Below are 144,179 nucleotides of genomic sequence, written 5' to 3'. Positions count from 1 at the left end.
GACAGCTGCCACTTATTAATGCGTGATACACAGGGTTGCCTCAAAGACAGTGTGGTCATCTCAAACTTTGATGTGCTGGGTGGGGTTGGGGAGAAGCTTCTGGAGCATGTCCTCTCAAACTAAACAAACTTAAGATTTGGCTGGGCGCGGTGGCTCAAGCCTGTAATCCCAGCACTTTGGGAGGCCGAGACGGGTGGATCACGAGGTCAGGAGATCGAGACCATCCTGGCTAACATGGTGAAACCCCGTCTCTACTAAAAAATACAAAAATCTAGCCGGGCGAGGTGGTGGGCGCCTGTAGTCCCAGCTGCTCGGGAGGCTGAGGCAGGAGAATGGCGTGAACCCGGGAGGCGGAGCTTGCAGTGAGCCGAGATCGCGCCACTGCACTCCAGCCTGGGCAACAGAGCGAGACTCCGTCTCAAAAACAAACAAACAAACAAACAAACAAAAACAAACGTAAGATTTATCTGCGGAGCTGATTGAATGAGAAGCTTCCAAGGCCTTGCTCCCAAGATTCTATTTCAATAGGTCATTTTTAATACGCTCATTGAATAGGTTTCTAAGGGAATTCTGCTGCAGATGGTTCACAGATCACACCCTGAGAATACTATTTTCAAACTTGATCTAATTACACAGTGCAGACACTGAGGTCTAAGCTTCACCCCATCCCTGGTTGGACCGAAGTCAGGAGGTTTGCCTCTAGCTGGTTGGAAAAAAAAAAAAAAGATGAAGTGATAAAGTAGATTTTCTGAGCATTTGGAATTTAAATTCCAATTTCTTCTTTTAGGAATGTGACTGCGTTCTCACCTGGGAACTTTAGGCAATGCTGTTTTGCATTTATAGTTTATTTTGCTTAGTAATTATTCACAAAGTGTTTTATAGGGTCTATTTGGTCTCAGCAGCTTGATCATAAACTCCTGGGGTAGTTGGAAGGCTTTAAAAATGTTTTCAAACACATGGAAAGAAAGAAATTGTGCTTAGCACAGTGTTTTTTTAATACAAGTGCATCCAAGGTCACAGGTGCACATTTTCTACTGCCTCACTCAGCTCTAAACCCAGAATATGACTCTTCCTACATTGGTCACCAGGGGTAGGAATTTCAGCTGGAGGATATGAACTTTTCAAATAAGGAAGCTTATATTTTATGATCAGGGGAAGTGTGGTTTTAGTGCAGTAGTTCTCAACATGTGGTCCACAACCAGCATAATTAAGAAAGTCACCTTGTCAAAAATGCAAATTCTCAGGCCTCTCTTGGACCTATTGCATCAGGAACTCTGAGGAGGAGGCCAGCCAGATGGGTTTTAACAAATTCCAGGTGATTCCGGTGCACGCTAAAGTTTAAGAATAGGTTGAGGGCACAAGTGAATCTGTTCAATTACGGATTTTAGAAACTGGAAACAAAACATACTTGAAGACTATCAAGTAGTAAAGTGTCCGACCTGCTTGCTAGAAAACACTTATTGTAAAATGTCAAGTGTGCATGAAACATAAACAGTTCCCCTATATAGTCGCATAAAATAGAAATGCTGCACGAAAACTAACAAAAATATGTACGTTGTCTTTTTTTTCTTTTTTTTTTTTTTTGAGATGGAGTCTCGCTCTGTGGCCCAGGCTGGAGTGCAGTGGTGAGATCTCGGTTCACTGCAACCTCCACCTCCCGGGTTCAAGTGATTCTTCTGCTTCAGCTTCCCGAATAGCTGGGATTACAAGCACACACCACCACGCCCAGCTAATTTTTGTATTTTTAATAGAGACAGGGTTTCACCATGTTGGCCAGGTTGGTCTCGAACTCCTGACCTCAAATGATCCGCCTGCCTCGGCCTCCCAAAGTGCTGGAATTACAGGCGTGAGCCACCACAACTGGCCGTATGTTGCCTTTTACAAGGTGTTTTGTCTCATTTGATGTCATGGCATCTCCTAACTTCCCTGAGATGAAGATTAAGTACTGTTATCTTTCGATTTTACAGCTAAAGTTACTAAATTCTGCGATGACCTAGGGCAAATCATGTGAGTACCGAGACCTGCCTCAATTCTGTATCCCCTCCCTCTAACAAAGAGCAATTCCTTCTTTCATTAAAACAATTTTCGAAGTTCCCCCACCTTGCTTTGCAAAGATTAGAGTCAATGTTACCTTCCAGAGGCCCTTGCTAGTTTGCTTGTTGTCTGCATATCTCCTTTTTCATTCACAAATTAACAGCTTGTCCTCATATTAACCAGATGGATGGCTGCACCTGGTTAATTGGAGTTCTAAGATGGATAAACAGATTAAAGAGCAGGCGGCCGGTGTGCTCCACTGCTGGCCAGACATAATTAAGAAAGGAGAGTGAACAAGTTCTATTGGGACATCAGTGAGGAACAGGCCCAGTCGACTGATTTCTTAGAACTGCTTCAATTGCTAAATTATGAAAACCACTTGCCACAGCATTGGGAGAAGGTTGGCACTCAGCTGCTGAGAGGGCTCAGATCCTGCTCTTTGCCTATGATGTCCATCACCTGAATCAAGTTTCTCAGAGTGGACTGTCTATTGACCACCCGTCTCAGAATCGTCTGGATGTTTATTAAAAATGCAGATTTCTGGACCTCATTCAGGACCCACTAACCTCAAGTTGGTGTGATCCCTTTTTCTTTTCTCTCTCTCTTTCTCTCTCCCTTTCTTTCTCTCTCTTTCTTTCTTTTTCCTTCCTTCCTTCCCTCCTTCCTTCCTTTTCTTTCTTTCTCTCTTTTTCAGTGGTGACAGAGACTAGGAATCTGTACTGTTAACAACCTCTCTCTAAAATGAGGAACTACTGACTTATTGCTATTCTCAAATATGCAGAATTTCCAGAATCATCTTTAGAAACTGCACAAGTCCACACTCTGTGAACAACAACTCTGGTAGAGTCCTTAGCTCCCAAAACTTCCAGCAATTCAATTTACAATACCCCCAAAATCTTAGATAAAGCAGAGTCAATGCCAGAAGCGTTGAAGAGTTTGTCTCAGAAGCCTCTGGAGACACTTATCAGACATGCAAATTCTCGGCCTCAGCTCAGACCTACAGAACCAGAAACTCTGGGGATGAGGTACCCGCCAGATGAATCCAAGCACACATACTAAAATTTGAGGACCACTGCTTGAGACCCATGCTGCTCAAACTTCTGTGCACATATGAATTACCTGGGGATCTTGTTTAAATGCAAATTCTGTTCCTACAGGTTTGGGAGCAAATATCTCCCAAGTGATATTGATGCTGCTGATTCACAGACCACACCTTCAGTAGCAAAACTCTAGGTTATTTTTTACCTAATGCTATGAGCAAATATTCATATTTTTCAAAAAAAGAAGACGATGAAGCCAATCCGCAGTCTTGGGCCAAAATAGTTGACTACTCAGCAAGCTCTAGGCATAGAAAGTGAAGCTGCTAAAATACCAGCCGTTGGCTTTGAGCTTTGAATACTGAGGATGCATTTGTACTGATGGTCTCAGGTGCCATCCTCCAAAACTCTGATAACTAAGACCACAAACATTTATGTGGCTGGGAAAGGAAATAAAAAATGGCTTAGCAGCGATCGAACTCTGTCTTTTGCCCAACTTAGAAACATTGTTACCAGCCAGCTAAAAGGCTCTGATAACTTGAACTAAATTGTCTCTAGAGTGACACTGTCTTGTGTAGACAGCTCTGGTCGGGAACTAGGGAGTCCTACTTGTACTCACAGCTCTGCCAACTGGAATGTCAAACCTTGAGCATGTCACATCGTATCAGTTCACTGGGTTTGATTTCCTTATTTATTGAGTGATGGTTTGTGCCTATCCCTAAATCTCTATGGGTCTACTCAGTCCTTTCCATTATTATATTTGCTGTATTGCTTCTGGTGCCTTAAGACTACGTACCCTTTGTGAGTTCAGTAAAAGAACCATTTTGTTTCTTTGAATCAGCCTCAATTGCAAGTCCGGGGATCACAAGCCTTGACGACATGTGTATGAATTCAGATGCTACATGGTTTCTGAGCTTGTACTTTTCACCTTTACCTTGGTATGTTTTCAATTATTCATCACTGATGGTACATCTCACTAAAATTACTAATTTGAAATATGGTCACATACAGGATTAGTTTGCCTGGCTGTCAAGGGTTTACTAAGCAGACCATGTCTCCTAGATGAGGTACGTATAAATTAGAGAGTGAGGATTTGCTTAGAATAGGGACCTGCCAGAATAATTTGTGCAATAAAGGCTTCGAATAGCTAGTAGGTTTATAGAATTTCTCTAGTGTAATTAGGAGAGGCATTGTTGTGTAATGAAGAAAATTAATTAGAACTAAATGTTTAGGGAATGTGCGGTTAGGTAACCAAAGGCATATTTGCAGCCTAATTGTTTTTTGGCAGCTGGAGGCATTTTATACCCTTTCATGATGTTTAGTTAATGGATGTTTTAACATGCCCTACTGTTTGCTTTTCCTTAAATTTAAACTACTTCAATATAGAAAAACAGTTCATCAAAGATTTAAACCAAGTATATATCCCATTGGAAGAATGCCTCTGTTATCTGGTTTATTTGACCATACTGTCTGTCAAATGTTAATTATTTTTACAGGAAGTGCATATTGAGGCTAATTGGCATGCCCTGCTGTACCATATAATTACTGAATCCTACTTGTATGCTTATAAAACACAAATACTGAAACATTTACTAATATTGTGCCATTATTTCTCCTAGCCTGGACCCAGCTTTCAAGTATTCTGCCTCAAGTCTTCTCCAGAACAAGGTAGAGATTTGAAAATACGGTAAATTTTAAAATAAGAAGGATTACTTATCTGGTTGTTTGACTATTTTTACAATATGCTTAAGATTTTGAAGTTGGCCGGGCGTGGTGGCTCAAGCCTGTAATCCCAGCACTTTGGGAGGCCGAGACGGGTGGATCACGAGGTCAGGAGATCGAGACCATCCTGGCGAACACGGTGAAACCCCGTCTCTACTAAAAAATACAAAAAAACTAGCCGGGCAAGGTGGCGGCGCCTGTAGTCCCAGCTACTCGGGAGGCTGAGGCAGGAGAATGGCGTAAACCCGGGAGGCGGAGCTTGCAGTGAGCTGAGATCTGGCCACTGCACTCCAGCCTGGGCCACAAAGCCAGACTCTGTCTCAAAAAAAAAAAAAAAAAAGATTTTGAAGTCATGCAGGTATTTGTTCAAATCCTTGCTCTATTATTGATTGTGTGATCTTGGAAAACTTATTTAAGCTACCTAAGACTTAGTTTCATGCCTGACACTATAGCATTGTTGTAAAATAACAAGGTAAGTGTGTTTATTAAATTAGGGCTTTTTTTTTGTTTCAGATGAGAGAAATCCAACCTAAAATAACTAAAAATGACAAGACAGGGAAATAATTTTTTATTTGGAAAAATTTTAGATCTCAGAAAAACTGTAAAAATATCATACAGAATTTTAAAAACCCTTCATCCAGATTTCCCAAATATAATCAACTTGGTAACTATCATAAAATGATTAAAACCAAGGAATTAACATTGATAAAATACTCTTAATCTTCAGACCTAATTCAGATTTTGGCAATTGTCCTAGTAATGTCTTTTTACTTTTCTTTTCTTTATTTTTTATTTTTTTGAGACAGGGTCTCGCTCTTTTGCCCAGGCTGGAGTGCAATGATACAATCTCAGCTCACTGCAAGCCCCACATCCCGGGTTCAAACGATCCTCCTGCCTCAGCCTCCCAAGTAGCTGGGACTACAGACATGTGCCACCATGCTTGGCTAATGTTTGTATTTTTTGTAGAGATGGGGTTTTTACCATATTGCCCAGGCTGGTCTTGAACTCCCAGACTCAAGCGATCTGCCTGCCGCAGCCTCCCAAAGTGCTGGGATTATAGGCATGAGCCACTGTGCCCAGCCAACAATGTCTTTTTTTCTAGTCAAGAATTCTACATTGCATTTAGGCTTAGTATCTCTTTAGTCTTTTTCAATCTGGAACAGTTCCTCAGTCTTTGTGTTTCTTAACCTTGAAACGTTTGAAGAATACTAACCAGCTACTGTGTAGAAGTATCTCAATTTGAGTTTGTCTGATATTTTCTCATGATAGAGATTGAGATTATCCATTTTTAGTAAGAATACCACGGAAGTTATGTTGCATCCTCAGTGTGTTATATCAATAGACACATGTCCATATGTCTCATTGCTTGGGACGTTAGCTTTGATCACTTGGTTTACAAGGTTTCTCCGCTGAAGAATTACTTTTCCTTTGTAAACAGTATTTTGTGGGGTGATATGTTGAAACCATGCAGATATGCTATTTCTCATCATACTTCCACCCACTAATTATAGCATCTATCAATAATTATTGCCTGCGATAATTATTACTGTGGTGTTTAGCAAATGGTGAGTTTCTATTTCCACCATGCATCCTACATGTATTTACTGGAATTTTACTGTAAGGAAGAGCTGTTCTATCTCTCTGATTTGTTCAAATTATTTGTCTATATCACTATGGACTCACATATTTATTCTGTGTACTATAATCCATTATTATCGTTATATATTTTTTACTAAACTTGTTCCAGATTTGACCATGGGAGATCCTTCAAGTTAATTCCTGTGTCCCTTTGACACACCTCCATTATTTTTTGAATACTTCCTCACTCTCTGGCACCTATGCTCATCTTGTAACTCCAGCCCTGGAATAAGCCCTTTCTCCAAGGAGACTCATGTGATTGGAAAGTTCAAGGTAGTGAATCAAAGGGTTCAAGTGATTTCATTAGGAGTTCAAATCTTTCTCTTAAACTCTTGGCTCTGCTTATCTCAGCTTCATTCTTAGGCAAAAGCCTGCATATGGTGGCTAAGATGGCAACAAATCATTGCCCTTACTACTATTTTTCCTAAGAAAAGAAAGAGAAGGCCGGGCGCGGTGGCTCAAGCCTGTAATCCCAGCACTTTGGGAGGCCGAGGCGGGTGGATCACCAGGTCAGGAGATCGAGACCATCCTGGCTAACATGGTGAAACCCCGTCTCTACTAAAAATACAAAAAATTAGCCGGGCGTGGTGGCGGGCGCAGGAGAATGGTGTAAACCCGGGAGGCGGAGCTTGCAGTGAGCCGAGATCGCCCCACTGCACTCCAGCCTGGGAGACACAGCGAGACTCCGTCTCAAAAAAAAAAAAAAGAAAAGAAAGAGAAAATGCCTTTCCTTTTGCAAAAATCTCATGGAAAAGTCAAATTTACACAACTTGGGCCATATGCCTGTGCCTGACCCAATTCTTTTGGTCAGGAAACTTGAGTATTCTGCCCCCAGGTGAGTATAATATGACCATCCTTGGACAGGGCACGGAAGAGGAGCCCAGTCTACAGGAACCACATGACACAGGTTTTCCTCAAGAAAAGCGGTCTTTGATATGATATAGGGGAGCTTCCACATGTGTACATCTTACAAAGTTCTTTGCTTAGTATAGCACATAGTGAACACTAAGCAATGACTTTTCCACCTACTCATCACATCGCCACCAACCCAAAGCAGACAATACCAGGGTGAAATAAAATTCATATAACTGAAGCTGGTTACTTGTTGGCAACGCTGCCAAAAGGTTTCTGAAGTAAAAAGACCAGTATAGCGTTATAGTGTGGGTGTCTAAACCCCTATCTACAACAAAAGTTTACCTCAAATGTCCCAGAACTACTATTCTAGTAATTGTATGTGGGTGGATGTGCACGTATATGTGTACATGCATATGTATAACATTCAGATCCACAGTTTTCAAAGACTTAGAGGTAGTGTGGCAGAACAAAAATAATATGGGCTTTGGATACAACCAGACCTCAGTGCCATCTTTGCTACTTACTGTGTAACTAGGGTGTTATTTAGTTTCCCTGAGTTTGTTTCATCAGTGAAATATAGAATATCTACCTCATGTACATGAGGATTCAATGATGTAATGCATAGATAGCACTTGGCACAATAGTTAAATGCATTAAAAATTTTTAGAATAAAATATAGGTACCTAAACTAGCATGGATTTCGTTTTTCTTCAACAATAATACAGGCATCTCAGAATTTCTAAGACAGCATTATAAGCATCAGCTCTTATGGTATTAGAAGTGGAAATTACCAGTTAAAGTTTGCTGAGCATGTTATTTTCTTTTTTATGATGCCTTTAAACATACAAGCAAACAAACAATAACAACAGTAAAAACAAGACTGAAGAAAAGAAAAAAATCAACAGACTGAAAAGGCAATTATAGAATGGGAGAAAATATTTGTAAAGCATACATCAGATGAGGGTTAATTTCCAAAATATACAAAGAATTATTATAATTTGATAGCAAAAAAAAAAAAAAAACTAGTCATGATTTTTAGATGAGTTTAAAACTTGAATAGATAGTTCTCCAAATAAGACATGCAAATGGCCAATATGTATATGAAAAGATGCTCAAGATCACTAATCATCAGGGAAATACAAAGAAAACCCATCATGAGATATCACCTCACACCTATTAGAATAGCTAGGCTCAAAAAACAAAAGACAACTAATGTTGGATAAGATGTGGAGAAATTGGAACCCTTGTACATTATTAGCAAGAAAGCAAAATGATGCAACCACCATGAAAAACAGTATAGAGATTCCTCAAAAAATTAAAAACAGAACTACCATATGATCCAGCAATCCAACTTTGGATATTTATCCAAAAGAATTGAAATCAGGATCTCAAATAGATATTAGCACTCCCATGTTCATTGCAGCACTGTTCACAATAGCCAAGCCGTGGAAACAACCTAACTGTCCATCAACAGATGAATGGATAAAGAAAATGTGATATATACATACAGTCAATTATTATTCAGCTTAAGAAAGAGGAAATCCTGCAATATGAGATAACATGGATAGATCCTGAGGACATTATGCTAAGTGAAATAAGCCAGTCACAGAAAAACAAATCTACATGATTCCATTTATAAGATTAATCTAAAATAGTGAAACTCATATAAGAGAGAGTAGAATGACAGCTGCCAGAGGCTAGAAGGAAGGGGAAATAGGAGTTGCTTATCGATGGCTATAAAGTCTGTTATACAGGATGAATAAGTTCTAGATATCTGCTGTACAACATTATCCCTGTAATTAATAATATTGAATTGCACAGTCAAAAATTTATTAAGAGGTTAGACTTCATGTCAAGTATTCTTACCAAAATAAAATAAAATAAAATAAAATAAAATGAGCAAGTAGACTAAGGAAGCCAAAGCCCCAGTTTCACATGTGAATGGAGCAGTGGGGCAGGGATTACATCTACTATTATGGCAGCCATGACACAAAAGGGCACCACTTTATTAAAAATCAATCCCACAATTGCTCCATACTCAGAAGATCTTCAGTGCTTTTTTAGCACTTGTTTATGTTGTTATGACTGTGACTTCATAAGGCTGCTTTTTAAAATAAATAAGCCAGAAAATAAATCCAACTAAATGTCATCTCCTTCAAAATAGTCACAGAGAGAAGACCTATACTTGTTTCAATGATATCCCAAACATCAATGTCAAAATCCTCAGTTACTAACACTTTCTCCCTTAAGAGCAATTTTTTTAATCAATTAAAATTCATTTAAGTCAAGATTGAGAAGGTGAATGATCAGATTCAATGTACCTATTTGGGGTTAAAACAATAAGGTAATAATAAAAGAAAATAACTGACTTTCATATGACTTACTATGAGGCTGTTAAAAATAATGGAGCAAAAACATTCCATGCTCATGGACAGGAAGAATCAATATTGTGAAAATGGCCATACTGCCCAAAGCAATTTATAGATTCAATGCTATTCCCACTAAACTACCATTGACATTCTTCACAGAATTAGAAAAAAAGTTTTTTAAAATTCATATGGAACCAAAAAAGAGCCTGTATAGCCAAGACAATCCTAAGCAAAAAGAACAAAGCTGGAGGCAACATACTACCCAACTTCACACTATACTACAAGGCTACAGTAACCAAAACAGCATGGTACCGGTACAAAAACAGACACATAGGCAAATAGAACAGAATAGAGAACTCGAAAATAAAACTGCACATCTACAACCATCTGATCTTTGACAAAGCTGACAAAAACAAGCAATGAGGAAAGGATTTCTTATTTAATAAATGGTGCTGGGAGGACTGACTAGCCATATGCAGAAAATTGAAACTGGACCCCTTCCTTACACCTTATACAAAAATTAACTCAAGATGGATTAAAGGCTGGGTGCAGTGGCTCACACCTATAATCCCATCACTTGGGGAGGCTGAGGCAGGCAGATCACTTGAGGTCAGGAGTTCGAGACCAGCCGGAGCAACATGGCAAAACTCCTTCTCTACAAAAATACAAAAATTAGCTGGGTGTGGTGACACACATCTGTAGTTCTAGTTACTCGAGGCAGGAGAATCACTTGAACCTGAGAGGCAGAGGTTTCAGTGAGCCAAGATTGTACTGCTGTACTCCAGCCTAGGCAACAGAGCAACTCTGTCTCAAAAAAAAAAAAAAAAAAAAAACAAACCTGGGACAAAATCTAGGCAATACCATTCAGGACATAGGCTCAGGCAAAGATTTCATGACTAAAACACCAAAAGCAATAGCAACAAAAGCCAGAATTGACAAATGGGATCTAATTAAACTAAAGAACTTCTGCACAGCAAAATAAACCATCATCAGAGCGAACAGACAACCTACAGAATGGGAGATAATTTTTGCAATCTATGTATCTGACAAAGGTTTAATATCCAGAATCTACAAGGAACGTAAACAAATTTACAAGAGAAAAAAAACAACCATTAAATAGTGGACAAAGGACATGACCAGACCCTCCTCAAAAAAAAACATTTATGCGCCAACGGACGTATTAAAAAAAAGCTTATCACTGATCAGAAATGCAAATCAAAACCACAATGAGACAACACCTCACACCAGTCAGAATGGTGATTATCAAAAAGTCAAGAAACAACAACAGATGCTGGCAAGACTATGGAGAAATAGAAATGTTTTTACACTGTTGGTGGGAATGTAAACTAGTTCAACCATGGTGGAAGATAGTTTGGCGATTTCTCAAAGACCTAGAAACAGAAATATCATTTGACCCAGCAATCCCATTATTAGGTATATACACAAAGGAATATAAATATTCTACGATAAAGATACATGCACATGTATGTTCATTATAACACTCTTCACAATAGCAAAGACATAGAATCAACCCAAATGCCCATCAATGATAGACTGGATAAAGAAAAATGTGGCACATATACACCATGGAATACTATGCAGCCATAAAAAGGAACAAGATCATGTCCTTTGCAGGAACACAGATGGAGCTGGAGCCATTATCCTCAACAAACTAACACAGGAACAGAAAACCAAATACCATGTTTCTACTTGTAAATAGGAGCTGAACAATGAGAATATATGGACACAGGAAGAGGAACAACACATACTGGGGCCTGTGGGGGGTGGGGGAGGTGCGGGAGGGGGAGGGAGAGCCTCAGGATAAAGAGCTAATGCATGCTGGGCTTAATACCTGGGTGATGGGTTGATAGGTGCAGCAAACCACCATGAGACATGTTTACTTATGTAACAAACCTGCACATCCTGCACATGTATCCCAGAGCTAAAATAAAATAATAATGGAGCAGATACATATGTACAGCTATAAAATGACCTACAAAACATACTATTCAATGAAAAAAGGCAAGGAATACAACAGTATGTACAACATCCTTTCAGCTGTATTTTTAAAATGGAATATGTACATAAATATATGCTTAATTTATGCATAGACTATACGTATAAAAAAACTAACTAATTGGTAGTTTGCAAATAGCCATTCCAAAAATATTAATATGTTTGTATAGCATTTGTATATGTTTTATTCTTAGCTCTTTAGCTCTTATTCGATTTCAAGATCTTTAAGGATGAAGATTGGATTTGATTTTTTCTTTTTTTTTTTTTTTTGAGACGGAGTCTCGCTCTGTCACCCAGGCTGGAGTGCAGTGGCCGGATCTCAGCTCACTGCAAGCTCTGCCCTCCGGGTTCACGCCATTCTCCTGCCTCAGCCTCCTGAGTAGCTGGGACTACAGGTGCCCACCACCACTCCCGGCTAATTTTTTTGTATTTTTAGTAGAGACAGGGTTTCACCGTGTTTGCCAGGATGGTCTCGATCTCCTGACCTCGTGATCCGCCTGCCTCGGCCTCCCACAGTGCTGGGATTACAGGCTTGAGCCACCGCGCCCGGCCGATTTTTTCTTGATGTTTCCAAATGCACAGGAAAGCACACAGAGTAGATAATAAATGCCTGTGGATTAACACGCCCAAATTTACGTGGGGAAAATTCAAGTAAAGGAAGGGGTGTAGAGCGAAATATTAGTTCAAGCTGATGATAAAAATGATGTGAGGACTTATTCGAGGAAGGGCTCATTTGTTGAATACAACAAATTTTACATATCCTTTTCATCATATATCAATAAGTGTACCTGAAACTTGGCAATAGCCTGTGATTCTAATTGCTGTTGAGATAAGTGTAACAGAAAAGATAAAGCTTTCCATTTTGTCCCCAGAAAGTGGGTACCTCATCATGTTTATCCTGCAACCCAATCTTGCACACAGCCATCTGCAGTTGTATTTGCCATTGTAAAATTAACAGCCCGTGTGGTTCCTAGAAAAGGTCCAGGTTGGAAAGGGAAGTTCTCACTGCACTGTGTGCAGTCAGAAACAGCTGGCCCTGTGGCCGGGGAGGATTCTACTGCTGCCTCTGCCCAGGCATTTGCCATGGGTCATTGCCATTCTTGGAGCACCAGACCGTCCCATCAGCTCTTCATGATATGATACAAACCCACAAGCAGGTGGTTGCTGCTCCACTTCATTTCTTCCTTCAAAACATTTCCTGAAGATCATTTCACTTACAAGAACATGTAAGTGAAATATAAAAGATCCAGATCAAAAATAAGTACACCCAAGCACGTGTGACTTGGTCCAATTTCAGAGATGTAACTCTTCCTAGGTGGACTTGTAGTATTGAAAAGTCCACCAACCTGAAAAGTCACGATACCTGAGGTTACCTTAGAAGCAACATATTAAATCTCTTCTTCAACACACAAAAATTAGTTAATTTCCTTTGCAAATTATGAAGCTGAGAACATTGAAGGAGAGAAAGAATTATCTGACACTTTTTTTTTTTTAGAGACAGGCTGGAGTACAGTGGCAGTTGGCAGGCGACACCACACCGGCCAATTATTTTGTAGAGACAGAGTCTCACTTTGTTGCCAAGGCTGGTGTCAAACTCAGTCTCCAAAAGTGCTGGGATTACAGGTGTGAGTTACCACACCCTGCCTTAGCTGACATTTTAAATTGTATCAAGCACCTACCATGGTCATGGACTTTGACAGGGGTTATCTCAGTTTTCTTCACACAAATATCTGTTTTACTGTTGAGGAAACTGAAGCTCAGTGAAGTTGCTAAACTTGCCCAAGGTCAAACTTCCAGGGTGTTTATATGTAAACGTCAGGATCTGCATTCAAACTCAGGTCTCTCTGACCTTAAAGCTGATACTCTCCCCAATACAAGAGCCAGTGAAAAACAGGGGTAAGCAGTGTGAACTCTGGAGCCAGGTCACCTGGGCATGAATCCTGACTCCACCACCTGACAACAAGAGGCCAAACACTTATCACTGTGTCTCGGGTCTTCCACCTATGAAATGGCACAATAATAATATGCAATAGGGTTATTTTTATCACAAATTTATCACAACTTATACCAGTAAAGCACTTAGAAATGTACTTAGTAGGCACCATTATTATGTGAAATGATAACTGAGCAAATCAAGAAAAACACTTTGGTGAGAGATAAAAAGGAATATGATCAAGGTATAAAGCAGAGGAAGGTAGATGGACATAACAGAAATAATCGGGAGGTTTCAGAGTTTCTACCTGTGATGGTGTGGATGAAAATTGGAAAAAGCTCGCCAAGAGAGAACACGGACTGATGAAAGTGGAAGAGAACATTAATGAAGACAAACTTAGAAATTGGAGTCATCCTGTGGATATGAAGACTCTGAAGTTTGCTTTTTTATTGGCTTTGTTGTTGTTGTTGTTCCCTAGTCTTTAAGCAGAAAAGACATCACTTTGTTAAACTGTCTCAAAAGGAATTGTTTTGAGAATTTGTGTTTAAAGTAAAGTCTATACAATTTGAACTCCTGTGAGGGATTTATTCCACCTTCCTCGGCTCAGGCAAAGGCTTCAGGAAACAAAGTACCAACTTTGATTCCTAAATGAGCATCAGTCCCCGTGGTTCAGTTACTCAAAGCTTCCCGCAGCACTGGGCCTAATAGTTCATGCTGCACAGCTGGGTTCTGAGCCTGGGGCTCCCAGTGACTTTTAAGAGAGCTTCATGATTGGTTTGCTTCCATGGGATTTGGATCAAGATAAAAAATAAGCCCAAGGTTATTTGGAAACAGTTCATACTTAAGAGACCTTCAAAAAACTTCACAAATAAAAAGTGGTCTATAAATATTGTATAATAACCCTATAATAACTTCCCACTTGCTAATGTTTATCATGGGGGAAAAAATTAGCAATGAGCACATCCATACTTCAAAAGTTAGGAAATTGAGGAAAAAAATCCAAGTAGCTTAGAAGAGTTGAAATCAGTTTACTCACAGGGGAATAGTAGTTCATAAGGGAAGAAAATTGCATTTGAATTTCCCAGCACTGTGATAAAAGTACTCTATCTAGATGACACCTCGTTCTGACTAAGCATCCCCAGCCTCCAGCACCCAATCCACCAACCCCTGCCCTGAGAAACTTATTATCCGTGATCCATGGAGATTGCATTGTTCTGTAGTTACAGGGATGGGGTTATGCAGATAGAAGGTTATCTGTCTATCTTTAATGCATAACGTAGAAACAAACGCAACGATCTCAGTGACACTTAACAACTGGAATGTCTTTCCAATTACCATCCATCACCATCTTTTTGTGGCATTTGCGCTAACCCTTACCCTTCATCCTGGCGCAGAGCTGCCCTTTAGAACACACTCTACATCAGCCAGCCCGATCGGCCATTTTTCATTGCAGACCTGCTGGCTGAAAAATCAGCATTTACAAAGCAGCTTGTGATGCAGTGAAGAGCCCAGACAGAAATGTAATAAACAATGTTTTGAATTACATTTTGGACATTTAAAAATGCTCTGGGCTCAATTTCAAAAGGCATTTGCATTTGTAATGAAAAAAAAAAAAAAAACCATCAGTGAGCTTCCAGTCTCAGTCTCAGGTTAACAGGCCCTTTTATGTTGTAAATTTTTTGCAGGAGCAATTACAAATTGTACACAGATTCATTATTTCTTGAGTACTTTATCAGGACATTTTCCCATACATCTAATTTGTCCTGTCTGAAATGTAACTTGACATAAGGGATTTTCTTAATTGCTTTTGAAGCCCTTCCAAGATAATCAGCTGCTTTTTGGAGCATGCTAAAAGACAGTAGACAATATTGCCAGTCTGTCTTCGGATCACACGCTGAAGTTTTTGGGTAAGAGATAGCAAAGAAAGGCAACATTTGCCTTTTAAACTATTCAGTAGCTCCATTTTAATTTGCTTTTCATTTGAATGATTTTGTCAGTGTCTAACAATAGCAAAAAGAAGTTGCTCCATTTTTATCTGCCCTATTGTAATGGCTGTCACTTTGGGGGTCGATGCAGTCAATATTTACAAAAGGATTGAAGTATAATCTTTATTATTTTGAAGAATCTTAACCAAAGATTAAAGATAAAACCAAAACTAAAGTAACCCAATTTTGGGAGGAGAAGGTATACTGTAAAAAGCCAGTTGTGTTTCTGCTATCTTCCTTCAACAGATTTAAGCAAATAATACAACACGTATTTATTTTGGGAGAATGTTTTTACCTTGAATTTTCAAGCTGCCAATTCTAAACAACTTCATCTTTTAGTTACAGAACAAACTGTATTTACTGCACATGTAGGCAGGATGATGTTCCCCCACAGATGTTCATACCCTAATCCCCAGAACCTTTCATGGTAAAATGGACTTTGTAGATGTGATTAAGGTAATGGACCTTCAAACGGGGAGATTGTTCTGGATTATCAGGAAGTACCCAATCTAATCACAAGCATCCTTAAGATTGGAGACTATATCCATGCTGTTTGCAGAGAGCTGTAGGATAGAAGAGTTGGAGAGATTTGATGCGAGGATTCAATCTGCTGCTGCTGGAGGTTGAGGACAGGGCCACAAGGTAAGGAAGGTGACTCCCTCCAAAAGGTGGGAAGAGTCTTCAGCTTACAACCTGCATGAAAACAAGGACATCAGTCCCAGAGACTCAAGGAACTGAATTCCACCAACAATCCGAATGAGCTGAAAACGCATGCTCCCCTAGATGCTCTAGAAAGAAGTGCAGCCTGCAGATACCTTGATTTTAGCTCACTAAGACCTGTGTCAGATTTCAATCTTTATTTTCAAATTAATAAAGATTGTACTTTAATCCTTTTGTAAATATTGACTGCATCTACCCCCTTACACTTACTGACCTACAGAACTGTAAGATATTTGAGTTGTTTAAGCCACTCCATTTGTGGCAATTTATTAAAGCCACATAAAAAATTAGTATGCTGTCCACAGCATAATATCCTGTTTTCATGCCCAGATCATCCTTAAAGTGCCCAAATACAAGAGATTTAATACCAGTTTTACTACACTTAGCGTTTAGTCAGCACCACCTTATGGAATGGAAATTCAAATACTGCTTGCTAAAATCCAATTAAATGGAAAATATAAAGACTGTAGGCTCGCTTCAGGAAGCTAACGTTATTAACTTAAGAACACTGATTGGAACATTGGGTAAAAGATGAAAATTATTAGCTTTGTTTTAGATCAACAATGTTAATATGCCAGGTTGACCCTTAATCGTCTCCCAAGAATTGCTATTGGCAGGAGTCAGAAAACTGATTTTTCTCAATTTTAAAGCTTAGCCTTGAGAGTCTCTAATAAGTCCACAGGAGTTCAAGGAATATTTAGATCTTTTCAACTAAAAGCTACTCCAAACATGATAGGAATTATTACTAATAACAGCATCATTTTTTTTCCAGGTGAAGGCAGCCATTATTAGTAGCCAAAAATGAAATGGCTAGTTTAGTGCTTCATTTGTATTAAATGATGACCATATCTAAGATCCTTGTGTTCCAGTTGTAGTTAATTAACTTTCCCAAAGACATAATGGCAAAGAGCAGCAATTCAAGTGAGCCAGAGGATCACACACTGCTATGTAAGGTGTCAAACTAAAGAAAACTGAGAGCTTCAGCTCTTAAACTGGGTTAGGAGGTTCAAGATCCAAGCCTGTAACATCAATAACGGTATGGTGTTCCGTAATAAGATAGTGCATTGAGTACATGTATCAAATTTTGTTTTCCTCTCAAAACCCCAAGGAAAAATTTAAAAAAAAAAAAAAAAAAAAAAAAGAAAAGAAAAAAGACCTAACACAACTAGAACAGAGAGAACACGAAAAGAGACAGCAGAACAAAATTTTGGAAGCTGAAAAGCAGGGGAACTAATGGTAAGAGATTTAACCTGCCTAAAAGAGTGAATTTTGGCTAGAAGTGGATTAAGAACTAAACTAACTTACTCTGAAAATCCTCAAAAGGCTTGGGATCAGATACCTCTGAAATCTTGGGTAAAGGGGAAGGGACAGAGTAAAGAAGAAAAAGTGACGTTAGATTCCCAGACACCCTCCCCAACAGCTCCTGATGACTGGACATCTATTCCCTGGAGAGACCAATGCAGATAGGTTCTATTTTCTCCCCTCCCTGCCCCTCCTTTTTTTCCCCCAGACAGGGTCTTGCTCTGTTGCCCTGGAATGCAGTGGCGCCATCTTCGCTCACTGCAGCCTCGACCTCGACCTCCCAGGCTCCAGCGGTCCTCCCTACTTCAGCTTCCTGGGTAGCTGGGACTACATAGCGCCACCATGCTTGGCTAATTTTTAATTTTTTTGTAGAGACAGGGTCTCACCATGTTGCCTAGGTTAGTTTCAAACTCCTGGGCTCAAGTGATCCTCCTGCATCAGCCTCTGAAAATGCTCAGATTATAAATGTGAGCCACTGAGCCTGGACAGAGATGTGGGTTCTAGACTGAGGTGTGTGTGTTGGGGAGTAAATGGGCAGGTACTATGCTGAAAACAGGAAGATTGAGTGAACATATGAAGGATGAATGCTAATTGCAGCAACTTCAAACTGTGTGAGAACTCTAATATAATCTAACAAAGAGTTCAAAATTGTTTGCCCTGTTATCATGGGACTAGGCCTCTACTGGATGAATATCACATTCTTAAGAAAGCCTATTTTGTAACAGGTAAGCTTGGTTCTAACCAAGAGCCTCTACATTACTAATTATGTGATCACCCTAAGTAGGAAGTGGATGGCATGAGAGGAGCCCTGGGTGCTAGCTCAGCTGGCCTAAAGGCATGATAGTGATGTGGTGAGCTCTCTCTTTCCCCTAGCATCACTTCTCTGTGATAAAACTTTTGCATGTCCTGGTGCGGTGGGTCACACCTGTAATCCCAGCACTTTGGATGGCTGAGGCAGGTGGATCACCTGAGGTCAGGAGTTCCAGACCAGCCTGGCCAATATGGTGAAACCTCATCTCTACTAAAAATACAAAAATTAGCTGGGCATAGTAGAAGGCACCTGTAATCTCAGCTACTCAGGAGGCTGAGGCAGGAGAATTGCTTGAACCCAGGAGGCGGAGGTTACGGTGAACTGAGATCATGCCATTGCACTCCAGCCTGAGTGACCGAGTGAGACTCGTCTCAAAAAAAGAGCAAAAGTTCACCTTGATGCACTGTCATTTAGTAGCTTAACAGTAGGTATCTCAGGTTGCTTCTTCCATCCTCTTAACCAGGCCATGGGCAGTCAGACCTTTGCCCTCCACACAGGAGACTGGAAGAAGCCCGAGAAATCTAATCTCCCAGGAGGAAAACCCTAAAAATAATGACAATAGGGGTTTCCCAACTGTGGGGAAAAGAAAGAGAGATCAGACTGTTACTGTGTCTATATAGAAAGAAGTAGATATAAGAGACTTCATTTTGTTCTGTATTTGAGATGCTGTTAATCTGTGACCCTACCCCCAACCTTGTCCTTGCAAGACACATGTGCTGTGGTGACTCAAGGTTTAACGGATTTTGGGCTGTGCAGGGTGTGCTTTGTTAAACAAGTGCCTGAAGGCAGTATGCTTGTGAAAAGTCATCACCATTCTCTTAATCTCAAGTACCCAGGGACACCTAACACTACCAAAGGTCGCAGGGATTTCTGCCTAGGAAAGCTAGGTATTGTCCAAGGTTTCTCCCCATGTGATAGTCTGAAATATGGCCTCATGGGAAGGGAAAGGCCTGATCGTCCCCCAGCCTGACACCCGTGAAGGGTCTTTGCTGAGGAGGACTAGTATAAGAGGAAAGAAGGCCTCTTGGCAGTTGAGATAGAGGAAAGCATCTGTCTCTTGCCCGTCCCTGGGCAATGGAACATCTTGGTGTAAAACCGATTGTATGTTCTGTTTACTGAGAAAGGAGAAAACCACCTTAGGGCGAAAGGTGGGACTTGCTAGCGCAATGCTGCGCTATAAAGATATGCACTAAAAGATTTATGGAGATATTTACATATGCATATCAAGGCACAGCACTTTTCCTTAAACCTATGTCACAGAGATCTTTATTCATCTATCTTACTGCTGACATTCTCCCTAGGATGATCCTATTATCCTGCCACTTCCCTTTTTCTAAGATGGTAAAGATAATGATCAATAAATCCTGAGGGAACTCAGAGACCGGTACCATTGTGGGTCCTCTGTATGCTGAGCGCCGGTCCCCGGGCCCACTTTTTCTTTCTCTATACTTTGTCTCTGTGTCTCATTTCTTTTCTCAAGTCTCTTGTTCCACCAAACGAGAAACGCCCACAGGTGTGGAGGGGCAGGCCACCCCTTCACCCAACTACATTTTTACCAATGTAAAAACCATTTACATTGGTACCAGAATAGTGGTTTTCCACTGAGGTGAGGAAAAAGACCAAAAACAAAACAGTATGGAGGAAACATATATCCTGAAGACAAAAATAAAAGACAACAAAAAACTCCACACAACGAAAACAAAATTACCGTTGATATTTCTGAGCTATATGAGAACCCATACATCCATGAAACATGATAATGATGCAATTTTTTTTTTTTAAAAGGAAGCATACAGAGAACAAAGAAAAGCTATTAGGAATTAAGAAGATGGTAGCAAAAAAGAATTTAGTAGAAGAATTTGGAGGGGTATTAAAACGTCAAAGCAGCCGGGCAGGGTGGCTCACTCCTGTAATCCCAGCACTTTGGGAGGCCAAGGCCGGTATATCACAAGGTCAGGAGTTCAAGACCAGCCTGACCAATATGATGAAACCCCGTCCCTACTAAAAATACAAAAATTAGCTGGGTGTGGTGGTGCACACCTAAAGTCCCAGCTTTTCGGGAGGCTGAGGCAGGAGAATTGCTTGAACCCGGGAAGCAGAGGTTTCAGTGAGCTGAGATGGCGCCACTGCACTCCATCCTGGGCGACCGAGTAAGACTCCATCTCAAAAAAAAAAAAAAAAAGTCAAAGCAACCTCTCAGAATGTAAAAAGACATAGAGCTGAAAAATGGGGAAGAAAATATGAAAATCAAAGAATCCTTGTATTAGTTTCTTATTGATGCTATCACGTCTTGCGTAAATAACATGAGTTTACTGTCTTACTGTTCTGGAGGTCATTAGCCTGAAATGGGTTTCACTGGGCCAAACCCAAGGTATTGTCGGGGTCATGCCCCCTCCGGAGGATCTAGGGGTGAATCCGTTTTCTTGCCTTTCTAGCTTCTAGAAGAGGCCCAAATTCCTTGGCTTGTGACTGCTTCCTTGCATCACTCCGACGTCTTGCTTCCATCATCACGTTTCCTACTTCTTTGAATTCCTGCCTCCCTCTTAAAAGGACTCTTGTTACATTGGACACACCAGGATAACCTCCTCATCTCAAGATTTTTAAATTTAATGACATGCTGTAAGAGTCACAGGGTCTAGGGATTTGGACATGGATATCTTGGGGAAGGGGAGGCGGTCATTATTCAGCCACTACAGGCAGAATAGGAGATGTGATATCTATAAAGTAGAATGAAAAAGAAAATAGGAGAAAAATAGCAGCGAAATAGTGAAGGATTTAAGTTTAAAGATTGAAGGAACCTACCAAGTACAAGGCAAAATGAATGAAAAGAGAACTACAACAAGGGACACCACTGTTAAATTTCAGAATACTAGAGACACAGAGAAGATCTGACAAGCTTCCAGAGAAGGGAGGAAAACATACAAAGGACAAGGAATCATAATGTCTTTGGACTTCACAAAATCAACTCTGGAAGCACAAACACAATGGAACAATGCATTCAAAATTCCAGGGAAAAATGATTACCCAGCTTAAAATTATATACCCAGGCACTCACAGTTGAGTCTTCACATTTTTATCTGTTACGGAGCCTTTCTCAGGAAGCTACTGTAAGATGTGCAGCCAAAACTAGAAAGCACAACAAAGGGAAAGAAATGAAACACAGGTAACAGGAGACCCGATACAGAAGAGACAAAGGAAATTCTGGAACAATAGTGAAGAGAGATGGGAAATACAAGGCAAGAGGTCCAGATTGGCAAAATGACTTACAAGAGTAAGTTGACGGCGTCTGCAATTGCCTCTTATTACTAAGAGGGCTTCTGCAACTGTACCACCTTTTTTCATTAAGTCTTACAATGCCAGGATGAGCCTGGACCAGCTTCTTATTTGTTCCTTCTCTGCTCTCCATGCTGTGATGACTGGAATACACGAGAATCCTTATTTTACCTTCCAAGCATAAGCCTGAGAGTCAGATGTGGGGATGATTAGCTCAGAAACCGAAAATACTGGGTAACTCTGTTTCACTTACCACATTCTTACTGACCACCCCGTCCCTGGTTCAAAGTACCATCCTGTGGTAGATCTAATTTTCCCAAGACTTACTCATGCCTTTGCCCGCTGGATCCTAAGGAGCTCTGTAAACTCTCTGGAAAACTGAAGCCAAAGACATTCAGTTAATCATCTCCTGGGAACTGTCACTTAGCAATAGAAATAGTGTGCTTTTTCCCGTAGCTAGATGTGTGCTTGTACCTATTTTTCAAACTAAATAATGTATAGGAGATACATACAGAGATTGTAAATAACCATAAAGATAATCCAGAATCTGATACAAAAGTCAGCATACCGGTCAGGTGTGGTAGCTTACGCCTGTAATCCCAGCACTTTGGGAGGCTGAGGTGGGTGGATCACCTGAGGTCAGGAGTTCAAGACCAGCCTGGCCAACATGGTGAAACCCCTTCTCTACTAAAAACACAAAAATTAGCCAGGCGTGCTGGTGCACACCTGTAGTCCTGGCTACTCAGGAGGCTGAGGCAGGAGAACTGCTTGAACCCAGGAGGCAGAGGTTGCAGTGAGCCAAGATAGTGCTACTGCACTCCAGCCTGGGTGAGCCTCCATCTCAAAACAACAACAACAACAACAACAACAAAACATTAGGATACCACATCACACCAATTAGGATGGCTACTGTCAGAAAAATAGATCAAAAAAAGAATTACCATGTGATCCAACAATTCCACTTCTGGGTATATATCCAAAAGCACTAAAAGCAGAATCTCTCAAAGAGAGATTTGCCACCCATGTTCATTGCAGCATGCTACAACATAGATGAACCTTAAGAATGTTACTGCTAATTGAAATAAACCAGTCACAAGTCAAATACTGTATGAAATACTGTATGATTCCACTCGAATGAGTTATCTATAGTAGTCAGATTCAGAGAAGAATGCTAGTTAGCAGGTGCGGGGGGAGAGAAAAGGGGCAGTTGTTAATGGCTACAAAGTTTTAATTTTGCAAGATGAAGAGTTCTGGAAATGGGATGCATAACAATGTGAATGTACTTAATGCTACTGAACCGTATGCTTCAAAGTGGTTAAGGTGGTAAAGTTTATGGTATGTGTATTTTACTACAATTTTTTTAAAGTAAAAGAAAGAGTCAGGATAATGATTACCTCTGGGAAAAAAATGATACTATGATGGTTAATGTTATGTATTAACTTGGCTGGGCCATGCGCTGCCAAGATATTTGGTCAATTATTCTGGGTGTCTGTGAAGGTGTTTTGGATATGATTAATATTTAAATTGGTGAATTTTGAGTAAAGCAGATTGCTTTCTGATATGGTTTGTGTCCCCACCCATATCTCGTCTTGTAGTTCCCGTAATCCCCATGTGTCATTGGAGTGACCCAGTGGGAGGTAATTGAATCTTGGGGGTATTTACCCTCATGCTGTTCTCATGATAGTGAGTTCTCATGGCATCTGATGATTTTATAAGGGGCTTTTCCCCTTTGCTCACCATTTTTCCTTTCTGCCACCATGTGAAAAAGAACATATTTGCTTACCCTTCTGCCATGATTGTAAGTTTCCTGAGGCCTCCCCGGCCATGCTGAACTGAGTCAATTAAACCTCTTTTCCTTATAAATTACCCAGTCTTGGGTATGTCTTTATTAGCAGCATGAGAATGGACTAATACATCTTCCATAATGTCAGTGGGCCTCATCTGATCAGTTGAATGCCTGAGTAGAATAAAAAGATTAATCTCCAAGCAAGAAAGAATTCTCTAGCAGTCAGTCTTCAGACTTCACCTGCAACATCAGCTCTTCCTGGTTCTGCAGCAGACTGCCTTTCAACTCAAACTGGAACATTGGCTCTCCTGGTTTTCAGTCTGCCAGCCACAAGCTGAGCACAGTAGTGTATGCCTGTAGTCCTGTCTACTTAAGAGGCTGAGATGAGAAGGTTGCTTGAGGCTAGGAGTTCCAGGATGTAGTGTGCTATGACTGCACCTGTGAATAGCCGCTGCACTTGAGCCTGGGCAACATACTGAGACCCCCCATCTCTTAAAAACCAAAAAAATAACACAGACACACAGACACACACACACATACACATCCTATTGTTTCTTTTCTCTAGAGAAAAATTTATGCCTAATACAGAAACAATAGGGGGAAAGCATTTGCAGAGCTTCTAAGGTACTTGCAATGTTCTTAACTTGAGCAGCAGGTACACAGGAGTTTATCATTATTCCGTAAACTGTACATACATTTAATGTACTTTCTTGTGTGCGCTATTCTTTTCACAATTAAAAACATTTTTTAAAAAAAATCTTAGTTTGGGATGCAACCAATCTATTCACCAAAGTTCAAATCTTTTTCACAAGTCTTCAAGATTTTTTAAAAAATAAATAATCTGGGTCTGATAACACTGTCTGTAGGCAGAGACTGTGTTAAATTGGTTTGGCAGACTTAAGTGGGTTATAGATCATAGATCTGTAATGGGTCATTAAGAAAAATTCAGAATGTTTTGGGGTTAACTTTATGAAAGATGACTGTCCCTCATGCTGCTGAGAGAAATGTTATCCTACTACATAGATATTGGTGTCATCTTATTTGGTATCATATCATATGGCATCTATTTTTTCCTCTTCTTTTCTTGACTTCTAGTTTCAGGGTGAATTCTAACTATAGACAAACACTTCTGAAAGCCAGAACCATCATCCTTCTTTCCACTTTCCAAGGACCTTATGTGTTCTAGGCACATAAAGCCTGAGGGTGACACTGTATAAGGAAAATAAAAAATTATTTCCAGCCTTCCTATATGCCAAAGTGTTTGACTTATCCTGAATACTTTTTAACATCTCACATTAAAACATTTTAAAGCCTTTATATCAATTTTTCATTTCAAAGTCAACATTTTTCTAAATCTACAACAAACTGGGGGGAAATTGAAATTGTTCAATAATATGTAGTGTGTATATATGTCAAAAATTAGAATTGAAATGGGGACTACGGAAAGCAAAGTAACTGTAGACAGAGCTGGGCAATTTCATGGCCATCTTTCAATGTAAATCACTTGCAAGTAAATACATGGAGTGAATGTATTCAAATTCCAGAGATATATTTATATGCATACAAATTCAAGTATTCTGGCTATTTCTGTAGCAAAATACAGAAAAGAACTTTCAGAAGTCCTTAGGTAAAACAAGTTACAAAAATAATTTATCTTCTTTGAAATATTTTTAAATGCATTTCCAAAATACTAAAAATAAATCTAGAAAATACTTAAAAATCACAAAGAAAAACCACTAGTAATCTTATTTATGAGAGAAAACTCCTAATATCTTACAGCTGAAAGTGAAGGTAATATTACAAGACCACCATTTCTCCCCCATACCCCAACCCTTGGGCATTTGTTAAGTCCACAGCTACATTTGCTATCTGTTCCAAGTATTTCCACGACAGATGTGTGAAATAGGTGGTATTCCTTTCATTTAACCCTAAAAACGACTTCAAGCTCTGAAAGGAAAAGCAACTTGCTACTAGCATGTGAAAAAAATCACCTTTGAATCTAGAGTTGTTTCTTTTCACTATACATAATACTTCCTTCAAGTAAAACAATTATCTTGAGTAGCCTACCCTTGAATTAAAACCCTACTGCACCAAAAAACATAACAACAAAAAAAGCCTACTGCTATATTTAATGTTGATGAGATAGATGATTTGACTGCCAAAGGGGTATAATTAACTTATATTCCAATCAGATACCCAGCTTACAATGGGGTTACATCCTGATGAATCCTTCATACGTTTAAAATATCCTAAGTCAAAAATGCATTTAATACACATAAACCTACTGAATATCACAGCTTAGTCTAGCCTACCTTAAATATGCTCAGAACACTTAGATTAGCCTACAATTGGGCAACATCTAACACAAAGCCTATCTTATAGCAAAGTGTTAAATATCTCATGTAATTTACTACATACTAAACTGAAAGTGAAAAACAGAATGGTGGTATGGGTACTTGAAGTATGGTTTCTACTGAATGTGATTACTTTTCACACCATTGCAGTCAAAAAATCCTGCTGAACCATTGTAAGTCAGGGACCATCTGTACACCAATAGATTAAATTGTGATTCCCTCATTGACACAATGGGATACATGCAGCCAAAAAAGGAAGGAGTTCCTTCTTTTTGGTGCTCTGCTGGTAAATAGTGGCACATGTGATTCTTGGTGCAGTGCTCTATGGGTCGGGAGGATCCTTGACCAGGTACAGTGGTCCCCGTAGTCACTGGCATCAGGGCCAAAACGCATGCGGGTCTGGGAATGATCAGGCCATGCTGGAGGTGTAAAGTGGGGAGCAGAGGAAGGCTTGGCTAGTGTCATCAGAATGATTCTTATGGATGAATGAAGCAAATGAATAAATATAAGAATAATGAGGGCCGAGGCCGGGTGCGGTGGATCATGCCTGTAATCCTAGCACTTTGGGAGGCTGAGGTGGGCAGATCACGAGGTCAGGAGATTGAGATCATCCTGGCTAACAGGGTGAAACCCCGTCTCTGCTAAAAATACAAAAAAAAAAAAAAAATTAGCCGGGGGTGGTGGTGGGCACCTGTGGTCCCAGCTACTGAGGAGGCTGAGGCATGAGAATGGCATGAACCCAGAAGGCGGAGCTTACAGTGAGCTGAGATCACGCCACTGCGCCTTCAGCCTGGGTGACAGAGCGAGACTCCATCTCAAAAAAATTAAAAAAAAAAAATAATGAGGTCTGAGCACTGTGGCTCATGTCTGTAGTCCCAGCACTTTGGGAGACCAAGGTGAGTGGATCGTTTGAGCTCAAGAGTTTGAGAGCAGCCTGGGCAACACTGCGAAACTAAAAATACAAAAATTAGCTGGGTGTGGTGGCACATGCCTGTAGTCCCAGCTACTCAGGAGACTGAGGTGGAGGCTGCAGTGAGCCAAGATTGTGCCACGGCACTCCAGCCTGGGTGAGACTGACACCCTGTCTCAAAAAAAAGAATTGAGAACTAGGTTGCTGTCAGAGAAAGGTGCCACAAACATGGGAAGAGCCAAAATAAACGCTGTGGAACAAGACTGGAATTGGGGCTATCGATGTCAACTTAAGGTTTCTTGTGCAAAGAAATGTGAAAAAGGTCAAAACCATGAAAGACAAACACTGAGGAAATGTTCCACCTTGAAGCTAAAGCAACATGGCAACACACACTAGTAATCTTGGACTGCATAGACCTATCAAGGACAACTGAAACAACTGATGAAATCTGAATGGGATCCTACACAATTGAATGGTAATTTCTTGATTATGATTACATTATGGGGTATGTAGATGTGTATCCTTATTTTTAGAAAATATACACTGAGGTTTATGTACTAAGTGAGTGATGAAGCATCATTATCTTCAACCTACTCTTAAATAGTTCAGTATACACATGTGGTCTGCATGTAGAAAGAAAATGATTGGGTAGATGTGCTTCACACTGACAACTGGGGCATCTGGAAAGGGAAATAAAAGCATACCCCTTTTTTTTTGAGACGGAGTCTCGCTCTGTCGCCCAGGCTGGAGTGCAGTGGTGCAATCTCGGCTCACTGCAAGCTCCGCCTCCCGGGTTTAAGCCATTCTCCTGCCTCAGCCTCGCGAGTAGCTGGGACTACAGGCAGGCGCCCGCCACTTCGCCCAGCTAGTTTTTTGTATTTTTTAGTAGAGACGGGGCTTCACTGTGTTAGCCAGGACAGTCTCGATCTCCTGACCTCGTGATCTGCCCGCCTTGGCCTCCCAAAGTGCTGGGATTACAGGCTTGAGCCACCACGCCCGGCCAATATAAGCATTCTTTACGCTATCGTGGCAACTTTTCTGCAAGATTGAAATTTTTAAATTAAGTTTTTAAAAAAGGGCATTCTTGGCTGGGCACGGTGGCTCATGCCTGTAATCCCAGCACTTTGGAAGACCGAGGTGGGCGGATCATGAGGTCAGGAGATCGAAACCATCCTGGCCAACATGGTGACACCCCATCTCTACTAAACATATAAAAAAATTAGCTGGGTGTAGCAGCGCGTGCCTGTAATCCTAGCTACTCGGGAGGCTGAGGCAGGAGAGAATCGCTTGAACCAGGGAGTTGGAGGTTGCAGCGAGCTGAGATCACGCCACTGCACTCCAGCCCGGCTATAGAGCAAGACTCCCTCTCAAAAAAAAAAGGACATTCTTTATAATATACAACAAATTCCAAATGAAAAAAACTTCAGAGAATTGTATGTTATTCTTTGTGAGGGCAGAGAGTGAGAGCATGGACACATGTGTTTTGTGATTACATTCTTCCATATGCAGAGTACCTCTAGAAATGTATGCAAGGAACTGATCTACATCGATTTCTTCCACAGATGAAAAATGGGTGGCTAGAGAATTACACTTTCTACTCTCTGAAACTTAATTTTGCACTATATGAAATGTAGTTAACTTAAAATATAAAACAAAATGCTTTAATTTAGTGGTTGCCAAATGCGATGCCAGACTGGCAACCTTAGAACCACCTGGAAGACATCTAAAAATGAATTAATAGGCCTCAATTACCAAAATGTATGTCAGTAAGCCCAGGGTAGGACCCGGGTATCAGTAAAATTTCCTCAGTTAATTTTCTCAGCCTACTCAATATGAAGGTAAGAATAAAGAACTTTGTTACGATCCAGGCCAGGTGTGGTGGCTCACGCCTGTAGTGCCAACATTTTTGAGGCCGAGGCAGGTGGATTGCTTGAGGGCAGGAGTTTGAGACCAGCCTAACCAACATGGCAAAGCCTCATCTCTACTAAAAATACAAAACTCAGATGGGCGTGGTGACAGGCGCCTGTAATCCCAGCTACTTGAGTGGCTGAGGGAGGAGAATCGTGTGAACCCAGGAGACGGAGGTTGTAGTGAGCTGAGAATGCACCACTGCACTCCAGCCTGGGCGACATAGCGAGACCCTGTCTCAAAAAAAAAAAAAAAGAACTTTATGATGATCTACTTCCACTTAATGAATAAATATACTTTCCCTTCCCTGAGATTTTCCTAACATTTATTTTCTCTAGGTTACTTTAAGAATATAGTATATAGTACACAGAAGATAGAAATATGTTAATCGACAATGTTTATCAGTAAGGCTTCTGGTCAACAGGTTTTTACTAAGTATTTGGGGAGTCAAGAATTATAGTGGATTTTAGACTGTGCAAGGTTGATGCCCCTAAACCCATACTGTTCAAGGGTCAACTATATAACAAGATTATATAGCTATTAATTTTTAGTTAAAAAAAATCAGTTGGCACAAATAGATACAGTATCTGTAACATTCTAGGATGGGGTGGTAAGTTCACATTCTGGATCAAGTGTTAATTTTATTGTGTTTTATTTCAATATATAGTAAACTATATTCTTTTGTATGTATCAGATGTTACATCAGAAGAATGTAATTTTTAAAAATTAAAGCAACAAAAGAATTAATTCATTTAGAAGTTTGGTCCTTACATTTAAAAAGGTAAGTAAATACAAGAAAACTAAGCATTACATGCCAGCAGTACATATTTATTATTATTCATGAACGGTGAAAAGACTTACAAGGCCCATTATTATGAGTATAACCACACATATGAAATATCACTTAGCGGCGACATGGGATGAAAAGGACAGTTATATATTTATATTAAAAAAATACACGTTTGCATTCAATGTTTGCCTAGGAAAAAAATACATGTACACACGCTCTTTCAAGTGCTCCCCATAAACTGCTATAAAAGCAGGAAGCATCAAACTGTAGAAGTTCCAATATACATAACATGTTGAAATATCTCAAGCATAAAAACTGTACGTAACTTGCAAAAATAAAGTTCCTTTCTTCAAACATTTTGATCTGAGCTCAAGCAAAGCAAATAATGAACACCAATGATTTTTATACCATTTCACACAATTTAAAATAATCAACATGAAAAGGTCAACAGCTTCAAAAATCCTGAAAATATGGAGGTTATGAGAATGAACAATGCGTTTCATCTGAAAAGTCTACAGCAGATCTGCTTCATCCTGGCTCTCAAAGATTTAAGGATCATAATTTACTATGCTCAAACTCCAAGTTTAGCCAGGACAAACAAAATGATAAAAAGAAAAATTACTGCAAACAGGGCAACATTGCCCTTTAGTTTCTTTAGACAATTTCACTAGTGCAAGAGCATCATTTACCTGAAAGATCCTAAGAGTCACAATTAAAGTACTCATACAAAACTATTTCCTTTGTTCTTTAAAAAGTGCCACATACTATACTTTTCATTAAAAAAAAAAAAAAAAAAAACCCAACACAAATAAACTAATGAAAGACCGTTTGTCTCCATCTCTTGTCAATGAGGAAAGGCCAAAGTGATTCTTTGATTCCAATTCGAAATGGTGTTCGTTGGCCAATGCCCAAGGTCTCCAATTTGGAGCAGTCAAGCTGAGCATTTCTTGGACGCTGTGCTCCTAGGACAGGGCTGTCAGTAATCTTTAAAGAAAGATAAACAAAAAAATCAAAAGTAAGTGAAAGGTTATATTTGAGGGCTTTGTTCCCCCCGACCTTTTTTTTTAATATGTATATATTTTTAAACAGAGATGAGATCTCCCTCCACTGCCCAGGCTAGTCTCAAACTCCTGGGCTCAAGGGATCCTCCTGCCTCAGCCTCCCAAAGTGTTGGGATTACAGGCATGAGCCATTGCGCCTGGCCATTTTGAGGTTTTATATTTGCTACTCATTTTTGCTCTTAGCATAAGAAATCTGGTTTGATAGTCCCTGGAAAAATAAACCAAATGCCTGTCACGATCAAGACAATAATACATTTTCTACAAACTTCAATACTCATGATCTTCTCTATAGATGATAATTTTGAGAAAAGCAGCACTATGAACAGCCAGCATACAAGCAAAGTTCACTTTGATTAGTACTGAGAAATGAAGTTACCCAACACAGCAATAATATATACCATAGCGATGGATCTAAAGAAGGTTTTTAAAGCCATGTACTTACAGGTCTTAAGTGACTGCTGGGGAGGTTGAAGGCATCTGCAATTGCACACGCCATTTCATACTTAGTCATCTGTTCATTGCCAGACCAGTGAAAGGTTCCCTTAATTGATGGATCCTAAGAACAATGACACAATGAATTCAATAGTTTCAACTTTTTGAGTTGAGTAGAATAAGAGGTTTGACAAAAAAGCTTATTTAGAATAAGGTCTAGGAACTAAAATGCAACCCTCTTTTTCTGGAAAGCTCTCACCAAGATATCTAAAATCAAATTCCTACTAATACTCCCAGCAAAACACAAAAGAGCAATTTCTGGAATTTAAACCTTAAGAGTTTTTAAAATCAAAAAAAGGCTCCAGTTTTACTTAATTGGTGGGAATATAAAATGTGATTACAGATTTTTATAAAAACAGTCCAATTTAATGAGTATTTTTTTTTTTTTTTTTTTTTTTTTTGTGAGACGGAGTCTCGCTCTGTCGCCCGGGCTGGAGTGCAGTGGCCGGATCTCAGCTCACTGCAAGCTCCGCCTCCCGGGTTTACGCCATTCTCCTGCCTCAGCCTCCCAAGTAACTGGGACTACAGGCGCCCGCCATCTCGCCCGGCTAGTTTTTTGTATTTTTTAGTAGAGACGGGGTTTCACCATGTTCGCCAGGATGGTCTCGATCTTCTGACCTCGTGATCCACCCGTCTCGGCCTCCCAAAGTGCTGGGATTACAGGCTTGAGCCACCGCGCCCGGCCTAATGAGTATTTTTAATTACCCTAAAACAAAAACTTAATAGAACCATTCAAGTTGAGCTAAACTTTCTTAAATATTGTCATGTTATGTATTACAAAATATAATTCTCATATATTAAAAAACTGTGGTCATCCTATTAATATTCTAAACTAAATCAGTCTCATCTTTCTTTGTATGGATATTATATTTAATACTAACTTTTTCAAATGTGCTGGGATTACAGGTGTGAGCCACCATGCCCAGCCCCCAAAGAGTACCTTCTTAACAGACATTAGGTGATTATTTTGAAGTTTTCTAACACTTTGCAATAAAAGAAATGATGGGGTCCATAGTACCTAAGAAATAAATGCAGACAGAAGAGCATACTATTTTTATTCTTCATGAATACAGTGTACTATATATAAACCACTTTTATTTGGTCTAATAGTTTTAAAAAAGCACTTCCGGCTTTCACTCAGTAACACTCCAAGTATAGCTATGAAAGTTCAAGTATGGAAAAGACAAAGTGGACCTTCGCTAAGACAGGTCTCAGGAATCCTTCTTACCAGCATTCTCTTCTCTGCTAGCTGCCGGCACACAGTGGCCACATCTTTGACATGTGTGGGGAACCTCTGCTGCCAGTGATCCATGTTTGCTGACTTGTTGCTGAACTGCACTTTATCAAACATAACAGTCACAGCACTTTCTTCGAGCTTTTCAACTTCCCCATACAGAATAGGAATCCTCAAAACAGCAGCTCCTAGAGAAGAATAAAAGCAAATATTTTAAAGCTGACTGGCTCTTAAATTTTGATGTAAGATACAAGGGTGTGGATTTAAATAATATCAAAGTAGAAACCTTGCCTTTTAATTTAAAAAAAGCATAATGACACAGCTCACTTGTGACAATGCAATGTAAAAATAGTCAAGGCCAGGCGCAGTGGCTCATGCCTATAATGCTAGCACTTTGGGAGGCCAAGGCAGAAGGATCACTTGAGGCCACGAGTTCAAGATCAGCCTGGGCATCATAGCAAAAATCGTCTCTACAAAAAATTAAAATGAAAATTAGCTGAGCATGGTGGCACACACCTGTAGTCCCAACTACTTGGGAGGCTGAGTGAGGCAAGAGGATCTCTTGAGCCTGGAAGTTCGAGGCTGCAATGAGCCATGATTGCAACACTGTACTCTAGCCTGGGCAACAGAGTGAGACCCTGCCTCAAAAATAAAATTAAAAACAGTCAAAGGCTGAGTGTGGTGGGGCTCATGCCTGTAGTTCCAGCACTTGGGAGGCCAAGGCAGGAGGACTACTTGAGCCCAGGAGTTCGAGATGAGCCTGGGCAACATAGTGAGACCTCATCTCTACAAAATGTAAAAATATTAGCCATTCGTGGTGGGAGGATCGTTTAAGCCAAGGAGGTCAAGGCTATAGTGAGCTGTGTTCCACTGCACTCCAGCCCAGGCGACTGAGACCCTGTCTCAAAAAACAAAAAAAGAAGAAAACTCAAAAACACATTTGCTAAGTATCTTCTGTCATTTGGACTAGTTTTTATATATAAAAATCCTACATTATTATGATCATTAAAAATAAAACCTATCGCCGGGCGCGGTGGCTCAAGCCTGTAATCCCAGCACTTTGGGAGGCCGAGACGGGCGGATCACAAGGTCAGGAGATCGAGACCATCCTGGCTAACACGGTGAAACCCCGTCTCTACTAAAAAAATACAAAAAACTAACCGGGCGCAGTGGCGGGCGCCTGTAGTCCCAGCTACTCGGGAGGCTGAGGCAGGAGAATGGCGTGAACCCGGGAGGCGGAGCTTGCAGTGAGCTGAGATCCGGCCACTGCACTCCAGCCTGGGCGGCAGAGCGAGACTCCGTCTCAAAAAAAAAAAAAAAAAAAAAAAAAAAAAAAAAAAAAAAAAAAAAACCTATCATGACAACTAAGTGCAATTAATAGTCTTTGGATGCTACATTAAAAAATAAAAGCAATAAAGGACATTTTTGGCATAAATGAGAAAATTCCTACATAGATTTGTATTTGATTACAGTATCATATTAATGTTAAGTTTCCAATGTATGATAACTGCATTGTAATTATTTAAAGAACATTCTTGGTGTCAGAAGATAAAAGGTGAAGTATCTGGAGATGAAATTCAACTAATTATCAATGGGTCTGGCAAAAGCATACATATAAAACAAATGTGACAAAACATTAAAATTTGTGAATCTATGTGAAGGGTATATAAGCGTTCACATTAGTTTTACAACCACTCATTAATATTTAGATTATATAATGGTCCCTGCTGATGGTATACAATAACATTTTAACTGCAAATCAAACATTTTCTTTTAAATTATATGACAAGAGAACTTAGATATTGCTATGGTTTGAATGCTTTTGTCCTCTCCAAAAATCCATGTTGAAACTTAATCCATGAAGCAACAGTGTTGGGAGGTGGGGCATTTTGGGAGGTGTTTAGGTGGTCATCAGCGCTCTGCTCTCATGAATAGATCAATGCCATTATAAAAGGGCTTGAAGGAAGGAGCACATCCCTTTCTCCTCTTCTGCAATGTGAGAACACAGCATTCCTGCCCTCTTGAGGGCAAGAAAGATCCTCACACCTTGATCTTGGACTTCTCAGCCTCTAGTACTGTGTGAAACAAATTTCTGTTCTTTATAAATTACTGAGTTGTTGGTATTCTGTTATAGCAGCATGAAATAAACTGAGACAATGTATTCAAGGATGATTTCGACAGAATAATTTGTGATACAAGAAAACTTAAAAAAAAAACTAAATGTCCGTTAGTAAGGTATTCTATGCTAGGGCTGCTTCTCAAGGCCATAGTACAGTCTAAGGCAGTAGTTTTAGTGCAGGGGCTCATTAAATTAAGTTCTATGCAGCCACTGATAGGAGTAAGATATCCCAGAGCTCGCTCCACTTGTACTGAAATGCAAAGATGTTGAGGGAGAAAAAAACAGGTTATGAAACAACACGCATACATTTTTTGAAAATATATAAAAATGCTTCCACACTTAATCACATTTGGTGTTTCTCTCTCTGAGGCAGCATTTATGAGAATTTTTATTCTTAGTAAATTTACATTTTTTCTAAGGAGTGTATACTTTTTACATAAGATGTGTATTATACACAAACGCACATATAGGAAAAAAGAAACACCATACATATAACAGAATGCTAACACATATAACAGAATACATAAAAACAAAATACATATATGTATTAACAGAATTACATATAAAAGAATACATATACATATAACAGAATATCTCACTCTATTATACTGCCCTGTTTTCTGAAAATAAGTTACAAAAGCTTGCATTACCTGACTTGTTTTCTATGTGTAAAGATGAATATGTAAACACTGATAGTGGAAACTGTCTTGAAGGATTCACGTAGTTATCTCTTAGAATTTTTTATTTTTTTATTAAAATATATTTTAATTTTCTCTAATGAGTCATATTCATTGATTAACATTTTAAATTTAAAAACATTTATATGTATAGGTATAAAAGATTTTTAAAGTGTTAAAAAACAATCAGGGGCTAAAGAGACTACATCTTACCTAAATTGTTCTCCAGGACAGCCTTTTCTCCATCTAATTTTGTTTTGCCATACAAATTTAGGGGAGCTGGTATGTCTTCCTCTCTGTAAGGTGGATTTGTTCCATCAAATACATAATCTGAGCTAATGTAGATAAGAAATGCTCCAACAGCAGCTACAAAAAAAAATAAGACAAATCCATTAAATTTTTACATGACATTACTCTTTCATGGAATTTAGAATGGTTTTTCATGATATATAAAAACGAATAACCATCTACAAAATTTTAATTTTTAAAAACTCAGCAATCACTTAATATTTTATGAAAATTTTATAAAGTCATCATTACCTGCTTCCTTTGCTAAATTCCCAGAAGCATCCACATTAAGTTGAGAGGCAGCATCTGGCTGATTTTCTACAACATCTGGTCTTCTCTCTGCTGCACAATGCACTATAACATGGGGCTGGAAGTTAAGCATTGACGTCTTTTTAACTCAAAATAAAATGAAAGAGGTATTACAGCCTTCTTAAAATTAATTCAGAGAAAAATGTGCATTAAATCAACATTCCTTCAACTAAGAATAAATCATTGTAATTTCTAATGTAATTCTGTCAAGCTGCTTCTTTTCCCTGCAAGGTTCAAACTTAAAATATTTATAGGGACTGAAAAGAGTATTTCATAATATGTAGACACAAACCAGAAAAATAACTGTCAACTACTGTATTTTTATTCTGGTGTGATGGCTCATGCATGTAATTCCAACACTTTGGGAGGCTGAGGTAAGAGACTGCTTGAGGCCAGGAGTTCAAGGTAAGACTGGGCAACATAGTGGTACTCAATCTCTACAAAAAAAATTAAAAATCAGCCAGGCATGGTGGTGTGAGCCTTTAGTTTTAACTGTTGTGGAGGCTGAGGCAGAAGGATCACTTGAGTCAAGGCACTCAGGGCTACGGTGGGCTGTGATCGATCTATCGTACTCCACGCTGGGCGACAGAGTGAGACCCCCTTTGAAAATAAAACAACTGTGTTTCTAGGCTGGGCGTGGTGGCTCAAACCTATAATCCCAGCACTTTGGGAGGCCGAGGGCGGATCACTTGAGGTCAGGAGTTCAAGTCCAGCCTGGCCAACATGGTGAAACCCCATCTCCACTAGAAATACAAAAATTAGCCAGGTGTGGTTGCGCAGACCTGTAGTCTCAGGTACTCAGGAAGCTGAGGCAGGAGAACTGCTTGAACCCTGGGAGGCGGAGGCTGCAGTGAGCTGAAACTCCACCACTGCACTCCAGCCTGGGCAACAGAGCAAGACTACGTCTCAAAAACAAAAACAGAACAGATTAAAACAAAAGTTTTTTTTTTTTTTTTTTTTTTTTTTTTGAGACGGAGTCTCGCTCTGTCGCCCAGGCTGGAGTGCAGTGGCGCGATCTCGGCTCAATGCAAGCTCCACCTCCCGGGTTCACGCCATTCTCCCGCCTCAGCCTCCGAGTAGCTGGGACTACAGGCGCCCGCCACCACGCCCGGCTAATTTTTTGTATTTTTAGTAGAGACAGGGTTTCACCGTGTTCGCCAGGATGGTCTCGATCTCCTGACCTCGTGATCCACCCGCCTCGGCCTCCCAAAGTGCTGGGATTACAGGCTTGAGCCACCGCGCCCGGCCAAAACAAAAGTGTTTCTAAATCAAAACAAGTTTTATCCCCCAATTTGGACAGGAGGAAAGAGCTATCATTAATGCAATTAACATGATTTAAGTATCTAATAAATCCATGTCAAAGGAAGAATAGTATCAGTGATACCAAACACCAGACCCTGCTTTCTCAGCTCTAAAATGAACATAACTATTTTGTAGTGTTGTGAGGTTTACAGTAACATCTGAAAACCATCTGCAGAGAAAGTATTACTTAGAAGGCACTCTATAAACATTAAGCTTTTTACAAAATGCTTCATATTTGTCTTTGTCAACGTGTCAAAATTTAACTTTAAGGATTACATATGCCATGTCATACTAACTGAAAAAAATGCTACTGCATAATAAGTTAGAGCTTTAGCGCTTTCAAGCATAGTAATTTCCTTGAGGGCAAGGATATTTTCTATATCATCCAGACAATTCTTAATATTGTTCATGTGTACGCTAAAATAACCTAAATCATACCTGAAAATCATGAATGATGTGATGAACTGCATTAGAATCCAACAGATTAACCTGTTCAAATTTTGGTCTTGCTCTTCTAAAACCACAGCCAACAGCATGCCAATTATTCTGCTGAAATTCCTTGTGTACAGCTCTGCCAAGAAGCCCAGTGGCACCAGTAACCAGAACCCTCCTATTAGGGATGTTAACTTCCTCCTAAAAGGTGAAGGGGGAAAGAAAGAGTTACTAACTTTGAAAATAATTCTCTCAAATAAATTAGTCACCATCGTTGTTCCCTAAATTTCTTAATTCTACGTATTTCGGTTCATGTCCCGTATCTGCAAGCCAATGCTAAAGTTAAGTTAGAGCCGGGCGCCAGGCTCACGCCTGTAATTCCAACACTTTGGGAATGCGAGGCAGGCAGATCCATTGGGCCCAGGAGTTTGAGACCAGCCTGGGTAACATAGTGAGACCCCTGTCTCAATACAAAAAAAAAAGTAAAAATATACTTTATATTTTTAAAAATAAATTTTTAAAATAAAAAGAAAATACACTTAAAAATGTAATAAATAAAGTTAGAACAATGATTAATCAAACCATATAAAAAACTGTATCCCTTAAGAAAAAGTTTTTGCCAGGCATGGTGGCTCATGCCTTCAATCCCAGCACTTTGGGAGGCCAAGGCGGATGGATCACCTGGGCCCAGGAGTTCGCGAGCAGCCTGGGCAACATGGTGAAATCCCATCCTTACAAAAGAAAAAAAAAAAAGCAAAAATTAGCTGAGCTACAGGTGGTGCATGCCTGTAGTCCCAGCTACTTGGGAGGCTGGGGTGGGAGGATCACTTCAGTCTGGGAGATCGAGGCTGTAATAAGCAAAGATCATGACATGCACTCCAGTCTGGGGGACAGAGTGAGACCCTGTCTCAAAAAAAAAATTTTTTTTTAATTAAAAAAAAGTTATAATAATCTTTCCCAAGGAAAAGAACACAAGATGATATGCAAGGAATTATGTAGATTTATATTTCCTATGTTAACAGAAAATCCTAGTTTTATGATTGACAATGCCCAAATGAATAAACAGCAACTTTTTTTATACTTTTGCTCCAAGTACCTAAATAGTAAATAACATTACATTTTTCAGTTTATAAGACTTTACAATTTGTCTTGCTCCTATAGCTATGACTGAAGGTGCTCTTTGAGTATCTAGAGAGAAATGTGTTTTAAGTTTACCTATTTTAAGGCCTGATTAGTATTTGGGTCAAATCTGCCAATATATTTACAAGCTGACATTTCTGGTCTTCAGATTTTAATCCCAAATATTCTTTCAAGTCTCAACGATTTATCATACTTTGATGGACCCAAGGTAGAGAATTAATCAACATTTCAAAGGAATTTATGAGGAGGAAAAAAAACTTGGTCCTTACAACACTTAAATGCTTTCTAAGTTTAACCAAATTGGTAAATGTTCCTTAGTTAACCCTAAATTTACCTACATAGAACAGTTAAAATTGGCTAGGCGCAGTGGCTCATGCCTGTAATCTCAGTGCTTTGGGAGGCCGAGCTGGGCAGATCACCTGAGGTCAGAAGTTCAAGACCAGCCTGGCCAACACCGTGAAACCCCACCTCTTCTAAAAATACAAAAAAATTAGTCAGGCGTGGTCGCAGGCGCCTGTAATCCCAGCTACTCGGGAGGCTGAGGCAGGAGAATTGCTTGAACCCGGGAGGCGGAGGTTGCAATGAGCCAAGAGCGCGCCACTGCACTCCAGCCTAGGTAACAAGAGCGAGACTCCATCTCCAAAACAAAAAGCTAAAATTAATAAACACAAAGGATAAGAAAAAATATTTTAAGCAGATCTCTGTTGCTACTGTGAAACAAATAAATTCTTACACACACAAATGAAAAAGAACCATTATTTAGGAAACAATTTAAATTCTATGTTTCCAAGCATAGTTCCAAAAATGTCCCTTCTTCCCAAGACGGGTAACACCAAGTTTCCCACCAGGATCTTCAATAAAGTCAACTTTTACTATTAAAAAAACAAACCAGTTATTTATCTCAAGAGTTGTTATAGTCACCTAATTCTGAGCTACCAAAAACTTTAAATACATATACAATAACCAAAGACTGTTTAAAGCCCTTAGCTCAATTAAATGACTTAGCCGAATACATACATTTAAAAAAAAAAAAAAAAAGACACCAAAATCAAGTATTTCTAGCATATCAAAAACCTAAAAGGAAAAGACTAACAGGGAAAGATAGTATAAAGGTAAATTCTTAGGATTATTTTTCCTTAGTTTAACCAATTTCAAGACATTTTAAAAGTTGAAAGCAATTTCATTCAGGCTGCGTTGCAAAACTTGGCTCTAAACCAATTGATCTATGAAAACAAGGATTTCAGCCAACAAAATATTTTCTTTGAAATTTGGCAAGAAAACAGCTCTACAAAGATTGAACTGTAAAGAGGAGAAAACATGCCAATTCTAGTACAGATACAACAGACAAAACAATTTACACAGGATAAATACTGTAAAGATTCCTGAAAAAATACTATAAAAGAGAGAATTTGGTTTCTTCCGAGTTTCTCACTTTTTAGTTCACTGTAGGGAAGCAAAGAACAGGTAACCACAGTTCCCAAGGTCAGTGGTTCTCAGGTTTCAGTGTGCATCAGAATCACCTGGAGGGCTTTTAGACCACAAAGGTCTGGGGTGGGACTTGATAATTTGCAATCCCAACAAGTTCCAACAAGTGATGCTGCTCATTGTGATTTGGAGACTGCACTTAGAGGACAAGGGTACTCTGAACTCCAGGAAAGTTCAAAGCTTTCATAAAAATCTGTTTTATACAAGCAAAACAAAAAGTGCCATCTACCTTTCTCAAAATGACAACAGTATCTTTCCTCCTTAAAAAAGAGAACTTGAAATAGAAGCCAAAGCATTATACAATCCACAAAAGTTACTAAACAGTGAATCAAGATCTGCGTACTTCACTGATTCTGTGAAGTACACTTGTTTCATTTTAACATCGGTTAAATGAATTTAAAAAAATAAATCTTAAGAACTGTCATAGTTTGGCAGTATTTTTTGCTAACTTAGTGCAACCTAAATAAGAGCCCAGATGATCTTATTATAATTAAGAGCATTTTGGAGTTGATGCAGTGTTAAGTATAGAGAAGAATAAGGCTCTTTAGGGAATATAATAGGCTTAACTTAAAAAAGGAAGTGGAGTTGCAGGAGAAAATGCAACTTTGTATCCTTATACCCCTAGGTTACTATGTAAGGCCTCCAGTGCGCCCCCGGCCTATTCATGTTAATTTTCAAACAGAATGTTGTGCAGTATCATTTCCATTTCAGTAAATGCTTGCACTTCAGATCCTCACTCTTAATAAAAATCTTCAGCACTGACATCCGACCGCTGGGTACTGTACACTGTTTCATATTTTTTTAGGTAATTTTAGGTAATCTCGGCTACTCAGGAGGCTGAGGCAGGAGAATCGCTTGAACGCGAGAGGCGGAGGCTGTAGTGAGCTGAGATCGCACCATCGCACTCCAGCCTGGGGAACAAGAGCGAGACTTCGGCTCAAACAAAAAAAAGAAAACATGTTATATGAGTATATAATCATAGTTAGTTGTTTTTGTTTTTTTAGTAACAGCAGTTTGAGGCCGGGTGCCATGGCTCACACCTGTAATCCCAGCACTTTGGGAGGCCAAGGTGGGCGGATCACCTGAGGTCAGGGGTACAAAACCAGCCTGGCCAACATGGTGAAACCCTGTCTCTACTCAAAATACAACAACTAGTCGGGCATGGTGGTGGGCGCCTACAATCTCAGCTACTTAGGAGACTGAGGCAGGAGAATCGCTTGAACCCTGGAGGCAGAGGTTGTAGTGAGCAATGATTGAGCCACTGCACTCTAGACTGGGCGACAGAGCAAGAAGGGGGAAGGAAAAAAAAAAAAAAAAAAAGCTTGTTAGAAAAGGTATTTCCAAAGCGAGGAACAAGAAGTCCGGTGTTAAAGGTTTTGTCTACAGTAACAAACCTGGAACCAGAATCTGAGTCTTCTTGCTTCTCTGGTCAAGTCAAATACACTGCATTTTGTCTCAATCCTTTGAACTAATATTTGGTTTCAAGAATGATTACAGTTTTATCTGTTCTGCCACAAACTGGTGTTAAGAAGTTAATTCTATCTCTATTGATCTAATTCCTCACTGGTACAAGCGGGAGGCATTTAGACAAAATGACTAAGGCTCTTTCAGCTTTAAAGTTCTACATTTCTAACAGTTTCCACATTATTCCTACCACAAGGAGTCCGAATAGTTTCGTTCAGTTAAACAAGGTAACTTTTCCTCTGAATAAGCATTACTCCGAAATTTAAAATATGCTAAACAAATATCTCTATTTTTGAGCTCCTATATAAACAGTACTCTGCCTCTTACACTGTTTTGTTGGGGCTTTTTGGTTCGTTCTTTAGAAAAAGAAATATCTCTCTAAAAACTACTTTGGACCTGCACTCCATAAATTATTTTAGCTGTGCACAAGGAAGAAATGGCTAAACACTTTAAGAAACTCAGAATGAAAGAACAAAATGCTATCTAGTTCACTCAAGGCACAATAAAGAGTTGGTAATACTTTGCCTGAAGTCTACTTTTTCTCAACTTTTATTATACGGGGGAAAGTAGATCTAGTATCAGTTTAAGTTACTCTAAACGTATCTGCCTCTTATTGTCTAAACTTTGAAGTACGGAATTCAACCACTCCAAGGGACCAGATTTATGGACACCAAAAAAAAATTTCTTGAAAAATGAAATACATATAAATAAATGTGGAGCTACTGTTATTATTCTATCTAATCCAATGATACCAAATTGTATAGGTAATGGGAGATATATGGCTCTTTCTGAGTGGTCCAACACAGTTCTCTGGGACAGTGATTTCTACTGTAGCACACTTGCATTACTATCTACTAAAAAATGCCTAGAAAAGTAAAGAATGGACTATTACTAATATGTGGAGGGGGGCTTCCCTAAATGTCAGTGGTAAATGCCTTGTCGTTTTTGGAAACTTTAAAACTTGGCACAGTTTCATGTTTATTTTTTAATTCCCCAGAAACAGACCTTTTAAGTAAACATTACTGGGCTTTACTTTTTAAGATTCTCTAACTACTTCGGTGGGACTGGTCTAACTCCTACTGTGCCCCACAGACAGTATTACTAACAGGAACCACTCTAGGCTGCTTCTCTAACATTAACTATGAGACAGTTCTCGTTCTCATGAGTCAGTAAGCTTTAATTCTACAGGTTTTGACAGCAGTCTGTGCCAAGCTCTTCGTTGTTTCATTTTTAATGAAGGAAAACACGAAAAGCTATTTTCATTTTTATACTGAACTTCTTTTTGTCAAAGTAGATTAAGCTTTATATGCACACGTACACATACGAATGCATACATATAAATGTAAACATACAATACGTATACATGCACTCAGCACCGTCTGGAGGACCTAGGAACATAGAGGTTTAACAGACCATTTATCCTAACTTTACCCTCAAAGAACCAACGTGATTTGAAAACCCTAAACCCTAAATACATTTGGAAGCACGAAAACTGCATTAACAAAAACAGCCATCTCCTATATTCTCTCTTCTCTCCAAAAGACATGATCTGGGCATTAGCAGTGTTCTTATCCCCAGGGTTGGATATGTTCTGTTGTCAGATTAATGCTGGAAGCCCTTAAGTGGAATGGAACAAGATGGAGCGGGGGTGCGAGGGGCACCAGAGATGGATCTTCCAATCATCATCATAATCTTCCTTCAGGGATACTCCGTAGTGGTTCAAAGCCCGAGACAGTCACACAGACCTGTATCTGAATTCCAGGCTCCAACCTTACGGAATGAACGCGGGCCAATGTATCACCCTCTATGCCTGTTTTCTCGTCTCTAAAATGAGGCAATAACAGTATCTCACAGTGGAGGATTAAAGTAAAGCCCGTCAAGGGCATAACAGTGCCGAGAACTTAAAGAGTTCCGTAAGTTGTCATCTCCAGCACTGCTATTTGTGTGAAGTCACCTTTTCCTGTTCTTTCTCAAACCTACGAACTTGTAAGATCGAGGAATACGAACCAAAGATGAAGAAACGGGGAAAAACAAAATCAAAACAGACACAACTCTGAAAAACCTCTTCGCCGTCAGGAGCAGAGACTGAACTCGAAAGTAAAATCTCCACCTACTTGCTTCCTGCCGCAGTGGCTGGAAGAAAAAAACACTGACCCGTGTGCGCCGAGATAAACAAACTCGGTGGCGCCCCCCTCGGATCCGGGGCTGGGAGGGTGGCGGTGAGACCACTCCTTGCCGGAGGCTCTGACCCGGGCGGAATACGCCTGGAAAGCCGCCCGCGCCCCGGCGGCTCGTTCCCCTCGGCGCCCCCGCTCCCACCGGAGACGCCCAGGCCGACTCCCTCACCTCCACCAGCCGGCAGCTCCCGGGAACAAAGTGTATAGAGAGCTCTTTCTCCCGCCCCACCATGCCCGCCGTCTTCACGCCGCAGCCTCACCGGCCGCCACCTCCTCCAACCCAGGATCGACGCGGGCCTCAGCTCAGACGCCCTCAGCCCGCCTTCCCTAGGCCCAGAACGACCCCGCTCGCCGCTTCCGGCTTCCGCTGCCATAGCCGCGCCCGTTGATTGGCCACGTTCTGCCGACGCCCCAGAAAGAGGAAGGGCACGCGCGGTCCGCCCCCAGCCCACGCGCCGGTGGTTAAAGCTACACACAAAAGAAAGGCCCTGACCTTAGGCAGCGAATTCAGGTTTTGTTTCGGAGATTTTATTTGTGTGCTTTTTTCGTCTACTTTTTTTCTATTTTTTCTTGACTCGGGAAAAGATTGAACTGCATCGCCTTGAGTTTCAAGTTTGCAGACTGCTTAGTGCATGAGGATCGACTGAGCAATATATAAAGTAGAATAAAAAGCATTTTAAAGTCATGGGGGCGGGGGCGGAGGTGGGTAGAGCATAATGGACACATCTCTAGAGCCCTAGGTGTGGGTTTTAAAGATTTAGAAAAGACAAGGAATAAAAAGAAAAGGGTTGGCGTTTGAGCCATTTGTCTTCCTGGATGCTTAAAAAAAGAAAAAACCTGTGTGTGAGATTTCAAAAATGTAAAACTATTTTTAATTAAAAATAAAAAGTTGTGGAGGAAAGGAAGATGAATTACTTAGGTACCTCTTCAAAACGCAGGTCCTTGGACTTTACCCATAATTATATAATGAGAAACGAGCCCAGGGTCCGGCTTCTTAACGGGTTTAACCAGAATCAAGCCCACCCTTTGAGAAACACCGCCTCGGGGACTGCAGGATTGGGCCACGCAAGCCCAGCCTTGGTAAGCACCGAGACTTTAAGCAGCAGCGTGTAATGCTGGGCGTTCTACCACCTTTTAAAAGTCAATCAGCCCTAAGTGCTGATGCCGACTTATTTCCCTTCCAGTTCAAAATCGCAAAAAGTCCCCACCCGGGTCGGACGCCTGTGAAATGTATGCAGAAAGTAAACCCTGGCACAGGCCGTGTAGGATTTGCCAACTTTGCACCGAATAGTCCAACGGTTCTTGTGTGCCCAGGATAGCAAGCTCTAAACGTCGCCCACAAACGTGACCACTGCTTGGATTTTCCTAGGGCCTTTCCCCGTCTCCTAATCCTTTTTGCTTTATTTTCAAACTAAAGACTAAGCAGCCTTTTAAAGAAGTTTTTCCACGTCAGAACACCGAGACTTTCCTTTCTCCCCTACCCCCAACAAAAACTCATTTCCTCACTCGTGTAAACATAAGTTTCTCTAGAACAGTAATCGAAGACAGCCTGAGGTTTCTTCTGTTCCGATTTTTTTAAAAAAATACAGGCTATTACTGTTCATCAGTTTAGAATTATTTAGGGAATCCTTGAGGACTGCCCCAGCGCTAAACAAGTATAATCCCGGGACAACAAAGAAGAGGGCGGGAGGAGAGCCGGGGGAGCAGCCAAGATCATCTTAATACTCCTCTCTTAAAAACTGGGAATTCGGTTTCAAGTTTCTAGTCGCAACACATGATGTAATCTTACCTTTCTATGGGAGAAAAGAAAATTAATTCTTCCTTCTTCAACGAGAAGAAGGTTTAAGGGCAAGCATGTGCAATTAGCATTCTGATTCTCAGAGCAGCCTAGTCTTGAGGAACAGAAAGAGTTTAACTTGGCTACTTTCGAGAATCTGACTTGATACTTTCCCCGTAAAAGTTGGGTACAGTTCTAGGGGCATATGTTTGGATATGGTTTTTAATCATTTTCTGTAATGATGGTAGGGTCTATGCGAATCCAACGCCATTCTTACATAGACAATGTACAACTTGGTGTGGTGGTGAAGTCTATACATTTAAAGAGAGCAGCCTGAAACTAAAAGTTATGTTAGCAGATTAAATTCATACAAAGACAAAGAACATCTGGAACACACAACTATAGATAAAAACCTTATTTATGTAGAAACTTTATATACATAATTGCATTTAAAATGGTAAATGAAACTGCAGTTCTGTCTTGCATTTTATTCTTGTCAGCTAATGAGACTTAGCTGAGTTCTTCATAACCTGGTTCTCTAGGTCAGTAACTAAAGTTGGCTTATTCTTCCTTGTCCCGAGGTTATGTTTTAAGGAAATGAATGACTCTCGTTTCTATTTTCTTTACACAACAATTCTGTTTTTAGCAGGCGTTCACTGGAATGCTTTTAAAGCATCTCTTACTCTAGAATGCTTCATTTCTTGAATTGCTAGTTCTTACCTGCTCCATGTCCTCTGGCATTTCAGGCATGACTCCAGAATTATTTCAGGAGAGCAGATACGGGATGGGTCTTAGCCTCTGCCTTCTCTTGCTGGGTCTTTGTTCGCTGCTGCCTGCAGAGAGCGCAGGCACGCCAAAACGTGAGGCGCAGCTTCACTTGACCTTTTAAATTAGCATTTTGATTCCGATCCCGGAATCTCGTGCAGTTTTCCACATGGCAGTAAGCTGGTAGCTGATTCCCCGTGGTAGTCTCGAAAATACCCAATGAGAAGTTTCATGTTTAATTGCCAGTCAAGCCTGGGTCTATTTGCAAAACTATTTGGTAGAACTATTTAACAAAAACAAAAACAAAAACCCAACAACTTCCTGTCAAGACTGGTTGTAGTTTTCTCTTGCGGAAGAAGAGTGAGCCACGCTTTTGGAAAGCACACAGATCATGCAGTTGATTCCTGTTCTAAAAGGCACAGTTTTCTGTCATTTTATTTAGTTACATCTTATTGCAACAGATTATGTTTAGTAAAATTCTGCAGTGCTTTCCCTTCCCAGAGTGCTTTTTAATTATTTCAAAGGAGAGTAAAAGGCGGTGGTGGTAACAGCACGCAAGAAGTAAAATGCAACGGGTCATTTCCATTAATACTAGCCTGCCCTCTGAGAAAATGGTAGATGGAGTGGACTTAAGTTTCACAAAGCATTAAGGACTTTTAGATAAGTGATTTCCAAACCTGCCTGCACCACAGAACCTAAGGAATGAAATCATTCTCTAGGAGTGAAGCCCAGTAATCTGTTTTCGAAGACTTTGAAGGGTAATGAATGTGCTTAGTGAGCTTTGCACCGCTATTCTGGATTATGGCTCTGTACCAATTTAAGAACATCAAAAATTGCCATTCGAATTGAACTAAAAGAATCATCTAACTTTTAATGTTATATTCATTTAGAGCACACAGCACATGGTAAACTCTAAGAGGCATTCAGAGAAATCTATTAATATAAATTATGAAGAATTGTTGTGTGTGTTTGCATTTGTGAACAAATGTGAACCTGAAAAAGCCAGTCTTTCAAGATGGATCCCAAGTGGCTAACTGGGCGTAATGTATTTATTTTTATTGTTTCAAGACAGGGTCTCCCTCTGTCACCCAGGCTGGAAAGCAGTGGTGCCATCACAGCTCACTGCAGCCTGGAACTCCTGGGCCGCACGTAAGTCTACAGCCTCAGCTTCCCAAGCAGCTAGGACCACAGGCGTGCACAATCACAACCAGCTAATTAAAAAAATCTTTTTGTGTGTTTAGAGACAGGGTCTTGCTATTGGGAGGGGAAATCTCTCTCTCTCTCTCTCTCTCTCTCTCTCTCTCTCTCTCTATATATATATATATATATATATCTGAAAAGAACTAATATTCAGAGCAATTAACTCCACAACTCGATAATTTTTAAAAAAACAAGTTCTAAAATGGACAGAAGTTTTTAACAGACATTTGTCATGTCAGACCTCTATTGACTCCAACAGGAATGGCATCGTGTATGAGAGGCTGAAGAAAAGACTCAGAGACAGTGAACCAGATATAGGGTTTATTGAGGGAACTTAAATACAAGGACAGTCCAGTGGCAGTGGGCTGGATGGGAGAACCACTGCCGTTTGTAAAAAGTATGGTTTATATAGCATTTTCACTTAGCATGTTCCACCTAGCAACCTCCATTTAACCCATAACAAAGGGCCTCCATCACCTGTATAGCTTGTGTTGCAAGGGATGAACCAGGGACTCAGATGTCCTCCATCGATAAGGAGTGAATATTCGCCTTGGCCATTCCTGGATTCTTTAGCTCCAAGCACACATTCTTCTTAGACCACAGGGTCATTCTCAGGGTAGGCTTAAAGTTATTGCTGTCAGTTGGATCTGCCATACAACGCTATTTATTTATTTATTAATTATTGAGACAGAGTCTCACTCTGTCTGCCAGGCTGGACTGCAGTGGCACGATCTCGGCTCACTGTAACCTCTGCCTCCCGGGTTCAAGCAATTCTCCTGCCTCAGCCTCCCGAGTAGCTGGGATTACAGGTGTATGCCACCACACCCAGCTAATTTTTGTATTTTGAGTGGAGTCAGGGTTTCACCAGGTTGCTCAGGCTCGAGCTCCTGACCTCAAATGATCCACCTACCTCAGCCTCCCGAGGTGCTGGGATTACAGGCATGAGCCACCACGCCCGACCTGGACAACACTTTAAAAAGGAAGATATAAGAATAGCCGATAAGCACATAAAAAGATGCTCAACATTAGAGAAGCAAATTAAAACCACGTGAAGATACCATTACATACGTAACAGAATGGCCAAAGTTAAAGACTGAAAGCATCAAATGATAATATAAGGGAGGCAAATTTTACTTCTGTCTTTTCAGGGTTTTTCAGCTAGACTTAAGAATTAAATTAAGGTAGATCAACAGGAAAAAAGCATACAAATCTATTTTATACAAGCGTTATGTGGCATGGGTCCTTCCTAAGAAAGTGAAGACCCAAAGATGCAGTTAGAGTTGCAATTCAACACCAAATTAGACAGAGTACTAAATTGTGAAAAAGTAACTACATTTTTGAGGCTAGAAGATCAGTTATTTTAATAAGGTTGGTACAGAATTATCTGGCATTCACTTCCTGTCTTTGGTGATAGGAATGTTACTTTACTTCTAGTATGGGAGGGCATCTTTCATGTGGGAATGTCATCTCCGGCTTTTAAGAAACAGAAAAGTCACAGTGATCTTCTTGTGCCTGCTGTTTTTTAAGTGTCTTTAACTTAAAATAGTCAAAATGCCAGGGTGGCATATTTTGGGATAGCATATTCTCAACTCCTTCACTAACAAGCATTTTGAATAACTAGAATACTCTTATTGCTGGAGGGAGTATAAAATGATACAACCACTTTAGAAAATTGAAAGTTTTTATAAAGTTACATGTATGCCTCAGAGAAATAAGAGCAATAAGAAAAAAAAAAAGGAATAAAATAAAATAAAGTTCAACATACACCTATTCCGGCCAGGTACAGTGGCTCACGCCTGTAATCCCAGCACTTTGGGAGGCCGAGGAGGGTGGATCATGAGGTCAGGAGTGTGAGACCAGCCTGACCAACATGGTGAAACCCTGTCTCTACTAAAAAAAAAAAATACAAAAATTAGCAGGGTGTGGTGGTGTGTGCCTGTAATCCCAGCTACTCAGGAGGCTGAGGCAGGAGAATTGCTTGAACCCGGGAGGTGTAGGTTGCAGTGAGCTGCGATCGTGCCACTGCACTCCAGCCTGGGTGACAGAGAGAGACTCCATCTCAAAAAAAAAAAAAAAACCAAAAGCAAACAAACAAAAAACATACACCTATTCCATGACCCAGTAATTCCACTTCTAGGTGCTTACCCAAGAGAAATAAAATACATGTTTATAAAGACTCACACAAGAATATTCACAGCAGCTTAATTCAAAACAGATTAAAACTGGAAACAACATAAACATCCATCAGCAGATGAATGGGTAAACAAATTGTGGTGTATCCATACTGTGGAATATTACTTAGCTATACAAAGAAATGAACTGTGTAAATGAATCTCAAAGTCATTATGATGAGTAAAAGAAACTAAATACAAAAAAGTATGATTTTACTTATGTGAAATTCTAAAATAGATTAATTTATCGTCATCTTGTCTCCCAAACCTAATCTTCCTCTTAACCTCCCAGGTTTGTCTGAAAGATACTGTTATACTGATGAACTCAGCTAGATTCAAGTATGCATATGAAAATTTATTAGGGGATAAAGATAGTAAATTTAAAATGGATCATTAAAAAAAAATCAGGCAGCCGGGCGCGGTGGCTCAAGCCTGTAATCCCAGCACTTTGGGAGGCTGAGACGGGCGGATCACAAGGTCAGGAGATCGAGACCATCCTGGCTAACACGGTGAAACCCCGTCTCTACTAAAAAATACAAAAAACTAGCCGGGCGAGGTGGCGGGCGCCTGTGGTCCCAGCTACTCCGGAGGCTGAGGCAGGAGAATGGCGTAAACCCGGGAGGCGGAGCTTGCAGTGAGCCGAGATCCGGCCACTGCACTCCAGCCTGGGCGACAGAGCCAGACTCAGTCTCAAAAAAAAAAAAAAAAAAAAAAAAAATCAGGCTGTCAATGCTTTGTGTGGAAACTGAAAAAAAATAAGACTGGATTCTAATTCACTTATACTAAAATAAGTTATTTACAAATTTAAAAAGTTGAACTATTGTTTCATTTATCATGGTTAAAAAAAGTTAAACTATAACAAAAGCATGAGAAGAGTATATATAAAATAATCTTGATGTGAGGAAACCTTTTATAAGCATATTATGCCATTTAGAAACCAAAAGGGAAAATATCAATAAATTAAACCACATAGATTATTGTAAACAGCTGCACAACAACAATAATGATAATTAACAAAGTCAAAAGACAAACTGAAGGAAAATAAGATCAAATGTAAAAAGCAATTCACAGTTGATAAAGGTCAAAAGGCAAAATCACATAGGACAACATGCTGGAACTTACCAGTAGTCAAGAAAATGAAAATTAAACTTGACAATATTTTAAATTAACAGATTGAAAAATATCTAAAGACTAAAGCTTTTTATTAAAAAGTAATATTTTTGTCTACTTTGTTAACTATGGTGTTTATTTGTCAAGATAGGCTAGTTTTACACTAGGGTAACAAATCCAAGATCACAGTGCTTAACCTTAGAAAGTTTTTACTTCCCAGTCAGGCTATACATCAGAGAAGTCAGCCAGATCTCTGCATCACACAGTTTCCCAGAGAGCAGGTCCAGGGAGCTTCCTCCCTTCAGTGGCTTCAAAAATATATAAGAGAACATTCCAGGCAGATGAATCAAGTGCACAGAAGATAGGCCTACTCAGCCTAATGTGCTCAAGCTTCTGTAAGGAGTCCAGTGTGGCTAAAAAGAATAAAATAGGGAAAGCTGGGCCAGGTGGCTCACACCTGTAATCCCAACACGTTGGGAGGCTGAGGCATGTAGATTGCTTGAGTCCAGGAGTTTGAGACTAGCTTGGGCAACATGATGAAACCCCATCTTTATAAAAAAAAAAATGCAAAAAAATTAGTTGAACGTAGTGGCACATAGCTGTAGTCCCAGCTGCTTGGGAGGCTGAACTGGGAGGATCACTTGAGCCTGGGAGGTTGAGGCTGCAGTGAGCTTCAGTCTGGGCAACAGAGCAAGACCCTGTCTCAAATAAATAAATAAATAAATAAATAAATAAATAAATAAATAAATGGAGAAGGAGAAGAAAAAAAGCCAGAGAAGGAAGCGAGTGGAAGTGTGAGATTGTAGATCTGTTAGAGCCTTTTGGGCCACTGGAAAGACTTACTTCAGCTTTCACTTTTGGCATATCCAGATATCTGCCACAGACTGAATAATCCTTTAAAGACAGATCAGCTTATTTTACTACTTGCTTACAACCTTTCAGTAACCTCCCATCTACAAGGCCCTGCAGGATCTGTGCCCCATCTTTGACTCCACCTTCCTTGTCTGCCCTTCTCCTCAAATAGTATACACCCCAATCTTAATTAGACTCTCATGTTTTCCTCTCTCATAGTATCCTATACCTGTATTTTATAGCATTTAAAAGGTGTATGTGACCATTATTTACTTCACATCTGTCACCTTTCATGTAAAAACTTAAGGGGCAAAGTCGTGTTCTCCTCTGTGTACCAGCACCAAATTCAGTCCCTGGCACAGGATGAATATTTTATAAATATTTTTGAATATATAAATGAATGAATAAATGAAATGCAGTATAATCAAAATCAAAAGCATGACTTATAGATGAATCTGTTTTATCCTCAGATCATTAAATTCTTAAGTGTGTAAATATATGAAGATAATACTTTTTAAAATTGTTTCTCCCAGAAAAGAGAATTGATTTTAAACAATTTAAATCAGTTGGCTATATGTATATAATTATTCACTTGTTAAAGATAATTAGTTTGCCTTTCACTCCTTTTCTTGAAAACTACAAAGTCCCAATGAAAGAAGAGACAACAGGTTGGAAAATGGATGAATGTTACTGTGGCTAGAGATGAAGAGACAAGGTATTGACCCCACCCTCTTTGTTGTAACAGTTTCTGGAAAATCTATTTGTCAAAATTTGCCTTGTGATGGGAGCTTAGATGACTCCTAATTTAAAGGACTGATGAATAAGCTAGAGTTGGAGTCTCAAGTAAAACCTTCCTAAGGATAGGTGTCTTGGGGTCCAGCTTCACCCACAAATAGGTGCTGGGGCCTTGTTTCATATTATCACCACCTCTGTCGTCCTTCTCACCCTGTTTTAGAGGGTGTTCACATAGAAGTCATGAACAGCAGCAAGAAGAGGATCTGAAAGAATGATACTGAGGAAAGAGGCAGGGCATCCTGACCTCTGTCCTCTCTTGTCAACAGTGTGATACATGAACAAGTATTCAAGGTTAAAGGCTATTGCAGATAAATAGGGCATGAGTTAGACTAGACAGGGTGTTCAGTTCCCCAACCCAGTGTGATATTTAATTGGGATGTTTAATTTTTATACATCAACTTGACTAGATCATGGGCTGACTGTGGGCACTACTTCAGGGGGTGTCTGTGAGGGTGTTTCTGAATGAGGTTAATATTTGAATTAGTGGATGCACTAAAGCTGACTGAGGGTCCATTGAGGGCTGAGTAGAACAAAAAACAGAGGAAGGGAGAATTAATCCCTTCTTCCTGACTGAGCTGGAATATCAGTCTTTTGCTGACCTTGGACTGAGACTCACACCCTCTGCTCTGATGGTTCTCAGGCCTTCAAGCTTGTACTGCACACCACCTGCTTTCCTGGGTCTCCAGCCTGCAAATGGCAGGTTGCAAGCCTTCTCAGCCTTCATAATCATGTCAGCCAATTCCTCATACTAAATCAACTTTTCTATGTATCTCTTACTGGTTTTTTTTCTCTGGAGAACTGTGACTAATACAGATTTTGGTACCAAGAGTTGCTCTAGGGGGACAGAATATTAAGGATGAGTTTCCTGATGATCCCAGAGTTTTTGGAATTGATCTTATTAAATCAATTTTGATCTTATTAAAGATCTTATTAAAGATGTTAATAAGATCTTATTAAAGATGTTATAAAATCTATTTAAGATCTTATTAAATCTTTAATAACATCTTTTATATGTTATTAAAACATACATTACTCTGATCTTATTAAAGATGTTAACGATTCTTTCCAGTTAGTAAAGTGAGCACTGAGTGCATAGCATGATCTAGCAATAGAAATATGCAAAATAATTGCATTGGCTACTCCTAATCAACCAGTTATAAGAGGCAAGGAGCTGGTTAACTGTGTATATGATTTTTTTGGGGGGATTTTTGGAAAACTAATTGTTGATGGCTGTTATGAAACCTTGTTCTGTCTTCTTAGTCTAAAAGAGCTTAAGAGACAGTGAAGAAGATGCAGTATAAAGCAATTCATTGCAAAGAAGAAATAATATTTTGAAAGTTGAGTGCATAATAGATAGTACACCCTTAGAGAGAGGATTCAGTACAGGCCGTTGGTAAGGATGAGACCGCAAAGAGTGGCACCAGGGAGACTCCCTTTCTGGGAGTCTTACATGATTAATCATAAAGGGGTGGGAAGAGGTGTTACTAGTAAGCATGTTCTGGGTGTTCCTCTGGGTGCACAAGAGCAGTAGCTGTACATGCTTGCTCATACATCGCATGTCTCATTAGCATCTTAAATCTGCACCCAGTGGTGGCTTTTCTACTATTATAATAAGCAAAGGATCAGTCTGAGGATATGTAAAATCAAAATGTGCATGCTGTCTACAGGGAAATGTCTTACTGAAGATAGCTTTGCTTGAGTTAGCTTGACTACAATGTGAATGCTGGGGCTTATTTTGTTAAAGTGTGTGGTGCAGTAAGCCACAGTTGCTGCATACCACAGCCATGTTTACTTCCTTGACTACCTATTCTGCCTCTTAATCAGTATAATGAGGACAGTTGGTTGTTTCTAATGTCACTGGATAAAGTGGTGCTAAAAAAGGTGAGTGTAGGGATTTTTATTCCCAGCTCAAGTACTCCATAAATAATCAGAAAGCTTCTATGTACACTCTGAAGAAAACCCTATCTCCTGTATTCCCAGAGCCGAGACTGTTGAAAATCAAACACAGCATCTCATCCTGTGACTGGCTGAATTACAACACAAATTAGAATTCCAGCCTTGCAGAGTGACTATTGTAAAAAAGAGGGCACTTACTGAAAAAAATGAGATTCTATAAATTAGAATTTGGACATGTAGGAAGACCTTGATGAAGCTGGGGACATTAAGCCCATAAATTCTGATGAGTCTTCTTTGCTGGTGGAGAGACTTCTCAACCCCAGTGGAAGCAGCTTCTCCATTTCCAGTGATAGTACCCTCCAACCTGTCTGAGATGATTAACACTGCATTGCCTGAGGAAATTGTAATGGTCTCCTTTGAGGCAGTTGATATACAAGACAATGCCCGTTCTCCTCCAGACCCATCTCCACCACCCTTCTTTGCTTCTAGACCTGAAACTAGACAGGAACAAAGTGTTACCCATGAAGAGATGTGCTATACTCCAAAGAGTTACTCAAAGTCTCTAATTTTTACAGACAAAAATCTGGGAACATATGCGAGAATGGATAATAAAGGTGTCAGAAAATGATGGAAGGAACAAAAAGTTGGATCAGGTCAAATTTCTTGACATGGGCTCACTAAGCAAAGAGTCTGCATTTAACACTGCAGCTTGGGGAATTAGAAAGGGTGCTTACGGTTTAATAGGCTTACTGAAACATGGAAAAGATGAATTGGAAGGGCTGGACATGCCTTGGTTTAATCTAGAGGATGGGATTAAAAGGTTTAGGAATATTGGGAAATTGGAGTAGATTTTTCATTTAAGAACTACTCATCCACACTGGGAATGTCAAGAAAGTATACCTTTCACCAATACTATGAGAAATAAATTTATGAGGAGCGTTCCAGCACCTTTTTCAGAACTCTGTGATGGCTCTTCTCTGTAGGCCAGAGCTCACTGCAGTCACTGAACTGGAAAACCTAAATATAATGGAAGTAACATATCCCAGGGTGGCATGGGTCAAGTAACGGGACTCAACCACCAAAAGCAAGGTGAAGTGGTTATCATAATGACAGAGCCAAAGGAACAATCAGAATAATCTGACTTGTGTAGACCTGTGCTTTAGCTAGTTGATCATGGTTTTCCTAGAAGTGAAATAGATAGGAAGCCTACTAAAGTCTTACTTGATCTGTATGAGCAGAAAACTTCTAAGTCAAGTGACAAAAGTTGAACTTGAATCATAAAAACAGAGAATCGTGGTCCCTTAATTCCCAGACTTGAGCCATTTTATAGAGCCAAAACCCTTCGATTGAAGGGGAGGACCTCAAGGGGACCCTGGTCCATAACCAAACGTTTATACTGTTAGTCTTTCTCCTAGTCCTCCCCAAAGGGACGTACAGCCTTTTACCAACGTAACTGTGCATTAGAAAAAGGGAATAATCAGATCTTTTGTGAACTAGTGGACACTGGCTCTGAAGTGACACTAATTTCAGGAGATCCAAAGTGCTACTGTCAGGGTAGCAGCTTATGGAGGTCAGGTGATGAACAGAGTTTTAGCTTAGTTCCATCTCACAATGGGCCCAGTGAATTCCTGAACCTATTCTGTGGTTATCCCCCAGTTCTAGAATGTATAATTAGAATATAGTCAGCAGCTGACAGAATCCACGCATTGGTTTCCTGACCTATGGAGTGAGGGCTATTATGGTGGAAAAGGCCAAGTAGAAGCCACTAGAACTATCTGTACTTAGGAAAATAGTAAACCAAAAGCAATGTTCAATTCCTATAGGGAGTGAAGAGATTAGTGCCACCGTAAGTACTTGAAGGAAGGCTGGGTGGTGATTCCTACCATATCTCCATTCAACTCACCTGTTTAGCCTGAGCAGAGAACAGATGGATCTTGGAGAAAAACAGTGGATTATCACAGACTTAACTAGGTGGTGACTCCAATTGCAGCTGCTGTACCAGATGTATTGCTTGAGCAAATTAACATAAACCCTGGTTCCTCGTATGCATCTACAGATCTGGCAAATGCCTTTTTCTCCATCCCTGTCTAGAAGGCCAACCAGAAGCAGTTTACTTTTAGCTGGCAAGGCTAGAAATGCACCTTTATGTCCTACCTCAGGGTATATCAACTCACCAGCCCTGTCCTAATTTTGTTCACAGGAATCTTTATTGCCTTTTCTTTCCACATCACATTGACCCATTACACTGATGACATTATGCTCACTGGACTTAATGAGTGAGACGTAGCAACTACTCCAGAACTATTGGTAAAACATGTGCATATCAGAAGTGGGAAGTAAATCCAACAAAAATTCAAAGGCCTTTTCATGTCTCAGTAAAATTTCTAGGGGTCCAGGGGTATAAGGCATATTGAGATACCCCTCCTAAGGTAAGTTTTTGCATCTGCCCCCTCCTACAACCAGAAGAGGCATGACATGTGGCAGCCCTCTTTGGATTTGGGTTTGTTACTCTGGCCCATTTACTGAGTGTCTTGAAAAGCTGCTAGTTTGGAGTAGGACTCAGAATAGGAAAAGGTTCTGCAATAGGTCCAGGCTACTGTGTAAGGTGCTTTGCTGCTTGGGACACATGAACTTGCAGATCCAATGGTATTTGAAGTGTCAGTGGCAGATAGAGATGCTGTTGGAACCTTTGGCAGGCCCATATAGATGAATCTCAGTGCAGACCCTTAGTATTTTGAAGAAAGACCTGCTATCCTATGCAGATAACTACTGATTTGAGAAACAGCTCTTGGCCTATTGCTGGGCTTCAGTAGGGACTGAATGCTTACCATGGTCAATTAAGTTACCATGTGACCTGAGCTGCCCATGATGAGTTGGGTGTTATCTGACCCATAAGCCATAATGCTGGGTGTGCACAGCAGGAGTACATCATCAAAGAACGTGTTATGTATGTGACTGGGCCCTGGCAGGACCTGAAGGCAAAAGTAAGTTACATGAAGAAGTGACCCAAATGCCCATGGTCCCTGTTCCTGCTACCTTGCCTTTTTTCTCCCAAGCTCATGGGGAGTTCCCTATGATGAATTGACAGGAATAAATGACATGGGCCTAGTTTATAGATGCTTCTGTGTGATATGTCGGCATCACCTGAAATTGGATAGCTACAGTATGCCAGCCCTTCTCTGGGACATCCCTGAAGGACAGTGGTGAAGGGAAATCCTCCCAGTGGGCAGAACTTTGGGCAGTGCACCTGGGTGTTCATCTTGTTACCCCATCTTGGCTAAAAGTAGAAGTCCTGAAGCATTTTAGTATTTATTTATATATTTTTTAGAGATGAGGGATCACTATGTTGCCCAGGCTGATCTTGAATTCCTCCCGCCTTAGCCTCCCAAAGTGTTGGGATTACAGGCGTGAGCCACTGTGCGCAGCCCATTAAACCATTTTATTGGACAATTTTTCAATTCCTACATTTCTTCTGAATTTAATTTAAAAAAATTGCATTTTAAAATTCAACCATGTATTAAGATCTAATAAAATAATTATGAAAAGCAATTCTGACTGATAGTCCCTGTTGGTCGATCAATGAGGACATATTATTAAAAAGGTAGCTTATTAATATTATACCAATGTGCAAAACAGACATTTTAGAGAGAGATTTACCACTTTCTAAACAGTATCTTTTGTGATTCTGGGGACAAGGTGGTGTGGATAGGGTAGAGATAATAAATACATCTTATATAGAAGCATTAATGTAACTTCATAAAATACAAGTTGAAAAATTAATTGGTTAAATGACTCACTGTGTAATTTTATTTCATATTACACAAATATTAATCAAATGCTCAGTAGACATGTAGATGACAAGCAGTATATGACAAACTCTAAAGGAATAGTTACATGCAGAGTTTCTCAGATTTTCAGTGTATTTAAGAATTAACTGAAGAGTTTGTTAAAAATGCAGGCTTAAGGCCAAATCACAGATTATAATTTCATACAAATAGGATGGAGCCTAAGAACCTGTAAATTATTAAACAACTGATTAAAAATGGAGAGGTTCCTATGAAGTTAGGCTCGTTCTTAAATTTCTTATTTCAACTGGACAAGTGGAAGGATAATAGGTGAGCATTATCAGAATTGAAGTAGAGGCAAGAATAAACCAAGGTGTTTTAGCCTAGCTAAAGAAGCTCAGACTAGAAAAGACCTCCAGGATCAAGCTGAAAAATCTGGGGATTAGACTCTTGAAAGTAAGGTTTCAGAACAGGAGAATAATAATATGATACTGACTTTTAAAGGAATATTAAGTTGATGAGATGCATTGTAAGCTGGAAAGCCAGTGAGAGGGTTCAGAATGAGGTGATAAAGGTGAGCATTAGGTAGGAGGCATTTACAAGAAAAAATAAAATCTCAAAAGACACTTTGGTAAAAAATGTTCCTTTCACATATTTAAGGATTGGCAGCTAAAATTAAATACAACATTATAAAATACCATGTCAAACATAATAACAACATCAATAACAACAATACAAATGAAATAATCTTCAACAGGTTTTTCAGATGTTTACTTCCATGATTCTTGTCACTCCATAGGAGCTCAGTAACAGTTTGTACTGCCTAGAAGAATTATGGAAAAGAAGTATTAGTAATCTAGATTAAAACAAATTTATCCATCGTTATAAACTAAAAATAGGCCTTGTATCTTCTCTAGGCAGATGAAGCAATATATTCTGCAAGATAATTTTATTTACAAGTCTTTATCATTTCAACCAATTTTAATTTATTGTGAAAGACAAACATTCACAGTCAAGAAATAAGAAATTACTTCTCCAAAACTAGAAATTAGAAAATGATTAAGGACCTAAGAGACATTTAGGTTAAAATGCTAAGGGTATTATAGAGAGAGTAAAATTGGGGAGTGTGGACAGGGGCAAAATAGTCAGGCAAAGCTTCAAGGAAGATATAATTTGACCCAGCCTTGAAGAACAGGCAGAATCCAGGTATACAGAAAAGAAAGTGTAGAAGGAGGGAAAAAACAGTCATTTGTACACAACAATCTCAGTAAGAATTGCTTTTATCAGAAGGTGTCAACAAATTTTCACAGTTCATAAGATGGATGACTTGCTAAATGCTGTGAAAGCAAATCCAAAGGAAGAGGACACTTTTATATATTTATTCATGTCTTACCTTCTTTTAATGGGGTTTTCAGGGCAAAATTTTCTTTACTTTCATGATGAAAAGCCTTTGAAGGATCAAAGTGTTTGATACCTAGGACTTTATTCAATTCCTCTTGAAGTTTTGTCTCACTTTGTTTTTTTTTAGCAAGCTGACAGCGGAGTTTTGATACTTCCTAGGTAAAAAAAAAAAAAAAAAAAAGGTAATAAACAATTATTAAAGATTATGTCAGTGAAATGTGTTACCAATGTTGTGGGCAAATTCCAGAGTTGTTTATGCACTATCACACCCAACGGCAACAATCACTGCTAGACAGAGGCTTTAAGACTGAATTACAAAATGACTTGAAACAGCTGTGACAAAGGAGATACAGTCTTTTTTTTGTTTTTTTTTTTTTTTGAGACGGAGTCTCGCTCTGTCGCCCGGGCTGGAGTGCAGTGGCCGGATCTCAGCTCACTGCAAGCTCCGCCTCCCGGGTTCACGCCATTCTCCGGCCTCAGCCTCCCGAGTAGCTGGAACTACAGGCGCCCGCCACCTCGCCCGGCTAGTTTTTTGTATTTCTTAATAGAGACGGGGTTTCACCATGTTAGCCAGGATGGTCTCGATCTCCTGACCTCATGATCCGCCCGTCTCGGCCTCCCAAAGTGCTGGGATTACAGGCTTGAGCCACCGCGCCCGGCCGAGATACAGTCTTAAATCTCCTTGCCCCTCTACAGCGACAAGGCTATTTTTCTGATAAAAGATCAACTCAAAAGTAACTGCTGAGATGGACTTCTGGCATGACAGCATGAAAGTTCTGCTGACCTGCTCCCTAGTGAAACTAAAAGTCATAAGATGTTAACCAGTTAAAGCCTCTGAAAATTGACCTAAGGGAAAAACAGCAAATGAAGAAACGTCTATTGAAGAAAATCTGCAAAAATTTTGTGAGAAAGATGAAAGTCTGCAGTATTGAAGCCAAAACTCCTTCCCCTCTTCCCACTCCCAGCTTAGCAAGGCAAAGTCCATGCCAGATGGCTACAGTCAAAAGCACAGGGCCCTCTTTTCCCCCACCTCTGAGTCAGAAGCTTCCCTCCCAGGAGGACCAGGACATCAGAGTTTCTCATCTTGTCCCCAGCTCCCTGTGGCTGTGGTTATATCTTGGACAAATGCAGTTGTGAGGTGGGGGATCCCTTCCTCCACTCAGCCCCATTCATGGAACAGGGGCTCACCTTGGGCACAGCGTGTTGAAACTGCTGAGCCCCTGATCACCCTTTCTCTGGCTCATGACGGGATGGTTCTACACCAGGAGAGGTGAGTCAAGAGGGCCTGGGGCGATTCCTCATCTCTTCCCCACAAGTCCACTGAAAACTCAGCTCCTAGGGCAGAGATGTCTCTCAGAGAGAAAACTGCCATTGTCCCCAATTTCAATTCTAGTTCTGGCTCAGAGATATTGTCAGGGGAGGGGGAAAGGTGGGCGGAAAAGACAAGTAGGCCATAAAACAGGTAGTCCTCATTTCTTTTCAAAGGAACTGACTTCACCTGCAACAGAGCTTGGAGAAGCTGAAGCCTAATGGTGCTCTAAAGCAGGGGTCCCCAACCTCTGGGCTACAGATCGATACCCATCCATGACCTCTTAGGAATCAGGCTGTAGAGCAGGAGGTGAATGGTGAGCCAGGAAGCATAAGCATTACCCCCGAGCTCCTCCTCCTGTCAGATCAGCTTCAGCATTAGATTCTCATAAGAGTGTGAACCCTAGTGTGAACTGCACGTGTGAGGGATCTAGGTTGCATGCTCCTTATGAGAATCTAATGCCTGATGATCTGAGGTGGAACAGTTTAATCGCAAAACCATCCACACCAACCAATCACGAGCTGGGTGATCTGGTCTGTGTAAAAATTGCCTTCCACAAAAATGGTCCCTGGTGCCAAAAAGGTTGGGGACCATGAAAGAACAGTGGTGGTTATAGTGATAGAGAATTGGGAGGAGATTTAAGATATAGGCTCAACAGCAGACTAGTTAGTTTGTAGGAGAAAACTAGGGAATAAGACAGCTGGGACAAGCCCTTCTGTAGTCAATAAATATCCAGCACTGCTCTCAGACGCAATCCCTACAGAGGGGCCAGAATTTGATTGGATTAGTTGATAGAGCAATTTATGCCCTAGGGTACTGTTGAAAATAATAAAGCAAGGAGCCAGCATCTACTGGACTTATAGCCTACTATGTTCACAGAAAGAAAGGAAGGCAACCCTACCAAAGCAAGTGTCATCCCAGGGTAATTGTGGATGTACCTAAAACTGTACCTCCCTGCACAGCAACATCAGAGGCACAACACTGTTGGGGTCTGGGGAAGTAGTAGGATAGGCTTCACTGAAATCATTGAGCCGCTCATTAAGCAAATAAGCAAACAAAAAGCCCCAAAAGGAGGGGGAGCTGTACCCAGAAATGCTACAACATATGATCTAAAAATTTACTCTCCAGTGAAAAATTATAAGGCATGCCAGTAAACAGAAAAGTATAACCTATACATTTGGACAAAAGGAGAAAAAATGTCTTTGACAGTAATTGGATGTTGGATTTTTCAGCCATTAAACACGGGCTGAAAAACTGCCTACTGAGCACCATCCTTACTACCTGGGTGATGGGACCAGTCATACCCTAAACCTCAGTATCATGCAATGCACCTATGTAACAAATCTGCATATGTACCCTCACATCTAAAACAAAAGATGAAATCATAAAAAAGAAAAGTTCTTGGCCAGGTGCAGTGGCTCAAGCCTATAATCCCAGCACTCTGAGAGGCCAAAGCAGGTAGATTGCTTGAGCCCAGGAGTTCCAGACCAGCCTGGGCCACATGGCAAAACTCTGTCTCTACAAAAAGTAGAAAAATTAGCCAGGTGTGGTGGTGCACACCTGTAGTCCCAGCTACTTGGGAGGCTGAGGTGGGAGGATCACCTGAGTCCAGGGAGGTCGAGGCTGCAGTGATCTGTGATTGCATCACTGCACTCCAGCCTGGTGACAGAGTGAGATCCTGTCTCAAAAAAAACCCCAAAAACCAACCAAACAAAAATAAAGTTATTTCTCTACTAAAAATTTTTAAAAAGAAAGAAACTTAAATAAAAAAAGACTCAAATTACTAGAATCAGAAATAAAGAGGAGCCATTACTACTGACTTTACTGAAATAAAAGATATTATAAAGGAATACTATGAACAATTATATACCAACAAATTAGACACATTTATAGAAAGACATAAACTACTCAAGAAGAAAACCGACTCAAGAAGAAAGAGATAATCTGAATAAGCCTGTATCAAGTAACGATATTGAATTAGTAATCAAAAAATATTCACAAGAAAAGCCCAGGTCCAGATGGCTTCACCAATAAATTCTACCACATATTCAATGAAGAATTAACACCAATTATTCAAAAACCATTCCACATAGAAAAGAAGGAACATTTCTCAATTCATTTTATGATGTCACCGTTACCCTGATACCAAAATGAGACAGACATTAAAAAAACAAAAACAAAACAAAGAAAACCCACAGACCAGTATCTCCTAGGAATACGGACAAAAAACCCCCTCAGCAACATATAAAAATAATTATATGCCATAACCAAGTGGGATTTATCTCAGAAGGTTAGATTAACATCTAAAAATCAATAAAATATATCAACAGAATAAAAAACAAATTATGTGATAATCTCAATAGAAATAGAAGAAGCACTTGATAGAATTTATCACCCTTTCATATAAAAATGCTCAACAAACTAGGAAACAGAAGGGAACTTCCTCAACTTGATAAAGAGCATCTGTGACAAATCAACATCTTTGTTTTTTTGAGACGGAGTTTCGCTGTTGTCTCCCAGGCTCAATGGCTCCATCTCGGTTCACAGCAACCTCTGTCTTCTGAGTTCAAGAGATTCTCCTACCAAAGTAGCTGGGATTACAGGTGCCCGCCACCACACCTAGCTAATTTTTGTATTTTTAGTAGAGACGAGGTTTCACCATATTGGCCAGGCTTGTCTCAAACTCCTGACCTCAGGTGATCCACCTGCCTTGGCCTCCCATATTGCTGGGATTACAGGCGTAAGCCACTGCGCCTGGCTGACAAATCAACATCTAATAATGTCACTCTACATACATCGTATAGCTAACATCATATATCATGGAGAAAGACTGAATGCTTTTCCCCTAGATCAGGAACAAAGAAAGTCTGTCCATCCATTTTCATTATTTCTAAATTCAACATTGTATTATACTACAGGTTTTAGCCAGAGATATTAAACAAGAAAAAGAAATAAAAGGCATCCAGATTGGAAAATAAGTAAAACCATCTCTATTTGCAAAAGACATGATCTTCCATAAGAACATCCTAAGGAATCCACTAAAAAACTATTAGAACTAAAATGAGTTTAGCAAGTGTGCAGGATACAAGATAAATATATTAAAATCAATTGTATTTCTTTTTTTTTTGAGATGGAGTCTCTCTCTGTCGCCCAGGCTGGAGTGCAGTGGCCGGATCTCAGCTCACTGCAAGCTTCGCCTCCTGGGTGTAGGCCATTCTCCTGCCTCAGCCTCCTGAGTAGCTGGGACTACAGGCACCCGCCATCTTGCCCAGCTAGTTTTTTGTATTTTTAGTAGAGACGGGGTTTCACCGTGTTCGCCAGGATGGTCTCGATCTCCTGACCTCGTGATCTGCCCGTCTCGGCCTCCCAAAGTGCTGGGATTACAGGCTTGAGCCACCGCACCCGGCCAATCAATTGTATTTCTATACACTTGCAATGAACAATCCAAAAATGAAATTAACAATTTCTTTTACAATAGCATCAAAAAGAATAAAATAGTAATAGATTTAACAAAAGAAGTGGAAAACTTATACTTTGAAAACTACAAAACATTGTTGAAAGAAATTAAATGATATCTAAATACTTGGAAAAATATCCCATATTCATATATTAGAAGACTTAACCTAGTAAAGATAATAATATGTCCCAAACTGATCTATAGATTCAATGCAGTTCCCATCAGAATCCCAGCTGGTTTCTTTGTAGAAAAACTGATTCCAGGCTGGCACAGTGGCTCACGCCTGTAATCCCAGCACTTTGGGAGGCCGAGGTGGGCGGATCACCATCCTGGCTAACACAGTGAAACCCTGTCTCTACTAAAACCACAAAAAATTAGCTGGGCGTGGTGGTGGGCACCTCTAGCCCCAGCTACTCGGGAGGCTGAGGCAGGAGAATGGCGTGAACTTGGGAGGCAGAGCTGGCGGTGAGCTGAGATCGCGCCACTGTACTCCAGCCTGAGTGACAGAGTGAAATGCCGTCTCAAAAAAAAAAAAAAAAAAGAAAAAGAAAAACCGATTCCAAAATCACTATAGAATTGCAAGAGGTCCAGAATAGACAAAACCATATTGAAAACTACAAAGAGGACTCACGCTTCCTGATTTCAAAACTTACTACAAAACAACAGTAATCAAGACAGTGTGGTGGCACATAGGTGTATAGATCAATGGAAGACAGGTGAGAGTCTAGAAATAAACCCATACATGTACAGTCTAAATGATTTTTTAATTGGATGTTAACTCCATTAACTGGAGGCAAGAATATTCTCTTTAAAAAATAGTGTGGGGACTATTGCATGTCCACATGCTAAAGACTGAAGCTGGACCCTTACCTCACACCACATACAAAAATTAACTCAAAATCAATCAATAATCTAAATGTAAGAGTTAAAACCATAGATCTGTTAGAAGAAAACACAGGGGTAAATCTTCCTGACCTTGAATTTGCCAGAGGAGATAGATACCAAGGAACAAACAAACAAAAAAATAGACACACTGGACTTCATAAAAGTTTTTTGGGTCAAAGGACAACATCAAGAAAGTGAAAAGACAATGCACAGAATGGGAGAATAAATTTGCAAATAATACGTAAGAGACTTGTGTCCAGAATAGATGAAGAATTCTCACAATAATAAAAAGACAAGTAATCCAATTTAATAATGAGCAGAGTCTGAACAGACATTTCTTTTATGAAGATATACAAATGGCCAGTAAGCACATGAAAAGATGACCAACATTACTACCAATTAAGAAAGTTCAAGTTAAGCCACAATGGGATACCACTTTATACCAAATACAATGGCTAAGATAAAGAAGTCAGATAATAACAAATGTTGGTAACTATGTGGAGAAATTGGGACCCTCATATACTGCCTGTAGAATATAGACTGGTATGAGCCATTTTTGAATACAGTCTGACCTTTCTATGGCCATACCACCCGGAACGTACCCGATCTCATCAGAATATAGTCTGATACTTCCTGAAATGATTAAACGTAGAGTTATCAAATGATCTGGCAACTTCCCTCCCATTATTTCCCAGGGAAATAAAAACAAATGTCCATATAAAAACTTGTATATGAATGTTTATGGCTATTATTTGTAACAGCCAAAATGTGCAAACAATTGTTTATCAACTTACAAATGAATAAATAAAATGTGGTTTAACCACATAATGAATTATTAGGCTATAAAAAAAAAAAGTACTCTCCATGCTACAACACAAATGAATCTTGAAAATACTATGCTAATTGACTGAAAGAAGCCAGTAACAAAAGGCCACATATTATTTGAATCCATGAATATGTCAGGTCTGTAATAGGGAAATCAACAGAGACAGAAAGTAGATTAGTGGTTGCTTAGGGCTGAAGGGTGGGGTGAGGAGATAGGAGAGTGTTAGGAAAAGGAAAACAGGGTTTTGTTTTGAGGTGAGGAAAATGTCCTAAAATTGACTATGGTGATGGTTGCACATATCTGTATATGTATACTAAAAAACACTGAATTGTCCACTTTCAATGGGTAGATTGTATGGGATGTCAATTATATCTCGATACATATGTTAAAAAATTTAAATGCCCAACTATTTTTGAACACTGCTTCTCTTTACAGTTTTACATCAAGGAGTTTGCAATTTTGCAAATGGAAATAGATATGTAAAGCTTAATGCATTCATCCAATTACTCTAGTAATTTTCAATATATTAAGAAGGTAGCTAGAAAACTTTAGAACATTGAAGGCCCATCTGGTCAACACTCTAAAATAAATCCACTAAATCGCAGCCCAATTTTCCTCTATAAACTTTTTTTTTTCCTGATACCAAAGATTTTCATTTTATTTAAGTATTATAATTAGAATAATCCCCACTCCCTCCAATATCTTTAATAAAATGAAATGTCACTTTACAAACCGATTTGAGTTGGCTATTTTCATCTTTCAACTTCACAACATGCTTGATTTTTTGTTTCAAATTCTGATGACCCAGTAATTTAGCATATGAATCTCTTATTTTATTTAGCTGTTCCTGAGCTGCACCATGTTCATTCAACAATGCCTGTTTTTCTGCCTCAAAAGCATCTAGTTGTAGCTGAAAAAGATTTTTTAAATAAAGACTTAAAACAGTTTGATCATACTAGTTTCATGTAAACCATAAACACTAAAGAAAATTAAAAACACAAATAAAAACAGGGTATGTTTACATATTCTCAGGGCTCTCTATAGATTCTCTACAAAACTCTTTTAAACTTTGTATTTTTCATTTTAAAGATCATTAAAACAGAGGAAAACAAACAAGGTAAAAAAGCCAGCTGGCCAGTTTTATCTGTATCAGTTACATCACCACATTATAACCAATACTGTACTTCTATCTAAGTTCCAAAATCAGCATTTATTCTTTTTTCTTTTAAAAGATCAGTGTATTGAGAAACAATGAATATTTGCAATAAGGTAAGTCATATCACAAATTAAAATTGGTTAATTATCAAAAGCTCATACCAGGCAAGCCCTCTGAGCCAAACTTTTAAGTTCCTCATTACAGTTTTTTTTTAAACCACAAAGGGTCCATTGAAAAAATTATGTCAATTAAATTTGTTAATTATACTTCAAAAATGTGGGAAAAAGTTATGCATAGTAATTTAACAATAAACCTTTAATAGTGAGCTAAATTGGCACTGTAAGTGCACAGCAAAATGATCTTGCAGAAAACCCAAGTCACTGTCCTCACTATATAATAGGGAACAAAGTGAATTCCTAAAATAAACACAAGTAAGTTTACTCCTAACTGACAAACCTGAAAAGGTTTTGTTTTATTATATAGTTCTTCATAGAGGAGACGCCACTTGTTAATTTCTTCAGTTAATTCTGCTGTTGTATTTTCTTTTCCAGCTTTTCTGCATGGAAAATTAAATTAAGAAAAACATAGTTATCTAAAAAATAACATCATAACTGAGTTATAAGGCACTCAGGCTCTAATCACAGAATACCTTCCTTCTTCATCTTCCAGCTGTTTTCTAAAGTCTTCCTCTTGTTGCTTGAGTTGGTTCTGCAAATCAGTTATTTTTTGAAGAAAAGAAACTGTGATTTCTTTAATTTCTGTTTCTTTTAATGCTGACTTGGTCTGCAGATCTAGAAGCATCCTTTGGTTTGAGAGAGAAGAGTTCACTAAACATTTTATAGCCATTTTCATTAATTTTTCCCTTTAAAAAAAAAAAAAAAACCCAAGGAACTCTTCAAGAAGCGTCATTTTTTAACTGAGTAAATTCTTAATTTGCAATGTAAGATGGCCAAAAGCAAGCCAAGGGACAGTTACCAGCTGGCTTTCAACATTAAATTGTGTTAATGGTTCTAAGGCCATTTTTAGCTGTATATACCGTGCATATTCTTGATTTGAGCTCTCAGTTGCCAGTATCTGATGCTGAACATCCTCTGCACTTTTTCCAGCCTTGGCCACTGTTTCCTGTAATGATGAGTTCTCCAGCTTAAGATCTTCTATCTCACTGGCTGTTAATGCTTTATAGCTTATTAAAAAGAAAAAAAAAGTCAAAGTAGTTTTCTAACTATTACATATGACAATCATAACTGATCAGTTTACATTTTATATACTTTTAGGTAAAACTAAAACGTTTTTAATGTATTCATGCATTTAACACAGGTAAGAATTCAGTGTTCTGAGCTAAGTACTAATGAGTTTACATGGCATCTGCTGTGTATTCAAAGAAAAAAAAATCAAGTGCCTACTAGGTGCAGGAAGTATGCATACAAGAGATGGAAAAAAAATCAACTACCAAACATGAAAATTACTCACAATCAAAAAATAAGAAGTGAGACTAGAGCCTAATGAGTAAGAAAGGCTGGAGCAGAAGCTGGTGGCATGAGGGTCATCAGAGCAGGGCACAGTGGGCTTACCTGGGGGATAGACAGGAACCATTAAAGGTGTCCAAGTAGGCCAGGCATGGTGGCTCATGCCTGTAATCCCAGCACTCTGGGAGGCTGAGATGAGTAGATCACCTGAGGTCAGGAGTTCGAGACCAGCATGACCAACATGGTGAAACCTCCTCACTAATAAAAACACAAAAAATTAGCCGAGCGTGGTGGCGGACACCTGTAATCTCAGCTACTCGGGAGGCTGAGGCAGGAGAATCACCTGAACTCGTGAGGTGGAGGCTGCAGTGAGCTGAGATAGTGCCATTGCACTCTAGCCTGGGCAACAAGAGCGAAACTCCATCTCAAAATAAATAAATAAACAAACAAACAAACAAATAAATAAATAAAATAAAAAGGTGTTTAATTAAATGTGTAGCTCACTCTAGAGCTATGAGGAGGATGGATTAGGGCAGGGGAAAGAATGGAAAACTGAAGGATCAATTATTTGATCCTTCTATAAATAAAACAATTATTTATCAGCTCAGGTGAGTGATAAAGGAGGCTCAGACTAAGGAGCTAGCAATGGAAAGACACAAGATCTCTTTTGGAAGCAGAGTAGAAAAATTCAAGAGATAGACTGAATATTGGGGGTAAGGAAGAGAGAATGAAGGATGACTCTAAGATTTATAGAATGAAAAGCTGGGAAGATGATGTCACTGATTATAATAAAAAACAATGAGAGACTAGGGATAGAAAGCAATGGAAAGATCAAGAGTTGGTTTGGATAGGTTATTAAATTTGGATAATATAAAAAGACAGTATGATGTCTGCTTGATGTCAAGTGGGTAACTGGATATGTGAATATGGAGCCGTAAAGAAAGGTCTGGTTTGATGAAATAAATTTTAATACTATGAGTATATGGATGGTGAGTGAAATAACAGAATAGATAAAAACCTCCTGAAGCACTATTCTTCAAACTAACGAGAAGGGAAATTCCTTTACAGGATTGATATTAGCAATAAATATATATGTATAATTTATATATATATTTATACAATTTATATGTTCTGATACAATAAAAATTATAAATAAAACATATACACATATAAATTATTTATCTATCTGTCATAAGGTATCACATGTGGGAACAGATCACTGGGGAAACAAGGTACAGTTTAATGAATTTAAGGTACAATTAAACTAGGCAATTGGTTGTCCACAGGGAAAACAAAAAATGAATTTGATCTCTGTATTGCTACACAGATAGAAATCAGTTCTAGGTGGAAAAATGGAAAATGAAATTTTAAAACTTTTAGAAGAAAACTAGTTGAATACCTTTACACCTTGGGATAGAAAGAAGGTCTTAAATGAGAAGCCAAAGTGCCCACACACAGATAAATATTTTAACCATATTGAAATCGAGATTTCCACTCATCAGAAGAAACCGAAAAGAAAATAAAAATAAGCTAAACTGGCCGAAGATACCTGTAACCCATATGGCTGATAAAGAAAATCTCTACAAATCAGTGAGGAAAAGATGATAACCCTATAGACAAATAAACAAAAGTCATAAACAAGCCTTTTATGGAAAAGGAAAGATGAATTATCCACAATAAGAAGCCATTTTACACTAAGTACACTGGCAAAATTTAAGAAGTCTAATAAGCTTTGGCAAAGAAGATAAATGGAAACTTATATAACACTAGTGGGAGTGTAGATTCTTACTCCCACATTGGAAAATGATTTGGTATTAAGTTTTAGAGTTGAACATTCATATACCTTTGGCTTTAGAGAAATTCTTTTTTTTTTTTTTTTTTTTTGAGACGGAGTCTTGCTCTGTCGCCCAGGCTGGAGTGCAGTGGCCGGATCTCAGCTCACTGCAAGCTCCGCCTCCCGGGTTCATGCCATTCTCCTGCCTCAGCCTCCCGAGCAGCTGGGACTACAGGCGCCCGCCAGCTCGCCCTGCTAGTTTTTTTGTATTTTTTAGTAGAGACGGGGTTTCACCGGGTTAGCAAGGATGGTCTCGATCTCCTGACCTCGTGATCCGCCCGTCTCGGCCTCCCAAAGTGCTGGGATTACAGGCTTGAGCCACCGCGCCCGGCCTTAGAGAAATTCTTACCGACATGCATACTTATAGTCACTAAATAACTAATAATAACTAAACAAATGGGAAACAACCCAAAGTACAAAGAATGAATAAATAAGTTGTGGTATATTCATACAATAAAATACTCATAGCAGTGACTATCAACAAACCATAGCCTCAGACAACATGATTCAATCCTGAAATGCAGAATGGAAAATGGAAAATAATGCAGAATGGAAAAATAAGTCCCAGGAAACAGTATATACCATGATGACATTTTTTGGTAAAGTTCAGGGAGAAGGAAAATTACATAATGCATTATTTGTATGGATATATGTGTCATAAAATTTTAATACACAGGGGAGAAAAAACAAGGAAATAATGTAGACTTTGGGACAGTGTTATCTGTTCAGGGAAGGCATGAAAATGGGATGGTAGAGGAACTTATACATGGATACTACGTTGTTGAAAATCTTTTGGCTTACTGGTTGTCTTTCATAGGTTCATGCATGTCAGCTTTATCTTCAAGCTCTATAGTTTATGTACATGTTATGCATTCTTTTGCATTTACTAAATAAAAGAAAGGAACCTCTCTGCCAAAATGAGCTAAAGTAAAAGTGATAAATAAAAATGTTAACATTAATATATAAGTATTCATTATATTGGCCTTTGTAATTTGTAGTTCCACCCAAAATAAACTTTTTATTTAAGGAGAAAATAAGTAGAAGGCACGAGAGGTGAGGAAGTGGATATAGAGACAATCTTCTCTGTCAAGAGAAGGAAAAGGAGAAGGACAAGGACTGAAAAGGAGTAGAATTTTGGGTTAAGAAGGGAATGACTGGTGGTGTTAGACAGCTGCAAAAGGAAGTTAAAGTCAGAGGAGTTTTTAAAACAATTTGTGTATTTTATTTATTTTTTGTTTGTTTTGAGACAGACTTGCTCTGTCACCCAGGCTGGTGTGATCTTAGCTCAGTGTAGCCTGGAACTCCTGGGCTCAGGTGATCCTCCCGCCCTCAGTCTCCCAAGTAGCATGTGCCACAATGCCTGGCTAATTCTTAGTATTTTTTTGTAGAAACAAGGTCTTACTCTATTGCCCAGGCTGGTCTCAAACTCCTGGCCTCAAGCAATCTTCCTGCCTTGGCTTCCCAAAGCACGGGGATTACTGGTATGAGCCAGTAATCCAGCTAATTAATATATTTTAAAGATCGATGTATATTATCATGTTTTAATATTGATTGGAAAAAATCCAGTAAAAAGGTTTCAAATTATGAGAGAAAAAAATGATAGAATGAGGTCACTGAAGATGAAAAGACTAGGACATTTCATCTGTAATAAGTGGGAAGATAGGATGAGTACAAATGTGGGTCTCTTTATAGGTCTAATGAGGAAATAAAAATTTCTGATTTCTTTATGAAAATGATAACATCAAGAGAGTAAGGCAGAAACACCAAATGCTTCTAAGTGTATGACTTGATCCTCCCACCTCAGCGTATGGAGTGGCTAGGACTACAGGCATGTGCCACCGCACCTGGCTCAGTGCATAAAAGTTGAAGTGGATAGTGAGAAAGGGGAATTTCTATAAATTATAAAGGGGAATTATATAAATATAATAAGATTACCAGATAATGCTAAATGCCCACTTATGGTTGGTGATTATGGAATTTAAACTAATACGAATCATCCTTTGTGTGATTGCTTTGTTCACAGTTCACAGATTTCCCTGGGTAAACGTCCCTTTCTGCTTATGTTACATTTAAGAGTGCAGGCTCAAAAGAAAAATACCTTTCAAATTGAGCAGTAACATCTTCAAGGCTTTGCACTGTACTGTTATACTTTTCCTGCAAAAGCAGGGTGGCCTGGTTATGAGCAGCACTACTTTTCTCCAGTTCAGCCTCCTTCCTAAGAAAAAGAAATAATTAAAAGATAAAATGCCACCTACAATTATTACCCTAAGAAAGAAAATGGTATTTACCTTTGAAACTGTGAATCATATAGCTCATATCTTCACCATTGCATTACCTGCTAAATAGCTCAGATCCTAATTTATGACTTACCTCGAAAGACATGTTTTTAATGTATTTTTCTACTAGCTTCAACTTATCTTTCCTGCTTTTTTACTTTAAAAATTTGGGGGAAGAAGGTAGTAGAATATAAAAGACTATAAAACAAAATCTTAAGATATTAGCCAGGACTAAAGACTGCAAAAGATTAGCAGTTAAAAAACATCTGGATTGAATGAAGTTCCATTCTCTCCATTTAGATACTTGAGAAAGACTATGAACAATTAAAGACACTTCATTTTAAATTACAGAAACAGTTATAAGACTCTGTAGATTTATTCTGATTATATGAATAACCCACATAACACACTATTACTGAAAGATTCAATAACTTCTTTAATGGATTATTTTGCATAGACAGAATGGGTTTTAAGTCATCTTTATAAGCACATGCTATTAAATCTCAGAGATATTTTGGAAATAACATATTTCCAAAGTGGTGATAAAATTTTTAGATATGCATATGAGCTTATGAAACATCTTTTAAAAAACATATAGAACTAAAAATTGTAAATAAGCATTGTGTACTTATAGACTAAGTTGGACAGTGAGATAAGAAAAACAGCTGATCAAATTCATTCTGTAACAAGTGTGGGATTTCAAAAATATACACACCACAGCAACAGCAATCGAATATTACTAAAGAGTGTATAATATTTTCTTCCCTGTCCCCTAGAAGAATTATTTTCAATTCTTAGTTGGTTTTTCTCTTAAGCTTGGAATTTCCAGGCTAGAAAGAGATCATCTCATAAAATTCTTTTATGAGTAGAAAATGAAGTAGAAAATGAAAGAAACTAAGATTGTCTTGCTCAGAATCAACTAGCTAACTAACAAAATTAGTAATAAAAATCATTATCTCTTGACCATTGGACCACAGTTTTTTGGGTTAGAATAAATAATTATCTCAACTTTCCTCTCTGAAAATGACATAATCTTATTTTCCCAAGATTCCTGTTCCCTGAGATTGGCTGTAATATAGAACACCCCTAATAACAATTTGTATTGTTTCCCCAAAAGCAGGGATATGAAAAACCTTGCTGTTCATTCTCATTACTAATCACAAGAAAACAGAAAAGATTAATAACAAAAGTTTCTACCGAGACAGATACACAGGTGTGAGATATATTACAATAACACAAACTCCTATCTAGCCCATAGTCCTTTGCCAAAAAGTGTTTTAATGATGAGATCCCGAGGATTTAAATAATATTTGAAATTTGAACTCAAGAATCAAACCAGACTTTGTAACTTAAATGTACTAGTTTGTCACTGACCTGTGTTCCTGAACTATGAAATAAGACTATGTAGGCTAAGGAATAGTTTCTCTTAATAAATAAAAAATTAGCAAATACTATGGACAAAACAAAATGAAATAAATAAGTGCGCGGGAGAAGGAAACATAATGTGTTTTAAGAAAATTATAAGGAACTAAATTATAAGGAACTAGAATTAGGGAAAAAAGTGAGATTTCAGTCTTTTTTTTTTTTTTTGAGACAGAGTCTCCCCCTGTCGCCTAGGCTGGAGTGCAGTGGTGCAATGTCAGCTCACCACAACCTTTGCCTCCTGGATTCAAGCAATTCTCCTGCCTCAGCCTCCTGAGTAGCTGGGATTACAGGCATGCACCACCACACAGGGCTAATTTATTTTGTATTTTTAGTAGAGACAGGGTTTCACCGTATTGGCCAGGCTGGCCTCAAACTCCTGACCTTGTGATCTGCCTGCCTCAGCCTTCCAAAGTGGTAGGATTACAGGTGTGAGCCACCGTGTCTGGCTGAGATTTCAAAGTCTTTCTACTGTAAATAATATATTTCTTATTTTTGAATGTTTCCTAGTTCTAATTATTTTTTCTCATTTGCTTTTTATCAGTTATTGATTCAGAGGGCATCTTGCTATGTTGCCCAGGTAAGAGTGCCATGGCTATTAACAGGCACAAGCATTGAGCACTACAGCCTCAAACTTCTGATCTAAAGATCCTCCCATCTCAGTCTCCTGAGTAGCTGGGACTTTAGGCATGTGCCATTGTGCCAGCCTGCTTTGCATTTCTGAAGTATTTGTGCTCCCTGAAAAATATAATTAAAGGTGTAACTTATACTATGTAAATACATAGACAAAAAATGGGAATGCTATTTATTAATGGGAGGGATTCTTTATTTTTTTCCCCAAGTTCATTTTTTTTTTTTGAGACAGAGTCTCACTCTGTTGCTCAGACTGGAGTGCAGTGACATGATCACGGCTCACTGCAGCCTTGATCTCCTGGGCTCAAGTGACTCTCCTCCCACAACTTTCTAAGTAGCTGGGACTACAGGCACACGCCAATATGCCCAGCTAGTTTTTTTTTTTTTTTAATTTTTAGTAGAGATGAAGTCTCACTGTATTGCACAGGCTGGTCTCAAACTCCTGAGCTCAAGCAATCCTCCCACCTTGGCATCCCAAAGTACAGGAATTGCAGCCCCAAGTCCATTATTATTCTAATGCTGATGTCCAATAAATTTCAGAAATTATCAGAGCAGTAAAGAAGTGCAAAACTTTTGTCATTTGTTTATTAAAACTCTCTTTGGACTTAAAAAAAAAAGGGGGCAATACGTTTAACTTTTAACTTAAAAAAGGGGGCTGTCTTACTTGTTTGCATGTACATTTGGTGTACACATTCTGTGTCTACTACTTAATTGTAAAATAATAATTACTACTTAATTGTAAAACAATTCCAACCTCACACGCTCACATGATTGATATGAGAATACTAAAAAAAAGTACTCAAAATAATTTGTGGCATCTGTAGTCATACATAAACATGAGATCCTATTAATACAAACCCTTTCAGCTTTCCTTCTAGGAGTTTTAATTCTTCAGCTCTAGATTTTGCTTCCTCTTCCAATTGCTTGACCAGCCTTTCAGCTTGTTCCTCCTTTTGCTGTAATTTGTCAAGCTCATCCAGTGCTTGCTTTAATTCTTCCTCAAAGAGATTCTTCTCTTTAACCACTTCCTCTTGAAAAGAACAGAGCTTCTGATGAAGACTAGCGGATAATTCCTATATCCAAACAGAAAATCACCAAAATAAATTGGAATGCCATTGTGAGGTTGTACTAGAAGACAAAAAAAAAAGTACAGATAAAGAAGGATGAAACCTAAATGCAAGAGATTCAAGGAAACTTAAAACAATATAGAAATAGCATATTTGTTTTCATAGATTATTTCCTATACCTTGTTAACATTGCAGCAAATATCATCTTAGGCTTTTTCCTATGCAACGCACATGCAGAAACTTCTTAAACTAAAATTATATTTTTTTTATATATATATCTGCTTTCCAACTGGCTTTGATATTAATATAATGTTTCACATATTATATAAAAAGTATGTGGTGATTTCCATATTATATAAAATTATTTTTTAAGCTATACAATAAACAAATAAATCATCATTGTGAAATAATTCTAATATTACAAATGATGTTAATATTATCTTTGATGACTTCCTCCCCTAATTTTAGTTTTCCCATTGCAGAGATAGCTACGAGTTTGGAATATATATGCCTTCTGGTATTTTTCTATATACTTATATATACATACACATTTGGGGAGGGATATAAATGATATATACTCTGTTGTTGATATCTTTCCAGGTCAGTATATATTCCTCAATTCCTTTAGCTGTTGTAGGTTGTCTAACACTATAATATTTCACATCAGTGCATGTAAGAACCTGTTGGCTTAACTTTCACCAATATTTTATATTATCAAATGTTTTAATTTGTGCCAATTTTGTAAGTGAAAAAAATATTATTTCTACTTCCTTGGTTACTACTAAGGTGGAGCATCTTTCTACATTTACAGGCCATCAGAACTTCGCCTTCTCTTTTTCTATCCTATGCTCATAATTTTTTAGTGGACTTTCTTTCTTCTCACTGATATGTAAAATGTTCTATAAATAATCTGGATTTTAAAAATTGCTTTGTTTCTTCCGTAATTAGACACTCTTTTACAAAGTAAGTGTAAATGTTTACATAGCCTAAATCACATAAGCATGAACCAGAAAATTTTTTAAAAAATTATTTCCCTGTTTTGCTGTATCTGTTGCCATTTTCCCACATTATTCATAACCCTGTGGTGAACATGTAGTGAAAATATGTAGCTAAATCCTCAGCATATCCATGATTATGTCCTCAGGATAAGACTCTAAAGATACAGAACTCTTAGATCAAAGAATATACACAGTGTAAAGGCGTTCAGAGACATAGGGAAATGTATGACACAAAATAAACGGTTTAAAAAAATATGGTAGTAAATTACTTTCTCTTGCTGCAGAAGTGAATCAACTTGCAGTTGTTTTTGTTGAAGCTTTTCACATTCCTGTTGTTCAAGAATAAGCTTCTGTTTTAAGTTTTGCATCTCAGCATTTAGATTTTCATTGTGTTCTCTATTCCTGTTGATATGGTCTTCTAGAAAGTGCAAAACATGAAAAATACTGGAATTAGATAAGAACATTAACACTGAGAAATTGGACTCCCATAATATTCCTTTATACTGCTTTTAGCATGGTATTTCCAAAGGAAAAAACACAACTGTGAACTTTGTATCATTACATATAATATATATTATGTGCTACATAATAAAACCCACAAATCTTGTTCTGTGTATCTACTGATTTTTAAATAGCCACCTAGTGGAAAAGTCAAGAATTATACGACTGTATATATTTCAATCAAGACAGGTAATATGCTGTATTGAAACAAACAGAAAACAAACATTATAAGAGTAAAATATTCTAAAATGCAGTACAGGTTTTTGCTGTTGTACAGCTATATAGCTAATTATATTTAAAATGTTAGTACAGCTAATTATATTTAAAAGGTTGTTTTAGCATAGCAGTATTTTTCCTAAATGTTGTATGTAACACTTATCTAAAGAAAGTAACTATAAAACACTGTAATACCTTTTTCTTTTTCAAGCAGCTGACATTTTGCATTTAGATCGTCTACTTGTTTAGATAATATAACAATATTCTCCTCAAGAGACTGCTTAAGGCTTAACATTTCATCATTCTTCTCTTTCAAATTTTCTTCTAACTGGGCAACATCTAGCTTGTATTTTTCCACTTGATCTGAAGCACAACTGCATTAAAACAAATTGTCTTAAAAAGCACATCTATTTAGGCACAGGGAAAAATAACAGAAAAATGATAAAAATGATTCATTATTAAAAAAATAAGGTTCAATTTAAAGCTACTGCTCATATTACCTAATTTCTTCGATGTATTCTAAGAGTTTTTCTGTTTCAGATTTTTCATCAATCTTTTCTTTCTCTATTGAAACACTAAAACAAAAATTGCATATGTTAATACATTCTAGTTTCATTACTTAATAATCATACATAATGCTTATGTACCAGATACTGCTGTATCAGGCAGGCTGACTCCAGAGTCCTAACTCTTAACAATTATTTTATGTGATTTCTCAAATTCAGAATTTATATCCAAATACAAGACTAAAATTTTTATTTAAGTGATAAAGTTTTCTGAATATACACTGACAAAAAACCTGTAATGACAAGAACCATCATTACAGTATCCCAAGTGTTAGAAATAATTTTTTTTTTGTGGTCTTGCTGGTTTCCCCACCCACCCAACATACTAAATAGCATTTTGTGTGCCATGAAGCTTTTGTCCCAGACTACCTGGTATTCAATTACTTATCTGTTTACCTCCACCAAACCGTCCAATGCAAGAAATGGACAAAAGACTTCAACAGACACTTTGCAAAAGGTGATATGCACATAAAATGGTCAATAAGCACATAAAAATATGGTCAACATTCATAGCAACAAATTAAAATCACAAAGGAGATACCACTTCCTACCTAGTAGAAAGGCTAAAATCAAACAGACAACATTAAATGTTGGTGAGAATCTGTAACAACTGAAACTGTCATACATTGCCAGGGGGTGTATAAAAATGGCAAAACCACTTTTGAGTTTTAAAAAACATTATATATACACTACCCTATTACCCAAGAATTCTACTCCTAGAAATTTATCTGAGAAATAAAAACATGTCCATAAAAAAACATAAAACATGTTCACAGCAGTCTTTTCAATGGCAGAAACTGGCAACAGCCCAAATAATGATCAAAAGGAGAGTAAAGAGATGGAGGTATATTCATAGGGTGAACCACTACTCAGAAATAAAATAGGAAAAATTATAGTACACAGAACAGATTGGATGAATCTTGAAAAATTACATCAAACAAAAGAAGCCACACACACACACATGCTCTTTCTCTCTTGCATGTCCTAAAAAAAGGCAAAACTGGACAGGTATAGCAGCCATGTCTCTAATTCCAGCACTCTGGAAGGTCAGGGTGGTATCACTTAAGTCCAGGAGTTTCAGACCAGCCTGAGTAACACAGCAATGCCCCATCTCTAAAATAATAATAATAACAATAATAATGATAATAAATAAAAAAAGGCAAAGCTAATTTATGATGATGTAAGTGAGAAACTAGTTGTGGGGATGGGGACATGGCACAGGCAGTAGCAGGGAGACAAGAAGGGGTGTGAAAGAACTTTCTGAAGGGATGAAAATGTTCTCTATCTTGTTTGGTAATGGTTACATAGGTGTATACAACTGCTAAAGTCACCAAACTGAACACTTACTATCCACACATTTTATTATATGTAAATTAAAGCTCAAAATCAAAGCCTATGATTGTGCATAAATCACAACTTCCTATACCAGTGTTTTTCCATTTCAATCTAATGACCACTTTCATAAGATCATGAAACCTTTCCTCATCATTAATACAGAAGATGTACAAAAGTAATGCACTCATACAACTTTCTAGCACATGTTTGAGAATGATTAGGGCTCATTCTCATTTAAAAAAAGAAATAGGGCAACTGGAGGGAGGCAATGAGATAAGTACTAAGAGAAGTCTGAAGTCTCAGTAAACAATAATTTGTGAAGAGAGTCAAATCAAGAATTGCTTCCACTTAACAAGTTCTCTTCACATTCAGTCACTTACAGTTTTCCCTCCAGTTGGGCTATTTTCCCCTGAGACTCTTCGAGACTTCTTTGGGTGACCTGCAGCTTCATCTCCATGCCTTCTTGCTTAGCCATCATACCCTACACAACAAAGATACGTGTTTTAGGAAATGAGAAAATTGTACTGATCCCCAGATCCAGACACAGCAAACCTGCCAAAGGCAGCACTCACCCTCATCTTTGTTTCTCTTTTGTTTCTAAGTTTCATCAACTCCAAGCTTAGAATTCTCAAATTCTTCTGGTTACCATTTTCAGAAAACTAAGTACAACAAACACATAAAAAATTCAGAAATATTTTCTGCTAAGATATATTTAAAATACACAAGTATTGATTTTTCTACCTATCACTGGGGTTATGTTTTTGACTGTAATATGCTTTGGTAGAGAGAACAGTCTTTGACCTACACCATAATTACTGATTGATTTTTTTTTTCTTTTGTTTTTAAGAGATCAAGTCTCGCTTCGCTGTCCAGGCTAGAGTGGCGTGGCATGATCATAGCTCACTATAATCTCAAACTCCTGGACTCAATCCTCCTGCCTCATCTTCCTGAGTAGCTGGGATTACTGGTGTGCACCACCACCATGCCTAGCTACTTTTTCAAGTTGTTTATAGAGATGGGGTCTTGATATTTTGCCCAGGCTGGTCTCAAATTCCTGGCCTCAAGCAATTCTCCAGCCCTCAGCCTTCCAAAATGCTGGAAATACAGGCATGAGCCACTGCACCGGTCTACTGTTCTTATCCTTCTTTTCCTTAATATGACTTGCTGGTTTGTTTTGATTTTATTTTTATGAGACAGAGTCTTACTCTGTCACCCAGGCTGGAGTGCCGCGTTGCTCACTGCAACTTCCACTTCCCGGGTTCAAGCGATTCTCATGCCTCAGCCTCCTGAGTAGCTGGAATTACAGGTGTGTGCCACCATACCTGGCTAATTTTTGTATTTTTAGTAAAGATGGGGTTTCGCCATGTTAGGCTAGGCTAGTCTCGAACTCCTGACCTCAAGTGATCCATCCGTCTCAGCTTCTCAAAGTGCTGGGATTACAGGTGTGAGCCACTATGCCTGGCCTGCTGGTTTAGTTTTGAAAGGTTGTTTGGGTGGTCACTTACCTCTGTGTGCTGGAAAGTGCATTGCAAGATTCTAAAGCAAGTCCCTGAGAAAGGATTTCTTGAAACATGTTTGCTTAACAAAATAAATCTGAATTGCCTGGTATACTTTGTTTTGTTTTGTTTTTTTGAGACGGAGTCTCACTCTCTTGCCTAGGCTGGAGTGCAATGGCGCCATCTCAGCTCACTGTAATCTCCACCTCCTGGGTTCAAGCGATTCTTCTGCCTCAGCCTCCAGAGTAGCTGAGGTTACAGGTGCCCGCCAATGTGCCTCGCTAATTTTTGTATTTTTAGTAGAGACGGGGTTTCTCCACGTTGGTCAGGGTGATCTTGAGCTCCCAACCTCAGGTGATCCACCCGCCTTGGCCTCCCAAAATGCTGGGATTACAGCCGTAAGCCACTGCGCCCGGCCCGAAAAAACATGTTTATATTTATTCAACTGTAAATGTTATCATGAGGCTCAGATACCTTAGATTTTAGTAGTTCATTAGTCCTGGTCAATTCAAGAAGTTGTTTCTCCAGTGTAGCATTATTTGCAGAGAGAGACGTTTTTTCCCTGAGTGCAGCATTCAGCCTTGCTTCCATCTTTTCCAACTCAGTTTCCAGATCCTGGATCCGCCTGTCCTGGGCACCACGTTCCTGTAGAAGAACACGAATCTGGACAAAAACAAGGTGATAATAAATGATTACGAATAATCACCCCGAAAGTTTCTGGAAAAATCTCTGATTTTGACATTATGCTTGTAGATATTCTAATGTTACTAGCTATCTGAATAATCATATTTACCTATGATACATCTTAAAAGTCTTAATGCATTTTAAGAACAGAAGAACTTTAGTTGCCATAAATTCCAAGTACAATTAAGCTATTTATTCACTTTTTTTTTTTTTGAGATGGAATCTTGCTCTGTTGCCCAGGCTGGAGTGCGGTGGCAGCATCTCGGCTCACTGCAAGCTCCGCCTCCTGGGTTCAAGCAATTTTCCTGCCTCAGCCTCCCGAGTAGCTGGGACTACAGGCGCCCCCCACCACGCCCGGCTAATTTTTTGGATTTTTAGTAGAGACGGGGTTTTACTGTGTTAGCCAGGATGGCCTTGATCTCCTGACCTCGTGATCCACCTGCGTCAACCTCCCAAAGTGCTGGGATTAGAGGCATGAGCCACTGTGCCCGGCTGCTATTTATTCACGTTTAAGGCATTTCCACCTATAATAGTTATTTTCTGTAGCTTCAATTACACAAATTCAAATTAGCTTAAAATACTAAATGTTTTTTATTTCAAGAAGGCAGAGCTGGGCTTCTGAGGAGAATGTACTAGGCATTGGCAAGCCATCATTCTTGCTGCTATTACCAGATTTAAAAAACAAAACAAAACAACAAAACCCCCCCAGACCAATATTTGTCCACAGAAAATGTGGAAGCCAAAAGACTACGAAATGAAATGATATTTTTAATGTCATGGGGGGAAATCTGCCACCCTAAAATTCTACACCGAATGAAGTCACTGATATAAATTATTACTTCCTGGCTCTACCACTCACTCACCAGCTATCTGATTGAGACTCAGTGATTATTCCTCAGTGATTAAATATCAACCCCTACATGTATCCTCAATAAAATGATAGCTAACATGATTAGAATACATACAAAACAATCAGAGCAACTGAGCAGACATCTACAGTTACTCTGACATACTCTTGGTCAAAAGCCAACATTCGACTGTAATCAAATGAAAGATTTTAATATATCGAAAGAATATATCCATGAGAAAAAGAGTTGGTTAGCAACGGAAACAAAAAAAAGACGGCAGAGAAGCAAAGTTCACAGTGAGCTGCTTAGCATTGCTAGGAAAGTAAATGGGTTCTTTAGGTCAGTACTGTTCAATAGAAATTTCTGTCATGGTGGAAACGCCCTGTCCAGTATGGTAGCTGCTAATCACATGTGGCTATTGAGCACTTGAAATGTGATTAGTGCAACTGAGGAATTGAGTTCTTTTTTTTTTGAGACGGAGTCTTGCTCTGTCGCCCAGGCTGGAGTGCAGTGGCCAGATCCCGCCTCCTGGGTTCACGCCATTCTCCTGACTCAGCCTCCCGAGCAGCTGGGACTACAGGCGCCCACCACCTCGCCTGGCTAGATTTTTGTATTTTTTAGTAGAGACGGGGTTTCACCGTGTTAGCCAGGATGGTCTTGATCTCCTGACCTCGTGATCCGCCCGTCTCGGCCTCCCAAAGTGCTGGGATTACAGGCTTGAGCCACTGCGCCCGGCCGAATTGAGTTCTTAATTTTATCTTATTTAATTTAGACAGTCACATGTGGTGAGTAGCTACCACATTGAACAGCATAGCTCTGTGTTATTTCACCCATGAGGAAGGCCTATACCTATTGTGCAGAGCAATGCATGGAGTTAGCCTACCTTCATCACAGTCTGACCAGCTGGGATTGCATGCTCACTAAGAAATCCTCTAGCTATGTTGTCTTAACATAAGTCAGCATACAGGAAGAGTGTGAACGATGGATAGATATAAATATCTGATCCACATATCTAATTGTAATCAACTGACATAATGATTTTCAGTTATCAGTTTTTCATTAAGTGGGCTATCTTGAATCTTGGCGTTGCCAGCATACCACATTAACATAGCCTGGATAGATCTGTGAAATATTGTAAGAACTGTTTTCCCATACACACTGTTCTGAATGGCATGTTTCCCTCACTGCAGGACTCCTCACACTGCAACAGAATCCTTATCTCTTAAATCTATGTAACTGTTTCTATCATATGTACTTTTCAATAAGTTGAAAGCACTGCTTACCTCTTTCTCTAATATCTTCAAATCTTTATCGTTCTTTTGAGATTCCTTCTGTTTAAAAGCCAAAGAAAACTTATAAGCAAATTTAGATGTCACAAATATCACAGCCAAATTTGTTTCTTAGTTACCAGAAAAGATTAAGGGATCCAAACAGTTTCTATTTCAAACATTACACTGAGTCTGTTAAAAATTGTGTGGGTCACTCATCTGATAACTAAAAGATTCTAAAAATCTCAAGATATTTTAGGTTTAAAAGTTTTCAACCCAAAAAATCAGGATTTTCCTAATCAGCCCAGTGAAAAGAACAGGTGGAACTTTATGAATAAAGCTACTGACTGCCTCCCTCTAATGTTAAACAGCAATACATCTTGAATATTTCATTATGCTATCTCAGAAAGAATCTTACAAAGAGAAATCAACTTAAACTTTGATACCCAAAGAGGAAAATATACAGATGCAAAGAAATACAAACTGAAATAGCATAAGCTCTGATTCTAATTTTCTCATTGGCTTTATTCTAAATAAGACATACAATTTTCACACTGTATCTTTTTATATCCAACAGACTTTCTGACACAATGGCTAGAAAAAGACTATCTTTTCCATCTAAAAATGGAAGAAAGGGATCAACATCTTGAATGAAATCTGTTTTAGATGTTTCTAAGTGGGGCAGGAGGTGGGAGTGACATCAGTGTCATGTTTATTAATTTCACACTCCATGAAATTTTTTATGGGGAGGGACTATTATTTTGGGGCTCCATACAAACTTGTATGTAATTTAGTTTTCTAAGGGGCTTTATAAATTACAAAATTTCAGGACAGTTTCTTCAAGAAATTTAAGTCAAACCACTTACATCAATTTCTAAGAAGAGTGTCTATAATAGTCCTGCCCAATAAAAATAATGCAAACCATGTATGCATTTAAATTTTTCTAGTAGTGTGTTTAAAAAGTAAAAATCTTAATATATTTTACTTAAGCCAATATATCAAATATATTACTTCAGCATGGTGCTAGTATAAAATTATCAATGAGATGTTTTATATTTTTGTACTAAGTCTTTAAAATTTTCTTTGTATTCTACACTTACAGCACATTTCAATTCAATGCTAAATTTTCATCAGAAACATTTATGTATGTTTAGTTTCATAAAACACAGAGAGGAGAAAGTAAATTCACATACTCAAGTTGTTCCAAAAATATTTAAAAGTGTTCCACTAACAAAATTGAGTATATCTTTAAATATATATTAATTAAAATTAAATAATATTAAAAATTTAGTTATTTAATAGCACTAGCCACATTTCAATTGCTCAACAGACACATGTGGCTATGCTTCCATGCTGAACAACACAGCTCTATATTACAGAATATGAGGCTTAGGCAACTGCCAAATGAATGAAGAACCTAAGCCTAACTTTTCCCAACTCTGAATATTTTTCACATCAAAAAACCTAGTAATTTGTACAAATTTTTAACTTTATTTTTTTTTTTTGAGATAGGTCTCACTCTGCTGCCCAGGTAGGAGTGCAGTGGCAGGATCTAGGCTCACTGCAACCTCTGCCTCCCTAGGTTCAAGCAATTCTCCTGCCTCAGCCTCTCGAGTAGCTGGGATTAAGGCACGTGCCACCACACATGGCTAATTTTCTTGTATTTTTAGTAGAGACGGGGTTTCACCATGTGGGTCAGGCTGGTCTCGAACTCCTGACCTCAAGCAATCACCTGCTTCAGCCTCCCAAAGTGCTGGGATTACAGGCGTGAGCTACTGTGCCCGGATGTCTTTTTTTTTTTTCTTATTTTTGGAGAGACTGAGTCCTGTTCTATTGCCCAGGCTGGAGTACAGTGGCGCCATCTCAGCTCATTGCAACCTCTGCCTCCCAGGTTCATGCAATTCTCCTGCCTCAGCTTCCCAAGTAGCTGGGACTACAGGCGTGTGCTACCATGTCCAGCTAATTTTTGTATTTTTTAGTAGAGACGGGGTTTCACTATATGTTGGCCAGGCTGGTCTCAAACTTCTGACCTCAAGTTATCCACCTGCCTTGCCTCCCAAAGTGCTGGGATTATAGGCGGGAACCACCGCACCCCTCCAGCTGTCTTTTAAAAAGTATTATATGGCGGCCAGGTATGGTGGGCCACGCCTGTAATCCCAGTTCTTTGGGATAGATCATCCGAGGTCAGGAATTCGAGACCAGCCTGGCCAACGGGCCAACATGGTTAAACCTCACCTTTAGTAAAAATACAAAAATTAGCCAGGCATGGTGGGATGTGCCTGTAATCCCAGCTGCTGGGGAGGCTGAGGCAGGTGAATCGCTTGAGCCTGTGGGGACAGAGGCTGCAGTAAGCTGAGATGGTACCGCTGCACTCCAGCCTGGGTGACAGAGTGAGACTCCATTTCAAAAATAAAAAAAGTATTATGTAGCTTGCCTGATTATAAACTTATGAAAATAGTAATAGTAGCTCTTGCACAAGCCACAAGACTATTAAGAATTTAATCTGTCACCACTCCTTAATAGTTTCTCAGTATCTTTCTTAGATATTGGCATTTTCCCCCTTTTCTTCAAAAATACTTACCCTTCCCTACAAACAAATACACAAAAACAAAACAACTCAAATGGTGGTACTCAATAAATCAAAGCATCACATAATTTTGAAATCTTTACTAGGTAATAAACAATTTAAACATGGAAGTGACTGAGAATTGAAGACCATTGTAATTGTGAACTAAGGGTACATTTAAACATAATGACCTAGGCAGAAATGGAACACTTGCTAGAGTTCTAATGATAACTCATTTCATTAATTCACAGATTTACTTATAACCTTGATTCAGACACTTAACCCATTCTAATCAAATACAATACTTCAGATGTTTTTGATGACACAGTTGATAAACCAGCTGGCATATAAAAGCTCGTCACCTTTGATTCCGAAGACTTAACTTTTCTAGCTGAAGCAGGCAAAGTAGTATCTTTGTCAACATTAAGATTTTGTTTAGATTCTGCAGAAAAATGAATTGTACAGATCATGGTTGGTGTTAACATGTTTTAACTACACACAAAACACAATTTCCAGTTTTTTTTTTTCTTTTTGTTTTTTGAGACAGTGTCACTGTTACCCAGCCTGGACTGCAATGGTGTGATCTTGGCCCACAGCAACCTTTGCCTCCCAGATTCAAGCAATTCTCCCACTTCCCTCCCTAGTAGCTGGGACCACAGGCGCACCCCACCACTCCCGGCTAATTCCTATATTATTAGTAGAGATGAGGTTTCGCCATGTTGGCCAGGCTGGTCTTGAACACCTGAACTCAAGTGATCCACCCACCTTGGCATCACAGAGTGCCGGGATTACAAGCATGAGCCACCTTGCTTGGCCCCAGATTTCTAATTGCAACTTTTGATGAAACAATATATTCTTTTCTTAGTTGCACATTTTCAAATAATTACACAATATTTTTACACATCTAGCATGGTTCTGATTTTCCTAATATTCCCTGACAGGTCAAGGTAATTATTAAAAGGCAAGCTACATATCAATATGAGTGTCTTGCTTAATTTTCCTGGTTATATAACAATGTAATGATGACAGCATTATTCCGTACTTGACCCTTTCATAAATCCATCAAATACAATTTAAATATAGTTCTAGCTTCACATTTTAAAAAATGCTATAACATCTTTAAATATTGTTATTCATAACTTTAAACTTACAAGATCACATAACCACTGTTCTTTGGTGATCTATTACCTTTCTGTTGTTTAAATCTTTGTGATTTCTGAAACGATACTGGTCCTTTCAATACTTCTGAAGTTTTAACATCATAAGCACCAGGAGATGGTGCGCAACCTAGAGGAAATAGAAAACATTAATATATCATCTAATGTTATTTATGATCTTAAGTTAAAACACGTCATAATAAAGTGAATATAAATGTAAAAATGTCATTAACAAACTGCTTCTGTTTTTTTAAATGTAAAAAATTGCATCCATTTGATATTATAAAGAAGGCCTCTCTATGAAGAACAATATCATCTTGCCCTTTATATCAACTGGGTCAAAGGAACACAGGCAACTGAGCAAACGACAATTTTTGAGATGAACATCATGTATTACAGGCAATATATGGCTTTTTTACTAAGGACTGAATATAGCAAAAAAAATACTTGGTGTCAACTCTACTCAAAGAGAGTCACAAAGGTAACTACTGTTGGTTTCTAGAAATAAAGTAATTAAAACTGTCTATCCCTCAATGTTTAGCCTAGAATAAAAATTTATAGTGATAATCCATCTCTGGCTAATGTCAATACATCAGACCTATTGAAGACGTCAACTGCAATTCAAACACATGGAAGAAAAGCAACCACACTAGAGCAACTAGAATTTTTTGAGCACTTACTAAATGCCAGACATTATGCTAAGCATTTTATAGATGTCATTTTATTTAATCCTCACAAGAACACTATGTGATAATTTACAGATAAAGAATGTGAGGCTTAGGAAATTCAAAAAGCCAATGTTATGCAAAGTAAAAACTGTACTAGACTATATTTGTATGTTCCAAAAGTTTATACTGCATAATTTCACTTAACTAAAGTCCCAGATTTGAAGGCATTTCTGAGTAAATAAACATAGCAGATTTGAGATGGGGCCCTTAGGACTTAAAATAATTAAAATACTATTAGCCTAAAGCTTTAGCTGATTGGGAACAAATAGATTAATACTATTCTCTGAAAAGCTATTTACTTCAGTCTAGAGTCTCACGCAAATAAATAGGAAGAGCAAGGAGCTTGGACCATTCTCAGGCAACTACTGCAGTCCCCTAAATGTTTGTCAAATGGTAGACAGAAACTCATTATTATTATTATTTTGCGATATTGTCTTGCTCTGTTGCCTAGGTTGGAGTATAGTGGCACCATCTTGGCTCACTGCAACCTTTGCCTCCTGGGTTCAAGTGATTCTCCTGCCTCAGCCTCCCAAGTAGCTGGGATTACAAGCTCCCGCCACCATGCCCAGCTAGTTTTTTTTGTATTTTTAGTAGAGACAGGGTTTCACCATGTTGGCCAGGCTGGCCTCAAACTCCTGACATCAGTTGATCAGTCTGCCTCAGCCTCCCAAAGTGCTGGGATTACAGGTGTGAACCACCATGCCCAACCCCGTGAGTAGATCTTGATTAGCATTTTTGAAAAAGTAAAAACAATAGAAAAAGCATGACTCATACGCTGCAAAGTTAAGCATTGTTTTGTGAAACTTTTCTTTCATATATATGTGTAGAGATATAAAAATACATCTTAGGTTGAAATATAAATTTCTGGGCTTTTTTTGCTTTTTTGTTTTGAGACAGAGTCTCGCTCTGTTGCCCAGGCTGGAGTGCAGTGGCGCGATCTCCACTCACTGCAACCTCTGCCTCCTAGGTTTAAGTGATTCCCCGGCCTCAGCCTCCCGAGTAGCTGGGACTACAGGCATGCGCCACCATGCCTGGCTAATTTTTGTATTACTATTATTATTATTTTTATTAGAGATGGTTTCACCATGTTGGAACTCCTGGCCTCAAGTGATCCACCCGTGTTGGCCTCCCAAAATGCTGGGATTACAGGTATGAGCCACTGCGCCTGGCCTAGAAATACAAAATTTATTTCTCACCCTGGGAAACAGTTTAAAAAGTATTCAAGTCATTGCTTTAATGAATTCTAAGTAAACCATAAAAACTCTATTAAGGACAGAATTAAGTATCCATTCCTCTATCTGGAATAATGATCATTTAGATGTACTCACACAAAGACTCTAATGCTGGAAACTTTCAGATCTAAATGTGGTCAGTCAAGGGTAGAGGTAGTGGATTTCCAAGCAGGAAGGAGAGTCTCAAAATGAGGTGTAGAATTCAGGACAGTAAGGTCTACCACTTACTGGTTGTGCAAGTTACAAAACCTCTGTTTTCTCATCTGTAAAATGGGGTCAATATCAGTACCTTCCTCACTTGGCTTTTGGAAGGAATAAACAAAATCTAGTAGCACAGTCCCAGCATACAGGATCTTAAATGATGAATGCCTACCAAACACATCTAAGGCTTCCTGGTTACTGTGCTTATGCATTGCGGTGTTAAGAGCACATGATGGGGGCTGGGTTCTTATTCCAGTCCGGGCACTTTGGTAGTGCAGCACTGAGCAAATTTAAGTCTCAGTCTTTTTATCAATAAAACAATGAATAATAGGATTACCCCTTAGAGTTGGGGGGAAATTAACAACTAATAATCGATGTAAAGCCTTAGTATGGTGCTTGAGGTATAAGTGGTCAATATCAGCAATGATAACTTCATTGTTTATGTTTTCAATAAGTACTACTGCTCTAATTTTACACCTAGAAACTGCCTTTACGGATCTTCCTGCTTTTATGCCCAAATGGAATATACAAAAGAAATCCACAAGTTCAGACTAAAAGTAATACTCCAATGTTGTTATCAGTGAGGCCCTCTCGGACTTGAAAATCAAATAGCTACCAACGTCTCGCCTCCATTCTCTTCGCTCTGCTGTAGTTTCTCCATTACCGCTGTTTATTGACAGTATTCCCCGCCTGAATGTAAGCCCCAAGGGGCGGGGACTGTTTCACTCCCTGCGGTATCTTTAGCATCCTGATTAGTGCTTGGTATGTAACAGATGCTTAGAGCATATTTGAGAGAAATCAATCAATTGAATGAGCCCCAGCCCGATCCTAAAATCGCCTCCTGCTTGCCTCCCAAGAAGGGAGCCGAAAGAGGCAAAGGGCGTTAGGGCGTCTCCCGTCCCCCAGCTCCTTCCCCCTTACGCACCAGAAGGGTCATTGAATCTTTTCAGGGGCGCCTTAGGAAAGGACATGTTGACGGCCAGCTCCAGAAACTGAAGGTCACTGGCACTCCTCGGCAACTGAATGCGGATTATCACTGCCTACCGGCTTCGAATTCAAAACTCCCCACATTCCCCTCCCACACCGGCGTTAGCCAATTGGAAAGTCAAACCCCTGGGCACACCAATCCCGCAGAGGAATACAAAGAAAGACTGCTGGGTTCTGACTGCGTCCAATTAGCTGGTCTGTGAGTTCTGGCTGCCAGCCAATAGAAAACCGTTACTGTTCCCCGCCCCACCCACCTACCCAGTCATTCCCGGCGTTACTCAATTGTAACCTACGCACCACTAGCATTTGCGCAAGCGCACTTCACTACGGAGGCGTTTGAAAGCGCATTTTGGCGTCACTTAGGTGACTGTGTAGTAAGTTCCGGCTTCACCGGTTCCAGTTCTGTCCCATTGTGCGTTGCATGTGAACTTTTCTGGGTTTCAGTTCTTTCATCCGGGTTCTGCTGGTGCCGTAAATGGCCATTCAAAAGGGAAAACGAACAGGAACACCGAGACGCCAACTTGCGTTCCTGCGCATGTGCAGTGACCCGAGCAGAGTGGCCGAGGCGTAGCCTGAGCGTGGGATTCCGCGCGTGCGCTCGGCTCCGCCTGGTGCGGCTACGGCCGGGAAGCCACTGGACTATGTCGGCCCCATTTGAGGAGCGGAGTGGGGTGGTTCCGTGCGGGACCCCGTGGGGCCAGTGGTACCAGACCCTGGAGGAGGTGTTCATTGAAGTTCAGGTGCCTCCAGGCACGCGCGCCCAGGATATCCAGTGCGGCCTGCAGAGCCGGCATGTGGCGCTGTCGGTGGGCGGCCGCGAGATCCTCAAGGTAGCAGCAGCTCGGGACTTGTATTCAGTTTCCTCTTCCCAGCCGCCCCTTAAAAGTTCATGGTTTCCCTGAACGACTGTTGGGTGTCCTCACGGCTCCCGTGGCTGGCAGAAAGAGAAAGAGGATAACACTGACCAGGTTTGGGTCTGGTCAGAGCCCGCCTCCTCAGGGCAGATGCTGAGTTGTGGAAATTTGAGGAGCCCATTTTCCTATTTAGTTTTCAAACCAAGTCAGACTGCTGCTTCTGCTTCTCCGAAGGGCTTCAGCTGGGAACAGATTAACTAGGTTGCTAAAGGAACAAATATTTCTTCCGTGCACTGAAGATAGGAAGGTGGTAGGAAGACAACCAGACAGATAACATCCCTGTAGTGGAGCGTAATTAATAAACAGATAAATATAGGAAAGGACAACAAAGAAAACAGGGATAGAATAACGGGCAGAGAATTTAGAGATGATGTCAGGTGATTAGTTTTGTCATCTAAAAGTAAAAATCCTGCATGTTTGTGGAGTGGTCAAGCACGTGGTGAAGAGGTGTGTGCAGAAAATAAGTAGTACCCCTTTTATTTCTTTTCACCAATACCCGTTGGATCTGGACTCGCTTTTTCTTTGTTAAGTGTATAGTTAAGTGAACAGGTTGAAATTAGATTTTGTTCTCAGATTAGATGCCCAAGATGTTTGATGGCAGTGTAATGTGGTGAAGGGAGATTACTTGTTTCCTAGTTTTGTAAACTTGGGCAAGAGATTGTTCAGTGTCTGTATACCTTCCTTATCCACAAGATACGGTAGTTATAGTACCCTTCTCATAGGATTGTTTTGAGCATAACATGGTATTCATGTGTATGAAGAGCTTGGAGTATTCAGTGGTATGTAATAAGTTCATTCTATATGTTAGCTATTATATATGTTACAGTATATGGAGGTGCTTTGAGTGCCTCAAGATTCCTGTGAAAGACATTAATTTATGTCAGCTTGGATCTCTGTGACTTTTCTGAATTGTACAATTCATAATTTCCTCAACAATGGTTTTAGATTACCATTTAGTAAATCCAGTAACTTTCGGAATTTAGCAGTAACTCTGGGATTTTTGATGTACATATAGACCAGTGGGAGTTTTTTTTCCCACTAATTTTGACATATTTGAAAATGTGGGCTTTTTCTAGTGACACTTTAATTTCACTTTCTGTGACTTAAATTTGGCAGCAAATTAAAATGGATTTGAGCTTATGCATTCTCTCTCTTTTTTTAAAAATATACTTATTTATTTATAGAGTCAGGGTCCCTGTCTCCCGTGCTGGAGTGCAGGGCTGAGATTGTAGCTCACAGCAGACTCGAACCCTTGGGGTCAAGCAATCCACATTGGCCTCCAAAGTGCTGGGATTACAGGCCTGAACCACCGGACCTGGTGCCGTCTCTTTTAAATTTTTATATATATATATATATATATATATTTTTTTTTTTTTTAAAAAACATGAGTTTGTGAACAGTCACAAGTAATCTTTCAAATCTGGAATACGTAAAGTTTTTTTAAATGCCGATTGCCCAACAAAAAGATTAAAACGTTTTTAAAAGTTTACATTAAAAACATTTTGCTGGGTGCAGTAGCTCATGCCTATAATCCTGGCACTTTGGGAGGCCTAGGCGGGTGGACCACGAGGTCAGGAGTTCGAGACCAGCCTGGCTAACACGGTGAAACCCCATCTCTACTAAAAATACAAAAATTAGCCGGGCGTGGTGGCGGGCCCCTGCAGTCCTAGCTACTCGGGAGGCTGACGCGGGAGAATCGCTTGAACCCTGGAGGTGGAGGTTGCAGTGAGCCAGATCGCACCACTGCACTCCAGCCTGGGTGACAGAGCGAAACTCTGTCTCAAAAAAAAGACAACATTTTTTAGTTTTAGCAGGAGATCCCTTCTTGTGGTTAATTTTAATTGGTAGAATTAAAGCATTTCAGTTACTAATTTCACATTTGGCTAGTGGTCAGCATTATTGTATCTTCTAAAAATTAAGGAGCCCTGATCTTTCTTTGGAGAGCTCTGTGTTCTTTGCCATAGTAAATATCCCTTGCAGTGTAAACTAGTTTCCATTTTACCTGCTGGAAGAAAATTTAGGGTTGGGCACCTATAAATGTCATGGTGAAGTGGTGGTATAAGATGTGGATTAGGTAGGAAAGTAGATAAATCTTAATCATGAAAACTTTATACAAATTAAATTCTGTATTTTTAGCACCTTGTATGTTTATTTTTCAGGGCAAACTCTTTGATTCTACAATAGCTGATGAGGGAACATGGACTTTGGGTAAGGGTAATTACTATAATTCATCAAATCTTTTTTAAAATTAATTTTGTCTTGGTATCTTTTCCCCTTTTGTATTAGGTCTTTTTTGTCTTTGCAGCTTTGAAAGATAAAGCAATAGAAATGTGTTGAAAACCGTTGTATGTCAAAATTACCTACTGGGGGGAGAAAAGATTACTTAGTGGTTTTTGAAAATATAAAATTTAATGAAGAACTTCTTGAGACCAGCCTGGCCAACATGGTGAAAGCCCGTTTCTACTAAAAATACAGAAGTTAGCCGGTCATGGTGGCGCATGCCTGTAATCCCAGCTACTAGGGAGACTGAGGCAGGAGAATCACTTGAACCCCGGGGTGGGGGCGGAGGTTGCAGTGAGCTGAGATCGCGCCACTGCACTCCAGCCTGGGCGACAGAGTGAGACTGTCTCAAAAAAAAAAAAACAAAAAAAAAAAAACAAAAACCAACTTGATGAAGAACTCTAATTTCTTTGTGTGTGTGTTTTTTTTAGAGGATAGAAAAATGGTTCGTATTGTTCTCACAAAGACAAAGAGAGATGCAGCAAATTGTTGGACTTCTCTACTAGAATCTGAATATGCAGCGGATCCTTGGGTGCAAGACCAAATGCAGAGAAAGCTTACATTAGAGAGATTCCAAAAAGAAGTAAGTCAGATGAAGTGTATGAGTATGTGTAATTAAATATATAAAAATCATCGAATAAATACTATTTGAAATTGAAACTCAAATTTCATTATGAAGAGTTACAAACATTTTCTAGAAGAATTTTTTAAGTGAATGGTTAGAATCATGGCCTTGTATGGATTTGATTTTTCAAAAGATTTTCTTGAGAGGAATTTATTTGTATTGCTGTGATTTGTGAGTTTAAGCTTACTTTTATGTACATCAGTAATGCATGAATAAACTCTTACTATAGTTGAATCAATATAGACTTACATAGTGTAAAAGTGAAAGGCCCCTTCACCACCATTCTTCATCTGTCTCATTTTCATCTCATATGTTGGCTATTGTTTGTTTTGTTTTTTAGCATAAATGGAGGATCACACTGTGTGTATTGTTCTCCTTGTTGCTTTTTTATTTAATAATATGCCGTGGGTCTCTTTCTGTACTAGTACATAGGTATAAAACTCATTCTTTTTAACTGCTTCAGAGTATTCTGTAGTTTGGATGTGTTATCATGATTTAGCTGTTTGCCTTTAATATGATTTAGATTTCTTCATTTTTCTCTATTTTAAACAAAGCTGTGCTTTCATCTCTGTGAAACTACTCAAGTGTTCTAAGATATCTTTAAGATAAATATCTGGGAGAGGAATTACTAGATTGTAGCACTTGATAATGTACATCTTTATGATAATGATTTCCAAATGTATATCTCTAGCCTAGACTTTTTTTCTGAATTTAGGACCTGCATACCCAGTTGCCTATTCAACATCTCCACCTGGCTATCTAATGTATATTAAGCTCAACATGTCCAAGTTGAACACCCTAACAATCCGTCTATATTTGCTTTTACCCGTAGCCTTCTCATCTCAGTTGATGAAAACTAGTAGTTCAGGTCAAAAAAATTTGGGACTCATCTCTGATTCTTACATCATTCTCATACTCTATCCAATGTATTAGGAAATCTTGTTGATGCTACCTTCCAAATATGTTTAGAATTTGACCACTTCTCACCACCAGCTCTACTACCATTCAGATCTGGACCACATCTAATGTCTTGCCCGGATTACTCTAATAACGTTCTAATTAGTCTTCTCACTTTTACTCTTGCCATAGTCTTCCCAAAATATCAGTTTTTTTGTTTTTGTTTTTGTTTTTGTTTTTGTTTTGTTTTGAGACGGAGTCTCGCTCTGTCACCCAGGCTGGAGTGCAGTGGTGCAATCTCTGCTCACTGCAGGCTCTGCTTCCTGGGTTCCCGCCATTCTCCTACCTCAGCCTCATGTATAGCTGGGACTGTAGGCTCCCACCACCACGCATGGCTAATTTTTTTGTATTTTTAGTAAAGATAGGGTTTCACTGTGTTGGCCATGATGGTCTCAATCTCCTGATCTCGTGATCCGCCCACCTCAGCCTCCCAAAGTGCTGGGCTTACAGGCATGAGCCACCGCGCCCGGCCAGTTGGAGCAGTTCTTTTAAAATCCAAGTCATATCATGCCACTTCTCAAACTCTGCAAGTCATTTCTCTGTCTCTTACAAGGCCGTATCTGTTCAGTGATTCCATTATCTCCTTGACTACCTCCTCCCCTACTGCTGTCCCTCTTAGTGATTCTGCTTTTGCCATACTGGCCTGTTTGCTGTTGGCTTAAAGAACATGTCAGCCCATCCCTTTGCTATCGTTCTGACTGCAATGCTCTTCTTCCACAGTTTGGCTTTTATGTTTTCATATCATTGCTCAATGAAGCATACTTTGATCATCCCATTTAAATATTATCATTTTATTTCCCTTATCCTGTTTTTTCTATTATCACTTACCAACTTTTAACACTAGATCAGGGGTTGGCAAACTACAGGCTTTGCGCCAAATTTGGCCCACTACCTGTTTTATAGCTTTTCTAGAACACATATATGCTCATTTGTTTGTATATTGTCTTTCAGATAGTTGAGTATTTGAGTTAGAGACCATGTGGCCTGCAAAACCTGAAATGTTTACTACCTAGTTCTTTAAAAAGCCTGCCAGCCCCTGTACTGATTGATTTATGGTTTGTCTCCTCCTGCTAGAATGTTAAGAGCAGGGATTTTTGTTTTTTTTTCACTCTTGAATTCTACATACCTCTAATGGTCTTCCAAACAGTAGGAGCTCAACAAATGTTTGTTGGATAAATGAAATAGCCCACCAAAAAGACTAAGGCCTAACATACTACTTTACAGGATTGTTGTGAGGGTTAAATGTCTTACATATATATAGCTCTTAGAGATTTGTGTGGCACATAGAAAGCTCTCAAAAAATGCTAGCTATAGGCCGGGTGCCGTGGCTCACGCCTGTAATCCCAGCACTTTGGGAGGCAGAGGCAGGCGGATCACCTGAGGTTGGAAATTGAAGACCAGCCTGACCAACATGGAGAAACCCCGTCTCTACTAAAAATATAAAATTAGCTGGGTGTGGTGGTGCATGCCTGTAATCCCAGCTACTCGGGAGGCTGAGGCAGGAGAATCTCTTGAACCCGGGAGGCAGAGGTTATGGTGAGCTGGGATTGCACCATTGCACTCCCGCCTGGGCAACAAGTGCGAAACTCCGTCTCAAAAAAATAAATAAATTAAAAAAATTAAAATGCTAGCTATTAAATCTATCTGCGGACTTTTATTGAAGTATATGTTTCCCCATACACTTGCCAACATTGTAGTGTACGTATAATTTCTAAATATTTATAACTAGGAGAGTTGAAAAATGCTTCATAGTTTTAAATATTATTTTGGTGATAACAGTGAAGTCTGTTATATTTTCATGTATTTATTGGTCATTTATATATCTTTTTTATCAATTGCCAGTTTGTACTTGTATTTTTCCTTTTAGGTTTTATTTCATTATATATTTTTATATCTTTTAGAATCCTGGTTTTGACTTCAGTGGAGCAGAAATCTCAGGAAACTACACTAAAGGTGGACCAGATTTCTCAAACCTTGAGAAATAACTGCTTTTTTTTCCTGCATTCTGTGGATCCTAGCAGATATTGCCAGCTTAATCAGAGAAACAGATTATGTAATGGAAGAAAAATGTGGATGCCTACAGTTAACAGATTGCAAAATATATTTTAAAATGGTTCTAAAAATTGCATTCAAACATGATTTACGTAGGAAATGTACTGTGGGAACTATTCTATGGATATATGGTAAAGTTGTTTTGGACTTGTTTTTGCTCAGCATGAAGTTTTATATGCTGCATTTTACTAATTCCATATTTAACCATATTTTTAATACAAAAGAACATTAGAGTATAGATCATGTGAAATGAAGGGTGCCTTTGGGGAAAATTAACTTTTTCTTTTGATAAGTATGATATTCAATAAAGTTTTCTAAATAGGAATTGTGTACCCCTTTGTCTAAGTATAACAATTCACACAAAATTATAGTGCTGAAAACAATGTTAAGAAAGGAAAAAGTCCATAAATGTATTTTAAATAAGAGGTAATGAAAATTTCTTAAAGAATATTATTACTTGAGGGATTACTTTATGTCAAGAAGTTTAAAAATAGTTAAAAGCCTAACAGTAGACGTGGATTAACACAAAAGAGAAGTGTGAACATGGTAATTAGGTGAGTCCTTTGTTTGTGGCAGAAAGTGAAGGTCCCTAATTGTATATCAGTGGCATTGTTTTTATCTTAAGTGATTTAGGCATATAGGTAGGAATTGTCTATAGACATTCAATATCCTATTTATGTCCTTTTTATTTATATTTTGCCCTTTTTAACTCTTGAAAAAAATTTAAATGTCATGCATAGAAAAGTTACAGATAATTCTTTTCTTTCTGAACCATTTGTGAATTAGTTGAAGACATGATTCCTCATTACTGATTACTGTTTGCTTCAAATTATCTTACATGACTAGAATGCAACCATTAAAATCAGGAAATTTCCGTTAACACGTTACCACCCACTAATCCTCAGACCTTCACTTCATTCACATTGAGCCAATTGTCCTAATGTCCGTATAGCAAGAGGATCCAGTCAGAATCGTGCCTTCCATTTAAATGTCAGCTGTCCTTAGTTTACTTCATTCTGGAACAAGTTCTCATTTTGTTCCTTTTACAACTTAGTGCTTTTGACAATTATGGGCTAGTTTTGTAGAACATCCCTTATTTTGAGTTCTGTCTAATACTTCATGATTAGGTTGAGGTTATTCATCTTTGGCAGGAATGTGATAGAAGTACATCTTGTCATAGTTTAATAATTTCAATTTGTCTCATTTCTGATGGTGTTTCTTAGATGACTGATTAAGGTAGTGTCTACCAGACTTCTCCACTGTAGTTATTTTTATGATTATTTTTTGAGAAGATAGTTGCAAAATACTACCTTATTTCTCATCAGACTTTAAATTTTTCATATCTTTATAATCTCATTATTTTCTATTTTATTCAGTGGGTTAAAAACCTATTCTCATTACATTGATGCTCAAAATTATTGTACATTTGGCTGGTAGAAGTCCATTTTGGGTGGCCTCTGTGTCCTTCTGACATGTTCCCATCATTATTCAATCAATTTGTTACTCTCTGGCATAAGATATACCAGGCTTCTCATGCTCTCCTTGACCTAACCCAAGAATCAGCCATTTTTCCGTAGAGCCTGGGTTCTCTTTAGTGGGTAATATTTAAAAGCCAAGATCTGTGCTAGTGTGCAATTGCTGTTGGTGTGTATATATAATGCATGTCTTTACATCTGTATTTCTGCATCTGTGTATATTGAAAACCATGAGTTCACATGTAAATTCTAATTCCGTGGGCTTCATTTTCATTTTTTCCCTTTCCATATTTATAACCCCTTTCAGTACCAGTGAGAAACCTGATGCCTGTTTGATTCTCTATTTGTGTGTATTTTTTTCTTTTTTGAGTTGGAGTTTTACTCTTGTCGCCCAGACTGGAGTGCAGTGGCATGATCTCGGCTCACTGCAACCTCTGCCTCCTGGGTTTAAGCAATTCTCCTGCCTCAGTCTCCCAAGTAGCTGGGATTACAGGCATGTACCGCCACACCTGGCTAATTTTTAATTTTTTGTAGAGATGGGGTTTCTCCATGTTGGTCAGGCTGGTCTCGAACTGCCGACATCAGGTGATCCACCTGCCTCGGCCTCCCAAATTGCTGGGATTACAGGTATGAGCCACTGCGCCTGGCTTGATTCTCTATTGTAGGTCATCTCTCCACATGAATGTCTTCCTCACCCTGCTTAGGCTTCGCATCCTATGCTGAGCAGGGATATCCTCCTCCTCACCCTGCCTGGACCCTAACACCTCACTCCAGGCCATGGCAGTCCATTCACCCTATGATTCCTGTCTTGCTCATTTTAAGAATGAATTGTCAGGGAAGAGTCTATTTTTCTTTTAAGTTTATTCTCTTTGACACTTAACAAAATTTTTTATTTTGAGTAAACAAAGTAAAATTAACATTTTTGGTGTATAGTTTGGTGAATTTTAAGTACGGATATGTGTAAACACCTCCACAATCAGGATATTGAAGCATTCAATCACCATAAGAGCTCTTATGCTCTCTTTATAGTCACACCCTACTCCCAGCCCCTAAACCTTGGAAACCACTGATCTAATCCCTGTCTCCATATTTTTGTCTTCAAGCATGTCATAAATGGGATCATATGTAATTAAGAAAAACAGCTTTATTGTAACAACATACATTTCACCCATTTAAAGTGTGTAATTCAGTAGCTTTTAGTATATACACAGATAAATGCAACCATTCCAATAATCAATTTCAGAATGTTTTCATCATCTCAGATAGAAACCTCGTATAGTTTAGCTTTCATCCTCCCGTCATCCCCCGCCATCCACCACTTTTCATCTCATGGATTTCCCTATTCTGAACATTTCATGTACATGGAATCGTAGTATGTGGTCTTTGGTTACTGGCTTCTTTCACTTAACATGTCTTAAGAGGTTCATCTATATTCTAGCATGTATCAGCACATTCATTAGTATGTCTGAATAATACTTCATTGTATGGCTATATCACTTTGTTTATACATTTGTAAGTTGGACATTTTGGGTAATTCCACCTTTTGGCTGTCCTGACTAAAGCTGCTATAAACGTGTACAAGTTTTTATGTGCATATGTGTTTTCATTTCTTACCTAGGAGTAGAATTTTTAGGTTATATGATAACTATGTTAATCATTTGAGGAGCTGTCATTGTTTCCCAAAGCAGCTACATCTTTTTACTTTCCCACCAGCAGTGTACACAGGTTCCAATTTCTCTACATCCTTGCCAACACTTGTTTACTTGACATTTTGATTTTAGTCATTCTAGTAGATATGAAATGGTATATCTATGTAGTTTTGGTTTGCTATTCTCTGATGACTATGTTGAGCGTTCTTTCTTGTGCTTATTGGCTATTTGGGTATCTTCCTTAAAGCAGTGTTTATTCAAATTCTTTACCCATTTTTTGGTTGTTGTCTTATTGAGTAGTAAGGGTCTTTATATATTCTGGGTACAAGTCCCTTATTGGGTATATGATTTGTAATTTCTCCTATTCTCCTTTTACTTTGTTGATAGTGTCTTTTGAAGCACAGACTTAATTTTGATGAAGTCTTATCCATCATGCCGTTGGTGGATCACGTTTTTGGTGTCATGTCTAGGAACCTTAACCCCAGGTCATGAAGAATTTTTCTTTTTCTTTTCTTTTTCTTTTTTTTTTTTTTGAGACAGACTCTCGCTGTCACCCAGGCTGGAGTGCAGTGGCACAATCTCCACTCACTGCAACCTCTGCCTGCTGGGTTCAAGTGATTTTTGTGCCTCAGCCTCCCAAGTATCTGGGACTACAGGTGTGCCCACCACTCCCAGCCCTTTTTTTTTTTTTTTTTTTGTATTTTTAGTAGAGATGGGATTTCACCATATAGGCTAGGTTGGTCTTGAACTCCTGACCTCAAGTGATCTGCCCACCTCGGCCTCCAGAGTGCTGGGATTACAGGCATGAGCCACCGTGCCCAGCCTATGGAGTTTTTCTTCTAAAAGTCTTATAATTTTAAGTTCTACATTTAGATCTGTGATCCATTTTAGGTTAATTTTTGTATAAGCTGTGAAATTTAGGTTTATGTTTTGGCATATGGATGTTCAGTTGTTTTAAAATCATCTGTTGAAAAATTGTCTATTTCCCATTGAGTTGTCATTTCACCTTTGTCAAAAATCAATTGCTATTTATGTGAGTCTAGTTTTGGACTTTATTCCATTGATCTATGTGTTTATCCTTTCATAAATACCACATTGCCTTGATTATCATAGCTTTATAGTAAGTCTTAAAACTGGGCACCATAATTCCTTCAACTTTATTCTTTTTCAAAATTGTTTTGACTAATTTAGTTTCTTTGCCTTTCATATGAAGTTTAGAATTAGCTACTCTGTATCTACAAAAAATCCTACTGGGGTTTTGAATGCAATTTTGTCTTCCAATCCATGAACATGAGGTATCTATTTAGGACCTCTTTGATTTCAGTTATCAGCATTTTATGTCATTTTTCAGCCTATATTCCACAGTGTTCATTTTGGGGGAATGATTGTTAAATTGTATTATTTTTGAAACATGGGTTTCCAATTGCACATTGCTAGTATATACAAATGTGTTTGATTTTTGTTTGTTGACCTTGTATCCTGTGACGTTGCTAAACTTTATTAGTTTTGGGAGTTATTTTGTTGTTAACTTGTTAAGTTTTCTACATAAACTACAAATAGGAACAGTTTTATTTTATCCTTTTTATTCTGTGGGCCTTTGATATTTTTTGCCTGATTGCAGTGGCCAGAACAATACAGTGGAGAAAGTGGCCATCCCAGTCTTGTTCTGGATCTTAGGATTTTGAAAGCATTGTCTTTGACCATTATGTATGCAAGCTGTAGGCCTTTCGTAAATTCCCTTTTGTCATGTTGAGCAAGTTCCCATCTATTAATTTGTTGTTAGCAGAGTTTCATGAGTGGATATTGAATTTTCTATGCTCTTTCTGTATCAGTTTGGTCATTTTTTTTTTTCTTTAGACTGGTAAAATCATGGATTTTATTGATTGATTTCAGAATTTTGAAACAGCTTATATTTCCTCCCAACCCCAAACTTGGTCGTGGTACATTATTCAGTTTATGTATCTAGATTTTTATTTTTTGAGGATTTTTATGTCTGTGTTCATTTTGGATATTGTGCAATTTTTTTTTCCCTTGTATTATCTTTATCTTGGTATGGTATCATGTTAATTCTGGTCTTGTAAAATGAATTGAAAAGTGATTATTCTTTTTGGAAGAGATTTGTAGAATTTGTGTTAAGTCTTCTTTAAATGTTTTATGAATTTGCTAGTAAGGTTTTAAACAATAGTTCAATTTTTAAAAATAGAGAATTTATTGAAGTTTACTTTAGTTAAGTTTTGGTACTGTGTGCCTTTCAAGGAATTGGTTCATCTAATCCTATGTGCATAGAGTTGTTCATGGTATTTTCTTTGTGTTGTTCTAATGAGGATCTATACTGTTATCTTTTCTTTGATTCCTAAGATTGGCAGCTTCTCTTTTTTTGTCAATCTTGCCAGAGGTTTATCAAATTTACTACTTTTTTCAAAAATTAGTTTTTGTTTTGATTGTTCTGTATTAACTTGTTTACAATTGCATTGATTTTCTGCTTCGTTTTTTTTTTTTTCCTTCCTTCTGCTTGCTTTAGGTTTAGTTTGGACTTTTTTTCTTTTTTTAAATAGACTGGTCTCACTTCATCACCCAGGCTGGAGTAGTGTTATGATCATAGCTCACTGCAGCCTCAAACTCGCAGGGTCATGATCCTCCTACCTCAGCCTTCTGAATGGCTGGAACTATAGTGGTGTGCCACCACACCCAGTTAGAGTTTCCTAGTTTCTTAAAGTGGGAGCTTAGAGTATTAATTCAAGACCTTTTTCTTGTTTAGTAAAAAGCAGTCGATTGTTATAAATTGCAGCACCAGCATGGCTGTATTCCAAGCACAATGATATTTTCATTTATTTAAAAATATTTTTTGAGACTTTTCTGTAGAATCATGAATTATTTAGAAGTGTGTTGTTTAATTTCCAAGTGTTTGGAGATTTTCTTGCTGTTACTGATTTCTATATTATGGTCAAAAAACATACTTTGTATGATTTCATCTCTTTTAAATTTGTTAAGGTTTACGACCCATGATGTGGTTTATCTTGGTGAGTGTTACATGTGTACTTGAAAAGAATGCTTATTCTGTTGTTTTAGGTGGAAGGGTTTTATGTCAATTAAATCTAGCTGGTTATTAGGATTATTCCATTTTTCTACATCTTTGCTAATTCTGTATTAATTCTATAGACTACTGAGAGAGGAATGTTTAAGTCTCCAACAGTAAATGAAAATTTGTCCAGTCCTCCTTTTAATGCTACCAATTTTTGCTTCATTTTTTTTTTTTTTTTTTGAGTCTTACCTTGTCACTCAGGCTGGAGCACAGTGGCTCTGTCATGCTTCACTGCAGCCTCAAACTCCTGGGCTCAGACAGTCTTCCCACCTCAGGCTCCCCAGTACCTAGGACTACAGATGTTCATCACTATGTCCAGCTAATTTTTACTTTTTTTTTTGGAGAGATAGGGTCTCCCTAAGTTAAGCAGGCTGGTCTTTAACTCTTGGCCTCAAGCAATCCTCCCACCTTGGTTTCCCAAAGCATTGGAATTACACGCATGAATGAGCCTCTGCACCTGGTCTCTTCATGTATTTTTAAGCTCTGATAATACGTGCTTCCTTTTAGCACTGTCTTGGTGAATTTTATCATTACATAATGTCCCTAATTATCCTTGGCAGTTTTGGTTGTTCCTAACTCTACTTTGATGAATATAAAAGTGGCTTTTTAATTTATTTTTTGAGACAAGAGCCTTACTCTGTTGCCCAGGTTGGAGTGCAGTGGTGTGATCTTGTCTCACTGCAACATCTGCCTCACAGGTTCAAGCAATTCTTCTGCCTCAGCCTCCAGAGTAACTGGGACTACAGGTGTGTGCTACCTAACCTAGCTGCTTTTTGTATTTTTAGTAGAGATGGGGTTTCACCATGTTGGCCAGGTTGGTCTCGAACTCCTGGCCTCAAGTGATCCGTCCACCTCAGCCTCCCAAAGTGCTGGGATTACAGGCATGAGCCACTGCACTTGGCCTTAAAAATTGGCTTATCTTTTAATTCATCTTATTTGACTCATGTTTACTGTTTTTTGGTTTCTGAAAAAAAGGTTTAATAAATAATAACATATTTTATCAAAGTTATTCTATTAGTATAGAGAAATTCTGAGTGTTATTATTCTATGATCATGATGACAGCACAGAAGTTAATGTGGCCAGAATATAGTTTTGATTAAAAATTATACAAGCAATTTCACTTGAGTCCAATTAATCTTCTATTTTGAGAGGTAATGTACGGAGTGGTTAAGAGCACAGCCTCTGAAGTTAGAACTGCCTGGCTTTGAATCCTACCTCCAAGTACCAGGTATAGACCAGGGGCAAATCATTAGCGTCTGTCTCTCTATTTCATTTGCAAATTGGGATAACCTCATTCAGTTGAGAGGATTTTAATGAGATGATTCATAGTACCAGACAGTAAAAATTATCACTGCCAGCCACAAATGTTAAATCGAAAATATGTTTTTAGATAGGATGTCTCATAATTGTTACATACAAGGTTCAGATACCTTTTTAAAAAATACTATGAAAAATTATTAAATAAGTCTAAGGCAAGTCAGTTATAAAAGGAGGCTTTTATGAACAATTTTTCTTTCATCAGTAACTCCTTGTAGTGTCGCCTTTACAGGATGTGAGTTTGAACATGAACAGTTCAAAATCATATTAATTGCTTCAATTAGAATAATAATTACAGTTGATCTAAGCAGGCTAACATAACACATGGTGGTTACTTGGCATTAGCAACCATGCTGCTGAAATGCTGTTTAATTAGGTAAGAGAGCTTGCACAAAACTTCAACTGGGCTGAAACTAAGAATAAATATGTATTAAGAATAGCATCCATAGCAGTGATGAATCTGAGTGATAAACAGGATTAATAATGCGTAAACACCAACTTTTAATGCACATTAAACAATTATTTGTCATCATTCTATGTCTATTAAAAAAACATTAGAGGCTAGGCACAGTGGCTTATGCCTGTAATATCAGCACTTTGGGAGAACGAGGTGGGCAGATCACTTGAGCCCAAGAGTTTGAGTTGGAGATCAGCCTGGGCAACATAGTGACAACACTGTCTCTACAGAAAAAAAAAAAAAAAAAAAAAATTAGCTGAGTGCGGTGGCAAGTGCCTGTAATCCTAGCTATTTTGGAAGCTAAGGTGGGAGGATCTCCTGAGCCTGGGCTGCAGAGGCTGCAATGAGCTGAGATCGCGCCACTGCAATCCAGCCTGCGTGACAAGAGTGACCCTGTCTCAGAAAAAACAAAAAGTAAAGTGTCAGCTAATAATCATACTATTAATAGGGATTTTATTGTTTCTGGTACTATGCATCTAAATTTAGCACTAAATTTAAATATACTGAGTAGAGATAGCTTTTTATAATGTTCTGTTACCATACTGCTAAAACAGTTAATTAAATCAGAGGAGAAAAAAGCCACCCAGCAAAGGATTTAATTTCAGTAACTTTATTGAAAGGTATATCCCTTAGTACTAAAACATAATGGTAGTTGGTTAGTTTACCTCTGCCAACTCAAAATTAACAATGATGTATTCAAAATACTGAAATTTATCAGCCTTTTGAGAAAACTGAAAAGTTACCCATAAAACATGGTTTACAAAAGTTAAGAATAAGATATACGTGGTTCTTTGGTTTTTCATTGTGTATTGATCCATAACGTGATGTCAAATTGGTTACAGCCATTCTGGATAGACTCAGGCTATACATTGCACTAACTGTTTACAACACTTTAACACAGTACTTCTTACACTCACTAACTGACATGGAGAATCCTAAACACTACCTCAGCAGCTTCATTCATAGTTATGAAGATGTCTACTTGCTTTTCTTAAGACTTTTTTTGCACAGTAAGGGCATCAGTGGAAGTATATTCTCTTTTTATAAAACTGCCATCACTTCTAACTGAAAAAAGTCTTTAGTAAAAAAACTTCTGGAGTGTTGAATCTAGCCTGAACTTACCTTAGTGTGGGAAAGCAAGTTTTCGAAGTGGTAATTTATTTTGAGTTACTAATACAATAGAAACTGATTTTCTTGATGGGATTCAGTTTGCGACAGTAGGATCTGTATAAAAATTTTTTATTGTAGATACAAATGTCACCTGTTTTCTAGAAAAAAATATTAAAAGATAACTTAATGAATATGCCAAACTTTATAGGTCTGTATTTTTCTTTATATAAAATGCCCTCAAATTTAAATGTAATTCCCATATAGCAATAAAGTCCACATCTCTAGATTATCTATTACTTGCATTATGGGATGTGTTTATACTGCCTAGAATGTTAACCCTTATTATGCCTTAAAAGTGCATTTGTGAAATGTTCCTTTTGACATAAACCTCATAACTTAAAATTTAATATTTAAATTAAGTAGGAGTAGGATTAGAATAATGAGAGTGATTGAAGCTGTGGGAAGACTGATAGTTGATAGTATTAGTGTGACTCCTCCAATACCATTTTCAATACCATCTAAATATATTGATCCAATATCTAAAGTTAGATCAATGATAGAAATGAAGATTCACAGTTTACCTTCTCAGGCTTGTCATTAGCATTTCACATTTAGGCTTTTAGCTTTGATTTGAATGCTTCACAGATGAATTCAAAGCTAAACATAATTCTACTACAGCGTAATATTAGGCAGTTTTCCCAAGTCTGAGACCATCATGCTTATCTTGTGATGTTTTGAGGCTTCATAGCTTAAATCCATTGTAACATTATGGAATCCATAGAACAAGGTTGTGGAGAAAGGCTTCAGCGAAGTTTTTTGGTGCTGTAATAATCCTATTTAAATAAAGAAAACAAAATCCAACTTAACAGAAGCCAGTCTGCCTAAATACTAAATATTAGATATGAAATGTTCATATCTAATATTCATAATCATATGTAGATGTATTAAATGTTAACATTTAGTTTAGAGTAAATAAATCATCACTGAGTTAGGAAATTTAGATGGCAAGAATGTATATCACATATGTAGAAAGCAAGTTTACATTTTTTATGCATATAACTACTTTTTAGTAGTCCAGCTGCTATAGTAATGATAGGTTACTATAGTGTTGATACATTCTGACAGTTTCCAGATACCCAATGTAGAGACTATCTATCATATCCTACTTTTTCTTTTAAGTACAATATCCAAGTTCATATTGATTTTGCTTATAAGTGAACAGTCTGAAATTAGTTCATACATGGTTCAGACTTCTGGTGCTGTTGTCCTGCTCAGCTTATGTAATTTTAAATGAGTCAGAGTTTGGGTCTACATACAGCAAGATCATGTACAATTAAAAAAAAAGCATGATTTTAGTGCTACAAGGAGGATGCTGTTCTCTAAGCTGAAAATTTAATGAAATGGCTAACGTATGTATCAGAGGTTCAATAATTCCTTACTCCTAAGGTGTTGTACCTTGTATATAGTAAAGGCCTTCAAATATTAGTTGACTAGATCAGTGATGTTATCTCCCCCTTTACTATTCCAACTCCATTTTGTTTATTTTGAAGATAATTACTCTTTTTCAGTTGAAAATTATGGCATTAGAAAATTTTCTGTATCTGGAGAATAATAACGGACCAAATTTACCAGTTAAGGGACCATTTCAGGAATTGTTGGAAGGTGAGTTATTCTGTAGTAACTATGCTTCAATTGCCGTGCAGTACGCCCAGAAACAATCCATTTCAACTTCTGAACATTTGGTTTGGAACACTTGTTTGATGAATATTCAGTTAAACACTTGGATACAAGCTCTTGCCAGAAGGTCAAATCTCTGCCATTTATCTGTACATAAATTAAAAAAATTATTACTCAAAGTAAGTCCCACCTTATTTAACTACATTAATAAAAGGAATCCTATGAACATGTGTCTTTGCTCATTAAAAAAATTTAAGGATAGCTTCTTAAGTTTCAAATAAACATATGACATCTCATTTTACTTCAGGAGATAGAAGGGGTTCAGTTTCTTTTACAGCTGTTAATAGGATTTACGCTACGTCCTTGACATACCTTGGAATGTTTCTGAAGACATTCTACTCCTTCTGTTAACTCTATACACTTCTGTGCTTGGATCTCTAATGCAATGATAGACAATGCTAACACAGAAGGCTAAAAGAGATAAATTTAAAGTAAATGCCAAATATAAAAACAGGTCACAAAATAGGCGTAATCTTTATAAAATATTTACCTTTGCTTTAGAAAATATGATCCTGCAATGACATGCCTTAAGTTGAGCTTCTAGTCTTTCAAAATTAATGCTATTTCTCCTTTAAAAAGAAAATGGTATTACTTTTATTAGATAATATTACATCTAGTCAAAAGATGTTTTTAGAAAAACACTGAAGTCAAGTTTTAAAGTGAAGCTTACGCACATTTATCATAGCAAGTGAACTATTTAAAGGAATTCCCCTTCCATCAGAGATACTAACTTCTTAAGGCACCACATGGGAGTTTTAAATGATTTGGGCCAAAAAATTAAAATGAACAGTACTATGCCACAGATACCAATATTTATTTTCTTTTAGCTTTAATAAATATTTCAACATCTACTGGTCTTTTTTTCCATAAATTTGTGCTAAATGCTTTCTTACTAGTTTCTATAAAAGTCAAAATGTACTTTAATCCCAAGAATTAGCTTTAATGAAGCTATTGACAATGGAACATTTTCTCACTTATGATTGACATTAAAGTTCACGGAGCCACAGCTGTCATTTTACTTATTTTTATTAGAATTCTATGAGGATACTGATTTTATGCAATATCCATATAATACCATTCTGATTTCCAGATCTCTCTTGTTCAAAACAAAGGTCACTTACCTTTCAAGTGGCAAGTTCTCTTGAAGGAGTGAATAATACAGTTGCAGAAATTGAAAGGCAGTAGTAGCTTTGACTTTCCAACACACCTTCTCCAATACAATCTTTTCCATTCTCATCAAGTCTGAAACCGTAAACCTATATTGACTTATTCGGATCAAGTCAGTTGCCAATGGGACATTCCTTTCCTCTTCTATTGATTTTACAGCCAGATAGAAGCAGCTCAGTCCAACACACCCAAGGTGCTTGGGCTGTACCTAAAAAAACAAAAACAAAATCAGTAAGCCCATGACTCTACCTTATTTCAATTAAAACATAAAGGATAATCTAGAACTCAGACCCAACAGTTTGAAAATGTATATCTGAGGTTTATTTCTCAGCTGTGATGGACTTAACACAATCCACTCATACCTAAACTACAGCCTGTCAACACTGTGGACCCCACTTAGAAGCAATTTTTGAGTAACTGGACTGAGTTTCAGTATGTTTGGCTCAGCATAGAAAAATTGTGTTTTTTTTTTAATCACTGTAGAAGTATAAGTAAACATTGTTCTAGTTTGATCAAATAAGTTAACTAGTCAAAGATATATGAGGACTGAAATACTTTATGGCTTATTTACAAAATAAGCCATTTCTTTCCAGGATGTTGTATTTTTTCCAGGCTCTTGTCTTTGTGGGAACACATATAAAACAGTTTTAAAATACTATGGCATATACTGTTTACTCTGCCTCTAAGGGTTCTATCCACTAGTAATCTTTATCATTTAATTTTCTGAATGTCTGCAGTATGAGGCACAGCCAAAACTTTATCTAGTTGTTTACTTCCAGCTCACATGAAACTAAGCTGTTACCAGTATTAATATCTCTGTGCTCTCTCTCTTCTTGTAACCTCTTCAGCAGTACACTTATACCTCTTTAAAAGAATAAGGTAGTTACTTTTCTTACTATGACTTGTACATAAGAGCAATGATCTTATTCTCACATTAGACTGAATTATACCTGAGGGGACAGCTACATATTATTCATTTATGTAACATTTATAGATTCAAAGGTAGTGACTACACATGTGAAATGTCAAGAGGTTAATTAGTCTATTGAAGCAAATTTCTTGAATCTTCAACAAATATTGAAGTCCTTTCTTGTGATACACTGTATTAGATACCAAGGACTAAAATATGAGTTTCCTTCTAATTGCCACATCATCTTTTTTTCTTCCAGTGACCATAGGTGTAGGGGAAAGGGAGATGCATTTGTAACAGTTAAGCTCTGAAAGTGACATAGTCTTGTTTATCTAGTATAGAAAAATAGTTGCTCCTCCTTCAGATACACTCTCCTCCCCACTGCATGTACACTGAAGCTGGAAATGCCAAGCATAAGCAAGTCTTGACTAGGTCTAAGGCTATAACATTTACAATTTTATATATCGGTAGTGATTAAGAAATATATTCTTAGCCACAGTGTAGCCTCTAATAAATTTCTGCCACTAATACGTTTGTTTATATCTAAAAATAGTAAATAAATGGACAAATCCAACCTATCAAGAAGGGTTTTTTAAAAACAGCCAATTTTCTTACTAGGAAACTGCAATTAGTTACTTGATATTAGACTATTTTTCATTTCAGAATTTAAGTCTAATACCTGATGTACTCTTATGATAAGAAATCATATTAATGCTGTAGTAGACAAAATTAATGTTTTGGCTACGTGCTGAAAATAAAAAAGGTCAAGTTTATGAGTATCAGCCAAAAGGTAACAATTCCATCTCCAAAACACACTGAGCAAAATTACAAAAGTGTAGCTTCAAACATACCTTCATTTTAGACAGGAATCTGTCCAGTAAATTCACAGCTAGAGAAAATGTCTCTGTGTCGAAGCCAAAGAACTGAGTTAGACTAAGAAGATCTTTTACTTCAAAGTCCCTTAGTCTTGCAGTCATTCTGAGGCCATTATCATGTGCAGACTCAATTAGTCTCAAGCCACAGACCTTTGGCTGACATCTAGACTCCTGTTCCAACAGGGCATTCAGCTGGTGTAGCAGTTTCTGAGAGTCAGTTGTTGTCAGTACCTCTATCATCTATATATAGAAAAAAAGACCAGCAAGGAGTGTAAGTAGTCCTTCCTGCTTTCCTTGGCCATCTTTGCACTGGGCCAAGAAATGATTTATAAGTCTCCCATTCCCCAATGCGGCTAGTGCATCTAAGTCATTGCAAAGTGCCATCTGTTATTTATTTCCCTTCTACAAGTTGGTCACATCCTAAATGTGTGTTTTTTTTTTTTTTTTTTTTTTTTTTTTTGAGACGGAGTCTCGCTCTGTTGCCAGGCTGGAGTGCAGTGGCATGATCTTGGCTCACTGCAACCTCCCACTCCCCGGTTCAAGCAATTCTCCTGCCTCAGCCTCCCAAGTAGCTGGGATTACAGGGGTGCGCCACCACGCCCAGCTAATTTTTATATTTTTAGTAGAGATGGGGTTTCATCATGTTGGCCAGGATGGTCTCGATCTCCTGGCCTCGTGATCCGCCCGCCTCGGCCTTCCAAAGTGCTGGGATTACAGGCGTGAGCCAGCGCGCCCGGCCGGAAACATGCTTTTTAGAAAAATAAAATGCAAATCTTCAAGAAATACTTGTTCAACTTATACCTTGTCAATAGATAACCACGAATAATTACCGTAAGACAGGATACCCAAAGTGAAAAGCAGATGGTAGTTAAGTATTCTGGCACATTTTAACAACATGAACGGTTCAAGTTACTTAATTGTACTTAGTTCCTCATTTATAAAGTAGGGATAGGGTTTATGACCTACCTTACAGATTTGTGTGAGCTAAATGAAATCACGTAAAAAGCTTAGCATATATAGTAGGTGCCTAAAAAACACTGAACAATAATGAGCTTGAGCTTATTTCTAGATTTATAAAATGAGGGTAACAATATCTGTCGCTGAATGTGAAGACTGAACAAGATTCACCACTTACAGAGTATAGCACAGTTCTTGGCATACAATACTCAATATTAGTCAACTTTTATTGTTGTTAGGAAAGGAAACTTAAAAGGTGGCATTAAGAGCACGCACTGGGGCGGGGGGCGGTGGGTGTTGCTAACCTAGTCTGAAAGGTGAACCTGGGAATTCCATTGATTTAAGTGTGCATAACACAACCATGTCCCGGGCACAAGCTAAGCCCTAGATACACGGAAGGTCCCTCCCCACACCAACCTAAAGACAGGAAGACGGAGATCTTCAGAGTTGGTCATGTGAGGAACCTCTAACTGCAGGGGTTCCATTCTTCCTCCCCTGGCTCCTCCCTGGGACTGGGCCGGCAGACACTAAGGCACCCCAGGAGGCCGGATCCGGCTCCGCCCCTCCAGCCCCGGACTAGCCTGGGCTTGTGCTCACAGCAGCGGTAGAGTTAACTGCGGAAAAGGGCGCGGGCCAGACCTACTCCTCGCTCCACGTCCCCAACCCCGCTCCCCACCCGCACCTGGCGGTCAACCCCCGCGCAGTCCCACTCACCTTGACAGCGACTGCAGCTCCTCAGCGGTAACCACCCTCCCCGGGCCTGCTCCCCTCACCCCACGATATTAGATCCAAGAGGCCTACGAGGAGAGGGGACTCGTAGGCAAGAGGAGAGAGGCCCGGGGAGGGGGCGCTGTCCTGGGTGGAGGTCTCGGCAGCGCAGCCGAGACGACTTGGCCCTGATCAGGGTCAGCTCGGAGCCGAAGGGGCCGCGCCTGCCCTGCAGAGGAATATATTGGAGGGCGGGGCTTTCTCGCGGAAAGGTGGCATTTTCAACTCTGATTGGTGTAATTCTTTTGATGGATGGCCTCCGCTATCCGTAAAAGGCTGGGCCGTGGAGTGAGAAGCCCGGCCAATCAGCTCACACTTCCCGTTATCTGGCGTCAAATTCCCCGGCCCTCTTCCACGCCCCTACCTCTAAGCGTCTCTCATTGGAGAATTTAACAAAGTGTCTTCATTGAGTAGGGGGCCGAACTAAATACTCTATGCACCAACCCTTGCCTGGGTCAGGTCAATCGGCTGCCAGCCGGATTGGCCAGCGTATCATTCCAGAATGTACTGTTTGTTCTGTGGGGTTTAGGAGTTCTACAGTGGTTCTGCCCCATCTTTCTAAAAATACAGTGAGTAGTTAAAAAAAAAAAAAGTCAACCTTTGATTTTTTTCATTACAGATAAAGAGGGAGTGGAATTTATATAGTGCGGTGGTTTATCAACTTCCAGAGTGCCCTCTTCGTGAACTTTGAAAGTCAGTTGATTCTTGCGTTAGTTTGCTTTTTGTACAATTTATCAAATAATGGAGTTGGACTGTGTAATTTCTTGACCCTCTAGCAATTTTCTGAATTTGCTTTTAAAGCAAATTTAAAGAGAAAAGTTGGTACAATTTTTCAATTGCTTAAAATGAAAGGTGTGTGGCAGACTGTTATCAGGAATAATTATAGTGAGTGTGAATCCCAGTCTACAGAACAGAACGTAAAGCAATATTACTCTTTTTATTTACTGTAAATAATTTAATCTCTATGAACCTCTCCTATACCACGTTAGTGGGAAAATAATTAGCCTGAACTCTTCTTAGACTCTCCTCACTCTCGCTCTCCCAGATCATCACAAGTGAGAAAAGTCCATTAGTAAAAGGGCCTGAAAAGGGTGCACAAGGAGTCAGTTCTAAACTCTTATGAATTACACAGTAATTGGATGTCTCTGTTCTCATGGCCCCAGTTCAGTCTCTCTTACTTTGACAAAGTGAAAATCTGGAAGATTTGCTGTCACCTCTGCTGTTTGCCCTGCCATGTACTTACCTAAGGCAATGCCACAGAACAAAACTCTGGAAAGAGGGAAAAGGGGTGGGGAGGAAGGGGAAGGAAAAACAAAAGACAACATTAATACCTCACAATAATACCTTAGCCACGTAATCAGGTCAGTTTAAAAAACTGGGACTCAAATGGGGAAGAGGCCTTTCTTCCTCTTGAAAATAAACGCTTACCTAGTGAATATAAATTGGCAATTTATAACCTTTAACAAATAATTTTATTTAAAAATACTTTTTGCTCTAACGTGTGAGTTTATAAATGTGATTTCTCCTTTTGCCTTTTAGTTCCTATTATTAATTCCTAAAATTAGGAATGTATGTGCACAATTTTAAAAAAATGGCTATATTAATTCCTAAAATTAGGAATGTATGTGCACAATTTAAAAAAAATGGCTAAAGCATCATAAAATCTTTATGGCAGACTGGGCACGGTGGCACACACCTATAATCCCAGCACTTTGGGAGGCCGAGGCGGGTGGATCACCTGAGGTCAGGAGTTTGAGACCAACCTGGCCGAGATGGTGAAACCCCGTCTCTACTGAAAATACAAAAATTAGCCGGGCATGGTGGCATGTGCCTGTAATCCCAGCTACTCAGGAGGCTGAGGCAGGAGAATCGCTTGAACCTGGGAGGCAGAGGTTGCAGTGAGCTGAGATTGTGCCACTGTACTCCAACCTGGGAAACAGAGCAAGACTTGGTCTAAATAAAAGAAAAAAAATTCTTTATAGCAATGAAAAGCATGAATAAATTAACTAATATTTCATAGCATAAGCCAATGGAGAACAAATTAGACTGTTACCCATCCTTGTAGAACATGTAACCTGTGGGCAATATGAACACATGGACTTTAGAATAAAATAAACTTATATTCATATCCAGGAATAGCTCATAACTAGTCATGTGACTTTCAACAAGTTAATCACATTTTCTTTTCTCAACAATAGGAAGTAAAAAATACATTATTCATGGGGTTATGAAGAGGATTAAATAATAGAAAGTGCATAAAGAGGTAGTCACTATTCCCAGATCACAGTAGATTTCTTGATAAATGGTAGGCTTTATTATTAAATTACTATTTCTTTTTAAATATCTTGCTCAAACACACTTTGGTTGTGTTTTCTCTGTTGTCAGACTTAGTCATCTGTTTTCAGCCTAGAAGGATAATCAGTGTGTTAGAATTGTTTATTTAACACAGGTAAAAGTATCTAAAGTGCATGTATTAATTTCTATACGTTTTTATACTTGAAATTTTCACTTGAGGGCTTTTAGGTAATATTTTTTATGTAATAAAATATTTTCTCTTACATTAGAATATTTTTAGTTTTTATTAAAATCTCTCACATAAAAAATTATTTCACCAGAATTGGAGAGACATTAATTAAATACAAATCAAGTCAAATTGATATTCTTTACTTTTCTTCCTCCCTTAACCCCCTCTGCCATTTTCATTTCAAAATGTTAGAATATAGAACATCATTTAAATAATTGAAAAGACCTAATTAGCAAAATGTGGAAATGTAATACTCAATTATCCACACTTGTAAAATAAAGATAATGAGCCCTTCATTAACTATGAATTTATTTTTAAAGAAGTGTGGATTTAATCATGAATTCCTATTAAAAATTTGTTAAATGACTGACTTCTGGGGGTATATTCTAGGCTCAATGATGTATTCAATTCCTATCCTCATACTTTCTTCTCCATTAACAGTTAAGTACAACAAGAACTAATGGTCAGAATAATGGCCTTGAGGCTGGGCAAGAATCCAGGCAGTAACTGGAAGATTTAATCATATTCTCCGCATAGTAGGCTGTAGACGTGCCTTTGAACAACAAAGATTATAACAAGCAGATATAAAACAGTGGCGGTGTGTCCAATACTGCCCTCACAGGGAAATTCCCAGTTGGCTTTGTTTGTTTCCATCTTGGAGATGTGGCAGTCTGTGCCTTCCCACCTGCACACAATGTCCAATCACCTTAACCTCTTTTCAGGCTCCTTGGGAAATGTCCAGTACTTTTGTGTGTAGCCTTGTCCAGCTATAAGGGCCAAGGAAGTGAGGGTCAAAAAGATCTCAGCTGAGTCCCCTTCTGCTTTCTGATCCTTCCTGTAACTATGCATTACAGCCTCCTCCACTTCTCTAGCTGTTCTCTAGTGCATCTAGTCTATCTTATTCATTTGAAGATAACATGCTTTGGCAGTGGCTTCTTTGATTCTTTATTAGTTCCTGGGACACCAGTGAAATTAAATATGGTTGGGAGGAGAGAGAGAAAGGATACATAAAAAACATAGATTAACAATTTCATGTATATGCTTCTACTCAGAGGTTCTAGCTACCACTTCTATCTTCAGATAAAGTAAACCCTTCCAATTAATTGAGGTTTTACTGTATATTTCGTGAAAAACTAAATTTTTGACTCGTCAAGTAACCACTGCTATATAAAGGCACTGGGTCACATTAGAGGGGGAGCCTCTGTTCTCTAATGACTTTAGACTCTGTTGAGTACAAAGCTCAAAACCAAGACCAGCCAAAAACGTAGTATATAGGGTTTGCTTTTATTATATATTTCCCATGTGCCAGGTCATTGTGCTGAACTTAAACACACATGCTTTTGACAACTCTGATATTATTATCTTCAGAAATGTGGGATATTTTATATATCTTTTGTTTAGTAACTGTTTGCTATTTACTAAATATACTTTACACAAAACATGAATTTGGATTTTTCTGCAGTTTTTTAAAAAAGTTTCTCTTTAAGAACATTTCAGACTGATTACCCAGCTTCAATAATCAACATTTTGCCCATGTTGACTGTTTACTTTGTCCATCAACAAGTATTTCTTGAGAACTTTGTAAGTGCCAGACCATTGTATTTTGTAATCCTAGATAAAAAAAAATTGCTGCTACAGCTTTTGAGCCACAGGATGTGTTGGCTACTGTTCTCTGTGAAGGTAAGAGGTCAGAAGGATCAGCTGGGTCATTGTCCTCCAGTCAGAAGCCAGTACTGCAGGTGTCTCTGTTGTCTCCTGCTTTGGAAGGAGAAGGGATAGGAATGGGAGAACAATTTCCTTTCTTATCCAGGTTTCTGCCTAGATTGCTAACCTTCCTCCCCCAAAAGCAAACACACACACACACACACCCATGTACACAAAGCATTTTGGCAGAGTTGAGAATTGGAAAATGAAATACTGCAGTTAAGGCCTTCCTTGTTTCAGGTTACTACTTTCTTTATCTTTCTAGCCTTTTAACTCTTTTATCCCCCTCTATGATTTCGTCAACCCTTTTCTCTTTTCTCTCCCCAAACCTCAGTTTTCTAATAATTAGTACATCCCAAGGTTGTTTTTCACTGCCTCTACTGTCAGTAGGGTCAAAACCTCTCTGTGGCTGGCAGGTTCTGTGGCTGGTAGAGGACAGTGAGGACCCCTCCCTTGGCATTCCAAGGGTTGGTGGGTGAGTGTGGAGGAAAAACACCCAAGTTAGGGTAATGTATTCCACATTATAGTTTGTCTTCAAAACAAAACAAATGAAAAACTTTCCAGGGAAATGGATGAATAACCATAAAATAAGTGCTATGACAGAGCCATGTGTAGGGTACCAGGGGAACACACAAGAAGACTTAAACAAAATTAGGGGGGTCAGGGAAGGAGTGAAGGGAAGGGGTCTTTGTAGAAGTCTTCCAAGATACTGTGACTCCTGATCTGAGTTTTTAGGGATTTAGCCAAGTGAAGAGGCTGGTGCAAAGGACACTGCAAACAAAATCAACAGTGTGTGCAAAGGCACAATAGAAAGAGAGAATAAACTGATTTATGCAAATGAGATAGAGATTACTCTGGCTAAAGTACAGAGGCTGTTGAGGGGGGTGGTTTAGCAGTGGCACTGGGGAGAGAAGCAGTTGTTCATGTTGAGGGGCCGTGTACACCATGTTCTCGAATGTAGGACTTTGCAAACTTTGGGGAACCAACCATGGACTTTAAAAAGAACACCACAATTGGGTATGTGATTTGGGATGAGCACTTGGCATCAGGGTGAAGACTGGAGAGATGGGCCAAGACTGGAGGCAGGAAGAACAGTTTAAAGGTCATTGCCTTAACCTAGGAAAAAACAGAAGGTTGCACTGAGCTTTAGCAAAAGTTTGAATTGGGATTCTATTTATGTGTTTATCAGGGAATACAGAAAAAAGACCAGGTTTGCTGGAGGAAAACTTTAAGTTCAAGATGTCTGAGGGACTTCCAGGTGGAGGTGTTGAAAAGGCAGCTAGAGAAACATTTGTTGCTGCAGATAGCTTTGGGACTCATCAGAAATAGGGGATGATTTGAGTCATGGAAATAGATCAGTTCAGGAGAGTTGAAGAATCCAGGGAAAAGGAGTCTCCAAAGGGAATCTAGGAGAAGAGAGAGAGGGAAGAGTAAAATAAGAAGAGAGGATGTTACAGGAATCAGGAGAAAGTGTTTCAAGAAGACAGTGAGCACTGGTATCTGATGCTGCAGAGAGAATAAAACATAGTATGAACAAGAAAGAGAGAATATGAAACCAATGAGTATATAAACCATTCTTACAAGGAACTTGACTGTAAGGGGTAGAGGCATGGCCAGAGGGTGGACATGATGATGAGAAAGAGAGTTTGCTTTTCAAACATTAGCTAGATATGTGTCTGTTTAAATGATGTCAGGAAGGAACCAACAGGGTAAAGATGTATGTGACTGCTGGAACAATCTGAAGCCTCATATGACACTGGTCAATTTAATTGACAGTAGTCAATTTACACTCAGTCAGCTGTATTGTTATAGAAGCTTCTATTCAAATACAGACTACAATGGAAGCAAACAACACAAAAGAGTAGAAATTCTATGTATTTAGCATGCTTTAAATTCTCTGGGTAGATGTTATGATCACAAAATGTTTTATAAATGTTTGTGTTTTCTGTAGCTATTTTATATGCCTGATTTTTCATTTCAAATTATTCAAAGGTCTCTTCCTGATTTAAAATAGTCTTACTTGTCAAATTTAGGAGCTTTACATCAGTGTTGAAGTAAGAGTAATACATAAAAACATGGATTTTATGTACCCTTATGTTGTGAAAATATGATAGAACAGCACATCAGTTTGTTCGAGCCTTCTTAAAATACCTAGCTTTTGTTGGAAGTTACCCATGCATAGATTTAGGTCAAATAGAATAAAATCTTTAGGCATATTATGGATGTTTCTATTTTCAATGAAAATATATATTTACATCATGTAATGATAAACACAGTATGTGTAGGTGTGAAAATACTTGGGGGTGATAAATAATAGTACCAAATCACATTGGTGCAGATTTTTGTATGAAATTTTCTGTAATTCCTGGCCTTATAGAAGAACTTTTAATAACTCATAGCAGTGATTTGGCTGAGGCACTAAGGGACCAACTACAGTTTGGGTCCCAGTTTCTCTACTTACAAGCTTTCAGCCTCAAGATGTTCATATTTTGAATAACAGTACTACCCAAAAAGTTGTTGTGAGGATTAATTGAGCTAATAGATGGAAAACAGTACATGTAAATGTTCAATAAATGTTAGATATTATTGTTATCTGTAGAAACAAGTCATCTTCTGAGAGAGGAATAAATTACAACCCATGGCACTGCTGACATCAATAACTGGGCAATTTTATCAGGGTCTTTGTCCTTACAGTAACATTAGTCTTCTCGTTGTTCTGACCATAAAGTGGACTTCATCTCCTAAGACCACGTAAAGTGGGAGAAGTTGACCTAATACAAATCAGCTAATAAACATAAACCAATATTTTTGTTTTTTCTTTGGTCTTCTGTTTTCCTTAAGTGGATTGTCCCTTATACATGAAGGCAAATGATGATCCCATGAGATATAATGGTACCTTCTCTTTTTGGTAAATTTCATAGTTTACGAAGGACTTTCACATTTATTTTATCATCCACTCTTTCCAGAATCCTTGCCAGATTTTCAGGACAGCGATTATGTATTAGTTTGCTAGGGATGCCAAACAAAATTCCATAGACTGAGTGGCTTAAACAACAGAAATTTATTTTGTTGCAGATCTGGAGCTGGGAAGACGGAGACCAAGGTGTCATTAAGTGTGATTTCTTCTGAGGTCTCTTCCTGGCTTGCAGGTGACCACCTTCTTACTTTGTCTTCACATGGTCTGTGGGTGTCTCTTCTTGTAAGGATGCCAATCACATGGGATTTATCTCAGTTATGTGTTTAAAGGCCCTGTTTCGAATAGAGTCGCACTGGAGGTCAGGGCTTCAACATATGAATTTTAGGGAGATACAATTCAGTCTATAACAGATTGTGATCCATATTTTTTTTAGAGAGAACAATCAAGCCAGAGAGGTTCAATAATTTACTCAATGTCACTTGGCTTGTGGTTCATGAGTTAGGACTCAGCTCAAGACTTTTCATTCTCCTGTTGTTTCCCATTGCACGTCTCACTTTCCCTTCTGGAATTACATCTCCAGAAATGTTTTCTTAATGGTATGTGTTTATGAAATGATTTGAAGTTCATGAACAAAGAAATGCTATCGTATGTACCTGTGAAAACTAAGCTCAGAATTTTATTGCTTAGTTACACTTTGTTCAACTGAATTCACTGTCTTAGACTTCACTATTGATATATATGTATGTATAATATATACATATATTTATATATATAATGTATGTATTTTATATATACACATATATATATTCTTTTTGAGACAGGGTCTTGCTCTGTCATCCAGGTTGGAGTGCAGTGAAACAATCATAACTCACTGTAACCTCAAACTCCTTGTGATCCTTCTGCCTCAGCCTCCCCAGTAGCTAGTACTACAGGCATGCACCATCATGCCTGGCTAATTTTTGTTTTATTTTATTTTGTAGATGCGGGGTCTCACTATGTTACCCAGGCTGGTCTTGAACTCCTGGGCTCAAGCGATCCTCCTACTTCGGCCTCTCAAAGCACTGGGATTACAGGTATGAGCCATTGTGCCTGACAACTATTACTTTTTAGACAAACATTTCACAATAAATTTTGAACTATCTTGAGTAATTAAGGGCTAACTTGTTCAAATACTCACTAGCGCATAAATCCCTTAACAGTAAGCATTTTAGAAAGGAAAAGGGCCTATTATGAAGTTGCTGGTGAAGGATAAGATATTAAAAAGCCCTCTTGGGCCAATAAGTCATTATTGCTGCAGTTTCAAATGTTCTTTCTTTAAAAAACAAAACAAAACAAAACAAAGCAGGTGAACTCCTAAGGACATCTTGTGAATATCAAAACAAATAAAATGTCCACTGTGGAATAGAGAGTGTCAGTTCCTCTGCCCTCCACCAACCCCCAGTTTGTAAGGAGCAGCCCTCTAATTCATCTCTTTCCCACAAGGTTCAAAAATGTTGCATTATTCATTTTATCACTGAAAGTTTGTATGCTTTGATTAATATCTCTCCATTTTCCCCACTCCCAGCCCTAACAATCACCTTTCTACTGTTCAGGGGATCTAATATACAGCATGGTAGTGACAGTTAAAATGAGCAGATAATATGAAGTCTCTATCAGTAAAACTCATACAAATTTTTTTTCTCTGTCCAAAAACAAAACCAAAATTTTATTTTTTTTTTCATTTTTCCATAAGTTATTGGGGTACAGGTGGTATTTGGTTACATGAGTAAGTTCTTTCGTTCTTTCGTGGTAATTTGCGAGATTTTGGTGCGCCCATCACCTGAGCAGTATACACTGCACAATATTTGTAGTCTTTCATCCCTCACCTGCCTCAAACTCTTCCCCCCAGGTCCCCAAAATCCACTGTGTCATTCTTATGCCTTTGTGTCCTCATAGCTTAGCTTCCACATATCAGTGAGAACATACAATATTTGGTTTTCCATTTCTGAGTTACTTCATTTAGAATATAATCTCCAGTCTCATCCAGGTCACTGCAAATGCTGTTAATTCATTCCTTTTTATGGCTGAGTAGTATTCCATTGTGTAAATACATATACATACATATATGTGTATATATATAGTGTGTGTATATATGTGTGTGTATATATAGTGTGTGTGTATGTGTGTGTGTGTATATATATCCATATATATGTATAAAATCACAGTTTCTTTATCCACTCAATGATTATTGGGCATTTGGGTTGGTTCCACGGTTTTGCAGTTGTGACTTGTGCTGCTATAAACATGTGTGTGCAAGTATATTTTTCATATAATGACTTCTTTTCCTCTGGGCAGATACCCAGTAGTGGGATTGCTGGATCAAATGGTAGTTCTACCTTTAGTTCTTTAAGGAATCTCCACACTGTTTTCCATAGTGGCTGTACTAGTTTACATTCCTACCAGCAGTGTAGAAGTGTTTCCTGATCACCGCATCCATGCCAACATCTACTGTATTTTGATTTTTTGATTATGGTCATTCTTGCAGGAGTAAGGTGGTATCACATTGTGGTTCTGATTTGCATTTCCCTTATCATTAGCGATGTTAAGCATTTTTTCATATGTTTGTTGGCCATTTGTATATCTTCTTGAGAATTGTCTATTCATGTCCTTAGCCCACTTTTTGATGAGAATTTTTTTTCTTACTGATTTGTTTGAGTTAGTTGTAGATTTTGGATATTAGTCCTTTGTCAGATGTATGGATTGTGAAGATTTTCTCCTACTCTGTGGGTTGTCTGTTTATTCTGCTCACTATTCCTTTTGCCATGCAAAAGCTCTTTTTTTTTTTTTTTTTTTTGAGACAGAGTTTCACTCTTTGTCCAGGCTGGTGTGCAGTGGCACCATCTCAGCTCACTGCAAGCTCCACCTCCCGGGTTCACGCCATTCTTCTGCCTCAGCCTCCCGAGTAGCTGGGACAACAGGAACCTGCCACCACGCCTGGCTAGTTTTTTGTATTTTTACGGAGACGGGATTTCACCGTGTTAGCCAGGATGGTCTCGATCTCCTGACCTCATGATCCACCCACCTTGGCCTCCCAAAGTGCTGGGATTACAGGCATGAGCCACTATGTCTGGCCGCGAAAGCTCTTTAGTTTAATTAGGTCCCAGCTATTTATCTTTGTTTTTATTGCATTTGCTTTTGGGTTCTTGGTCATGAAATCCATGCCTAAGCCAAAGTCTAGAAGAATTTTTCCAATGTTATCCTCTAGAATTTTTATAGCTTCAGGTCTTAGGTTTAAGTCTTTGATCCATCTTGAGTTTATGTTTGTATAAGGTGAGAGATGAGGATCCAGTTTCATTCTCTTACATGTGACTTGCCAATTATCCCAGCACCATTTGTTGAAAAGGGTGTCCTTTCCCCACTTTATGTTTTTGTTTGCTTTGTCAAAGATCAGTTGGCTGTATTTGAGTTTCTGGGTTCTCTATTCTGTTCCATTGGTGTATGTGCCTATTTTATAACAGTACCATGCTGTTTTGGTGAGTACAGCCTTATGATGTAGTTTGAAATCAGGTAGTGTGATGCCTCCAGATTTGTTCTTTTTGCTCAGTCTTGCTTTGGCTATGCATATTCTTTTTTGGTTCCATATGAATTTTAGAATTTTTTTTCTAATTCTGTGAAGAATGATGATGGTATTTTGATGGGGATTTCATTGTAGATTGCTTTTGGCAGTATGGTCATTTTCACAATGTTGATTCTACCAATCTACGAGCATGGGATGTGTTTCCATTTGTTTGTGTCATCTATGATTTCTTTCAGCAGTGTTGTGTAGTTTTCCTTATAGAGGTTTTTTGACTCCTTGGTTAGGTATATTCCTTTTTTTTTTTTTTTGCAGCTATTATAAAAGGGGTTGAGTTCTTGATGTGTTTCTCTGCTTGGTCGCTGTTGGTATATAGAAGAGCTGCTAATTTGTATACATTAATCTTGTATCTGGAAACTTTGCTGAATTCTTTTATTAGTTCTAGGAGCTTTCTGGAGTAGTCTTTAGAGTTTTCAAATTAAACGGTCATATCGTCAGCAAACAGTGACAGTTTGACTTCCTCTTTACCGATTTGGATGCCCTTTATTTCTTTCTATTGTCTGAATGTCCTAGCTAGGATTTCCAGTACTATGTTGAAGAGGAGTGGTGAGTGTGCAGTCTCAGAGGGAATGCTTTCAAATTCTCCCCATTCAGTATTATGTTAGCAGTGGGTTTGTCATAAATGGCTTTTATTACGTTAAAGTATGTCCCTTGTATGCTGATTTTGCTGAGAGTTTTAATCGTAAAGGGATGCTGGATTTTTGTCAAATGCTTTTTCTGCATCTATTGAGATGATCATGTAATTTTTGTTTTTAATACTGTTTATGTGGTGTATCACATTTATTGACTTGCATATGTTCTTTTTATCTTATGTTATTTTATTTATTTATTTATTTGAGATAGAGTGTCACTCTGTCGCCCAGGCTGGAGTACAGTAATGTGATATTGGCTCACTGCAACTTCTGCCTCCTGGGCTCAAGTGATTCTCCTACCTCAGCCTCCCGAGTAGCTGGGACTACAGGTATGTGCCACCATGCCCAGCTAATTTTTTGTATTTTTAGTAGAGATGGGGTTTCACCATGTTGGCCAAGCTGATCTTAATTCCTGTCCTCAAGTGATCCACCTGCCTCACCCTCCCACACTGCTGAGATTACAGGCGTGAGCCACCGTGCCAAGCCCCTTAATTATAATATTTTCATGGCATCTTTAGAGTTTTCCACATATAAAATCATAAAACTAAGATAATTTTACTTTTTAATTTCCAGTTTGGGTTTTTGTTGTTGTTGTTTGTTTGTTTTTGAGACACAGTGTTACCCAGGCTGGAGTGCAGTGGTGCGATTTTGACTCACCGCAACCTCCGCCTCAGCCTCCTGAGTAGCTGGGATTACAGATGTGCACCACCACGCCTGACTAATTTTTGTATTTTTAGTAGAGATGGGGTTTTGCCATGTTGGCCAGGCTGGTCTCAAACTCCCGACCTCAGGTGACCCGCCCACCTTGGCGTCCCAAAGTGCTGGGATTATAGGCATGAGCCACTGCACCTGGCCTTTATTTCTAATTTGAATGCTGTATTAATCAGGGTTCTTTAGAGAAACAGTACTAATTATATATATATATATATATATATATATATATAAATGAGAATTGGTTCATATGATTATGGAGGCTGAAAAGTTCCATGATCTGCTGTGTGCAAGCTGGAGAGCCAAGAAAGCCAGTGTTGTTATTCAGTTCATATCTGAAGGTCTGAGAAACAGGAAAGCTGATGGTGTATCTCCCAATCTGAGTCTGAAGGCCTGAGAAACAAAAATGGGAGGAAAACTGGTGTAAGGCTACAGTCCAAAGTCCTGAGAACCAGGAGCTTTGATATTTGAGGGCAAGAGAAAAATGGATGTCCCACCTCAGGAAGAAAGAGGTAATTGTCCCTTCTGCCTTGTTATTCTCTTCAGTCCCTCAACAGATTAGATGATGCCTACCTACACTGGTAAGGGCAGATCTTCTTTACTCAGTCTGCTGATTCAAATGCTAATCTCTTCCAGAAACACCCTCACAGACACACCAGAAATAATATTTTATCAGCTATCTTTGTATTCCTTAGCTCAGTCAAGTTGACACATTAAATTGACCATCACAAATGCTTTTTATGTATTTTTCTTGTCTAATCGTTCTTGCTAGGACTATGTGGAATGTTGAAAGCAGGCAATTTTTCTTGATATTAGAGGATAAACTTTTAGTCTTTCAACCACTGAATACGATATCAGCTGTAGGCTTTTCATTTATGGTTTGTTCTGGGAAAGTAATTTTTTTAATTCCTAGTTTGTTGAGTGATTTTATCATTAGTGTTGAGTTTTGTCAAATGCTCTTTCTGCCTCAGTTGAGATGATCATACAACTTTTTCCCCTTCATTCTGTTAATATGGTGTATTACATTGATTTTTATATAATGAACCATCTTGGTATTGATTCTTTTTTAAATGCTTGATAGAATTCATCAGTGATGCCATCTTGACATGGACTTTTCTTGTGAAAAGTTTTAAAATTACTAAACTGATTATATTTAATTATTGTAAGGTTATTCAGATTTTATATTTCTTTTTGCGTTAGTTTTGAAAGTTTGTATGTTTCTAGAAATTTTTCTATTTCATCCAAGTTATCTAACTTGTTAGCATATAGTTATGAATATTATTTCTTTGTAATTCTTTTTATTTTATTGAGGTTGGTTGTGATATCCCTCTTTCATTCCTGATTTTTGTAATTTGAATTTTATTTTTTTCTGGTCAATTTAGTTAAAAGTTTGTGGGGGTTTTTTTTGAGACGGAGTTTTGCTCTTGTTGCCCAGGCTGGAGTGCAGTGGCACGATCTCAGCTCACCACCAGCTCCGCCTCCCAGGTTCAAGCAATTGTCCTGCCTCAGCCTCCCCAGTAGCTGGGATTACAGGCATGAACCACCATGCCCGGCTAATTTTGTATTTTTGGTAGAGACGGAGTTTCTCCATGTTGAGGCTGGTCTCAAACTCCTGACCTCAGGTGATCCGCCCGCCTCGGCCTCCCAAAGTGTTGGGATTACAGGCGTGAGCCACTGCGCCCGGCGTTGTTTTCTTTTTCTTTTTTTTTAGTGGAGTCTCACTCTGTTGCCCGTGCTGGAGTGCAGTGGCATGATCTCGGCTCATTCCAACCTCCACCTCCCGGATTCAAGCGATTCTTGTGCCTCAGCCTCCCGAGTAGCTGGGATTATAGGTGCGCACCACCATGACAGGCTAATTTTTGTATTTTTTAGTAGAGATGGGGTTTCACCGTGTTGGGCAGACTGCTCTCAAACTCCTGACCTCAGGTGATCCAACCGCCTTGGCTTCCCAAAGTGCTGGGATTACAGGTGTGAGCCACTGTTCCCAGCTAAGGTTTGTCATTTTAGTTCATCTTTGCAAACAAATTTTTGTGATTTTAAAAAAGTTTCTCTGTGTTTTTCTCTTCTCTATTTTATTTATTTTCATTTTAACCTTATTATTTCCATCCTTGGTCTTGCTTTGATTTTAGTTTGCCCTTTTTTTTTTTTTTTTTTTTTTTTGAGACGGAGTCTGGCTCTGTCGCCCAGGCTGGAGTGCAGTGGCCGGATCTCAGCTCACTGCAAGCTCCGCCTCCCGGGTTCACGCCATTCTCCTGCCTCAGCCTCCCGAGTAGCTGGGACAACAGACGCCTGCCACCTCGCCCGGCTAGTTTTTTTGTATTTTTCAGTAGAGACGGGGTTTCCCCGTATTAGCCAGGATGGTCTCTATCTCCTGACCTCGTGATGCACCCGTCTCGGCCTCCCAAAGTGCTGGGATTTCAGGCTTGAGCCACCGCGCCCAGCCCTTTTTCTAGTTTTTTAAGGTGGAAGGTGACATTGTTGAGTGGAGATTTTTTTTTTTTTTTAAAGCATTTAAAGCTATAAATTTCCCTCTGAGCACTTCTTTAGTTGCATCTATAAGCTTTGGTATGTTGTTTTTATTTTCATTCATCACATGATATTTTCAAATTTAAATTTTCTCTCTGTCTCATTGGTTGTTTGAGACTCTTGTTAATTTTTAATTATTCTGTAGATGTCTCAAACTTTCTCTCAATGTTATTTTCTAATTTTTTTCTTTGTAGTTGGAGAATATATTTTGTATGATTGTAATTCCTTTACATTTATTGAGACCAGGCTTATGATCTAGTCTATGGTTTATTCTGAAAAATGTTCTATTTGTGCCTTAGAAGAATGTGTACTGGCTGGTTACAGCGGGTCACACTTATAATCCCAGCATTTTGGGAGGCCATGGCAGAGAATCACTTGAGCACAAGAGTTCGAGACCAGCCTGGGCAGCATAGCAAGACCACATCTCTATTAAAAAAAATAATAATAACAAGAAGAAGAATGTGTATTTTGCTGTTGTTGGGTGGAGTATTCTTTAGATGTACGTTAGGTCTAGTTAACTTATAGTGTTGTTCAAGTCTTTGGTTTCCTATGAAATCTTTTGCATAATTGTTTTATTCATCATTGAAAGCAGAGTATCAAGTATCCAGCTTTTATTTTGGAATTGCCTCTTTTACCTTTCAATTCTGTGAGTTTTTGCTTCATGTACTTTTTAGATCATTTTAAGTTTCTCCATAGTAACTTTTCATGCAGTTTTTTTCTTGTTATGATTTTTTTGGATGGATTTAGAAACTCCTGTATTTTATAATTGGTTTCTCTCCAGGGAAATTATGCCATAATGACAATATTAAACTAAATAGCAATTAGTAAGGTAAATCATTTGCTATATCCATTTGTTTATTATTTTGCGACACTTTATTGTATTCTGTCATCATTGAGGTTAAAAATATGTGTGTATGGGATTCTTTATATATATATAGTTATACACCTAGGGGTGTGTGTGTGTGTGTGTGTGTATATGTATTACATAGAAAGAAGTCACAACAGTTTCCTGAGAACAGTAAGTCATATGTATCAAAGTCTGTGGATAACTTGAGCTTTCCTGGTCTAGAGAAAAGGGGTTGTAGAAGGTTGTTTTCCTCTGAAATGCTTATTATATGTGGAAGTGGCATAGAAAACTCTGCTGTAGATAGTTTGGAGTCTTGGCTACCTCATAAAACATGGAATGAAAAATTGGTCTTGAAAATTACTGATAATGGTAAATAAAACTAGGCATTGCATGTTTATTTTTAAAAAGTCTTATTGCTCTAAAATATGGAATGCTAATCTATATTCCCCATCCAAAGAATTTGTTTTTGGAAATTCTTACTTATATTCTCCTACTGCCATCATGCCATCTCTCTTCTCTCCTCCCCTTCCCATCCCTGCCAGGTCCACTCACCGTAAGTAGAAAAAGTCTTGCTTTAGATACAGTAGTTCCCTTTTTCCCTTTTCTCTTCATTAAATCTTATCTTTACCATGCTATCATCCCCATGGTTCTTATATCTGCTACAAAATTGCTAATCTAAAAAACTAACTTGTACCAATATTAATGTGTTAGTCCTGTTTTGATTATCTATGGCTACATAAAAACAAAACAAACCACCAAAAATAGAAAAAAAACCAAAAGCCCCAAAATGCAGTGACTTAAAGATATGATGTCATTTGCTTTACCAACAATTCCGTAATTTGGGAAGACATGCGGACAGCTCATTTCTACTACACTTGGCTAGAGGCAGCTCAGGTGGCTTGGAGGCTGGTAACTGGAATCTTCTGAAGGCTTCACTTGCTTACATATGTGGCTTTAGTGCTGGCTGTGAGCTGGAACTTCAACTTTGGTATGGCCAGAATACTTACATGTGGCCTTTCAGTGTGGGTACTTGGCTTCCTTGCATGGTGTCCAGGTTCCAAGGATGAGCACAGAGATAGAGAGATAAAGACAGAGAAAGAGAGACAGAGAGAGAGAGCGCATGCCATGCAGAAGCTTTATTGTCTTTTATGAACTAGTCACAAAAGTCATGCAGCATCTCTTCTGTTTTCTCACTGGTCAAGGCAGTCCAAACAGTCTACCTCAATTCAAGGAAAATGAAAAGAGGCTCCGAATCTTGATGGGGAGTGGTAACGATCTGATGGAGTGGGTGAAAGCGGAAATATTGCTGTGGCTATTTTTGGAAAATACAATCTGCCACATTTCCCGATGGTAGTATACAAATTTTAATTAGGTAACATTGGGATCTAAAGGAATGAATGTCAAAGTGGAAATTTTAGATTATAACACACACCTCTCAGGGAGATATTTAGGCAGCATGTTCAATAACTTTCAAATACTATGGAGGCAACCACATATTCTACAATACATGGGCCAGTTCTGTAAAGAAACAATCAACTTTTCTTTTGTTTTCTTTTTATTTTTTGAGACAGAATCTTGCTCTGTCACCCAGGCTGGAGTGCAGTAGCATGATCTCGGTTCACTGCAAGCTCCGCCTCCTGGGTTCACGCCGTTCTCCTGCCTCAGCCTCCCAAGTAACTGGGACTACAGGTGCCCGCCACCATGCCCGGCTAATTTTTTGTAGTTTTAGTAGAGACAGGGTTTCACTGTGTTGGCCAGGATGGTCTTGAGCTCCTGACCTCGTGATCCGCCCACCTTGGCCTCACAAAGTGCTGGGATTACAGGCGTGAACCACCACACCCAGCCGAAACAATCAACTTTTCTAAGGACCAAGTGAGCCCTGCTTTCCATGCAAAGTAGAAATTATTTTTGTAAATGTACTAATCTCAAAATATGAAGAGAGTGTTCTAAGAAGCCTGTTGTCACTGCTGCTTCAACTTGTACAGAAATATTGCCATCCAAAATGATCAAAATATTATCAGTGTGGGTTCTCTTTTAAAACTCTGAAACCACCTAATTATAAAATTAGTAAAGATTAGACAGTTTGTAAGATGAATGTCAAAAAAGGGAACATGTCAAGGAAAGTCAGAAAAGGAAATGGACTTGAAAGTCATATAAAATTCTATAAAGAAAGAATGATTCTGTTGCAGCTGAGTGCCAAGAATATCAGCAGTGCCTTCTTCGTGTTGTTTTTGGACTTAAAGGCTAAAAGCGATTGACATTTCTATAACCAGGCCTGATAATTTCCATGGTCAATATGTGCCCTTTGAGAAAGTTCCACAGATGGTGGGGAAAAGAACTACTCCAAAATTTTTTTGTTTGTCCCTTTGCCAATCAGAAAGTTCTAGAAATGGACACATTTTACACTTTTATGCAAATACCAGTCTGATTACTGGCACCAAATGCTGAAAATTACTGGAATAGAGCATTAAGTGAATATTGGGTTGTGAGAGTTAGTTATGATTCTGATTTGAGAAGAGATTGTTGCTTCATACTTTTTTTTTTTTTTTTAAGACAGACTCTCCCTCTGTCGCCAGGCTGGAGTGCAGTGGCAGGATCTCGGCTCACTGCAACCTCCGACTCCCTGGTTCAAGTGATTCTCCTGCCTCAGCCTCCCAAGTAGCTGGGATTACAGGCAGGCACCACCACGCCCAGCTAATTTTTGTATATTTAGTAGAGGCGGGGTTTTGATGGCTGTTATGGTGGTCTGTTGTTGTCACTCCCTGTTTACTCCCATGTGTTGTAGGTTAAAGGTTAGGGAAACTCAAAGCCCGCCCTTCCTTCCTTCCTTCCTTCCTTCCTTCCTTCCTTCCTTCCTTCCTTCTCTCACCCTCCTTCCCTCCTTCCCTCCCTCCTTTCCTCCCTTCCTCCCTTGCTTCCTTCTTCCCTTCCTCTCTTCCTTCCTTCCTCCCTTCCTCCCTCCCTTCCTTCCTTCCTCCCTTCCTGCCTTCCTTCCTCCCTTCCTGCCTTCCTTCCTCCCTTCCTTTTTTTCTTTCTTTCCTGAATAGGATTTCTTTTTTGGAAACTTCTTTCCTGAAGTCATGTTTTAAGGTTTCTCAGCTCTGGTAAATCAGTTACCATTCCTTTATCAACTTTCAATCTCAAAAAAAAAAATGTTAATTTCTTCTTCATTGTCTCCTCTCCCATTCTGTTTACATTTTGAATTTAGACTTTTTACATTTATTTCACTATTACTTTAGTGAGTTTTTATTGAACTGGAGTGACAATCAACCATATATTCAGCGTGCCTTGTTAAAAGGCAGTTCAAATATGCCCTTAATCTTTTTGCATGGCTTTAGAGTATCAGATAATTTTAAAAAATGATATAAAATAATGAAGTGATTCATATTACAGAGATTCATCATCTCCTTTTCTGGGATAGGGCATCTGATGTACAAATAAGGGCAAGTGACCAGGGGGCCACACATTATCAGGCCTGAAACAGCAGTCTTGACTGGAGAAAATTCAGACTGTAGGGGTAGCAGGCACGTGGGCATCTTTGGCCTGTTTATTCTAGGCCAGCGCAGAGTTCTAGCAAAGCCAGACTTCAGACTGCCTGAGAGGAACTTTCAGCTGCATAATTAGAGATGCTCCAGCCCCTCTCCTGGAGTGGTAAGAGGCCATGATACAATAGCAATATGACGTGATGGAATCTTGGCAGCAGCCCTAGCCCTTACCTAGAAGATGACAAAGCTGCAGAAGAAACTGCCAAGGGAGTGCTCAACTCCAGGGGCCTGAAACCTATGGCGGCTTGGCAAAGTGCCTTGCACCCCAGTGTCATGGCTGCGGGGAGCCACCCACTTCAAGGGGCCCTGCAGAATCAGACAGTGAGGACAGTGGCAGCAATCACAATGGGGTGAAGATTAAATCACTTTTGTTGATTTTTTTCAAGAATTTATAAGCTCCCCAGATTCCCATGGAACTCTACAGAAGGACATAATGAGAAAAGTAGGTTTAAAGGAAATAAATGTGAAATTTCTTACACACTTGAGTTGGTGAGTTAAACGCCATGTAGTCTATATGTGGTTTAAATGTTGTCCCATTGTCTCATTATGGCCCGATGTAAATTCATATGAAACTAGGATATTTAAAAGCTTATTGGGACAGCAACATAGAGTTGATTTATTCACTGCAAAGATTATGGAGACCATTTATTGCTATGAACATTTCATTATGTTGGCTCCTTGAGATTCCAACCCCAAGGAGACATGATAGTGATGAAGATGGAGAAATACAAGTTTAAACAGCACAATTTGAAGAGGGCGCAAAAGCAACACTTTGATGAACCTAGATTATATAGACCAGTATAAGGTCAGCAGAGTCTGGAGGACCATGTGCTGTCTCCCTAGATTGGACCGGAAGCCCAGGCTCTACTTTTAGGAACTGGCTCAGAGAGCGCCCACTGAACTCGCCTCTGACGTCTTAGGCAGATCAAGTGCTTCTCTGGTCCGCTGGCTGCTCTCACAGATGGAGGATCAGGGGTGTGTGAGCACCACCCCGCTTGGTCTTGGAGATGGATCAGATCCAGACTGGTGAGTTCTGGGGGCTTGGACAAAATGTGAGTAGAGTTTCTGAGGGTAAGATGATGAGGACATTTGACTTGGGGGCTGAGAAGGAACATTTTTCCTACAAAATTAAATCTTTATTAAGACTACTACCATTAGGGGCAAGTACTGAAGAAGACCATGTGTTTCAAAGTAAGTAGTCTGACAAGATCTTGTTTGGGTTAAAAATACGTATTTATCTTATTTTACAGGGTTCTCTATTAAGAGATGTTATGAATTGCCAGGTGTGGTGGCTCCTGCCTGTAATCCCAGCACTTTGGGAGGCTGAGGCAGGTGGATTGCCTGAGGTCAGGAGTTTGAGAGCAGCCTGACCAACATGGTGAATCCCCATCTACTAAAAATACAAAAATTAACTGGGTGTGGTGGTGCATGCCTGTAATCCCAGCTACTCGGGAGGCTAAGGCAGGAGAATTGCTTGAATTTGGGAGGCGGAGGTTGCAGTGAGCCGAGATGGCGCCATTGCACTCCAGCCTGGGTGACGAGTGAAACTCCATTAAAAAAAAAAAAAGAAAACGCTCTGAGCAAACAGCATTGCACAGTTAGGTAGTTTACAGGATCTGTGGAAGAAGACAGGGAGTCTCTTACCAACAACAAAAGGCGTTCCAGCACCTGGAATTCAACCATATGGATACACAGTATGTTCTAGTTATAAAGTGGCTGATTTTAGGTAAAAGGAAAAAATAAAGGAAAAAAATCCTGTAGTGAGTGGGAAATAATAAATACCTATGAGGCAATCCTTGGCATTCCTTGGCCTGTCACTCCAGTCTCTACCTCCAGCTTTCCATAGCCATCCCCGTATTTCTCCTTTTCTCAAATCTCCCTCTCTTTTCTCTTAGAAGGATGCTAGTCATTGAACACGGGACCTTCCTAAATCCAGATCATCTCATCACAGGATTCTTTACTTAATTACATCTGCAAAGCCCTTTTCTCCAAATAGCATCATGTTCGCAGTTACTGGCGCTGGGGCCTGGATACATCTTTCAGGGGCCACTATGCAACTCATTACAAAGGCCTAATTCATTTTTCATGATTGGCCCACACTGCTTCTCCCTCCTCTGGGGTCCTGCAGTACTGTTCTGTTTGTGTGATCACAGGAGCGATTAGGAGATCTTGATACTTGGTGTCTCTAGCACAACGCCTGATGTACCATAAGGCTTCAATGTGTCTGTTGAACGTAAGCAAAGCATCGCTTGCATCATGTCCTGAGTGTAAGCCTGACTCACAGCAGTGATATGGTACTCAGATCACGGCCACTCACGATGCTTTGGGAAGACAGCATGCTCCTACCAAGTCCAGACAACTCGGAACTGGAAAACACTTTACTCAGTTAAGCATCTTTTTTATGTCTTATAGGAGGGGCCAAGTGGAGAGGGCAGCTACTCATGTACTCATTTTTATTCATTCGTTTGTTCATCCATTTAAGAAACACTGAACACCTATTCTGAGCCAGGCCCTGCCCCAGGCATTTGAGATACAATGTGTATATGGTATAACCCTCAGCATCTGGCCTGGGATTGGAACAAGTGAACCCTCAATTTACATTTATTGTGGTCATGGCCTGAGTGTGGAAGGAAGTGTAGGTGCTGTGAAAGTCCTCAGACAGGCCCCGAACCTAGACTGGTGGTCAGGGAGATTATCCTGGAGGAAGTGACATAAATGCTGGGACTTGGAGAGAGGTGGTGGTCACCTCAAGTGCAGTGGTGGCAGTGGAGAATGTAAGAAATGTAGGTGGTAACATAGGAAAGGTTTTTTTTTTTTTTGTTTTTAGACAGAGTCTTGCTCTATTGCCCAGGCTGGAGTGCAGTGGCATGATCTTGGCTCACTGCAAACTCCGCTTCCCGGGTTTATGCCATTCTCCTGCCTCAGCCTCCCTCGTAGCTGGGACTACAGGTGCCCACCACCATGCCTGGCTAATTTTTTTGTATTTTTAGTAGAGACAGGGTTTCACCCTGTTAGCTAGGATGGTCTCGATCTCCTGACCTCGTGATCTGCCCACCTCAGCCTCCCAAAGTGCTGGGATTACAGGCATGAGCCACCGCGCCGGCCTTTTTTTTTTGGGGGGGGGGGGCAGAGTCTTGCTCTTCACCCAGGCTGGAGTGCAGTGGCGTGATCTTGGCTCACTGCAACATCTGCCTCCTGGGTTCAAGCATTCTCCTGCCTCAGCCTCCTGAGTAGCTGGGACTACAGGCGCATGCCATCACGCCTGGCTAATTTTTGCATTTTTAGTAGAGACGGGGTTTCATCGTGTTGATCAGGCTGGTCTTGAACTCCTGACCTCAGGTGATCCACTGCCTCAGCCTCTCAAAGTGCTGGGATTACAGGCGTAACCCACCACACCGGTTGCAGGGAGGTTTTTAAAAGCAAAAAAATGGGAACAGGGGGTGGCTGTTATAAAATTGTCAGAAATTCTCATTGGTTTATGGAAATAACATTGATTAATGATTGGCTACACATTGTTAAGTTATATAGTGTGGATTATGTTGTCCATTGTTGCATTGTTAGTTAATTTATAGTTACTTATAGCAACAGTAATCAGTTTCAAGAAATGAATACATAGTTCAAAGGGCATGATTCTGGTCTCATTTTAATGTCTCTCTGGGCCTGGTAATTTAAAATAATTTGTATTGTTCACATGTTATTTTCTTGTCTCAGTCTGCAGAAATGCCTTTTTAAAATGGTCTTGCTCATCAGCTTTGTCTCATTATGAAATTCTGTCATTAGAAGTTGGTCCATCATTCCCAAATCGTGGTCCCCAGATAAACAATATCATATTCAAGGAGAAAACTTCCCCTTTGCCCTCTGAAGGTTTGCTGAAAAATGAACTCACAAAAGGCAGATTAATTAGAGAAAAGGTATACAAAACTGTATTAACGTGTACATGGGAAGGACTACAGCCTGACTGCCCAGCCCTGTAATGGAGTGTGCATCTCAAGCTTACAGAAATAATGAAGGCCCACTGCATGGCCGAAACCAGGTTATGATGGTCAATCAGGTTATAGTGGCAAAACAGGTTATGGGAGGGGGAGAAGCAGCGGCTTGATTAGCAAAGGTGGTCTTGCTAGGTAACAAAGTAGCAGCCTTCAGAGAGGATAGGTGGTAAATGTTTCAGATATTTAAAAGTGTCAGATTCTCAGGTAATCTTTCCTAGATCTGGACAAGGGAGGACCTAGCTGCATTAATGCAGATTCTCTACAGATGCAAATCTTCTCCACAAAAGACAGCCTTGCAGGGCTACTTCTGTTTGCTGGCTCTTTGACAACCGTCTCAAAATATGTCAAGTAAATATACTTTGGGGTAAAATATTTTGATTTCCTTCAATAGTATCTGGGAACTCATTAGAAAGTCACATTTTCAGAAAGCGTAGTGATGGGGCCCCGTATTCTGAGCTTTAAAAAGCCCTCCAGAATATTCGGATGCGCTTTGATGCAGTTGGAGAGACACTGCCTTAAATAATCGCATAGCCAAGAATTACATAGTAAGAATTACATAGTAAAAATTACAGAGTGAAACCCAATGCAAAGTCAAACAGTATCTAAATGTAATCAAATTAAAATGCAAATCCCCATGGGGTTACTTTGCAGTAGGAATTATTTTTAATAAGATTACAATGTAAATGAATCAGGTTCTTTTTAGGGTAACAGCTGGCTGACAGCTGGTTTTGACAGGATGGAAGCCTGTGAAACCACAGAACAGCAAGGCCTTGGCTGGGAATGTGGGGCACACAGTGGAGGAGAACTCGAAGAATGTGTTAGTAGTTTCATTGCTGTGATTAAGGAAGTTGGCACGTTGTTGCCAATCTGCCAATCAAGTCTTGTGTTGAGGGGGTGTTTTTAAAATTAGAGGTGCCTTTTGGAACGATTCTCTAGCCCTGGCTCCTGAACACAAGGGGTTTGGTTTTCCTCCACGTAGCCACTAGATGGCAGTCTCACGCCATTTTTCAAGCAGCCAGCCCTGTCTAAATTTAGGGGGGGAAATGAGCCTGAGTTTGAAAAGAATGCCAGCTCATTCGTTTTTATCCTGCGCCTGGTTTTGACATTCTATTTTTTTGGACTTCATCCATTAATTATGACACTCAAAGTTTTTTGTTCACTGAGAGGCAAAGAGCCAAAGCTTTAATTAAACCCGTGGGGGCACTGCCTTGCGGCAGAGAAGGGTAACTACCATGTGGCAGCGCTTACATAAATTGTTTCATTTCATTCTCACAGCATCCTCATGAAATACATGTTATCCACAGTTTTACATAGGAGAAAACTGACGGTCAGAGAGGCTCAGCAAGAGCCCCAGACCACCCAGCTGAAAGGTAGAAATGAATTTGCCAGTAAACCATGCTCATTAAATTCTTGAAGGATAGTCATTGCGATTAGTAGATTTATTGCATCTTAGGAAAGTACAGCTAGATTCAACCCCAGGTTTTATGATGAAATAAGAATCATACACAAGTTTTTAAAAAATATATATATTATCAGCATTGCAACATTATAAGTTCCACAGGTTTTATTTGCAGGATGGCATGTTGGCCTTTTCTAGATTTGTTATAGAATATAAATCAGTTTATTTTTATGTTTTTTGAGACAGAGTCTTGCTATGTTGCCCAGGCTGGAGTGGTGCAGAGGCGTGATCTCGGCTCACAGCAACTTCCGCCTCCCGATTCAAGCTTTTCTCCTGCCTCAGCCTCCTGAGTGGCTGGGATTACAGGCGCCCACCATCACGCCCGGCTAATTTTTGTATGTTTAGTAAAGACAGGGTTTTGTCATGTTAGCTAGGCAGGTCTTGAACTCCTGACCTCAAGTGATCCTCCTGCCTTGGTCTCCCAGAGTGCTGGGATTACAGGTGTGAGCCACAGTGCCTGGCTGGAAATAAATCAGTTTTAAATAGGATTTAGAAATTAAATCTCTGATTCTAACTGAATGTTAGAATTGTAACCCCTGAGCTCCAAACTGTAATTTATTTGCATAGAAATTTAGGTGTGATTTTCCTGTAGCAAGCACCACTTTCTACTTTGTATTAAAATTGCATCCATACCTAAAATCCTCTACTTCCTTGTGAATCCAGGAAGACAGGCTCCTTGCCTGAGTCATTTTTTAATATTCTTGGCTTACGTTGCCTTTATCGATTATTTCGAAAGCATTCAACTTAGTTCTCATAGAAATAGCAACCTTTCTCCCTTTTTGCACTAATTTTTCTTTGCCTTATGTATTAAATTTTACTGTCTAATTACAAACACACTCTTAGTAAGCATGCAGCACAGGTGGAGGCAGCAGAAGTGTGTGGGCATTCCAGGAGGTCATGTACAAGCCTCAAACATTCAGTCTGCCCTGGCCACTAGTCAGTAGGTTTTGCAGAGGAGATCAAGAATTTCCATTAATCTACTGAGTTTGGTAAGAGAGTTTCTACTGTATCTGAATTGTGTCTATCACATAGGCTGACAAAACCACAAGGTGGAAACCATGAGTGGTATTAGTCCATCTCAATAATAAAGCAACATTTGGCTGCCATTTTATCTGTCTGACTTTTCTGTATCAACTGCTATCTCAGCATCATAGAGAGGCAGCTTCGTTTTTGTTTGTTTGTTTTTGAGACAGAGTTTTGCTCTGTTGCCCAGGCTGGAGTGCAGTAGCATGAACTCAACTCACTGCAACCTCTGCCTCCCAGGCTTAAGTGATTCTCCTGCCTCAGCCTCCAGAGTAGCTGGGATTATAGGAGTGTATCACCACGCCCAGCTAATTTTTTGTGTTTTTAGTAGAGACAGGGTTTTGCCACATTGCCCAGGCTGGTCTCGAACCCTTGAGCTCAGACAGTCTGCCCGAGAGGCAACTTGTTGGGAGAAATAACCAGTTTGAATGATAGATCCTATAAAGGATTGGTTGATCTTCTTGGGAAGAAAAATTAAGTAAAATAATTAACCATGTAAAGAAAAGACTTAACAGATATCTCTTGTCAGGCAAGGGAAGTAATGTTTATTTAGCACCAATTTTATGCTCTGCACTGAGTGAGAGATTGCACACATGTCACCTGATTCGCTCCTTACAACAGTATGATAAATTAAAAATGCTTATTCCCATTTTACTGATGAGGAAACTGAGTCTCAGAAAACTTTCAGTAACTTCCATGTGATAAAACAGCTAGTAAGTGGCAGGAAGTTATCAGGAAGAGTGTGTATAATCAGGGCTGGGGCAAAACTGGTGCAAAATAATTTATGATGAGTGAAACATCTACATTTTTCATTAAGAACAGTGGAGCCCGAAGCCAAAGGAGTTTTTTGATGTCCCTTAAATTCTGTGCCAAGACAGGAGCCTCATTTGCTTCAGGCCCAGCACTGCAAATACTACAAAGCGCTTCTTCAGAAAGCTTTTTTCCAACATTTATCTAATAACAATTTATTGAGTGGCTACTGTGCACCAGTCACTATGACTGGGTTTTGAAACAAAACATTAAGTTAAAATGCACCTGATTTCTGCTTTCCTTATACTTGTAGAACACCCTGCTCAAAGCTGGAAAGTATTAGTATGTAATAGATGACTCTTAGCTGGGAAGTATTATTAGGTGATAGATGACTTAGTCACTTACTCCTTTGTTGTAGGTAAGGAAAATTTGGCAATCTTGAACCACGGAATTGGACTTTCATGGCCCCTATGTCTCTGCCGAATTTTGTAGCTTCAGAAAACAATTTGTAGATTGAGATCACAAAGTATTATGTTTGATCTGTTGAATAAACCATGTTCTTCAGTATCTCCTCTTTCATTAGTATTCTCTGACCAGGCAGATTGGAATATTGTCCTAATCATGGAGACCATACATTATTTTTCAACTTCATAGTGATTACAAGCATGAGTTTTGGCACAGCCAGACTTGATTCTGTGAGTTATTAACAACAACTGGGGCCAGGCATGGTGGCTCATGCCTGTAATCCCGCACTTTGGGAGGCCGAGGCAGGTGGATCACGAGGTCAGGAGATCAAGGCTATCCTGGCTAACAGTGAAACCCTGTCTCTACTAAAAATCCAAAAATAATTAGCCGAACATGGTGGCACGTACCTGTAATCCCAGCTACTTGGGAGGCTGAGGCAGGAGAATCCCTTGAACCTGGGGGCGGAGGTTGCAGTGCGCCGAGATCGTGCCACTGCACTGCACTCCAACCTGGGTGACAGAGGGAGACTCTGTCAAAAAAAAAAAAAAAAAAAAGGAACAACTGGTATCCCAGTTCTACTGGTAACTTTGGAGAACTTATTTAATATCTCTGCTACTGTTTCATCAGTAAATGGTGGGTAATAAGAGTAGTAAGCTAAACTATATCAGGTGCTTAGAACAATTGATGGTACATAGTAGATGCCTAATGTAAGTGAGCTTCTACTATTGTAGTAACGGCAGCAGTAGTTTTGTCACTAAGTCTGTGATCCCCTGTAAATTACTTGGCTTATGTAAGCTTCAGTTATCTCAATTGACAAATGAAAGGAAATAATTGTACCTACATCCTGAGGCTCTTGTGATGACTAAGGCAGAGAATAAATGAAGATCACTTGGCTTGGCATATAAATGCTTGAAAAAATGTTAGCTCTTTTCTTAAAAAATGACTCTTTTTAACTAAAGATCCTTCAAAATTCAATGGCAGTTATAGATCATTCATCTTCTGTACTTGATGTTGTTCATAGCGCCTGGGACATAACAGTACTCAAGAAATCTTTGATGAAAGCATATAGAAATAAATAACATTAGAGTCATAAAAGCCCATAAGTAGCTGAGGTGTGCATGCAGCGGTGAAGTAAATAAAGGTCATTTTCATTGTGTGTGTGTGTGCGCGCGTGTGTGTCTGTGTATAAGTGGGGGAGGGAAGGAGGAGGGAGAGAGTCGGGAGGGAGAGAAAGAGGGATAACATATAAGAAAGTAAATGAGAAGCTCCATTGAATTCTGGTGAATTTTGTGCTTCCCTTGCTTATGTTTAATAAAGATCACACAGAAGGAAGCGTCAAAGAGACAATGCAGATTTTCACAAGTGGAAAAGAATATTCTCAGTTCTATGGCTATCAATTTCTCCGACAAATCACCCAAGTCCAGTGGAGTTATTCAAATAGATATCAGAATAGATTATTAGTTCATTGGAAAAATGTAAAGCCAAAGAGACAGAACATTGGCGTTCTATTTTTTGATCCTCTCCTTGATCATGTTCTTAGCTGAGCTTACCCTTTAATTCTCTTTCCACATCTTTCTCAAAAGTTCAAGAAAAAAAAAAAACAGGACAATCAATATTTACTTTGAAGACGAAAAGCTCTAACTTTCTTAGAGCACATATTTTAAGCTGATGTCACTGAATTGAGAATACCTGAGCCCTCCACCCCACATTCAGAAATCTTTTATCTGTATTTACTGCCAGTTAAATCGTTTTGAATAATTGACAATAAGAAATAATCAGCTCAGTTTTTGGGAGACCAGGCCGTAGTGTTTTTGTCACCACAATGTCAAAATTGTCGGACTTTAAAAAAAAAAAGATCATCTTTTAGCATTTTGCTTGTCCTTATTAAACAGCTAGTTGGATTAAACCATCCACTTAAGAAAAAACTAGTTAGGAGTATGAACTTCTGGGTCACAATGCATGGCTTTGAATTCCGATGATACTGTCTCTCATTGGTGAGATTTTGTAGTTTATTTAAATTTTCTGAGCCTCAGCTCCCTCCTCTATAGAATGGAGATAATAATATCTGTCTTATATTGTTGTTGTAGAAATTAAACAAAGTAATGCATGTAGAGTGCTTGGCAGCGTTGGCATACTGCAAATGCTCAATAAATAATAATTATCATCATCATTAGGCAGCTGATTGGGCATCAGAGAGCTGGAGCCACTGACGAAGTCACTTCTGTAAGGGGAAAAGTCAGAGTGCACATTTTTTCCAAGGTTGCTATTTTGCAAACTTTAATATTAATGCACTCAATTCAAGATGAGCTTCAGAAAACCTGGATAGCTGCAGAGGAAAATTACCTAATCAACAATGCAATTTGAAAAGGTTGCTTCAAATTACACCAAATGCTAAAACTGAATGGTTAGGGAATAAGAATATGAATATGTCATGCTCTGGATTATTTTATCTTCTCATTTGCACCCCACATACACTTTCTTAAAAAATATTGGTGACTAGAAGTTCTTGCCGTGATATGGGAAAGAATGTTTTGTATGTAAACTGTCTCCTTGAAACGGATTACGACAACTTTTGCAAAGAGATTAAAGCATATCAGAAGTTTCCAAACAGTTAAACACAAAGAAATACAAGTTCAGGGTAAAATATTTCAATATAATCACTTCTACCACCAGGTAAAGACGAATGGGTATTAGATTTAGGGGGAAAAACTGATGATATTTCTGAGCCCATTCTAAAGAAACTCATATGAGTGAAAATATTTGAGGGCTTACTATTTGATAAACCTTGTATTTACAACCGTCAAAAATATTTCTGAAAGAGATCAAGAACCTATTCATTTCTCTATTTGATGAAAGTTATTTATTTATTTTACTTTGCTGCACAGTTTCAAGATAATCCACCAGCAGTTTTCATATAGAGAATGATTATCTATTGACAGTGATCAGGTCTAACTCTGACTTTTGCAGGGATTAGTCAAGCGTAAGGCTGGTTTTTGTGCTTAGGTACTATTGGCAGACAGGATTCGGGTTTTAGAAGCTTTGTAAGAATTGTGTGTGAGACCTGAAAAAAAATTGTTTTAAGTGGCTCAAAAATACAAGAAAAAAGAATGAATATTAAATCAAATACTCATAAAACATATTTTGTCAATTTTAACGATTCTTTAATATATTAGTCATAAGAATTCTGTTCAATTTAAAATCTTTTTTTTGGATTAAGTTTCTGTCCTCGGCCGGGCGCGGTGGCTCAAGCCTGTAATCCCAGCACTTTGGGAGGCCGAGACGGGCGGATCACGAGGTCAGGAGATCGAGACCATCCTGGCTAACACGGTGAAACCCCGTCTCTACTAAAAAATACAAAAAACTAGCCGGGCGAGGTGGCGGGCGCCTGTAGTTCCAGCTACTCGAGAGGCTGAGGAAGGAGAATGGCGTGAACCCGGGAGGCGGAGCTTGCAGTGAGCTGAGATCCCGCCACTGCACTCCAGCCTGGGCGACAGAGTGAGACTCCGTCTCAAAAAAAAAAAAAAAAGTTTCTGTCCTCGTAAGCATTTCTAAGTATTTGGGATGATTGCTTGTGTGAACAAAGTATAATATATTACTTAGAGTCTGACAATTTAACAAATAAAATTTATAAAGGGCTTAAGGAAGTTATTCCAGCAAGAATTATTTTTAATGAGGGATTTGAGATGCATTTTCCTACGATTGATATGATGAAAGGGGAAAAATTGTAGATGTAAGAGTGATTGTGATCGTCTCAAAAGATCCATGGCCTGGTTTTTAGTTTAGCTGGATATTTCTCTCTACATGATCAATATGGTGGTAGTTGAGCACCATGACGGGATTAAGGGCTAAAAGCAAAGACAGCAAGCTCTGTTTGTGCCTGTCCCATCATTAAGTCAACAGAAAATAAGTAAGGTAGTTGCTTTTCAGTCAATAATGTCAGCTGGGTACTGTACTGCTATATTGGCCTGTCAGCTCTGATCCACTTATATAGAAAGAAAGTAGAGGTGAGCGGGAAATGCCGTTTTAATCATTGTCCTGAGAATCAACATGCTGTTTCTCTGTAACCAAACCAGAAAAAACTGAAGCGTAAGTGCTGATTTCTTGAATAGCCAGTGGAGCTCAATTATCAAAAGAAACACAAAATCTCCAATGTAATAACCAGTTTTAATTTTAGAGGGTGTAATAGTTGCCTAGAATCAAGCCAGTGCTTCAGATTGGGGAGTGAAGATTTTAGAACCACCAATGTACTAAACTTGCACACTGCAATGAATTTAATTAATTGATAATAGTTTTGTATTAACGAAGAAAGCAAATCAAGTGCACTGAGTCCATATTTTCTAATTCTAACATAAGACAAGTAGGAGTCAGCTCCTTTATTCCTAATACTAGGTAAAAACATTCATCCTGGGTCTCTGCTTTAGCTTCTTTTGCTCATTTTTTCAATAAATATCTGGTGAGCCTTTTTAAATTGCTGGCACAATGCTTGGCATATAGCAGTGAATCAGTTAAGCTTCCTTTTCTTATTTAGCTTATGTAGAACACAGCACTGGTCATTCACACTGTGATGGGCACAAGTAAACGAGCCACCAGGGTGTAAGATAATAAGTTGCTTGGGTTCATGATGCATAATCCAGGATGCCCCTGCTGAGGAA

The 144,179-nt window shown here is 38.9% G+C and overlaps 4 protein-coding genes and 1 long non-coding RNA gene across 14 annotated transcripts; 2 read left to right on the top strand and 3 right to left on the bottom strand.

The window, feature by feature from the left end:
• Positions 1–29,460: 29,460 nt before the first annotated feature.
• On the bottom strand, positions 29,461–46,472 carry MAT2B (methionine adenosyltransferase 2B). Of its 3 annotated transcripts, none has more exons than XM_031666590.1 (7): positions 46,121–46,472; positions 37,364–37,558; positions 35,567–35,681; positions 35,240–35,392; positions 32,225–32,418; positions 30,947–31,060; positions 29,461–30,427 (listed from the first exon to the last, which is right to left on the bottom strand). In XM_031666590.1, exons 1-7 carry the CDS (start codon positions 46,148–46,150, stop codon positions 30,257–30,259), a joined length of 972 nt encoding a protein of 323 aa, XP_031522450.1. In that variant the 5' UTR covers positions 46,151–46,472; the 3' UTR covers positions 29,461–30,256. The 3 variants fall into 3 exon arrangements, with proteins under 3 accessions (XP_031522450.1, XP_031522448.1, XP_031522449.1); XM_031666588.1 differs by lacking the exon at positions 46,121–46,472 and adding an exon at positions 43,884–44,012; XM_031666589.1 differs by lacking the exon at positions 46,121–46,472 and adding an exon at positions 43,793–43,987.
• Positions 46,473–57,969: 11,497 nt separating this feature from the next.
• Positions 57,970–90,892, bottom strand: HMMR (hyaluronan mediated motility receptor). 6 transcript variants are annotated; one of them, XM_031666587.1, is made up of 19 exons: positions 90,428–90,677; positions 89,398–89,564; positions 87,373–87,471; positions 86,547–86,626; positions 83,634–83,681; positions 81,293–81,481; positions 79,895–79,981; positions 79,703–79,803; positions 77,922–77,996; positions 77,617–77,795; positions 76,974–77,122; positions 75,498–75,712; positions 72,407–72,523; positions 68,045–68,191; positions 67,658–67,870; positions 67,465–67,564; positions 66,586–66,762; positions 59,368–59,530; positions 57,970–58,797 (listed from the first exon to the last, which is right to left on the bottom strand). In XM_031666587.1, exons 6-19 carry the CDS (start codon positions 81,407–81,409, stop codon positions 58,778–58,780), a joined length of 1,860 nt encoding a protein of 619 aa, XP_031522447.1. In that variant the 5' UTR covers positions 81,410–81,481; positions 83,634–83,681; positions 86,547–86,626; positions 87,373–87,471; positions 89,398–89,564; positions 90,428–90,677; the 3' UTR covers positions 57,970–58,777. The 6 variants fall into 6 exon arrangements, with proteins under 6 accessions (XP_031522447.1, XP_017815597.3, XP_031522444.1 ...); XM_017960108.3 differs by lacking the exons at positions 89,398–89,564; positions 90,428–90,677 and adding an exon at positions 90,787–90,892; XM_031666584.1 differs by lacking the exon at positions 89,398–89,564 and having other exon boundaries at positions 90,428–90,807.
• NUDCD2 (NudC domain containing 2) lies at positions 90,870–97,642 on the top strand. 2 transcript variants are annotated; one of them, XM_003900480.3, is made up of 4 exons: positions 90,870–91,319; positions 93,563–93,611; positions 94,115–94,266; positions 97,167–97,642. In XM_003900480.3, the coding sequence occupies exons 1-4, from the start codon at positions 91,131–91,133 to the stop codon at positions 97,248–97,250; spliced, it is 474 nt and encodes a 157-aa protein (XP_003900529.1). In that variant the 5' UTR covers positions 90,870–91,130; the 3' UTR covers positions 97,251–97,642. The 2 variants fall into 2 exon arrangements, with proteins under 2 accessions (XP_003900529.1, XP_021795633.1); XM_021939941.1 differs by lacking the exon at positions 90,870–91,319 and adding an exon at positions 91,350–92,182.
• An 8,250-nt stretch (positions 97,643–105,892) lies between these two features.
• CCNG1 (cyclin G1) lies at positions 105,893–113,299 on the bottom strand. Of its 2 annotated transcripts, none has more exons than XM_031666583.1 (8): positions 112,769–113,299; positions 111,074–111,337; positions 109,267–109,520; positions 108,636–108,714; positions 108,458–108,556; positions 108,108–108,232; positions 108,038–108,058; positions 105,893–107,241 (listed from the first exon to the last, which is right to left on the bottom strand). In XM_031666583.1, exons 2-8 carry the CDS (start codon positions 111,335–111,337, stop codon positions 107,175–107,177), a joined length of 909 nt encoding a protein of 302 aa, XP_031522443.1. In that variant the 5' UTR covers positions 112,769–113,299; the 3' UTR covers positions 105,893–107,174. The 2 variants fall into 2 exon arrangements, with proteins under 2 accessions (XP_031522443.1, XP_021795630.1); XM_021939938.2 differs by having other exon boundaries at positions 108,038–108,232; positions 112,769–112,813; positions 112,915–112,963.
• Positions 113,298–121,953, top strand: LOC110743569. Its single transcript, XR_002522857.2, has 3 exons — positions 113,298–113,391; positions 120,126–120,199; positions 120,948–121,953. It is a non-coding gene; the product is annotated as an uncharacterized LOC110743569 (long non-coding RNA).
• Positions 121,954–144,179: the final 22,226 nt, after the last annotated feature.

This window comes from Papio anubis, chromosome 5, assembly GCF_008728515.1.
Source record: "Papio anubis isolate 15944 chromosome 5, Panubis1.0, whole genome shotgun sequence".
Classification (NCBI taxonomy): domain Eukaryota; kingdom Metazoa; phylum Chordata; class Mammalia; order Primates; family Cercopithecidae; genus Papio; species Papio anubis.
This window is presented reverse-complemented; position numbering and strand designations above follow the sequence as displayed.

Excerpts from the sequence above, each read along its gene's own strand:
- MAT2B (XM_031666588.1), bottom strand. The coding sequence starts at position 43,997 with ATGGCAGCGGAAGCCGGAAGCGGCGAGCGGGGTCGTTCTGGGCCTAGG. Across the intron at positions 35,393-35,566 it reads GAATTTAGCAAAGGAAGCAG|CTGCTGTTGGAGCATTTCTT; the intron begins GTAATGATGACT and ends TTTTTTTTGTAG. Across the intron at positions 31,061-32,224 it reads TAGCAGAGAAGAGAATGCTG|GATCCATCAATTAAGGGAAC; the intron begins GTAAGAAGGATT and ends CATTGTTCTTAG.
- HMMR (XM_031666584.1), bottom strand. The coding sequence starts at position 90,473 with ATGTCCTTTCCTAAGGCGCCCCTGAAAAGATTCAATGACCCTTCTG. Across the intron at positions 77,997-79,702 it reads GCCCAACTGGAGGGAAAACT|TGTTTCAATAGAGAAAGAAA; the intron begins GTAAGTGACTGA and ends TTTTTGTTTTAG. Across the intron at positions 66,763-67,464 it reads ATAAAACAAAACCTTTTCAG|CTACAACTAGATGCTTTTGA; the intron begins GTTTGTCAGTTA and ends AATCTTTTTCAG.
- NUDCD2 (XM_003900480.3), top strand. The coding sequence starts at position 91,131 with ATGTCGGCCCCATTTGAGGAGCGGAGTGGGGTGGTTCCGTGCGGGACC. Across the intron at positions 93,612-94,114 it reads TGAGGGAACATGGACTTTGG|AGGATAGAAAAATGGTTCGT; the intron begins GTAAGGGTAATT and ends TGTTTTTTTTAG. Across the intron at positions 94,267-97,166 it reads TAGAGAGATTCCAAAAAGAA|AATCCTGGTTTTGACTTCAG; the intron begins GTAAGTCAGATG and ends TATATCTTTTAG.
- CCNG1 (XM_031666583.1), bottom strand. The coding sequence starts at position 111,337 with ATGATAGAGGTACTGACAACAACTGACTCTCAGAAACTGCTACACCAG. Across the intron at positions 109,521-111,073 it reads GATTCCTGTCTAAAATGAAG|GTACAGCCCAAGCACCTTGG; the intron begins GTATGTTTGAAG and ends TTGTTTTTTTAG. Across the intron at positions 108,715-109,266 it reads GAGAACTTGCCACTTGAAAG|GAGAAATAGCATTAATTTTG; the intron begins GTAAGTGACCTT and ends TTCTTTTTAAAG.